At 47.5% G+C, this 115,973-nt stretch overlaps 2 protein-coding genes and 1 non-coding gene across 7 annotated transcripts; 2 read left to right on the forward strand and 1 right to left on the reverse strand.

Annotated features, from left to right (window-relative positions):
• Nucleotides 1-1,653: 1,653 nt before the first annotated feature.
• SUSD6 (sushi domain containing 6) lies at nt 1,654-97,980 on the reverse strand. 5 transcript variants are annotated; one of them, XM_070377654.1, is made up of 7 exons: nt 97,714-97,980; nt 55,178-55,337; nt 54,695-54,899; nt 11,299-11,496; nt 10,173-10,311; nt 7,516-7,934; nt 1,654-5,474 (listed from the first exon to the last, which is right to left on the reverse strand). In XM_070377654.1, exons 3-7 carry the CDS (start codon nt 54,813-54,815, stop codon nt 5,449-5,451), a joined length of 903 nt encoding a protein of 300 aa, XP_070233755.1. In that variant the 5' UTR covers nt 54,816-54,899; nt 55,178-55,337; nt 97,714-97,980; the 3' UTR covers nt 1,654-5,448. The 5 variants fall into 5 exon arrangements, with proteins under 5 accessions (XP_070233755.1, XP_070233757.1, XP_070233754.1 ...); XM_070377656.1 differs by lacking the exon at nt 55,178-55,337 and adding an exon at nt 97,055-97,244; XM_070377653.1 differs by lacking the exon at nt 55,178-55,337.
• Nucleotides 29,273-29,768, forward strand: LOC138989497 (small ribosomal subunit protein uS10-like). The gene has a single exon (XM_070378506.1). The coding sequence runs from the start codon at nt 29,368-29,370 to the stop codon at nt 29,725-29,727; it is 360 nt and encodes a 119-aa protein (XP_070234607.1). The 5' UTR covers nt 29,273-29,367; the 3' UTR covers nt 29,728-29,768.
• LOC138989666 (U6 spliceosomal RNA) lies at nt 93,796-93,898 on the forward strand. The gene has a single exon (XR_011465912.1). It is a non-coding gene; the product is annotated as a U6 spliceosomal RNA (small nuclear RNA).
• Nucleotides 97,981-115,973: the final 17,993 nt, after the last annotated feature.

Below are 115,973 nucleotides of genomic sequence, written 5' to 3' on the forward strand. Positions count from 1 at the left end.
CTCTATCTGAAGCTCACTGCTGAGAACAGACTCTGAAAGGCAGTAGGAAGGGGATGAGGGCCTTGAGAGGCAGGCAGAATCTGGTGGGGTGGGAAGTGGGCCGGAAGGAGATCACTCCTTCAGGGCTATCTGGGTTCGAATTCAATTCTGGCTCCACCTTGGGCAAGTCGGTTCACCTCTTTAGGCCTCACTTCCATTCTATGTGATTCAGGGCTCTGAGTTGATACACATGGAACACTTAGAACCCTGCCTGGTGCAGAGTAAGTGCTTTTTTAAGGACCAGCCATTACCACCATCAGACTTCCCTGGTGGCTCAGATGGTAAAGAATCTTCCTGCAATGCAGGAGACCTGAGTTCCATCTCTGGGTTGGGAAGGTCCCCTGGAGAAGGGAATGGCAATCCACTCCAGTCTTCTTGCCTGGAGAATTCCATGGACTGAGGAGCCTAGCGGGCTACAGTCCATGGGGTCGCAAAGAGTTGGACACAACTGAGTGCCTTTCACTTCACTTCCACTATCACCATCACTTCAAAGCTGGACCACTTGTCTCTCCACCCCCTTGCAGTTATGGCAGTGTTGCCTGGGCAGACCCTACTGAAGACGGGTGTTCTGAGCTTGAGACTGGGTGTTGGGCACAGATACCCCTAGAATGCTTTTCCACATGACACTGTGTGTAAACACATCTTGACCATTTCCCAGGGGGACAAAACTAAGGGTGGCCTGAATTTTTACCCCGAAGTACCCGGTACATCTTTCTACTCATACCCTTACTACCTGTTGAGTACTGTTGACCTCTCCTACCTGGCAGTGACCTCTTTTCACCTCCTGCTCTTTCAGCTCTAGGTCTCCAGTACTTCCTCTCCCCCTCAGAGAATGGTGTTGCTGTTCACCTCGCTGCTCAAACTACCTTATTCCCCACAGAACCAACAACTTCTTACATGGTCTCTCTCTTATGTATGTTTTTATCCCCGTAAATTCATTCTTCTTAAGAGACAGAGATAGCTTCCGAAAACAAAGTGGAGCTAAGTCATTCTATTGATTAAAACCACGAGGGCACTTCCTGTTGTCCTCAGGAAGAAGTGAAACGTCCCAGCGTGGCTGGCAAGGGTTTCCGACCATTAGCCTCTGTCTGCCTCCTTCAGCGGTCCCTGAGCCCTCTGCCCTCAGCCCCCTGCAGCGGCCCTAGACCCCTTTTGGTTTCTCAAACTCCAAGTGCTTTTCTGTTGCCCACGCAGACGCTGGGTCCTGCCCCTCAGTCTCACTGTTCTAGCTTCCCTCTTCTCAGTTACATGGCCTTTCATCCATAAGGTATTCCTGACTGTCCCCTCAACATAACTTCTGTCACCACGGCCATCACTGGCTGCTGCTCTGTCTTCCTTCCTGACAGGAATTCCACGCAGGCCCCCAACTCACCATGTGGCTCACTGCTGAACCGCAGCCTGAGCACAGCGGTTGGCACGCTGAGGGGACTGACGTGCTTTCACTTGTGTTTGTGGTCCCTCCTCCTTGTTCCACACACCACCTCCCTGTCCCGTCTCCTCTTATCAGGCATCTCTTCCCCTCAGAGCTGGTGTTTTCATGCCCTTCATGAGTTCCTGCCCCTGGGAGGGTTTCTGCAAAAACTTTCTGGAAGGATCACATCTCTCACAACTGCCTTCAAAAGAACTTTTTTTTTTATTATTATTATTTAGAAATGCAGTTATATACAGAGAACAATTAAAATTAAATTAAACTTTGTACAAATATTAAAATACTATCTTCACACCCACTGCAATGTACAGGATACCAAAAAATATATATATAAAATAAAATAAAGCAAACCCAAACTGATTGGGTGACATCCTGCACAGTCAATGATGCGCGTGTCATGTGAAACTGTTGCTGAGGTTCCATAGTGGCGTGATGAGCCGCCAGGCCACCCTCAACCCTCTCTTCTCCCTGCATGATGGTCCAAGTGCTTTGCCCAGGCACATCCCCCAGCTCCTAGCACAGGGCTCAACCTTGGGGTTCTTGTTCAAAATTCTACTAGATTTTCAACTGGCGGTTAAGAGGAGTTGCTTCCCAGGAAAGCTGAGCCTGCCCTTCACTCTCTGGGGAACTGGCTACTCTACCACTCGGTCTACAAACCTGCCACACAAAATCCTCTCCGAGCCCCTCACCGGACTCCAGTAACAACAGGCCTTGTGCTGAAGGCCAGGAGCCCCAGCAGGCTTCAGGGAAGCTCCTGGACTCTGTCCTCAGCAAGCACATCTGGAATGAAGCTGTCAAGCCTGTGTCCTTTCCTTTCTGGGCCCTATATTTTCAAGGAGAGGGGGGGAAATAACAAACAGGCAAGGATCTAGAAATGTCTGCAGCATTTTTCATTCTCTATGTAGCGATGCTCCCTGGGAATGGAAGTGACAGTTATATGGGAAGCAGTGGTTTGAGCTCCACAGGGGTGGGGAGGGGAAAGGTCAAGTGCTAGGGCTCCTGTGCCACCACTGACTTAGCAGGAAAAGTATACCTTTGTCTGGCCATCAGCTTCTCCATGAAGCTTCGCGGCTGGCAGGAAGAATGGGGATGAGACAGGAGTTAAGTTCTGTTTGCAAATGGAGTGTTGGGAGGATGTACGTTGAAATGCCTTATAAAACCAGAAGAACTCACAAAGTGGCCAGGACTTGGCCCATTTCACAGTTCACACCCAGTGAAATGGGAACACAGCACACAAAACTCAAAAATGGCAAAAGATAGAGCCTACCTGCTGAACTAAGGCATTGAAAATGTTAGAAAATTTAAGTGATTTTTCACCATATACTGGCCCTTGAAAGTCACTGGAATGTGACTGCAAGTTGCCAAGATATAAAACCTACATTGAGTCAGCCCGTGTACGCAAATAAAAAGAAAAAAACGCTTCTTAAAAGTCCTTTGGTGCCAACTGTTCTCCTGTACAAGTCCTCTGCTGGGTTCCCCTAGAGGTGAGCCCAGGGAAGCCACACCAGGGCAGCTTTCCCCACTGCTCCAGGCCCCTCTGGTGGCCCCCAACACCACCTTGTCTCTCAGCCAGCCCCCACCCCAAGGCCACCGTGGAGGCCCTGATCCTTCACATCTGAAACAAGGGCCAGAAGCTCTAGAAACAGCAGTTCATGGCTGATTTGGGAGACGAGAACTAATTGCGGGAAGCCATCACGGCGGGTAAGCAGGGAGGTGAGGCTGGCCCGGTACCCACATGCCAGGGGCCTCCAGGAGGCAGGCTTCATCAAAGCCAGGGACAGGGGAGCAGGGGAGGGGAGCCTCCCAACTTTTCTCTCCTCCCTCCCAGGTGGCAAGTCTGGGCTTGTGATCCCCCCAGGGTGGGCGGGCAAGGTGAAAGAAGGGTTCAGAAGGCAGGCTTTTTCATTTTTTTCAAGCGGCAGGCGGATCATCTCTGTGGCTGGATAAACCGCAAACAAAAAGTGCAATCTCATGGGGAAAACCCCCAGAGTATTTATATAAAAAAAGGGTAAGAGCCCCGTTTAAAAAAATATTCTAGACGCGAGTTCAGGTGCTGGAAGATGGGGAAACGAAAGCTGCGGGCTCAGCAGTGAGACTCTGCAGGCACTCCCAGCCATCCCCTTACCAGGCCTTGCTCCCTTCCGGAGGAAGACAAGGGTACCACGGGCGGAGCAGAACCTGTGCGGGCTGAAGTGACTGGGGTCGTGGGGACCCTGCCCTCCAGATGGGCCCCGGGCCAGCCACAGCTGGCAGGCGCATCTCTGGACACGGCCTCTTTGGAGGCCAAGGGCAGGCCTACTCCGTTCTGCACTTTCCCTTAGGCACCTCCTCCTTGCGGGCCAGGGCTGTGGGCACCAGGTGGGAAGGAGAGAGAGAGAAACGCTCGGCAGGCATTGCCCTTACCTGAGAGGAAGGAAGACTACAGGGGTGAGAGGCCAGGATAAGCGGGAATAAAGTGCGAGTGTTGAGCAAGGGGGTGGGAGGCTGAGAGAAGGCCACCGGAGCTACCCTGGTAGGTCAGGAACTGAAAACGCCCCAGGCTCGAGTATTTTCAGGCTCAGCGGGGAGCAGAGGGGCAGCGCTTCAGGAACAAAAGCAACAACAAGCACTCCCTAATGCCACATCTCATGAAGAGGCAGCAGCCCACCGAGGGAGCAGCCCCAGCGAGGGCCCTGGCCACTCCTTCCACTCCAGGGCCCTGGAGCCAGGCTGCTCCCAAACCGTCCCCACCAGCAAGCGCACGCAGCGGGTGGGGGTGTGTGCTGATGTCTCCAGGGGTGTCGTCTGTCAGCTGTGACGAGTGGAAGGCAGCAGGGGAGGGCGGGAGGAGGAGGAGAAGCAGCAGCGAGCAAGCGGCAGCATGCTTCCCGGGCACAGTTACTAAGGCACGTGACTGCGGTGACGAGGACCCTCAGGACCGGGCCGGAGCTGCCTGCAGCCGTCTGGGGGCTCGGTCGGTGCCCCGCAGGCCCCCTTCCATCACCACGAACCCAGGACGAGGCCACTGGCCCCCAACTGCCAGTGACCAGTGGGGCATCCCACGGCATCTCAGAACTCTCACGTCCCATGGGGGAGGCCGCTGGCCCTGGCCAGCAAGGAAGCCAGGGCCACATGGCGTCACACCCAGGAGGCAGCAGGCACCTTCCCCTTAGGCTCCAGGGAAAAAAAAAAAAAAAAAAACAAGGCCAGGAAGGCCAGATGCTGGAAGCAGGAAGTGAGGACTTGCATATTAGGAAGACAAATCATTAACAGCCACCTTCCTTCCCTCCCTTGGGATCTTCTGGACGCTTCTCAGAAACTCACCAGGGCCAGGAGCCGCCACCTCTGAGCTAGACAGCTGGAGTGAGGATGGCTGCGGGGTGACTTTTCACAGCCTCCGTCCTCAGTCGAGGCAGCGCACCACTGCTGTCAGCCAATGGCAGGCCCAGGGCCCCACACTCTGGCCCCACCTGAAGCCACTTTGGGATCTGCTCCTGCTAAGGGCAGTGGTGCCAGTCTCCAAAGCAAATGGGCCAGACCCAGGCCTGGCCCCCCTGGGGGAGCAGCAGCGCAGCCGTGAAGGCTTGTAGGACAGCAACCAGCCCGCGTGACAGGGAGACCGGACCGGGGGGAGGAAGGCACAAGTAAACACGGCGCGCTCGGGCCACGGGAGCCGGGGGGCTGCCACCCAGGAGCTGGCTGCAGGGGACTGGAGGGCTCCGGGGAGGGAAGGGGTCAACCCACACGTTCAGATAACGTCCCCGACACAGGTGGAAAAGCTGGGGCGCACAGGGAGCCAGCTCCTCCAGCCGTCCAGCAGGCAGATGGCGAGATTCTTCCTGGAGTTTCCAGCGAAGTGGGCCTGTGGGCCCTCAGAGGTGCGGAGATACAGACACACAGGTGGGCAGCTCAGGTCTCCGGGCAGGGCGGCTGGAGGACGTGGTGCTCAAACCCACAGGGAGAGGAGGAAGGGCAGAGAGGAGAGAAGCCCGTGGCAGCCCTCATGCTTCTTTCAACAGTGGGATATCTGCGGGCGGAGGAAGACGGAAAGCAGAGTGGTTACCCGTGTGGGTGACGGCAGCGCAGCTCACCCCACTGCGGGGGCCCCTCGCACACTCCTAGCTAGTCTAAACCCCTCACCCCTTCTCCAGGCCTTCCTGCTCATCTCTCCGTCTGTCTGTGTGAGAAAACCTGAACAGCCAGTCCAGTATTCAAACCCTTTCTGGCCCTGCCACCCTGCACCCTCCTCTGCTTGGATGCTGATGGTTTAGTTGCTTCTCTTTCTACCCTTATTCTCATCTTATGAGGCTACTGAGCCCTGGTAAGTCTCACCTCCTTCTTAAAGCCATCCTTCAGCTGTGTGATTCTGAGTAAATCAATCCCCTTCTCTGGGTCTCAAGTCATCTCACACGTCACCTGGGCTAGACTGATACCTGAAGGGCCTGGCTTCCTGCACAACTGTCTGCCCCAGATAACTTGGGCTTAACCTGCAACCAACTCAATAACCTCTGTGTCTGGTTCTGCACACCCCTCATTCTGACATACCTAATTCAACTGACATGAATTTGAGCAAACTCTGGGAGATATGGAAGACAGAGGACTCTGGCGTGCTGTAGTCCATGGGGTGGCAAAGTGTCGGACACAACAGCAACCGAACAACAATATTCTGACATGGACCCTACCATTTGGTTCCATTTTTTTCTCTAACTCTCAGGTATATGCTCCATCTTCCCAACTGACTGACAGTCCATGCATGCAGACAGCATGTTTTGTGGTTCTTTCCATCGCACCTGAAACCTAATCCAACACCAGGCACAAGATGGGCTCTGTCTGAATAATGCTTGTTCAACACGTGGAACAAAGCCAGGGACAAGGAGAAGGGAGAAGAGCTGGCACCCTGGGCTCTTTATGAAGGACAGGGGCTGAGGTCTACGTCAGTACACGCAGACACACAGCATGTACAGCTGGCTGCCCTGGGGCCACTGGCTTCCAACTTTAAATCTGGCCCAAGGATTTAATGGCCCCTTCCTAGCTCTACATCCCACCAAGATAATAGGAGGCATACTGGTGATACTCAGGAAACCCGAAACCTGATCTGCACTTAAAAATTTCCAACTTCTTGGCTTTCAGATATTCTAAACCTTAGACACTAACTGTGGCCAGGACTCGCAGGAAGGGGAGAGCTCTAAAGCACTTTTGGCAGAGGGGTCGGGGGGCAGTGGCGGGGGGGGAACGGGATTGGTAAGCATGGAAGTCCTGACTTTCTAAAGGGAAACATCTAGGTTTATTCTGCATCCTGAACCACAGTGGGATTTCATGTAAAGATGGTTTTTAAAGTGACAAGAGTCAATCCCAGTGTTTGATGCTCCAGGCTCCAGTAAAGGCAGAGGTGTCAGGAGGGAGCAATTTCATCCTCTGACGGCTTTACCACAAAGGCCCCGGAGTTACCTGGGAGGCAATATGGCACCATGGATTATGATACAGGCTTGGGAGCAGATCCATCTGGCTTCAAATCCCAATTCAGCCATTTACCAAGACTTACCCTCTTGGAGCCTCAGCTTCCCTATCTGTAAATTGGTGTTGGTTACAACACCTACTTCTCAGGATCACTGTGAGGTCTGACCTGAGGTAGTGCAAGAAAACCAAACAGCACAGGAGCTGACATGCTCCTGGTTAGAATGAAGCAGCAGAATGCTCTGGCAGAGATACAGGCTCCAGTTTTTCTAAGACCCCACGCCTCCTTGTCATTCCTGTCCTTTCAGGAACATAAGAATTATAACAAGAGGACAGGCCCCACTTCCACCTCCAACTGGCTGTCTACCCTTTGATTTAGTATTTCCCTGAGGCCATGAATAGTTTCAGAGACTCCAAACCTATTAAGACTCACAGACAATAGCAAAAAGTCTCCCAATACAGAGCCCAAAGGCCCACCTAGGGTAAAATCCTATTTTGTACGATAATCCCCTAGGTACTATCCTTCTTTGCCCCAGGCACACCAATGATTAGAAAGGCTCACTGCCCTTCCTCACTCCCAGCAAGGGCCCTGGGCACCGGCACAGACCACCTACCATCTGTGTAGTCCTCTGACGCGAGGCTCTGTATGTCACTGTTCTCTGAATCCGGGGCTTCTTTGTGTGCCGCTCGGCTGTTCCCTGAACCGGCCACCCAGGAAGAGGTGGTTGCCTGGTGCACCATCACAGTCTCTGAGCCCCGAGAGCCCCAGGCTTCACACAGTCCAGACTGGCCCGGGGCCTCTTCCTCGCTGCCTGCAGAAGAACAGGCCCCCTGGTCCTGCGGGTGCGGCTCCCTCATCCCGCTCCTCCCGCTGGGCCCAGACCCTTCTGACAGCACAATCTGCACTCTGGGGTCTGCTGGCGGCACACAGTGACCGGAACTGCCGTATACAGCCTCCTCATACGACGGGAGCGCAACCTGGACTCCGTCCACCATGATGGAGACCTGGTCCCCGGACACTCCCTGGTCACGCCTGCGTCCGGAGAAGGAAAAGGACAAAGGAAGAATCAGAACATGCACACAAGTAGGCATCACAGTACCAACAATACCAACCGTTTCTGAGGGCTTACTATGTACCAGGCACGGCACTAGGGCTTTATACACTCACCCCACTGCATCCTCACCTGAGTCCCTCACCAAGAACGTGGATGAGGCTCCGAGGAGCTAAGCAACCTGCCCAGGCACACAGCTGGTAAGGGAGGAAACTAGGATGTGCACCCATTCCACCTGCTTCCAGAGACTATGTTACTAGCCTCTGGGTATACAGGCACCTGGCCCTCTGGTCCTGTGCAAAAACCAGGAAGCTCGAGACTCAGAAATAAAGCCACGGGCTCAGCACAGCTAAGCCAGGAAAGTGGAAGAGCGGTGGCTGCGTGTACTTGTGAACACACCTGCCTGTACACTTCCAGCGGGCACGCGGTGTGGCATGTACACTCGTTGTTTAGTTGCTAAGTCGTCCCTGACCCTTTTGCGACCCTGTGGACTGGAGCCCACCAGTCTCCTCTGTCCATGGGATTTCCCAGGCAAGAACACTGGACTGGGTTGCCATTTCCCCTCCAGGATCTCCTCAACCTAGGAATTAAATCTGCGTCTCCTGCATTGGCAGGTGGATTCTTCACTGCTGAGCCACCAGGGAAGCAAATTACATCTCCATAAAGGTCCTTTTAAAAAGAGGAGAAGGAAAAGAAACACCGTGATCTTGAAATGGGACACTGGACTCGAAAACTGAAGGAAGAATTCTGTTCTTTTGACTCAAGTCACTTTACTTGCCTTTTATTTTTTTAATTTTGTAAACTTAAAAAAACCCTGTGGATTTTTTTAATATAACCACTGACATAGCAGAAATAAAACACAGAAAAATGTATACCTGATTTATTCCAAAGGTAATACTAGTGTATGGGCTTCCCTACTGGCTCAGCAGTAAAGAATCTGTTTGCAGTGTAGAAGATGCAGAGAAGCAGATTCGATCCCTAGGTCAGGAAGATCCCCTGGAGAGGGAAATGGTAAATCACTCCAATAATCTTGCCTGGAAAATCCCACGGACAGAGGAGCCTGGTGGTCCAGGAGGTCGCAAAGAGTCAGTCATGACTGAGCGACTAAACAATAATGCCAGTGTATAACCATGACCATTCCTATCACCTCACCACCAAAAGTAACCACTATCCTAACTTACATTAAAATCATTCCTTTGACTTTTATTTTAGTAACTTTAATGCCTAAGCATGAATTCTTCAACATTGTTTAGTTTTGAGGTTTTGTGACCTTTTATGAATGAGATAGAGATAATAAATGTGTGTGTCTGTGTGAGAATAGGCGTGTGTGGTTTTGTATTTTACTCGACATTATGTTTGGGAGATTCAGCCGTGCAAATACCTTTTTTCTGGATCACTTTTATACACAGGCTCCCACCCCAAACCAAATAAATCTGGGGATGGAGGCCCAGGTGCTGGCGCCTGTGTTTAGTTCCCCACTGGAGCCTCTGTGCATCCAGGAGTGGGGACCAGGGAGACAGGGCAGCGGCCTGCAAACACGAGCCTGCCCCAGAACCGCTTGGACTGCTGACGAAAGGCAGAGCCTCTCATTCTGTCAGTCTGGGTGGGGCCTGCAAATCTGCATTCCTAACAGGTTCCCAGGTGATGCTGCTGCTGCCGGGACCACATGTGAGAACCACTGACATAGCAGAAATAAAACGGCACTGGAGTGGGAGACTGGGGTTTAAGTCTCAGCTCTGTAGTCACCTAGAGCAGTGGCACCCAACCTTTTTGGCACCAGAAACTGATGTTGTGGAAGATAATTTTCCACAGACAGAGGTGTGTCAGGGGGTGGTTTGGGGAAGATTCAAGTGCATCACTTTTACTGTGCACCTTATCTCTAATCTAACACTGCCACTGACCTAACAGGAGCTACTGGTCTGTGGCCCAGAGGTGGGGACTGGGGGGGGGCTCCCCTGACCTAGAGGGATGACCCTCTCTGACTTTTACCTCTCTGAGCCTCAGTTTCCTAATCTGCAATGATCCTGTGAGGATTACGATGATGGATGTGAAGCAAAAGCACACTGCCTGGTACACCTGGAAGTTTAACACACGCAGGGCCCTCCCCTTTCCCTGGGCACACATGGACCAGCAGAGGCCAGCAAGCCCACCAGCACCCCTCTGCCAGTCCAGGGCCAGCCCCCAACAGTGACGCCTGCTGCCACCGCCACTGGGCTCACCGGCTGTGATGGAAAGACTTCAGCTTTGGCTGCAGCAGCACAAACAGCACCACGAGGAGGAGAATGAGCGCCACGGAGCTGGCAGTGGAAGCCACGATGGACAGCGTGGGGACCCCGAGCGAAGTGTGGATATCTTTGTCTATGGAAACAAGCCATCATCACCAGTGTTTTGTACCCAGACACATGGAACGCAAGCCTCATGGCTGACCTTCAAAGGCCCCCTGCATGGTGCCCCAGTGAGACGTGCTAGGTATGGCCAGGGTTGCTTTTGGAGCAACAGTGCAGAGCCAAATGGCTTTTATGTCAAGGAAAACGGACATTTCCCTATTCTGTTCCTGAAACTAAAATTCCCTTCACCTTGGACTGCTGAGGACCATCTAACACCTAAATTCACTTAACCCTAGAGATCTTACCTTTATAAACCCAAGCTGATCCTGTCCTCAACAGCAGGTTCAAAGACATGAAAAATTCAAATGCACACATCTTTCCACCATCTAAAGTTCTGCCCATGTGGCAGCAAACTTTATAAAAACAGGGCTGTAATAACCCTCTGTTCTAAGGTCCTGCATCTTTAGCTGTGTATCTAAGGCCGGTCCCCACCCTTCTCCAGAGTGTCACAGTCCTGAAACTAGAGTGAAAAGCCCAGAGATGGCTGCATGTCACACACTTTCCTCAGGAGGCTGGACCTCATGTCATGTACGACAGGAGGAGGCTGAGGGTGAGCGTGCTCCTGTCCAGCTGGACTGCAGCTCCATAACAAAACAGCGCCCTTCCATTCAGGGAAAAAAAATATACCACAGACACTACAGAAGGTGCCCGCATTGTGCCCCTGTGTTAGCAGAACACAGCCAGAGGTCACCAGCCCTGGGCTAGAGCATCAAGGGACTTTGCATCGCACAGCAGACGCCTCAGTGGCTCAGCTGAAACGCCACGGGACACGCATCAGCAATCCAAATGTCTAACCGAGACGTGAACCCCAGAGGAGGGGAGGCTGCAGGGTGCCAGAGGGACCACACTGCCCCCCACAGCACAGGGCCCTCTGGAGCGAGTGCGTGCCACTGCCTGGGAGCCCGAAGGGAAGCAGGAGCCCAGCAGCAAGTACCCCACTCTTGCTTGCCAAACTGACCCTCGTTGAGACGGCAGCTGATCTCCATGGCTGGTTTCCACTCGCCATTCTTACACGTCAGGTATTTGTAGTCACCCTTCAACATGTAGCCTTCGGCACACAGGTACTCAATGACGCTGCCGGAGTTCAGGGGGTCTCTGCAGGGCCGGGGGTGGCAGATGTAGCCACCATTCTCTGGCTCCGGTGGCAGGGAACACACTGCAGAGATGGAGAGAGAGGAGGTACCTTGATGAGGTTTTCCAGCAGGAGTGCCGTTGGCAACACGGAGAGGGGCAGTGCTGAAGGCCTCGGTAGGAAACACCTCAGGAGCAGAGCGCCAGACCCTTGGAAAGGCTGCTGCCGGAACACTGGAAGATCAGGTTGCCAAAGACAGAAGGAGGCGCCCTGGCAACAGGGGAAGCCGGGCTGCCAACACCACGCCCCCACCCTCCCCTCCCCCTCCCTACTGCCTGCAGAGAACCGCATCCTTCACTCAACAGTAGTCTGACCAAGCTAGATTCACAGAGACCTAGTGTGTAATACAGTTTTAATAAAACCTACTGGAACACAATGAAACCAAGTGACAGGTGGTAAAACACCAGTAACCTGCACGGGGGAAATGTTAGCTTTGTTTCCAGATCAGGATCAGAAAGGACTCCTCTGTGTGATAAAATGTGCCTTCTTGGCTTCTGATGCGTTTCCTGGGAGGCTTCCCAAGCCCCCGGCACCATGCATTCCCTGAACTGCGTGGTCACTGGCATCACTCAACTCCATCCTACAGTGAAGCCTGTATTTTTCATTGAGGTAGGTCTGCTCAGTTTTAAAATCTCTGTGGAGTAGTCATCATGCCTCCCCTTTGACGATGAGGACACTGGTCCACAAAAGTTAAATGACTTTGAGCCAAGTGTAAGGCAGAGAGAGTCAAGGGCAGACCGGGGAACAGAGCTGGGTCTCCTGATTCAAAACCTGCTCTTCCCACCAGCAGACACTGCTTCCACTCCAGGAGTGAGCGGGCCTTTAAGAACTGTGTATGTCAAGGTTACCTCCCTCTGAACAAGGAAAATGGCAAACTGTACCTAAGTGCTGGGAGAACTGGGATGGAGACAAGCTGCGGTAACAAGCTCCCTGGAGCGGCCCAGGGAGAAGGCGGCCTCCAATTCCAAGGCCTGGGGAGGACGTGAAGCATCTGGATGGACACTGCAGAACCCAAGTCCCCAGGCAATAGATCAAGGGGTGTGCCTCGCAAAAACAGGAAGGGGACAACAGGTTCCCTCAGGGATCACTGTTTGGAAGAAGATATGCTGGCAGATGGCCAGGCACCCACAAACTTCAGCTTACCCCAAGCCTTACTAATGCAGGAAAGATGAAAGTCTCCAAAGGACTTTAGATTTTGCTGACAGATACCCTGTCCCCATCAAGATATCACCAGGACATCAATATGAAAATAAGACCCGCTGGGTTTCTGTTTTTCACTTCCTCTAATAGACCGAGTTTCTGACTGTCTGAGATAAGGTACTCTCCCTTCATGGGAATGCCCACCACTCTCACCAAATAAATACCACTTCCCTTCAGCCTGCAAACTGCTCTTATGTAAGATGACTGCCAACCAGGAGAGGCGGGGATATGAAGTAAAAAAAGAGATGATGGTTCCCTGCCCTCAGGCTACTTATCATTGAGATTCAGAGAAAAGACTCCATTACTTAACCTATTAAAATAATGAGGTAGGTCCACAGGTATCAGAGAAGTCTGAACGTCCTCTCTGAAACTAGTATATGAGCCCAAATAAGCCCACTCAGCGCCCTCTAAGGACACACCATCATCTCTAGACTCTTCCCATGCCACCCAGCTCGCCCAAAGGCTGGAACAGGAGGCAGACACAGGCATCACACCTCTCCTGGTGCCTCTCTAAACTCTGGCCAAGGTGCTCAAAGAGCTGGCCAGCTGGATTGCCAAAGGAAGCTCAGCAAACCACTTTACCTTGTACACTCTCCCTCTTTTGTTCAGGGCAACAAGCCTGCCAGAGATCGCCTGGCTCTCTCCAGATTGTGTCTAATTGGTTCATTTCCTCAGTGTAATTAATGGTGAGCATCTGACAGCAGCTCCCAAAAGCAGGCAGGACTCACACAGGTCCAGTGTGCGGGGGAGGACAGTCCCAGGGGAAGGACTGCTGATTCTCAAGTCATTCCGGCTCTGCTGGGCACTTCTGCCCAAAAAGCCCACATCGTCACGGAACCCCTGAGAGGACCCTGGACATCACCTGGCACTCACTGCATCAGTACCAAAAGTGAGGTCTACAAAGACGCTACGTACAATTCATTCCGGTTCACTAATATTTACTGATGACTGGGCAGGGATCACTGTGCTCTGCTCTGAAAAAGGATAAAAAGATATACACTGCAGGCGCATGTGTGCTCAGCTGCTCAGTCCTATCTGTCTTCTGTGACCCCACGGACTGTAGCCCACCTGGCTCCTCTGTCCATGGGATTCTCCAGGTGAGAATACTGGAATGGGTTGCCATGCCCTCCTCCAGAGGATCTTCCCAACCCAGGGATCAAGCCTGCATCTCCAGCACTGCAGGCAGATTCTTTACCACTGAGCCATCAGGGAAGCCCAAGCACTCCGGGTACTTGTAGCCAAACAGGGGTATGACAAATAAGTCCACATGTGTATTTTAAAAGCTTCTTTCTTCATGGCTTCTGAGTTTTATGTCGTGACACATTTTGGAGAGTATGTTTAGGAAACTCTTCTAAACATACTCTCCAATATTTTCTTCTCAAGTTTTACAGATTGGTTCTTTGTTATGTAAATAACACCTTCGGAGGGGTAAAAAAAAAATTATAGGAAATATATACCTAGAAAAAAATTCAAAAAGTAGGAGGGTGAACACAGAAAAGTAAGCCCTCTTTCCCAGTCACTCAGTGCTTCTTCCCAGAGATACTCCACACAGATTTTACCCTATACATGTCAAAGAATGAGATTAGTGCTGCAAGAGGGGGAGTTCAGAGCAGGAGAGATCAACCTTGTGTGGGGAAGGGCCAGGAATGGCTACTGAAGGAAGCGGCATTTTCAATGGGGCTTGATTTCAGCGGGAAAGGAGGTGGCGGTTTGAATCGAATGCTCCAAAGCAGCAAAGTGTAGATTAAGCCCAGAGAACATCAGGTAGCCTAGGTTAGCTTGACTGCATGAGAAAATTTGTCCAAATAAATAAATAAATAAAATAATGGTAACAGTAATAGTAGAAGTAATAATATTGTGAAGAAACCATTTTGCAGAGGGGCCCTGGCTGCAATAGGAGGTGTTCATACCATATTCAATGGGTGAAATCACAAGAAGAGCTGACTTTGATGTAAGTCAAAGAGAGGAGGAAAAAACCTTTGGAGAAGGTCAGCAGTAGAGCCACCCTCGCATGGGGAAATAAACTGGATTAAAACATTCTATGAGGACCATACAAAAGAGACAAACTAGGGTAGAACAGCCTCAGCATCACGAAGGGACCGCCCCAAGTCCAAGGAAGAAATAAGGAGGTCTCAGAAGGAAAAATCAGAAAAAGGCAGGATTGTTTTAAGATGCCAAGAACATAAGGAAAAAAATACAGCCCTCTTGCCCAATCAGAAAGCAGAGTGGGAGCGCCTTGGCAGGGAGCAGGCGTTGGGAGAGGGTCTCAGGGACGCCTGGGCGTCAAAGGACTGGGAAGAACATGAGGAGGATCAAATAAATCACTCGGTGGCTTCCGGGAGCCACTGTTCTGGGCAAGAGGCTGACTTAATCTGTGCATCAAGCTTGCTCTCTCTGACAACCCCAGGTCCGCAGAGGGAGTTTCAAGATCTGTTCTTAGCCCCAAGAAGACAATGAACTCATCTGATTTGGCAAAGCTGCATAATTTTAAAAAGAAGAGGGAGAAAGCCAGAAGATAGAAATTTTACAGAAAAAAAAAAAATCAATTAGCTCTCTTTAGCTTCCTTCTCTGCTTCCCATTATCTCTTACAGCCACTTTTTTTGGCCTCCCATGAGCACAGGAATCAGCAAGGTAATTCTTCAGGGTGCCTGTGGAGTGCCCAGGGCACAGCTGTCATGAAGCAGGAGACACAGACCAGATGGGGAGGCAGCAGACGGAGAGGAGGCAGAATGATCTGGCTGGTACTCCCATCCCTGAGCCTAAACCAAGAGCAGAAACCAATAAGAGCCCCCAATCAGCCCTCAGATAATGTGATTTTCTTCTGCTGTTCTGGGGACCAGACTTTTAAGAGGAAGCGAGGAATCAGAGACAAAACAAATTCTAAGATTCCATAACAAATGAATCAAAAGAAGCTCCAGGAATGGCCTTGGAGTCAAAGTGTCAAGTTTAACACACTGCTCAGTTCAGTTGCTCAGTTGTGTCCAACTCTTTGCGACCCCATGAATCGCAGCACGCCAGGCCTCCCTGTCCATCACCAGCTCCCAGAGTTCACTCAGACTCACGTCCATCGAGTCAGTCATGCCATCCAGCCATCTCATCCTCTGTTGTTCCCTTCTCCTCCTGCCCCCAATCCCTCCCAGCATCAGAGTCTTTTCCAATGAGTCAACTCTTCGCATCAGGTGGCCAAAGTACTGGAGTTTTAGCTTTAGCATCATTCCTTCCAAAGAAATCCCAGGGCTGATCTCCTTCAGAATAGACTGGTTGGATCTCCTTGCAGTCCAAGGGACTCTCGAGAGTCTTCTCCAACACCACAGTTCAAAAGCATCAATTCTTCGGCGCTCAGCCTTCTTCACAGTCCAACTCTCACATCCATACATCACCACAGGAAAAACCATAGCCTTGACTAGACGGACCTTTGTTGGCAAAGTAATGTCTCTGCTTTTGAATATGCTATCTAGGTTGGTCATAACTTTCCTTCCAAGAGCCCCTTTTAAAATGAGGTGTGGAGGGTAGGGATGGTGAAGATCAGCTTGAGGAAGGGAAGCAGAATGCAAATACCTAGTTCAGTTAAAAAGACTCAACAGAAGAGACTTCCATCTGATGTCAGTCATCAAGAAAACCCTAAACTCCCACAAATATGTATAAAATAGATAATGAGAACCCACTGCATAGCACAGGGAACTCTACTCAATGCTCTGTAGTGACCTAAATGGGGAGGAAATTCAAAAAAGAGGGGATATATGTATACATATAGTTGATTCGCGTCACTGTACAGCAGAAACACAACATTGTAAAGTAACTATACCCCAACAAAGTACAAAACAACACCCCCCACCAACTCCCTCACATCGTGCGTACGTGCCAAGTTGCTTCAGTCGCGTCTGATTCTTTTGTGACTTTAAGTGCCTGGGCTTAAGAAACTGTGTTTAGTATCCACTTGCAGGTTTGAAATAATGTCGTTTTACACTAAAACCAGTGTAGTGGCATTTATAACACAATGGGCACAGAGAAATAGGTGCTTAGTGAAGGTGCTGAAAGAAAGGATGGCCAGAGAAAACTTTTCTAGGAATTCAGAGGAGAACAAAGTGGTTCCCCCAAACCCAGCACATCAACACAGCAGCTGTGGTCACCAAGGAACGCAGCAGAGGCGGTATCACACGTGTCCCTGTGTGACTGTAACTCCATCACACAATCAGAGCACCCCTCCTCCTAAGATGCTCTAGCAGGGCCACAGAGCTAAGCGTGACAGGACCAAACCCTCAGAAAGATTACAGTCGACAGGACACAGACATGCAGGGCTAACTCTCATGTAAATGAAAGAAGCAAATTGCTCAAAGCTGAGCTCTTCTATTGGCCCTGGGTGTCCTTCTGAGCAGGGACATCTTTTCTGTTCATCTGAGAACTGCTGGCAACCAGAGGAAGGTGAGGGCCCAGGCAAAGAGAAGCAGGTGCAAAAAAATAGAAAGGGGAGGAAGGAATGGATGGGAAGCAAACACCGAGCACAATACTGTCCCCCAGAAATACAATGCGGCCACAGAGGTGATTTTACATTTTCCTTAGTCACATTAATCTTAATGATATATTTTATTTAACCAAAATATGCAAAATACACGTTTGCTATCTCAATACATAATATAAAAATTTATTAATGAGATATTTGATAATACTCTTTTCTACAATTATGGCACATTTCAGGTCAAACAAATCTCATTTCAAGTTCTCAACAGTCACTCGAGGCTAGTGGCCATTGTACTGATGGCACAAATGATGGGGGTCTGAGAACAGAAGGAAGGGTTCAGACCACACCACTAGGTGTGAGACCGGAGGGTAAACAGCAGATGAAGATGCCGTGGAGCACTCAGGGTCCCTCAGGTTGTTCTTTAAAGCACTGTTGACATGCTTGCTTTCAAAACCCTTTCTCAATACACGAAGGTTTAATTTCTATTTCTAGCCCTCAAGGCTCTGTTAGGAATAGAGAGAGCCAGAGAGAAAGCAAGGCAAAACGGGGAGTAGGGGTTGGGAAAGGTATTCAAATGTGCAAATTTCTTTTTGGACGTAAGACTAGGAAAATAATAATTACTGTGAAAAGCATTATTACCTGTGCCAGGCACTCTTCTGAGCTCTCTCTTTACACAAAGCAGGTACTATATTTTTTTCCATTTTACAGATTAAAAACAATGAGGCTTAATTTTTTTTTTCCATTTTACCGATTAAAAACAATGAGCCTTAGCTGAGTTGAGTAATTTCCTCCGAGCCGCTCATCTCTAAATGACTCAACAGGCGCTTGGCTCCTGAGCTGCAGGCTTGACTGAGAAGTCCAGGCAGACCTGCAGAGGAGGCGAGGGTACCAGTCCATCCCCCAATGGACTAGGCCTGGACCTCTGGAACATCTCGCTGCTCTGGGAAAGGTGTGAGCTCGCTAGTTCAACGGGGAGGTGATTCTCCTCAAGAAAGCCTCTCAAGGAAGCTGGAACTGGGTATTACAGACAAATGCAAGGGGCTGGGGTCGGGGTGGGCGTAGTGGTTGGGTTACCACATCTCACTGTGGTATAAAGGTTTCTTCTAAGGCCTCCCTTAGAAATCTCAGTAATAACAGCTCCTATTCACTGCTGCTGCTGCTAAGTCATGTCAGTCGTGTCCGACTCTGTGCAACCACATGGACAACAGCTCACCAGGCTCTTGTCCCTGGGATTCTCCAGGCAAGAACACTGGAGTGCCATTTCCTTCTCCAATGCATGAAAGTGAAAAGTGAAGTCGCTCAGTTGTGTCCGACTCTTCACGATGCCATGGACTGTAGCCTACCAGGCTCCTCCTATTCACTGACCACCTACTATATGCCAAGTATCAGTCTAAGCACTTTACATGTCTTAACACATTCAAATTTCACAAAAACCCTATAAGAAACGTATTGTTATAACATTATACAGATGAGCAAATGGATAGAGTGAGAGAGCTTAAAAAACTTGGTCACGGTCACCCGGCGAGTAAAGATCTGAACCCAGGAAGGCTGGCTTCCGCTCCATGGCACTGGGCAGTAACAAGGGTTCTGTGTCCAGCTTCTCCTCTCACAGCCCACCTGAGAAAGTGAGCCACAAGGAGGGGAGCCCAGTGACAAAGGCGATCTGTGTGCTGCCTGTGGACACTGGTCTCTCCTGGTCTCAATTTCCATACATGCAGGCGCTGAACCAGAAGGCCTCTGAGGTCTTGTCTGCCATTTGCAAACCTGCGTCAAGTTGGGTGGATGGCCAGCCTCATCGCCCCCTGAGATTCCTCTCCTGTTAGTCCTCCAGCCACTCCAGTTCTGAACTGAGCACCGTGTGGGAGGCTCGAGGAGAAGCGTCCTATCTGTGCAGAAGCGCCCGCAGCCATGTCAGGGCAGAGTCCCACCTTGGGCGCACGGCGGGGGTGGAGAACCAGGCCAGAGGAGGTTGGCTCCTCCAGAGAGAACCAGGGGCTGCTTCTGTCCATCTCTTTCCCCCGCGCTCTGCCTTCCTGATCCCCTAGTCAAACTAGTCACCAGTCTAAAACAGGCAGCATGCAACGAAAGGGAAGAGATGATTTCTCATGCCATTTGCAACCTTCCTCTCCTCTGAGACAAACCTTCCCAGCGGTCAGACAGGAAGCCCATTGTCCAGCCAGGATCCCTTTTCTCATGAGAACTTCCCAAACGCGGGGGAGGGCCAGCTGCGGGCGCTCCAGCCTTTCCCAGGGTGTGGTTCCAGAGCAAGTGGGGGTGAGCAGCAGCAGAAGCCACCATGGCTCAGGCTGCCCTCTCGCAGAGGCCCGGCCCAAGCCCCGCTCCAGGGGACTGAGGCTCACAAGCAGGTCCAGCTTCAGAGGCTGTCCCTCCTGCTTCAGGCCTGCATCTTTCACTCCCCTCACCTCACAGGAGAGGGGACATGCCAGCCGGCAGGTCAGAGCCTACAAGAAGGAAGAACATTTTCTTTATGGCACCTTGCCCCAAACATGAAAACTCCTGTCATCTGAGAGTGGCCACCAAAGTTGTTCTGAAGGAAGCAGTGCTGCTCCTTGGCCTGGAAACCCTGACCTGAAAGTACACAGGGTCAGCTGGAGCCCCACCCAACTGTCAAGACTCGGCTCCCAGGTCGCCTGCCCAGGACACCGTCCCAAAGAGAACTAAGCGGCACGGGCAGAGCCTACCCCCGGCCTACAGTGAGAGCAGCCGGGTGAGCTAGGACAGTTCCCCACTGCGTGGGCTTGGGCGGGTCTTCCCATTCCCCAGTTCCCTCACCTGTAAGAGGGGGACAGTAAAGGTGTGTACCTCGTGGGCGCTGTGCAGATTCATCACAATCATGCCTCTCACACACCAAGCAGTCAATAAACAGCAGCTCTATCACCCTCCTCTTTTCTCCACACATCTTCCTGCCTCCCCATAAAGCACTGGCTGTACTGTTGTCTCTGCAATTATTTTCTCACAGGTCGGTCCACCCCACCTCTCCACTAACCCACCCACATACCCAAGCTGTAGGGTAAGCATTTGTTCTGCTTCTTTTATTCCCAGATCTCGGTACAGAAACTGGCAGAAACTGACTTCACCTACAAAATTTTGCCCACATTTCAAGGCACTGTCTTTTTAAATGCAAAGGGTCACATGGTTTCTGATTTGAGATGAATCAGGAGCGGATAACAGCTGAAACAGGAGGGAAGTTGGCAGGCAGGGCACAATGTTTAGAATGACATAGTCATAGGACACAACAAAAAACTGGTTAGAACTAACAAGGCCCAAGATGGTGGAAGACGAAACTTCCAGGAGACTCTGAGCCTCTTTATACACTCACTGTAACGCATCAGCTAATTGACACACCGGCCAAGGCCATGACAGGTCTGAGGCCAACCATAGAAAGCTGAAAAGTGGGTGGTGGCCCAGTTCCTGGAAATCCCCGCCCTCTTCCCCAAAACAGTTGGAATAACCCTCCCACTTATTAATCTATGAAATCAGCCAATCCATACAAAGTATAACCACACCACATTTTGGAGTCTTGCTTTCTGAGATGGCCCACACTCTTGTCTGTGGACTGTGTCTCTCTGTAAATAAATCTACTTCTTACCTATCACTCTGTCTCTCATTGAATTCTTTCTGTAATCAGACGTCAAGAACCTGTGCTTCATTAAGCCCTGAGACCAGGTGTGTGATCTCAGTTAAAAGACCTTGGGCTCCATCCTAATCTGAGCTGCGTGGTTTCTAGCAGGGAGACGCCCTCGGCATGGGACATCTCATGTTCTCTAAACTGCCATCTCCCCGTGAAAATACACTCCCAGCCACCAGAATCGGGCCATGCAGAGTCACAGCGTGGTCTGATGGTGAATCAGGGTTTGACCTGGGGGCCTGCCCTCTCCTGGGCCTTACTTCCTAGCAGCCAATACTCACCTTCGTGAAGTGCTTAAGGGGATGGATGAAACTATGTACCTGAAAGTGTCTTGCATCAAGCCTGGCACACAGTAGGCACTTTCTTTAAATTCTTTACATTTATTATTCACACTATAAATGTGATTTGTAAATGTAAACTGATTTGTATAAATGTAAACTAATTTCTTACCTGTGGTTTTTGGAATAGGGTAGGGCAAAGACTCCAGCAAAGAAAAGGGATTGCTTCAGAAATTTCTTGATGTCTGGAGAGGGACAGGCAGTGAGAGGAGTAGGATGAGCACTCTGGCTTGCCTGCTGTCCCCTCCTCCAGCTCAGTAATATGCCAGCCCCCTGCCCCACTGTGTTCTCAGCAGAGCCTGAGCTGTTCTTGGCTGACAGAGAAATGAAGATGCTCAGTCATGTGCGACTCTCTTTGTGATCCCATGGACTGTAGCCTACCAGGCTCCTCTGTCCGTGGAATTTTCCGGGCAAGAGTACTGGAGTGGGTTGCCATTGCCTTCTCTGGGGCATCTTCCCGACCTGGGAATTGAACCCAGGTCTCCAGCACTGCAGGCAGACACTTTACCCTCTGAGCCACCAGGGAAGATTAATGGCCTCCATATGGCCTGTTACCCTTTCACCCCTTTTCTCACAGCTCAGGGACTTGAGAGACACGCGGCCACCTGGGGCTACACCCTCACCCCACCCCTACTGTACAACTGAGAAGACGAGCAGGCAGGAGGACCCTTCTCCTGTTGCTGCTCCAGGCCTGGGCCTCACAGTATCAAAAACCCTCCCACCCACCGCAGTGACTTAAGAGAGCAGCACCCACAATTTTCCACCGCCTCCACCCCAGGATGGTGGGATGCCAGCAGGGCTAAGGAGACAGGCCATTCCACGTGCTTAACAAATGATACTACGTTCCCCTGAGAGCAGTAAAGGGTTAAGAGAAAACAGATGTTTATTTTTTCTCATCAGCGACTGCTACTTCCTGGTCTCATCTCCTTTATCCTATCATTGAAGAAGCTGCCCACGTGTCTGCTCTTGCCCTCAGAATTCCCCACCTCTAGGAGGATGGAGGCTGGTCCTCTGCAGGAAGGCCCCAGTCAGCTGCTTAAGGCACTGAGCAACCTCAGAAGGAGAACTGATGAGCGAGTGATAACTGACTTCAGAGTCTGGCTGGGAGTTTACGACAGGGCTGGACTCAGAGTTGTGGTTTCATTCCCAGTCTACCATCTGATGGAAATACCTTATGCCAAGTCTGGTGTCAGGCACACACAGTAGGCCTTCGAGAAACACAAATTTAAATTTAAAACAAATTTAAAGATCTCTGCTGTCTAACAGGGTAGAAGTGATGAAGAGAATTAACATTTATCACCAGGCGCTATGAGAGGCAATTTAAAGTTACTATCCTATTTTTAACTCTCCCATCCTATGAGGAAAGTGGTGTCATACTCAATTTGTTCAGATGAAGAAAGTGATGCTCTGAGCAATTTAGTAGTGGCCTGAGATTACAAATCTACCTGGTAGTAGAGTCTGGATTGAAACTCTGGCATGCCTTTCTCCAGCTCCTTGACTACAGATGCCACCAAAAAAGTTACCCCAAGACCTACAAAAGTGTAGCATGGGGGTGGGGTCCATCTGACAAAAAGTTGCAGTAATTCCTGTTTGGCGAAGAATGTGGACTGGTGAGTTTACTTGTGCCCAGAGAACTCAGCTCATATCTCAAGTGGGGCCACATTTTTCCAGAGAGCTGGGGGGAAAAGGCAAGACGGTTTCCTTTAGTAATCTGTGAGCATTACAAACAATGGAGCTATTTAAGGAGCACGGATCCCAAAGCTGCAAGTGGGAGAGGGCATGGGGGCATTTTCAGCTTGGGAACACCCACCTTCCAAGAGGGATACATGACAGGAAGCCCGCCACTGAGTGCAGAACGGGGGTGTGAGCTACATTTAGATAGAGGGCTGCCCTTCTGCCCACCGCCTAGAATACAGAGGATCACCAGGGCAGCTCTGCCAAGGCCCAGAATAAACAGCCTCTGCTGCGTGCCTCCAAACAGGGAGTCAGGCAGCGCCTTGCTTATGCTGGGTGCTCAACAAGCCACTGCTGCTTGCCCAGGCTCACACACCTGCAGTGAACGAAAGGGAGCAACTGGTAAACTCTAGCCACAGAGGGCGGCAGAAATCAGCTGAGGGGGCAGAAATCAGCGATGGAGGTGACCTGTAACTGGCAAGCGCTACACTTCTTGGAAAAACACCCACCCAGTAATTGAGGGGTAAAGGTCTGAATCATCTTTTCTGAAGAAAGAGATGTGATGGATCTTGCTGTGACAGACAAGGTGCAAATAACAGACTACAGGTCGAAGGCCGGCCATAAAGTGAGCCCTGCACATTCCGTGGGGGTTTGTGTCAGGCCTGACCCTACCACGAGATTAGGAGATATAAAAGGGAAAAGACAAGGCGGTTCTTTGGAGGGTGGGGTGCGTGGCATGGGGAATGAAGTGGCAAGGGCCAGGGGTCATTGCCTTAATCACCTCTGAGCCAACAAAAATGAGGAACACTGTGACCGATGGGCCATGGGAAGATGGAGTCAAAAGTTACAAAATCTATTCATCTGGAGAGTCTTCCTCCATCTCGTGAGGAAGGAGAGTCTCTTCTTTAAATGCCTCATCAGTTTAACCACACTGTTCATACAGCCACCACAGGAAAAGGAGCTTGTCCGGCCTTCTTGGTTTCCTCTGCACTTCCTAGAAAGGGAACTTCCCACCCTCTGCTATCATCAGCTGATCAAGGGTGGTGAGAAGTCTCCCCAGAGGAGTTTTATTCTTCTTTACCCCCAGTCAGTCCAAAAGGCAATCACTCTTGAATATTCACTGGAAGGACTGATGGATGCTGAAACTGAAACTCCAAAACTTTGGCCACCTGATGCAAAAAACTGACTCATTGGAAAAGACCCTGATGCTGAGAAAGATTGAAGGCAGGAAGAGAAGAGGATGACAGAGGATAAGATGGTTGGAAGGCATCACGAACTCAATTGACATGAGTTTGAGCAAGCTCCAGGAGTTGGTGATAGACAGGGAAGCCAGGGTGCTGCAGTCCATGGGATCGCAAAGAGTCAGAAATGACTGAGCGACTGAACTGAACTTTCAGTTTGTGAGTCTTTCTAAAGTTCTGGGCCAGACGGAGCCAGAGGACTCCTGGCAGATCCCTTTCCTTGTCCCAGGCAGCAGGGAAGGCCAGAGTCTCTCTCACCTCCTGTGAATTCACTCACATCAGACCCGCTGTGAGGTCCATGGCAGGGCCCCTGCCCTCAAGCGCTTTCTCACATGTCTGGGACCTGCTTCCCCTTTGATTTTAGCTTGAGTATTTATTAGCCTGGCTGTGACAGGCTGTCAAGATCTCTTGATCATTAAACAAAGCAAACGCAAAACAGATTAGTGAGCTTCAGGGACAGAGTCTCAACCGTGCTTTTTATTTGTCCATCTGAGCCCCACCTTCCTGTTGCCTCCCCTGCCTCTCTCAGGTCTTTGGGCCCCTGCGCCTGGTAAGCCACTTGTGACTGACCAGACAAGATTCCGGGTCAGAAGACATTGCCTGTTGCAGTCTCAGTCATTTGTGCGTCAGAAGATACCTGTGTCCAAACATCACACAGGTGAACAGAAAATATCCTTTAATCTTTTATCTTCCAAAGAATGGTTTAATGACTTTCACCCATTAGAAGAGAGTTAAAAAACACTTGCAAACCTTGATTCTTATTCCCTCTGGATTTCTTTCTACTAGGAATGCTTTCTCAATATAACATTTTCGTATCTATGAGCCCCGACCAGTGTGCCAGGTTGGTGACAGAACTTCGAGAGTAAATAATACATCCCTGGTGACTCGGACGGCAAACAGTCTACCCGCAATGCGGGAGACCTGGGTTCGACCCCTGGGTTGGGAAGATCCCCTGGAGAAGGGAATGGCTGCCCACTCCAGTATTCTGGCCTGGAGAATTCCATGGACAGAGGAGCCTGGCAGGCTACAGTCCACGGGGTCACAAAGAGGCAGACACAACTGAGCGACTTTCACTGTTCCTGAGGAGACTTCACACTCTTTGGGGGTACAGATGAGGCGCCCCAAGTAGGTTATAATAATAGTAACATCTACTCTATCTCCTACAGTTCACCTAAGGATTGCATGTATCCATCTGTTCTTTCAATAGGTTTTTACTAAGCACTACAGCACTGTGGCAGGCAATGGGGAAGGAGGGTTGGGAAGGCAACAAAGATACCGACCCTACCTTCTGGGAGCTTGTGGTCTAATAAATAACCACAGGAGACACATGTTAGAAATCAATCTGGGCTACACTAGGAGGTTCTGAAGAAGGGTTAATTCAACAGGGGAAGAGATCAGAAAGGAAGAAAGAAATGATACCAGAACTCCAAATCTAGAGGTAAACAGGACTGTGACATGGGATGAAAGACTGTGACTTGCATAAAGGACGGGGAAGAGCATGCAAGGGGGAGCAAGGGGGAGACAAAGGCATAAGCAGAGGAGCAAGAAGAGGGTGTGTGTGTGTGTGTGTGTGTGTGTGTGTGTGTAGCAGGACATAGCTGGAAATTCAGAAAATCAGGGAGGGCCCCAAATACAAATCTGAATAATGAAAAACTCTTGGGTTCTTCTTCCCTACTACTATTATTACTACCAATAAAACGAAAAGCCGGCTCTATGTTTCTAATCCAGCTGAAGAAACCATCTGAATCTCCCTGCCAACTCTGGCAACTAGTTTTCAGTGGAGCTGGGGTGCAGGTGTGGCAGAGCCAGGGCAGCAGAAGGACCGAAAGAAACCATGTGAGCTCTCCGGTGCAGATGCATCATGTGTCTTAAGTGTGCCAAGGTGAGGGGGCCCGGGAAAAACTGCAGGGACTAGAGCAGAGAAAAGGAGTACAGAGATGTCCTGCGGTCAATTTCGTTCCCAGGGTTCTCTCACACAGCAGCAGATGGCCTATCCCTGGAGGACTCAATCTCGGAAAACAGCTGCTCCCAGATCCCGGTCTAACAGCTGGGGTCACAGGACCTCTCCGCGCAAGCTGAATGCCAGAAATCAATGGGTTCCATTGTGCCTGAGCTCTCATGTCCAGGCTCATGCCCTAGGCCTGCCTGGAATTGAGGACTGAGAAAAATAAAACTATACACTTTGAAAGACTGCACTTGCAAATTCACGGAAAGATATAGTATTATAAAGTCCAATTTCATTTAAATTACCTTGACTTTGCTAGGAAACTATTGAGATGCTAATTATTTGAGAGATAAAGGAGAGTGGGGGCGGGGGCAGGGAGCAGAGGGACAGATCATAATTGGAGGAAAACCCCAAACTGTCTCTGGCCCTCCTCGTCTTCCTGCCCATGGCACAGAATACCAACCAAACCAAAAAGCAGGCGAGATGCCCCATGTACTGGAAAAGGGGATAAAAATCCATAAAACGGTGTGTGTGTACACAGAGGAGTGTAAGTGTATGATTACATAATTAGGCACATTAAAGTATTTATACTGCTGAGACTAAAAGCCCCCACTCAAAGGCATTCCACCAAAGTTGAAAGGGGAAAAAGAAAATAGAAAATAAAGCATCTAATTGCAATCTTCCACAAAGCCAGACATCCCCAGCTGGTGCCACAGCTGAATTCTCTTAATTAACATGTTGTAATGGCAAGTATGAAAGACACTGTATGCTTATCAACTCCATGCCTTGGCTAGCCAGGCATGGGAGAAGGCCACAACGCTGCTATAATTAAAGATTTTTCTCTTTCCATTATAATGGTACCCTGGTGTGGGATGTCAGTGGTTTTTGCTTAAAAACTTAGTTGTTTAAAGCACACATATAATAAAACTCTATACTCACAAAGTCAAGGACTGAGACTGGAGTATACAAAAGAGTTCACAGTCCAGGCACGAGTTTCTAGTTTATTTTTGGTGGTTGATTTTCTCTTACCTCCCCAAACCTGGGACTTTTCCAGTTAGAGAAAGCCAGCAGTGTTTGAGCAGCCTAGCCTTTTAAATAAACGCAGCCCATCTGACAGCTTAAAATCATAGGTTAAAAGTATCTAAATAGAAAAAAGATGACAGACATCAGCATATAAATGAGTAAACTGCCAGGGGAAAGGCCTTGAGAGTAGGTCAACATGGACTGTGTTCCAAGGGACAGATTCAGCCCCAGAAGCCCAGACGGGCCTTGCACCCTTACAAACAGGGTTTTGTTTCTGCACAAGTCTTGATCACAGGGGAACCTGGTTATAGTTTTTCCATTTCTCCAGAGACAGCCCCCCTGAAGTCAAATGATAGGTTTATATATTATAATATATATAAAGAAGATGGGCTCTCAGGAAGCCAAACGAGATGCTAAAATGCCTAATAATGCTTTGCCTTTTATACTCCTGGACAGCATAACTCAGGTTTTTGGTTTTTTTTTTACACTATTCTTTAACTATGTTCTTCCTCTTCACCACTGAGGAGGGCCGTTGACTTAAGAGTCAGCAAATGCTCAACCAACACTAATGATCCCCGGCTCTTGGCATGCTGAACTTCAAAATCTTCTCCTCAATTATTATCAGCTTTAGAAGACCTGCCCTTCTTATAACTACCATCAGCAATGTCATTTTCCCATTTTCAACTCATCCGTAGAGAATAAAGGGCCCCAAATCCAAGTTACTGCTGCAACATACACGGCTGCACAGATGGAGTCTGTGAGGCTGCTCAGAGCATGCTGCAAGCTGGCAGGCAGCCACACCCCAGACCCACCGCCCATGAGGTTTCCTTCTCAGCTGCTGCACCAAAGTCCAAACTCGTTACCCAAAAGGCAACTGGGGTGTCAATTTACAATGTACCAAAGTACAGGTTGTTTCTAAGACAAACTTTTAAAAGCTGACTGCTCAGCACTGTTTCAGAACCACCTCACGAGGTATCCGATTTGCACTCTTTTGCCCCTTACACCCTAGCCCCAAAGGCCTGAATATGAATGAGGAATGTGTCTAAGGATCACTGGCACTCAGCAACACACACATACCTGCACTTCACAAAGAAGCCAGGACTGCAGCCAGGGTGCATAGGTTTGCATGGCACCAAGGGAAGCCAAGCTAGTCGGCACACGCCACAGGCCTGTTACTCATCCTGGGTTTCCGATTCTCTCTGCCTTGTTGATGGAAAAGGCTTGTTACATGTGCAGGTGGCGATCCTGAGTCTTCGCAGGTACTTCTCGCAGTGGAATAATGTGAGCAGAACAATAGTCTCTCCATCCCCACCTCACCCCCAGCTGCTAGGAGTAACTAGGCCTACAGGAAAGAGAATCCATGTGCTTCATAGACTCCACAGGAGTGGGTGGGCAATCCTCTGGGGCTAGTCTATTTGTACTTGCAGTCCATGTGCAAAACCAAATGAAACCATACACTCCAAGATGGCAGAGAAGTTGCAGAGCAACTGATTCTGAACTGTGGGCCTGCTGCTTTCTCTCACACAATCCTCTCAATTTTCCCAGCCAGCCTCACCTCTCTGAGGGACAAAGATAATAAAGAGCAAAGAGAGCTGTGTGTGTCACAGAAATCCCTTGCATTCCTATACACTAACAATGAGAAAACATAAAGAGAGATTAAGGAAACAATTCCATTCACCATTGCAAAGAAAAGAATAAAATACTTAGGAATATATCTACCTAAAGAAACAAAAAGACCTATATATAGAAAACTATAAAACACTGGTGAAAGAAATCAAAAAGGACACAAATAGATGGAGAGATATACTGTGTTCACCGATCGGAAGAATCAATATAGTGAAAATGAGTATACTACTCAAAGCAATCTATAGATTCAATGCAATCCTTATCAAGCTACCAACGGTATTTTTCAGAGAACTAGAACAAATAATTTCACAATTTGTATGAAAATACAAAAAACCTCGAATAGCCAAACCAATCTTAAGAAAGAAGAATGGAACTGGAGGAATAAACCTGCCTGACTTCAGGCTCTACTACAAAGCCACAGTCATTGAGACAGTATGGTACTGGCACAAAGACAGAATATAGATCAATGGAACAAAATAGAAAGCCCAGAGATAAATCCATGCACCTATGGACACCTTATCTTTGACAAAGGAGGCAAGAATATACAATGGAGAAAGGACAATCTCTTTAACAAGTGGTGCTGGGAAAACTGGTCAACCACTTGTAAAAGAATGAAACTAGCTCTTTGAGGAAGACGTGGTGGAGGCTGCCATGGACCTTTGTGCCGCCCGCTCCTGCTCCTGACTCACCGCTGTTCGTTCTCACCGAGGAACAAGTCAGTCAGGAAGCCACCACAGCCATGGCCTTTAAAGACACCGGCAAGACTCCCGTGGAGCCAGAGGTGGCCATTCACCGGATTAGGATCACCCACACCAGCCGCAACGTGAAGTCTCTGGAGAAGGTGTGTGTTGACCTGATCGGAGGCGTGAAGGAAAAGAATCTCAAAGTTAAAGGACCAGTTCGGATGCCTACCAAGACTCTGAGAATAACTACGAGGAAAACTCCTTGTGGTGAAGGTTCTAAGACTTGGGATCGATTCCAAATGAGGATCCACAAGCGACTCATTGATCTGCACAGTCCTTCTGAAGTTGTCAAGCAGATCACTTCCATCACTATTGAGCCGGGAGTCAAGGTGGAAGTCACCATTGCCGATGCCTAAATCAACCTTTTTAATAAATCAATAATCAGTTGTTAAAAAAAAAAAAAGAATGAAACTAGAACACTTTCTAACACCATACACAAAAATAAACTCAAAATGGATTAAAGATCTAAACGTAAGACCAGCAACTATAAAACTCCTAGAGGAAAACATAGGCAAAACACTCTCTGACATAAATCACAGCAGGATCCTCTATGACCCACCTCCCAGAATATTGGAAATAAAAGCAAAAATAAACAAATGGGGCCTAATTAAAATTAAAAGCTTCTGTACAACAAAGGCAACTATAAGCAAGATGAAAAGACAGCCTTCAGAATGGGAGAAAATAACAGCAAATGAAGCAACGGACAAAGAATTAATCTCACAACTATACAAGCAACTCTTGCAGCTCAATTCCAGAAAAATAAATGACCCAATCAAAAAGTGGGCCAAAGAACTAAACAGACATTTCTCCAAAGAAGACATACAGATAGCTAACAAATGTATGAAAAGATGCTCAACATCACTCATTATCAGAGTAAAGCAAATCAAAACCACAATGAGGTACCATTTCATGCCAGTCAGAATGGCTGCTATCCAAAAGTCGACAAGCAATAAATGCTGGAGAGGGTGTGGAGAAAAGGGAACCCTCTTACTTACACTGTTGGTGGGAATGCAAACTAGTACAGCCACTATGGAGAACAGTGTGGAGATTCCTTAATAAACTGGAAATAGAACTGCCATATAACCCAGCAATCCCACTGCTGGGCATACACACTGAGGAAACCAGAATTGAAAGAGACACGTGTACTCCAATGTTCATCGAAGCACTGTTTATAATAGCCAGGACATGGAAGCAACCTAGATGTCCATCAGCAGATGAATGGATAAGAAAGCTGTGGTACATATACACAATGGAATATTACTCAGCCATTAAAAAGAATACATTTGAATCAGTTCTAATGAGGTGGATGAAACTGGAGTCTATTATACAGAGTGAAGTAAGCCAGAAAGAAAAACACCAATGCAGTATACTAACGCATATATATGGAATTTAGAAAGATGGTAACGATAACTCTGTATGCAAGACAGCAAAAGACACACAGATGTATAGAACAGTCTTTTGGACTCTGTGGGAGAGGGCGAGGTTGGGATGATTTGGGAGAATGGCATTGGAACATGTATAATATCATATGTGAAAGGAATCACCAGTCCAGGTTTGATGCATGATACAGGGTGCTTGGGGCTGGTACACTGAGATGACCCAGAGGGATGGGATGGGGAGGGAGGTGGGAGGGGGGTTCAGGATGGGGAACACATGTACACCAGTGGAGGATTCATGTCAATGTATGGCAAAACCAATACAATATTGTAAAGTAAAATAATTAATTTAAAAATTAATAAATAAAATGAAGCATTAAAAAAAAACACAACAACAAAAAAAAGAGAGGGGTGTGTGTGTGTTAAGTTGCTTCAGTCTTGTCTGACTCTTTGCGACCCTATGGACTACAGCCTACCAGGCTCCTCTGTCCATGGGATTCTCCAGGCAAGAACACTGGAATGGGTTGCCATGCCCTCCTCCAGGGGATCTTACCAACCCAGGGATCAAACCCACGTCTCTTAGGTCTCCTGCATTAGCAGGAGAGGGTTCTTTACCACTAGTGCCACCTGGGAAGCCCAAAGACAGCTGGACCTTCTGCAAATGTGGGCTGGCCCATTACAGTCAAATCTTGTTTTGTGGACTACTCTGTTACTCAACTGTTAAAAAAAAAAAAAAAGGCGATTACTCAGAATGGGTTTTAGCATTTATCTACCAGCAATCTGAACAGTGTGTCTGGGGCCTTAGTTTTCAAAAAAAAAAAAAAAGGGAAAAAACCACTGGTCTTTAAAAGCAGCAACATGATGTCAAAGCTAATGTCTTGAGGCTTCAAGCTAAGCCCTCGTCTGTTGGGGGCCAGAGTGAGGTACTCCGCCCATGGCAAAGGTCATGAGGAAGGAGGCTCGACATACGCAAAGGCGGGATCGAGCCTCAGGAGTCCCCCTGGAAATCCTCGAGCGTCTACCCCCATAACCAGAGCCTGCCTACTTTACTACTTTGTGCTCTTACCTACACCTCTGACTTTACGGGGGGCTGTCCCCCACCACCTCTTTTGGAGAAGGAGTTAACTTAGAGCTCCAGTTTATAATAATTCCTGGGCGTGATAAGAGTGTTTTAACCTACAAACTCCTCTGAAGGTTCTCTGGCCTGCCTGACAGGCTTGTCCGGCCACACGTGATCGCTCACAGCCTCCCAACCGTGAGAGGCACAAGATGCTTTAAACCTTCTAAAAACAGGTTCCTTAGAAAAGTTAGAAAACTATTAGTATAAGTATAATGGGCTGATTAGAAATTGTGTTGGTGAAGGGTTTTTCATTTGTTGAGCCAATGTTTGTTGCTAAGTCTCCATATCCCCTGCCCTTACACACATTAATGAATATATAGAATTGACCTTTGATATTAATCACGTTAGACCTTAGGCTAAGTAAATTCTTTCCTTAACTAAAACCCACTACACCCTCACCCTGTAGGAATGTAACTTTATTTGGGTGGCGTCTGTTTTGAGAATAATCAGCCCTGGAGAAATAAGTGTCTTGACTGACTGACCGCTGTCACAAGGAGAGGGTTGTAAATTGTCAGCAGGCCCCCCTGGCCAGAAGATGATGTAACACCCCTAAGACCTCTGTATACATTTGTGTGAAGCACCTGACTTCAATAAAAGTCAGGACTGCTGTCCCCACGTGACTTTTGTATAACATCTCAGTGTATAAAAACAGACTCTGGAAAATAAAGATTTGGGATCAGTTTCTCGAAATACTGGTCTCCCCATGTCGCTCTCTCTCTCCCTCTGGCTGAGTCTCCATCTGGGCCTTGGAACCCACCATGCTTACTAATTATGCCTGGGCTTCTAAGATCCGACCGGGAGGCCTCAGTGTCTCCTCTCCTTGGGGGAGAACGGAAGGGCGCCTGCGGCCTACGTAAGTGGTGCGAACTTCTTGTCTTGAAGTTTTATTGGTCTCCCGCGTAAACCAAGCTACTCAGCCTCTTTTCTCCACTGAATTTTCCTACTGAGCTATCCTTATTCTATTACTCTTTATATCTTTAATTAATATCTAATTGAAGCTATTATATCCTGATCCTCGCCTATGCCGTCTCTCCTTCGAATACCCTGGATCAGCCGGGGCTGGTCCCCGGCACTCGTCCCTCTCCTGCACCAGGGCCCATACCCAGAGTGGCAGCTGAGCCTCTGCTGGCCTACACCCTGCCCTGGTGACAGGCTGGGATGATCCCCAAAGAGGAGCCGCTCACTTCCCAGGGTTCCAAACCTGATGCCTGCCCTGGACATGCTCTGGGTCCGTGCCAGGGAGCTTGGGGTGGGTCAGCTGGGAGGGGCAGGCCCCGCCCAGGCCCAGTGGCTGGTATGGAAACTGTCACTATGTTCCTGACTTAGGCAAACTGGGCAGTACTTCCCTTGGCAATCATTTACTCTTCCCTCTTTCTATTGGAACTTAATAGATCTTGCGATGATGTGTTTGTCCCCACTGACGCAATCTCCCTCGACAATAATTTATTTTCTCAATTTTCACTTTCTATAAACAGCAGCTACTAGTAGTCTATTAAGAAGAATACTTTCTGACTGATCCTCTTTGGTATTATTTATAGTCCAAAGCTACCCAAACTCCTTATTTACGATTGTGAATGGGTGGAGGGCATGGGTGGAGGGCACAGAACTCAGCACGGGCAAGGATTCTGCATGATGCACCCCGACTCCTGATTAGGCACAAGGTGACCCATGTTGTCTGGATCTGAGCAATCATCCCTGGTCAATCCCAACCTAAAACGAGCAGCATGGAACCCACCGCACTACGTGCCTGGCTCTACTGGGCCCACCTGGGCATAGCACCTCCACAGGGGCCCTAGTCAAAGTTTAGCTCGAGCTGGCACCTAACACCTGCTCCTAGCCAGACAGCACTAACCTCATGGCCTAAGTTGCTGTGCCCTGCCAGGGGAAGCTGCAGGCGGCCATAGGCCACGGGCAATGTGCGACCACGCTCACCCAAGACAGAAGCCATGTACCAGGCCATCCCTCTCTCCAAGGACCCAAGTATGACTTCCTCCCAAGAGCGGTGGATGGAGCTGGGGTTCTCCTCCTGCCCACCTGAAGGCATATTCTAGCTTACTCTGGTCAGCTAATATTCCCCAAAGCCACATTTTTCCTAATGCTGCTACTCTCTTCTCAGAATCTGAGAAAGGCTGCCCATTTCTTCCTGTAAGTCTAAATGTTTCTCCTGGATGTGCTAGGCCCTCCACAATTTGGTCTGTCCTGTTTCTCCGACGTCAAGTCCCGCTAGGCTACCCCCACCATTGGGCTTACTCACCCACGTTCGTGGCCTCAGGTCAGCCTGCTGGCTCTTCTCAGCTCCTCCTTCCCCTCTCAAATGTCCTTTCTTACCCGACATCAGCTTAACACCCCCCTCCCCCGACAGTGCAAGGCCTGGCCTCAGTGCTCTCTTCTGTAGGAATTCCCTTTCTCTGAAATGAAGTGCCCACGACTTCACAATTTAGCCCACACTTACTACTGTTTTGTTCACCGTTGCTATGCGTGAGTTGGTCTTGCCTCTCCAGGGTACCATCAGCATCTCAAAAGAACAGCAAATCCATGTTCTCCAGCCTGGGCACACTGAAGGCACTGGACAAAAACGTGATAGAGTCTGTGCCCAGAAGGGCTGATACCTCTTACAACATGGACTGTTTAAATGCTTAAAAAGACCCCAGTTCTTGCATCTCAGGGAGTCTCTCCCCCTCAACACCCAACTCCTGGACCCAGTCCTGGCAAATCCTGACACTTCTGCCTGCAGAGAGCGAGCATTCCAGCTCTCATCAAAGCGTTAAACAAAAGATTTCACAACACCCCCATCCCGCTTCAGGCTCCAAAGCTCTTCAAGGGCACCCTGTTTAAACAAGAGGTGCGGTATATTTTTGGGAAATGATGAAGCAACTTCCCATAAGAGAAAAGAAAAAAATTCCCCAAGTGCAAAAAGGCTTCTTTAAAAAACAAATATAACACCCTGCCTTGCCAAGGGCAGAGAGAAAGAATTTGACATCCAAGCTCTTCATCCTTGGCAAAGAAGCCTGCTGTGCAGGAGCAGGAGAGACAAGCTGTGGGGGGTGGGAGAGGGAAGGAGGCAAATCCTCCTGGCCAGGCGTAGAGTGCAGCACTTCTCAGAGCTGGTGGCCCTACCTAATGCCTCATTTCATTCTGCCAAGGTGCCGTGGAAGCTCCCCATCTCCTCCTTCTCTTCCTGGACTCCTTCAACAGCAGATGTGACCCCGTCAAGCTGGGTGCTAATGCAGTATTTCACACCCACCAGAGGTACTTCCACTTAAAAGCAACCGCACAGGGAATTCTCTGGCGGTCCAGTGGTTAGGACTGGGTGCTCTCACTGACAGGGCTCAGGTTTGATCCCCAGTCAGGGAACTGAGATCCCACAAGCTGCACCACACAAACAACTATGGTAACTCCTTTGGAGGAGTTGCTTAGTCACTAAGTTGTGTCTGACTCCTTGCAACCCCATGGACTACAGCCTGCTGGGCTCCTCTGTCCATGGAATTTTCCCAGCAAGAATACTGGAATGGGTTGCCACTTCCTTTGGAGGATGGTAAAATCCTTTTGCAATAATCGCATTCTTCTTCTTTTTTTTTTTAATGGGGCGGTCGGTATGTTTTGTATTTTATACATTATGTTTGATCATAAGGATTATTTTCTCACATATTCCAGAGTGTCTGCATTTCAGGGGAGGGTGCACGAACAAACTGGGTTAGGAGGAGAAAATTCATATCATTTTGCTTGATCTGCAAGGCTTACCTAACTACTCCTCATCTTTCATCTTTATAACTACTGCTAATCAAACAGTACAGCAACATTAGCAGTACTTTTCAAATAAGAAGAAAGAAAAGCATCACCCGCAAAGGAAACCACTCAGGTCCATGTCCATATAAAGGCCTAATGTATTCATACCCAGTAACCAGCATCTATGTGTTCAGACCTCACTTTGGCATAAGCCCCTTCTCCCTGAACTTGAGAATTCATGCCCATATGGCCTGTTTGCATGAACCAGGAGGCAGCGTGCAACAGATCAATCCTAGCTTTGCCCTTATCAGCAACAGAGCAAAGAATAACTTGTCCCCTTCTGCTTCTTACTCTCCCAATCTACCTAGTGACCATTCTCAAGAACCAATGAAAGGGCCATTAAACAAGCTGTCAAAGAAAGTCACGTCTTTCAGACACAATAATGATGTGAAGAAGGCTCCTGCAAGCTCAGAGTCTCTGACTTGCAGCCCTTCTTAGGTCCCCCCCACCCCAACCTCTTACAGCAAGCACACAGGCCTGCAGGAGTTCATGTGGGAGCCCCATTTCTCTAGAACCATGTGGATTCCTGCTACAAAGCTCTTTCAGAAAAGAAGTTAATCTACCTAGTCTGCATCTTTAACAGATTTCCAGAGTTTGTGGAATTTTCTTTTTTTAAGCTGCTGAAGGGGAAGCAGGAGTCTGGGTGTGGCTAAATGGGAAACACAACACCATCCAGAATTCCTTCCCTGAGCAGCGCCTTTCTGCTGGCAGCGTTATCGCACACATACAACTCATGCATCACTTTCAAAATACGCTAGTCAATTTGAAATAAATGTCAGTTTATTATTTTTTTCAAAACGAGCAGTAACTGTGGGGGACCAGGTGCTTTCGTTTGTCTGTTCAGCACATTCCCGCCCTTGCAAGTAAGACATGCTGGAAGACAATTTATTAGGATGTCTACATCAGCTCCTTAACCACAAAAAAGAAATCCCCTTCGCTTGCGGTTACTAAAGAACCGGAGTGCAAAGTGACAGGAGTCAACGCAGTAAACAATTTATGGGGAAGGAACTTGCGGGAAGGGAAGGAGATGGAACAGCTGTCCCCCAGAAAAGCCACAAGTGAAACAAAGACTAAAAAGAGGTCAACTCCAAGTCTTCATTTTAATTGGAAAGGCGGAGTTAGTAGGGATGAAAGATGAAAGGGATCATCTTCTTAGAATCTGTATTTGAGTTTTGTGGGGCCTGGCTAAGAGTCAAACAAGCTCTCCCCTGACACATGGGGCACATACAAACACCTCTAGAACATAACTAAGGGGTAAATAATATAATTTACGGTGTCGCTTTACTGAAAAGATCGGCAATCAAAGCAGCATCTGAGGTGGAGGGAACAGCATCAGCGAGGCACTGGGGGCACATCTGATGGTGTGTCATGGGAATAAATGCCTGGTGGCGTTTCCTGGACGGAGCATAGGCTAGGGAAGTGGCTGGAGAGATTGCACAGGTGAGGGTACAGACCTTAACAGCAGCCTCACAGCAAGCTTTGAGTTTGTTTTTGTTTTAAGGGGAGAAGAATCATGCTAAGTCTGAGATTTTTTTTTTTTAAACTTTACAATATTGTATTGGTTCTGCCATATATCAAAATGAATCCACCACAGGCATACACGTGTTCCCCATCCTGAACCCTCCTCCCTCCTCGCTCCCCATACCATCCCTCTGGGTCATCCCAGTGCACCAGCCCCAAGCATCCAGTATCGTGCATCGAACCTGGACTGGCGACTCGTTTCATGTATGATATTATACATATTTCAATGCCATTCTCCCAAATCATCTCACCCTCTCCCTCTCCCACAGAGTCCAAAAGACTGTTCTATACATCAGTGTCTCTTTTGCTGTCTCGTATACAGGGTTATTGTTACCATCTTTCTAAATTCCATATATATGCATTAGTATACTGTATTGGTGTTTTTCTTTCTGGCTTAAGTCTGAGACTTTGAGTTATGCTGCCTGCAGGGTAGAAGACAGATTTGAGGGGAGGGAGGTAAGGAATATACTGGGAACAGAGAAACCAGTTAAGAGTCTAGTGAAAGGTGAGGCCTTGGATGTTAGCAGTACTTTTTTTTTTTTTTTTCCCCTTAAAGGGGGCTACCATTTATGCCCCCAACTGTAGTTAACCTGGCAGCTGCCTGCCTGCACACTGCCCCCACCCCCCTGCCCAGCCAGCCCGCCCGGACACAACCAGGAAAAAGAGAGCTTCCTGGTTCCTTCTCTAAAAGGAACTCAAACGTCCAGTGGAAAATGGGGGCTTTAGAGAGGGTAGGCGCTTCCAGAATCCCTGTCACTGGTGAGTTCTGGTCCTTGGACAGCAAGTTGTGATGAACTAATAAACACAAGGATCCAAAATCAGAGTGCACCAGCATCTCAAGGAGACACAGCAATAAACTGCAGAATGCTGGGACCCTCTCTTAAACAAAGGATCTGGGAAAGGTGACTAAATCCCTGCCTATCCTTCCATCCACACTGCTCCCCTCACCCCAAAAAGCTCAAAAAAATTCTGCTATAAAAAAGGCATGGAAAATGTTCTATTAAGGCTCTACAAATGTTCTGAGAAGGTATAAAATTAAGTGGCTGAAGGGCCTGGGAAACGGCAGACAGCACCCACAAAAGTACACTAGTAAACTTCCAGAAGAAAGACTTCTGTGGTGGTACAGTGGTGAATCCACCTGCCAAAGAAGCAGACGCCAGTTTAATCCCCGTGGTCCCGGAAGATTTCACACGCTGCGGGGCAACTAAGCCTGTGTGCCACAACTACGGAGGCCCCACCCTAGAGCCCCTGCTCCACAGCGAGAGAAGCCCGTGCACCGCAGCTAGAGGAGCCCCCGCTTTCCGCAACTAGAGAAGGCCTGTGCTCAGCAAGGAAGACCTAGGGCAGCCATAAAGAAAGAAAGAAATTGAAAAAAAAAAAAAAACTTCTAGAAGAAAATATGAGCCCATCTTTTATGAAATTTGAAGAGGATTTCTTAAGAAAGTCAAAGAAAACACATTTCAGAAAGAAAAAATTATGAATAAAGGAGCAGTGGTTCTCAACTCTTTGTTCTCAAGTCCCCCTTACACTATCAAAAATTATTGAGAATCCTCAAAGTTGTCTCTGTCTTACATCTGCCAACACACACCATTGCTGAAAATAAAACTAGTTTTTATTACTAATTTACAAATTCATTTAAAAATAATAAAATCACAGTGATTGTATCAAGACATATCATGTAAGTCTCTGAAACTCCACTACACACCTGTGAAAGAATGAGTGCAAAAAAGGCAAACAGTATCTTAGTAGTAATGCGAAAACTGTTTTAACCTTGTCAATCACCTGAAAAGACCCCAATGACCCTTCAGAACCACTGCCATAGATAAAAGTTAAAATAATCTGCAAACTAGAAGACAGTCAAAGAAATATAAAACTCAAGAGATTCCATTTTATATCCATCAGATTGGCAAAAATTAATATCTAACAATACTAGCTGTTGCAAAACATACGGTGCTGTGCTTAGTCACACAGTTTTGTCTGACTCTTTGCAACCCCATGGACTGTAGCCTGCCAGGCTCCTCTGTCCATGGGATTCTCCAGCCAAGAATACTGAAGTGGGTTGCCATGCCCTCCTCCAGCAGCTCTTGCCAACCCAGGGACTGAACCCAGGTCTCCAGCATTGCGTGTGGATTCCTTATCATCTGAGCCACCAGGGCAGAACTATGAATTTTCATATGCATCACTAGTGGTGAAAACTCAAACAACTACTTTGGAAAGCTACCTGGTAATACACAGAAAGTTGAATACTTCTAACAATCCAGCAACTCTATCGCTAGGTGTGTATGTCAGAGAAACCGTGGACACATGTACAAGGATGTTCCTTGCAGTATTGTTTCTAACAATGAAAAACTTGTCACCTATATGTCCATTAATGAGAGACTGGTTACAAATATTCTGGTATATTAACAGTATACCAGAATTCCAACTAAAAATGGAATGCTATACCCTGGGTAAAACAAATTTATCAACTTAGCTAAACCTCAAGAACAATGTTGAGTGAAAAAAGGAAGCTACAGAAGATTACACCCACTTTAAAACACAAAACAATATTCTGTATCACTTAGGAACGCATGAGTAAGTATGTAAAACTTGTAATATACAAAATGCAAAAAAACAAATGAAATCAGACTTCCACAGATTGAGGGCCTTTTAAAAAACTAGATGTAAATGCACATGTAAGTATGTAAAAATACAAGAGGCATGGTTAGAAGGATACATATTGATTTAGGATACTGGCTATATCTCTGCAGAAAAACATATGAAGCAAATGAGGCAAAATATGAAATGTGGGGGCAAATATCCAGGTGTATTAGTCCCTGTATTTTTTTAGTATTTGAAAATTTTCATTGACTAAGAATGGGATAACAGATTTAAAGTGGCTATTAGTTGAAATATATCACACATTTACTATAGGTATTTTACAACACCCCCAAACTAAGACATATCATTCTTTTGGGCCATACCCCTAGGCATGTGGGATCTTAGCTGCCCAACCAAAGATGGAACCCAGGCCCCAAGCACAGAGTCTTAACCACTGGACCATCAAGGAAATCCCAAGACATGTTAATTCCTAACAGAGTGTTTAGTAACTTGGTAAGTTTTCTAATCTTCACAGCCACCCCAGGTCCCATCTGGCGCCAAAATACTGACAGAAAAATCATAAGATTCACCAAGACTGCCAACTCCTATGGAAGACACAGCGTTACCTTTTCCAGGGCTCTCAATGTAAACGATCCTGAATCCCAGACCAGCTTCCACCCACCCACTGACTGATCCCTGACTGCTTCTACCCCCAACATCCATCTGAAACTAAGCTACCACACAGCATCTATAAAAACGCTTTTCTTAAGAGTCAGAGGCACATGCAGTTAACTCCCAAGCATGACCTGTTTAAAGGTCCTCGGCCTCAATGCCCCCACCACCTACCTGCCTTCATGAGAGCACCCCGACTGACCCAGTGGCTATCAGAATCACCTTAAACTTACATCAGTTAATACCATGTCTCCCCTTCCCCCTTAGTTATCCTAAACACTTAGTCCTCAGGAGTGGGGCTCCTATGGTGTCAAAACCCAGATTCTTAACCCCTAACGCTTCCTGCAGCGGAGAGGGCATTTGCTTAGGGTACAATGTTTCTCAAAGTGTGGCCAACCTCACCACCTGAAACAGTGTGTTAAATAGCTTCTGCCTCTGGAACAAATGAAACCTGCACCCTTGTTTTCTTCTGTTCAGGAAAGACAACTGAAAGGAGGGGAGATTGTTTGATATTATTTTAAAAAAACTTTTATGCAGATTGCTGGGCTGCACTCCAGACAAACTGAATGGTTCTTTGTGGGCATGGGGTGTGTGAACCTGATTTTAAAAGCACAGGGAAGCTGGGAAAGCATCACCCAGAGGATGTTAGTTTTCTCAGTCTGATGAAGAACTAAAATCTCATCACCATTTCTGCATCCCAGAATCTTAGGCGGCCAAATGCCAAACTCTCCTTTCCAGCTCTCCTTGGTTTGGATCCTGCCTTCCCACCAGGCCCAGCGTTAAGTCTCAGCTCTCTGGAAGCCTTCCTGGATGATGTCAGGCTTAATTCTCTTCCTTCTAATGGCACTCAGTACCTGAACCGCTCAAGGGAATGAAGATGCATTCTATCTTATCTTTTCCCCCAATTAGACTGTGAGGACTTCAGCTTCTGGCAGAAGGCCCAGTGCATACGTGACAGTTTAACACTTATGTGGTTGATCTGCTAAAGACAATGACATTGGAAAGTCAGTGTTAAACACACACACGAACACAATGTAGTACAAAGAGCATTTCACTTGCAATGGGAGGACCTGGGTTCAAAACCAGCTTTATCCTTTCCTGGCTGTGGTAAGTCACTGCGAGGACACCAGTGTGACATGATACCCAAGACAGTTGTCAACTGCCAACAGCAGCAAGCAACCATTATTTCTCTGATCTTGGGAGGTGGTTCATATTATTTATTTCTCTTTAGAGCCAAGAAAGTAAAAACTGAAACAGGCATCGCTATCATACAAACACAGAGAGAAAGCCTTGGAGACAATTCCCAAGGTCTGTGGTTAGTCACAAGCTCTGCTGGAACCTCACGGGCTCAGGCCTCTGTGCTTCCACCAGGGCAGGGAAGAGGGGGCAGGGAAACGCTCAGTAACTAGACCGTGCCTGGCACACCTCGTAGGTCTGCAAATGTTGAGTGATGAAAAGCTTGCACACACTACCTGGGACAAGAGAGCCCCAGGGCCCTCTCCCCCTGGGGCCCCTTCTCACACAGCCCCCTTCCCACCTGCATACCAAGAACAAAGCAGAGTTTCATAGGAGCAAGGTAAGTGAGCCAGAGGCCCCCAAGTGGGTGTGAACTGAAGAGCAGCAACAGTCTCGGCTTCTGGAAGTACTGTCAAAGCTGGTCATTAAAATCATCCTCAAACTGCTCTTCCAGTAAATGAAAAAGCAGAGTGCAGTATCCAGCTGCCTCAGATTAAAGCAGAGGAGTGGGGGGAAATGAGAAACAGAGTCAGGATTTCCAATTACTGCTAGCATGAGCGTGTTCAGAAGGGAGGAAATTAATGGAATCATCAAAAGGCTGGTGATTTCACTTAAAATGAGTTAAATCAGCCTCAATCTTCCCCTGTTTCCAGGGAGACCTCAGGCTAGTCACTGCTTGAGCTGCCTGAAAGCCACCCAGGCAGGATCAGAGCGGCTAAGTGACAGTCAGCCAAGACAGAGGCTGGGGAGATGGGCCAGACGATGGTTCTGAGGCAGGACACGCTAATTTTCTCCAGGCCAGGAGTCCTTCAGCTTGCCAATACAGCGGGCAGGAAATAAAGACTGCAAACGGGGTCCAACTCAATCTGAAGAGTGGCAACCTCTCCTAGGATGGTGAAAACATTCTGTAACTCACAGCTACCACAAAGTGGGCATAAGAGAGAAGGGAACAGGGGAAAGACCAGGGAGCCTGGATGTGCTCCTCACAGAGATGGCTAGGGTAGGACCCCTGGGAACTCCCCAGGCACACCCCAACCCCTCCACGCACAGTGCACAGACACTGATGGCCAGCTGTGCCAGAACACAGAGTGGGTAAAGCGAGCAGAGAGGGAGGAGAGAGAGGAGGGCAAAGGAGGGCAATGAACACAACGTAAGAAGGGAGAAATCAAAGGAAAGGAGGCGCATGGGTGCATCCCTCTATTCCATACACCAGCTAATACTTCCACGGGCCTCCCATGAGCACTGTGCTGGGCAGTGCAGAAGGGAGGCCAACATCTCCAGGCACCTGGAAATGAGAACTCAGACATCCAGAAACACTGCTGGCAATGAGTGTGACGTCCTGGGGTACAGGGAGCAGCACCTGACAATGATGCAAAGTCAGCCCTCTGTGGACAGTTTTATGGGACAGCGTAACTGTACAGGCCAGAGACTCTAAAAAGTAAAGTTACTCTAATTTCCGAACTTCTCTGGTTTCACTTTCAGACAGTCAGTCCCTCAATGGGATTCTGGTTCAATATCAACAGAAGTTTCCACACAAATTAAAGAATAAAAAAAAAAAAAACAAGTTAACAAGCAAGCGGAAGTTCCTGACCCTGCTGAGGAAGCCATCAGAGAAGGCATTAAAGAATGCCAGGTAGGATTTCCCTGGTGGTACAGTGGGTAAGAATCCGTCTTCCAAAGCAGGGAACACAGGTTCAATCCCTGGTCCATGAAGATCCACATGCAGCAGAGCAACTAAATCGACGCACTGCAATTATTGAAGCCCGTGTGCTTAGAGCCTATGCTCTGCAACCAGAGAAGCCACCACAGTGAGCAGCCCACGCACTGCAACTAGAGGGTAGCCTCAGCTCTGTGCAGATGGAGAAAGCCCACACGTAAGCAATGGAGACCCAGCACAACCAAAAAAGGAGAAAAGAATGCTGGGTATCCAAGCTCAAAGGACCCTGGAGAGCGCTTGCCCCTGAGCAAAGTGAGGGGCCTTCAGTTATTGCTCTTGAGAGGTGGCGCACAGGCTGATCCGTGGGACCCCAGCTCAGCACCCTGCTCTCCGTACCATGGACCTCAAGCTGTGGAAAGACTTAAAACACAAACTTCCAGAGCTCACCACTGCTTAAAAGGGCAGAATAGGAAGTGGAGGGAGGAGATGCCCAAAGTGATGCCGCTGGGGCTCCCCAGGCCTGGCCCCTCCCTCTGTCGGATAGCTGGAAAGGACAAGAACTGGACTGGTGAAGGTAAGAGCCCAGCCAGCACCTTCTTTAATCATTTAACCTCTTCTCAGTTTTTAAGTTAGGCTGATCCACCTGCAGCATCCTATTTCTGACCTTCCTCTATCCCCAGCAGTTTGTGACCTCTCCAACTCTCTGTTCACATCTTATCAAATTTGCTCTGGAAAGGTCAAGTGGGCTTTTTTAGCCCAAGTGCAAACTGGTGGTTCTCAGAGTGTGGTCCCCAGACCATCAGCAGCAGTCCGTAAGAACTTAGTAGAAACACAGACTGTCAGGCCTTACCTGAGACCTGACGAATCAGAAACTCTGGAGGTGAGGCCTAGCAACCCAGACCCTCAGAGGATTCGAACACACACTCAAGTTTGAGACCCAATTGTTCATATAATCTATAAGGGTCAGCTGGCTGCTTCTCTCACAAGCCGGTGACTCTTAGCTGGCACAGTTGAATGACCTGAACTTCAAGCTAGGAGCCCACGGAGCTGCCACTGGAGGAAGGAGGAACTTTCCAACTCAGCCTGTCTTCCCCTGCTTCTAGGTTCAAGACCTTGTACAAGAAAGTACACAAACTGCCCTTGAAGCTGTGACCAGAGGCTGGAAAGCACGAGCTTGGGAAGAAACATCTGGATGGTCCTGGAGGACCTTACCTAGCAATGAAAACACAACAAAACCTCCCTTCGCCAGCTCTACACTGCTGAGACCAGACGTCAGAAGGGACAATGGTGAGTCAAAGAGCCCAGGCCTCTTCCTGACTAGAGAGCTGTCATGACTCTGATCTGCCCAGATGCCATCCTACCCAGTGCAGGCTGCAGTATTTGTTCTGCAGGAAAACTGCCCTAGGCCAGACACTCAGGGAGGTACCTGATCCCACCTCCCTGGGGCCTTGCCATGGGACCTGCAGAAGGCAACAGGCACCAGCGGTGCGTGCCCTGACACATCCTGGGACACGGTGGGTTTCCATGGGGGTGTACCAGGGTGGGGGTGGGGCTGGCACTATGGTGCAGAATCTGGAGCCTCAGGTACCGCCAACCACAGCCTAAAGAGAACTCTGTGTCCAGGGTTAGCTTGTGCCTGGGTTAGCCTTCTGCTTCCCTAGCTGATGCCAGGCCCTCACTCCCAACAAGACTCTGGGGCTTTCCAAGAGGAACATGGGTCTTTCCAAGAGGAAGATTTCTAGGCTTCTCAAAATCCTGACTATAGCCACCTTGTCTGACATGACTACGTCAGTGGAAATTAAAAAAAATTTTTTAAAGGATCCCTCCATTTCTTCTCTCACCTTCTTTGTTCCCAGGAGTGAGGCAGTCTCACACTTGGGAGATCCAAGCTTTAGACTCCACAGATTTGGGCTTTAGATTCAAGATTTGGGGCTCTGTTGGAAACTTTAGTTTGATCTATACAAAGTGAGCTATTTAAAAGCCAGCCTTCTGCCCAGGGATGGATGAAGGATTAACCAGTTAGTGTTAACCAAGTGCTTCGAGCAATTCAGAGAAGAGATGCTCTCTAAAGGAAAAAAAAAGCATTACAGTAATCCTTTCCACTGGAATAGAGTTTTATGGTTTACCCAGAACTTTTACATGTACTAACTCACCTAATCCTATCATTCATAATGTTAATTATTCCTGTAGGGCCAGGGCTTTCTGTTACCAGTAACAGAATTCTGAACAAGAGGGACCACAAAGCTTCTCAAGTGCCTGACAAGGAGGTGCTGAGAGCAATAGCATGGAGAACGGGTTCCTCCGCTAAAGGTCTCTCATAAGAAATTTGAGACACGGGGACGTCCCTGGTGATTCAGGGGTTAAGACTCTGTTCCTCCACTGCAGGCGGCAGGGGTTCGATCCCTGGTCAAGGAACTGCATCCCAGGTGGCCAAAGCGGAAACACATCTCTACTAGAAGGCACGACGGTTCTCTGTACTTGGACACATCAAATCACAGGAGAGTCCTCACCCCAACAGCTCCAGGCACTGGCCGGATACCAGCTGACCAGTCTTGGATACACTTGCATGCCCATGGCCAGCCGCTCCTCCCCTCTTCTCCCTTCCCTTCTCAAGCATGAGGAAACTTCCCCATGGAATTCCTGATGTGGGACCCCGTGCAGTGCACCAGACTGGCTGAAATAAGTCATTCTTGTCAGGCAGGCCTCCCACGGGCTGGCTGGGCAGACGCAGAGGATGAGGGACCAGCCTGGAGGGGCGGCCTCACTCAGCCAGTCCCTTCCAGTCCCCACAGGCAGAGAGTCCGTTCTCCTCCCTATCTTCTCCATGGACTTGTACAAAAGCAACACACTTTGCCAGTCCTCCTCATTTCTTTGTTTAGACTCATTCAACCCTTAATCCATTAACTGGTGTTTGTTTTTTTCTCTAACCTTTTGACCTTTAACACCAAGCTTATTCCTCCACCCTCTCCCTCCTCTACTGCTCTGACAACTCAGCTAGGAAGAGCACCTACCTGCCTCCACCAGCAGCATCTTACCCCTCTGGGTACTTCCCCCAAACTGTGCTTTTGGTGATGCTCAGCCCAACCTCTGAACTCTTAGGCCAAGGCTATGCTTCTTTTCTTTTTTGAAACCTTGGCTTCTAAACATACTCCACCAAAATAGAAGAGACCACTCACTCAACCAGTATGGTAAAGCAGCAAACGAGTTTAGAGGACAGAGTATACCAGACTTCCAAAGTTTCAACAGAAGTGATGCTGCAAGTTCCAAAGGAAGGAATAGCCCAGTGAGCCCAGCAGACACGAAACTCTCTCTCTCTCTCTCTACCTCTCCTCCCTCCAGACTGGCCCCGACAGGGTGGCTGAGGCATCACGTGACAACAGTGATGACGGCCACACCATAACCCCACGTGGTATGTACGTCATTATGTAGCAAGACTGAGGGACACTGAGAGACGTCTTAAAAATTACACAACACGCGAGCGGCAGAACCAGGGTTCCAACTGGCCCACCCGGCCCAAGAGACTGCATTCTTAACCCGACTATGCCATCTGTCTCCCCTATTTGCCTCAGGTCTTAGGTAGACTCCTCTCCCTCAGAGAGGCCTTTCAACCATCCGCACGTGAGCAGAGCCCTGCCTGTGGGTATTCCAGGGCAGCAATAGCGACCACAGGGAGTATCTTACAGAATTGGAGCCGGCACCATCACAACCCTGGCGGGAGCTCAACAAGAAACAGTGGACATATCAGAGTCTAAACCGCCCCGCCTGCATTCCTTCTGGTGTAGAGTCCTGTTCCTGGCTGTAGCCACCCGCCTCTCACGGGCTGACCATGAGGACCGACTACATGTGACAACTTCCAACAAGAGCCAGTCCAGTACCCAGTTCCTGAAAGTCCTCCAAGGCATTACCTATCTTCAGCTGCCCCACCCCACCCCGGCCTGCCTTATATCATCAACACACACTTGCTAAATGAGTTGATGTCGCTTACGAAAACACGAAACCCAATCTGTTCCATGGCAACCATGGGTGTTAGGGTCTGGAACAAGTCCATGGGGTTTGTGTATCATGATCTGCAGACAAAGGGTTCAGGTTCCCCAAAGCAGGAATTCCCCAGAAGCCTTAATGAGCTGTCTAGTCCCTTCAATAATCAAAGATGGTCAAGACCCTCGTAATCGGAATCCTGTTCATAGGGAAAACTCTCTGACATTCTCCAAAGAGAAAGGGCTGAGACCAAGAGCTCCTGCTTATACCATTCAGCAAATACACATGTAGCCTAACTCTCCTTCCCTCAGACCTTATTTATTCTAGTAGTAAGGGGATGGGTGCTGTCTCAGAGGAGCTGACTTTGAACTGCATCTTAAAGGATGAAGTGAAGGGAGAAGGGGAGGGAGGGGAGACAGCGGGCTTCTAGCTACAGGAAATCTAGCCACTGAAAGAACAGTGTAAAGACAGGCTTGAAGGTTCTAGTGCTCAGGGAAAGGGGAATAAGGAGTCCCCTCAGCCTCGACTTTAAGGACAGAGGTAGAGGGAGCTGTGGACGGGGAAGGGAAGCCAAATCCATCCAGCTGCCGTCTCCCTCTCCAATGTCAGGGTAAGTTTAGGGCCAGCACGGTTCGCACATCCATTACTGCACACGACGTCACTCCCACATGTAATGAAAGCCTACCTCTCCTTGCTCCTTGTCACCCAAGGGAACCCTCACTGGGTTCAGAGACTCTCGCTCAGGCTGAAATTTAACACACTGGATGATTAACTCGTCTGGGCGGCCTGCCCAGCCCCACTCCCTTCCTCTCAGAAGACCCACCCCGCTACATTCACCCTCTAAAGCATGAAGACACTTCCACATCCTTCTCCACTGCCAGGAAGGATGGAGAGAGTCTTACGGGGAACCACTGATTAGGCTGCTGCTGCTCACAGGGCCAGGGACTCGTCCTGCCTGTCCTCACACACAGGACGGACCATGACCCTGCACAGGCCTACCAGGAGTGACCCCTCCCACCCCCACCTCCCCAGGACGATCCCTGGCCTGGTTATAACAAAGTACAAAGGACATTGTCCCTGACTTCAAGGAGCTTATGTGCAAACTTTCATAAAGCCAAGAAGAAAGAACATGAACTAAGATTAAGTTCCACTGCATGATGGGGACAAATCAGAGGGCCACACAATCCACTGATGTCACCAGCTAACTTCATAGGCCATAAGTGAGCCATCTGGAGCAAGCATGCATCGTCATCAGGAGCCTGAGTGTGGCTGCACTGGGTCCTCTGCAATCTAGCCTCCAAAGTAATGAGACCAACTGGGAAGCAGAAACATCCAAGGCTCCTCTCCTGTTGGCCCCGCACCTCGAAGTGTCGAGATAGGTGCTCGGCAAATATTGACAGGTGGCTGCCCACGCCCTGTTTGTCCTTGTCTGGTGCATGACAATCCCAACGACATTCTCTTAAGCCTCCCACTGCCAGAGTCAACAAGGCTGAGCTGTTGGAACTCAAGCCAGTGATAATAAATACACAGGTCCCGCCTTCTCCCAGGGAGACCTGTATCTACTGAATGTGAAGAACTGATAGTCAGGACATTGGTATTATATAAAGTGTCACTCGCTGGCTACTCAGAGTAACAAAGGCCAGAGCCAAATTATTTTACAATCTTGCAGGAGTTCTTGGCGATAACTTCCTGAAACACATTTCCCCTCCTTGGCTTAAACAGCTAAAATACTTTTTGTGAATTTGAGAAGAAAAAACGCTGTGCAAAGAATAAACCTTGAAGAGAATCTGTTTATCTTCTCTGCACTACTTCCCAGAATTCTGAATGATTAAACAGTTGTACTTTTAAGAGATTTGGCTACTGGCAAAACTAACAAGTTAAAGCAGTTAAAATGGGGGGAAAACCTTGTCTCTAGGGAAACAAGTGAACCTGGGTAGGAAAAAGACTCTTACAAAAATGAATGCTGTCAAACACAGCTAAGGAAAGTAGGAGGAGGCAAAAGCACTACCAAAACGGAGAGACGAGAAGAGAGTTGTTAATTTTTAATTCTATCTTGTATTCTCCTAGATGTGTTTAGAAATTCTGTAGAATATAACCCTTCTTTCATATCACTGTGCTGATGAAATACCTCTTTAAAGAGCAGACCCTTGGGGGACTTCCCTGGTGGTCCAGTGGCTGAGAATTCACCCTGTAATTCAAGGGACACAGATTCAATCCCTGGTCAGGGAACTAAGATTCCCACATGCTGTGGGCAACTAAAGCCCCTGAGCCACAACTGAACCTGAGTGCCACAACCAGAGAGCTCATGCACTCCTCAGAGCCTGTGCTCCGCAACAAGGGAAGCAACAAGGCGGGCCACAACTACAGAAAGCCCACGTACCATGACGACGACCCAGCACAGTCCAAAAATCAAAGAACAGACCTCTGGCATTCTCATTTTGTTAAGGTTTCAAAAACCCTCTGGACATTCCTAACAATGTACCTAACAAAAGTACCAGCAGCTTTGAGGGAATCCCGGCTCTGAGATGCCAACAAGACAGCCTCACTGAAGGGAAGGACTGACTGTGAGATGACCCAGCTGACTCTCAGCCCCAGCACTGCAAAGGGCCACCGCTGCTCTTTTCTGCTTGGCTTCACGTGTGAGATGCCAACAGGCGGCATTTGAGAATCAGGGGCATGCGAACTGGGGAGAACTCATCCGTATGTGTCTAAATATACTCAGGATGCTGCGCTAAACTGAATCCAAAAGAATCCAAGAGACACGGAAGAAACAAGGAGCACCTTCCAACAGAGCTAATCAGCTGTGGTGTCAAAAGTGCAGACTGGTATCAACTGGTGCTAGAGTCTGGTCCTCACACCTGGCAATTACTTCTCTGTACGCCAATCAATGTCCTAAGTGCTTTGTATGTACCATCTTATTTAATCCTCACAACAATTGTATGAAGTAAGATTATCTACTGTCTTCCCTATTCTAGCGAAATACCGACAACGAGGTCAGCAAGATTATCCAAGGTAAGGCAGGCAGTGAGGCACCGAGGCAGTACTCATCCTCTTCGTGGAGAGTTCAAACTGTAGGCTGGCTTAAGGTGAGCTGGGTAAACAGGGCAGGGAGACCCAGCAGCAGGCATCCCTCTCAGTCACAGCACACTGCGGAACAGTCGTCACTAAACACTGCCGTTCCTCTAGGCTCCAAAGCTGAACACACGGCGGCCAAGGTCACTCCTGATCTGGCCACAGTCCAGGCAGCTGACTACACCAGTATCAGCCACCTGGAATGGGAGGACTGCTCACACCCTCGTAGGTGCTGCTGGGGTGATGAAGAAGAAAGGAATCTCCCAGTCGGTGAGAGGTGGTGAAAGAATTCATCTACAAACCTACCTAGAACAATTAAAGACTGAGCACTCACCTAGGTTTTTTTTTTTATTAGCACCCTGTGACCCTCTTTTACAGAAAGATGTGGGTAAGGATAACCTGTAAGCTTGTAATTAAGGACCAGAGTAGTGGGGCACCTTTGTTTGGGAGGTGGAATGTGTGTTTAATGAGGCTTTAACCCAGAGGAGAGTCACTGAGGTGTTCAGTCTGGTAGACTTGTGGCTTGTTTTGTTCGGAAGTCACAGTGCAAAGCTCATACCATGCACTGGCGGTGTTCTAATCATGGCACAACAATCAGCAAGCAGAGGGCAATTTCTCAACGTCTTTTCATGATGCCAGGGTTCAGACAGCTCTATAATGACCCACCCAGCCTCCTACCACAATCCCCAAGTCTTTTTATAGTCACAGGTAATTACACCATGGAGAGATTACATCACGTCCTCAGCATGGTTGGCAGCTGACAGGAAGATGCTCTGCGGATGTTTTGGGAACTTCATTTAGCAAACAATTTGCTGTGGTCCCTATTGTTCCTTTCCAAAAATAGAACTGCCTTGGCAAACCCTGTGCCTGAACTGGGACCCAAACAACCACGGGTCATTACAGAAAAGAGCAGAGACAACCACAGAGGCAGACAGGGTAACCCAGAGATGACTCCTGCATCTTTCATCCAGAAAGGAAAACAGATGGTGTCTCTCTTCCTCTGTCAAAGTTATCCTCTGAAGGATGCTGATCTGAGCGCTCCAACAGAGAGCAGTACAAGAAACAGGTCTCAGAGAAGCCGGCCACTCAGCAGAGGTAGTGTGGTTCTCAGCAAGAGCATGGGCAACAGAGTCAGACAGACTGGGTACAAATCCCAGCCAGCTTCCCCACCTACAACTGTCTGCCGCTTACCGGCAGTGCAAGTTACTGAAACTCCCTCGGCAGTGCAAGTTACCGAAACTCCCTTGGCCTCGGTTTCTCATTTGTAAAAACGTTACAGGACCATGTAGATCACGGGCATTCTGAGAGCTTTTACGTGATACCACGGAGCCTGACACGCAAATGATGCTCCGTACACATCACTTCCCTACCTGTCCTCTCTTCCCAGCTCAGTGTATGTTACCTCGGACTCCAAGTCCCTTCGGAGACGGTGAGGTGAGCCAGGGCCACCTGCCAACATCTCTCTGCCAGAGTGATGCTAAGGGCCAAAGCCACACCATCCCCCTGAGAGTCGAGCTCTCAACATTTTCCATCTTCAGTGAACACTAAGCACCTAGCTTTATCACTTTGCCTTCCTTGCTTTAGGTGCTTGTGTGATTTTGAACACAGCCATTAAGTGTCACAGCAACGGAAAAAAAATCAGAAACAAAATACTAAGTTTTTTCAATAAAATTGCTCAGAACAGGGAGAGAATGGAAATTAAAAGCTTTTTATACAAGTCAGCAAGGCAGCTGGCTTGGGACCATCCAACTATGCAAACATGGAAGGCGAAAGGGATTCTGGACGGAATCAATCCTTCCTTAACTGGTCAGGTTTGACACTTCCTCCCAACCCCTTATCCTCAACCCAAGAAGTGACTCTACATCTCCAGTTTTGTTTTGCTTTTTAAATATTTATTTACTTTATTTGGCTGCTCCAGGTCTTAGTTGTGGCATGAGGAATCTTTAGTTGTGGCACGCGGGATCTAGTTCCCTGACCAGGGGTCGAACCCAGGCCCCCTGCATTGGGAGCATGACCATTAGACCACCTGGGAAGTCTCTCCGGTTTTGTTTTTTAAAGACAGAAGAGGACGTCATCCACATGAAGCCTCCCGCCCAGAGTGACTCAACAGGAGGTCACATACCAAATCTGCTGTTGTTATTATTTAAAATTACACAGAGCACTTTATATGTCAAGCGCCTTCCAATCATTTTTATTAGTCCACACAACACCCACCTAACATCCTCAAGTGTTGTATTTCCATTTTATAGGTGACACCAAGAGGTCAAGTGATTTACCTGAGGTCATACATACAGCAAGTTTCTTAAAGTCACAAGCAAAGAGACCTGGGAGAGGCTCCTACACAGCGGGGATGCTAATTCCTCTCCAGCCCAAGAAAGGCAAGTTGGGTAGCATGAGCACAGGCCTTCTTTTTAGACCTGGTCTTCCCCTGCAGACTGTGCCCAGGTATGAAGAGTAAGACACGCTTCCTTTTGCCACTCTGAAAAAGGGAACTTTCAGTAACTCTCTCCGTCTCTGCTAAAGATATGACCAAGGGGCAAGCTGAACCAATCCTCTGTAACCCTATCTCCATTATAACTCCAAATCGATGGCTGCAGATAAGAGAAACCAGGACAGAAAACTGAACTAGGGACATGACATACATCACTTTACGTAGAGCTTTACCCCAGAACTCTCAAGTGCCTCTTCATGATGCTTTTCTTCTAAACCTGAGCAATTACGACCAATACTAGGCATGCTCGTGGTATTTACAACCAGAGACTATGCAGACCAATCACCTCCAGAGGACGCCTGCTGACCTCTGCCCAGTGAGACTCTTGCAGTCATGTTTGTGCCAGGACACATGAACATATCTACTAGAGCTCTCTGGGTAACAAGCATCTCATTATAACGCCTCTGGAATGGGTGTTTAAGAGCAGCTATAGGAACAGGGAAGAAATGCAGGAAGAGACCTTTCCTGACCTGAATGCCTTTCCTCGACTTCAGATTATCTGAGAGTCTTGGTTTCTTGGCAAGCTTGCCTGACACACCACTCATGCAGGCTCGGCCATACAGGTGTGCTCTGGGTTTCAGGCCAAGCTGTGGGCACCTCCTTCCACCAGAAACCACTCCAGAGAGGAAAAAATATCACAACTTGGTGTACTCGAACGAAGTAATGGTGAAACCCCTTCCCCTGTCTGCACCCTGCTCACGCCAGTACACAGGTTTTATGGGGAATAAAAAGACTGGGCGGAGGCGGTGGGACGGCAGGGGAGGAAGGATTCTTTGCAGATGGGGAGGGAAAGAAAACAACAGAGCCAATTTTCCCATCCCGGTCTGAGCCCACACTACAGACTTATATTTTTTCCATACTGGAGAATAATAATCCCTTTATCCAGCCAGTCTGGGACCATCAGTCCCTGATAATTGATTTCAGACCCTGAATGGAAGGCTGGGAAGGTGTGGGTAGCTGGAAAATGGGGTGGGGAATGGGAGGGTGGGGGGAAGCCCATAAAAGAAAGTGGTGGGGTACAAGGGATGGCCCGATGAAGCTAAAGAGGCCGAAGGCAGAAGCTCTGCCCTCACACGGCCATGGAAGGCCGGGACGCCTCCCCAGCGGAGCCGGGGAAGAGCATGCGTGCTGGTGCGCCAGGCACTGGGCGGGGCTCTGGTCCCAGGGCTGCCATGAGCCCGACCCTGGGCCAGTGCACAGCCTCTGAGGTCCGTCCTAGCTCTGCCCAGTCCCTTCTTTCTTCTTACTCTGACAGCCACTCCATTCATACACATTCTTAGTGAGCATCGCTTGTTCTGGGCTGGGGGTAAGTTGGCAAACCTCCTCCATAAAGGGCCAAATATCTTAAAGTGTAAATATTTTAGGCTTTGGGCACTACCTGGTCCATGTCACTATTACCCAACTCTGTCGTTATAGCACAGGTGAGGGACCTGAGGCTTACAGAAGCAGAGACTCGCTCTGGGTCACAGAACTAGCGAGAGCAGGACTGGGCCCTGAACACAGAGGATTCCAAAGTGCACATCCTTACCTGCACATCACACTCTGAATCCTACACCTCGGTCCCATACTGACTATGGCTAAGGGAGGGGGATGGTTAAGTCACCCCTGGTAGGCTCCTACACCCCCACTTCCGGCTGGCTCCCTAGGTCCCTTGGAGCACCCCTGCCCCCCAGGACTGGCTCTCAGCTGTATCGCAGGACCAGCACTGAAGCCACCACCCTCTGCTCTCCCATTAACTGCTCCACAAGCAGAGAATCCCCTTCTCCCAGCCTTTGGGAAAACAATGGTACTGAGTCTTTTCCTTCGCATACTCAGGCAGCAGGCAGGGGCTTACCTGAGGCAAGTCCGTCTCCAAGGAGGGTGCTAAGAATCACCAGGGGAAGGAACACTCCATGTCCCACGGAGGCCACGGCAAACGCTGAGGTGCTCTTTGGTGCTATCCTGCCATGGCACATCTTTTATCCGTCCAAGTTATTTTTAAAAGGAAAAATGTAAAAGCCAGAAGGAACAACTCTGAAGTCAGCCTCAGGTAGATTCACCTAGTTTAAAAAAAAAAAAAAAAGGACATAAGTGAAAGCTTTAGCCTATGTTAGTTATAATAGGCCTTCCTTTATGATAAGGGAAGCCTTGGTAACATACAAAGTTGAAAGAATTCTAGCAACTGAATCCCTACTGCCAGGAGAAGAGACAAGCATGTAGGTGGCTTTTCAACTCCTCCCTGGGGAAATGCCAAGGCCCATAGTAAGCTGCCACAGGCGTGGTTACCACCTGGGAGCCAGATCCTTGTGACGAGACAAGGAGACCAGAGCCGGCTCACCTGGGGATCTGTCAAGCTGGGTAAAGCTTTCAGAAAGTGCCCTGCTGCCTGCCTGCCGTGGGGGCTCCAGCAGAGAGGAGGAAAGAGATGGTTGTTCACGTGGAGAGTGTTGCACCCGAGTTTGCCTCTGCCTTTGCCACTGGACTCAGAGCAAGTTCAACTAACCGGAAAAAAAAGAGAGAACACGTGTCTAAGAGGGAGAAACCACCGCCTAGAGAAGGAACGCCACAGCAGGCGCCAAGAGCCCCTGGCTGGGCCTGCTCAACCACCAGAGGCTGCAGGAGCCCCTGGGGACCTGGCTCCCACCACCAATCTCAAAAATGGACTAATTACTCAAGACTCACCCAACACACCTGCGCCCCCAGAGGCCGCATCTGTTGGCTTTATGGGACAAACACTGAGGGGAGAACGAGGCTTAACTGTTAACAAGCCTGACCATCCACTTTGGCTCAAAGACTTAAAGAAGAATAGGAACCAGTATCTTTAAAAAAAAAAAAAAAAAAGGGATCAAGACTTCTAAGGGTTTTTTCCCACTTGCTTTCAGGAAAGCAGAACGGTTGATCATATATTTTGATATAGATCTATTATATTTTACTTAACTCATTTGATATCATTTATCCTAGTTTATAAAAGATATTCCAAATATAAGGTTACACTTCCTCCTTAAACGCCATACACACCTCTTTCTCCAGTACAGGTTTATGTAAACAGATACGCGAGCCTGCCATCTACAATCATAATAAAGGATGTCCCTGAGGGATATCACCCAGCCCTGACTTTAATCCATGCGTGAAGCCTTTGGCTCAGGCCTACACAGCCCTTCTAAAGAGAGGTACTGCAGACAGCAATATGAACTGTCTTAGTCTAAAGGAAAAGCAGCTATGAGGGTCTTCAATGAGCATGACCAAGGGGCTCAAGAAGAGAGCTAGCCACTGGGTCTTCACTCACCACCCCTCAATGGTTGGGACTGTAGAGTCCTCTGTCCCCAGCTTTTACCCAGACTCCAACTTGGGCCAACAGGGATGGTTCATGGAGAGGTCTAGGGATGGAGTCTGCTAGTGACCCAAAAGGGTACACAAAACCACGTGTGTGTAAATGTGTAAAAAGAGTTATGTAGCTAAGAATGGTAGAGTCAGAATGCCAGAATTCAAATCTCTTTCCTCTATTATGACTTGTGGCCAATTTACTTTCTGAGGCTCAGTTTTCTCATCTGTAAAATGGAAAGAGTAACCATACAATCATCTTCATAGGGCTGATGTAAGGATTCAGTTCAGTTCAGTCCCTCAGTAGTGTCTGACTCTTTGCGACCCCATGAACCTCAGCACACCAGGCTTCCCTGTCCATCACCAACTCCCGGAGTCCACCCAAACCCATGCGCATTGAGTTGGTGATGCCATCCAACCATCTCATCCTCTGTCATTCCCTTCTCCTGCCCTCAATCTTTCCCAGCATCAGGGTCTTTTCAAATGAGTCAGCTCTTCACATCAGGTAGCCAAAGTAACGGAGTTTCAGCTTCAACATCAGTCCTACCAATGAACACCTTAGGATCAGACAAAGTGCTCAAAACAGTGCCTGGCACTTTGCAAGTCCTCAGTAAACAATGGCACCTGTTGCTATCATAATTATGAATAAGATCTGAGCATCAGAGGAGACCTTAGAGGTCATCAGGCTTCATCTCCTCTTCTGAAAGAAGTCAAAACTAAGGTTCAGAGAGTTAAAAGGTTATGCCCAGGCCGCCAGCCAGTTAGCAATGGATCCCTGGTGCTGCCACTGTACATGCAGCCACAGCGGGTAACCTGGGCAGGCACTCACCACCCCGCAAGGGAAGAACAAGTGGATCATGGAGAAGGACACCTGCTATTGCCACATGACAGCACGTGCAGAAGCACTTCTGCAGAGAATGGACGAGGCCAGATCAGGGTGGTGCTCACTGTTCCGTGCATGAGTGGAGGCAATCAGGAAAGACTACCCAGGAGAGGGGATGCTAGACAGACTACTAAACGAAGTGTCCAGTGGAGAAGGAACACATTAACTACAAGTGGCTGGGAGCAATGGAACCCTACACTCCCAGGAGACGCTAGAGGCAGGTGCTAGGCTAAATTTAAAATCCATCCTGAAGACCAGGACTTCCCTGGTGGTCCAGTGGCTATGACTCTGTGCTCCCATGCAGGGGCCTGGGTCCATCCCTCGTCAGGGAACTAGATCCCACACGCCACAACTAAGACCTGGTGCAGTCAAATAAATAAAAATAAATTAAAAAATAAAAACTTTATCACTGAAGACCATGTGGAGCTTCCAAGGATTATACACAGGGAAGTTCTAACACCAAATTCTTTCAGGAAGATCACTGTGGCACAGATTTTAGAGGACTGATTACCAAGTGGGAGGGTAACTTGGTATGAGGGAGGGTTACCAAGTGGTAAAGAATCCTACATTTAGCATTTTATAATTAATGTAGGGGATTCCCCATTGGCTCCATGGGAAAAAATCTGTCTGCCAAGAGGGAGACCTGGGTTCAATCCCTGGGTTGAGAAGATCCCCTAGAGGAGAAAATGGCAATCCACTTCAGGACTCTTGCCTAGGAAATCCCATGGACGGAGGAGCCTGATGGGCTACAGTCCATAGGGTCACAAAAGAGTTGGACACGACTTAGCAACTAAACAACAATTAAAGTAGAGCTCTCTGGAGAACCATGTGACAATATCTAGCCCCCAAATGCACATATTCTCTGACTTATCCATTCTACTCCTATAATCTGTCCTCAGAAACCACTTGTGTGCAATGATACATATGCAGGATATTCAATGCATTATTTATACTGGCACAAGACTGAAGGGGACTAGTTAAATAAGTTACATAACAGAATACACGCAGTGGTTTAAAAAGAACTGGGCAGTTCAGTCTGTACTAATATGGAATGACTTCCAAAGTTAGTACGTGAAGAAAACCATGTGCATGTGTGCATGTGTTTTTAAGATACACACACGTGCACATGCGTGTACATACACACGTGCGCGCACACACACACACACACACACTCTTGTATGCACTGAAAGTCTCTCTCTGGAACTGATGCACAAGAAACTGGCAGCTACCAAGTGCTGTCAGGGAAGGAATCTAGGGGTAACAGGGCAGAAGGCTCACTGTTCACTGAACGTATTCCCTTTTCATCGCCTTGAGTGTTGTACCTTGTGTATTACCTAATCAAATAGATAAAATACAAAATAAAATTAATGCAGCAAGGCCTTCCCATAGGCCACCCACCTCCTTTCTCAACAAATGAATGGACACGCCAGTAAATCTGATTTTCCCTGCCAGGAATACAGTGGGTTGCAGGGCTCAGCACAAGGGTCATCTCCTGGGGGAGTTCTTTTCTGACATGTCACACCCACCTCCAGTAGAAATAACCCTCTTCTTACTCCCCAAGTGCCCTGAGCACCCTACTCTGACGTTACCTCTATCAGGTGATTACATCTGTTTATCTGTCTTACTTCACCAGGCTCAAAGTTTCTGAAGGCAGGGACCGTGAATTACTCAACATGGAATTTTCAAAAGCCGTCACAGGGCCTGGCACCAGACAGGCAGGCAGCAAATGTCTGCTGAACTCATGAATACTATGGGGAGAAGCGAGTATGGAACTGGGGAAAAGATGCATACATATAAGCTCATGTTTTGTTTTGAAGAAACAGGTGGTTCCTCCCTTACTGTTAAGCAGCTACCTGGGGCAAGGGACTAATTCCACCATGAGTCAAAGACCTGATCAAGTGCAGAACAAATGGAGTGATGGAAATTAGGGCTCTGCAGAGAGAAAAGATGAACAGAGGAGAGTCAAGGAACGTTCACACGCAAGGCTGAGCCAAGGGTAGTGCTTTAGAAATAACTTGGAGAAAAGTGAGTCCCCACGGTCCCAGAGTATCCCAAAATGGGAAAACTCAGCTATTATAGAGAAAGGGTCACGCTACACCTAATCATTTTAAGAAAGGATCTGCTTTGAATGCAGAATTTTAAAAAACTGTCCTTGAATTGTGGCTTTAGACCAAGTAAAAAGAAAAACACTGAAAAGACATTAAGATTGAGTATTCATTACTATGCCTAGAAAAAACCTATAGGTGAAAACTTGGGGGAAAAAAAAAGTATTCATTTCACTTCAGTATTTTTTTTGGGGGGAGGGGGATGTTTTAGTGACTACTTCTCCTGATTAAAAAATTATGATTTAGAGAAAGAAAGTAGAATGGTGGTTGTCATGGTCTGGGGGGAGGAAGGAATTGAGAGTTACTATTTAAGGTTTTGTCAGATGAAGAGAGTTATGGAGACAGACAGTGGTGATGACTGTTTGACATTATGAATGTACTTAATACCACTCTTCAAAATGGTTCAGACAGTAAATTTTATTTTATGTGTGTTTTACCAGAGTAAAAAAAGAAAAAAAAAACTGGGAAAATTATGATTAAGAGGAACTGGGAACTAATCATGCTTACTTCCAAAGCCTGCGCTCACACCCATCCTTACAAGGCATGTAGCATCTAAACCAGACGTGAGGAGAGAGGAAAGGATCTGGAGGACCAACTGCCACCAACCAGCCTGCTGGTCAGGAACGCTCTCTGGCTTCTGTTTTCACACCTAGAAACAGCTCTAAAGCCTCTCTCAGCCACAGAATCCTCCAGAGCGCATCCATGCTTCTCTTTGTACAACTCACTGATTCCTCCAACAGCCAGCGTTCCCTTCCAAAACGTGAGGTGAGGAAGAGTCATGGAAAAACCTACATTCACCCTTTTGATTTTCCTTCTTGGGATTCTTGCTGCCACCTCAACAGCCTGTGGTAAAAGGAGACCACCATGATCTGGACTGCCATCGGGCCCCTCCCACCTCTGTGAACCTAAATGTCAAAAGCTTCAGTGACTGTGCCCTGCTGAATGTGATGGTCATAAACATTCGTTTCCTGTCCAGAGCCAAGAGGAAAGACACTGCCTTCACCTCTGCTTCCTCATCTGTAAAATGGAAGCTGTGAAAACCAAGCTTGAGTTATCTCACTGCTGTTGCTGCTAAGTCACTTCAGTCGTGTCCGACTCTGTGCGACCCCAGAGACGGCAGCCCACCAGGCTCCCCCGTCCCTGGGATTCTCCAGGCAAGAACACTGGAGTGGGTTGCCATTTCCTTCTCCAATGCATGAAAGTGAAAAGTGAAAGTGAAGTCACTCAGTCGTGTCCGACTCTTCACGACCCCATGGACTGCAGCCTACCAGGCTCCTCCATCCGTGGGATTTTCCAGGCAAGAGTACTGGAGTGGGGTGCCACTGCCTTCTCCGGGGTTATCTCACTAGTTTCTAGTTAAGGCTCAAAAGAGACAAAATGAAAGGGACTGCTTGCTCTGTGAACTGGTAAGACTCAGACCTTCTATTCAGTCTCAGCCTCTAAGCCAAGACAGCAGAAGGTGACCTGAGAAAACTGCTCTTAAGAACGATGACAATAAGCATGGCACGCCTCCGGGGCTGAGGACAGCCTGTAACACGAGCTCCGAGTTCACACAGTTTGCTTACTTGTTGTTGCCATAGATGCTTCCAGATGAACCAAAGAGCCTGCTAAGATTAAAGGTATCCTAAGAGTCGCTCACAGCCTAGACAGGCAGCAGCAGGGGTCAGGGGGAACCCTGGAACAGCCGGGGCACCCAGGACCCAGCCCCTTGTAGCCCCTGTGCCTGGGGCCCATTCCTGCACGCACTGCTCCATTCTTCCTGCTCCTCAGGTCGAGGATGTCACAGTCCTGCTGCAGCCGCGGTCAGGTCACACTCTACTGAGCCCTCCTCTGTGGAGGCTAAGGGTTCTGACTCAGCCCTGCCAGCCTCCCAGAGGCTACCTGAGTTTCTCTACGGCTCAGACTCAGTTTACATGAGTCACTCAGGACAGATTATTTCCTAAGTCATGGCCATCTCTCCCTTAGTTATAAGAGGTAAGTGAATAGGTAAGACCAACAGAAATCCTTTCCTTGCTTCAGGCTAGTCTGGAAAGGGGATGGTGGTGATGGAGAATCTAGAATAAGTTTGTTCCTTTGATTAACCATCTTCACCAACCCCCATACTACCATGTGATGGGGGGAAGACAACAGTTCATGAAGTCAGAACAGAATTTAACCCTTGCATTTCAGATTGTACGGAAAATAAGTGTTAGCTCTGTGGAGTTCAGAGCTCCTCAAAGGTTGTGATAAGAGCAGGGAACGTGCCGTGGGGCCCTCCTTGCTTCTCCCTTTCTCCCAGTGGTGCCTCCCAGCTTCACTCTCATTCATCCTGATTCCGCTGGGCCAAAGCAGAAAAAGATACCTAAATGCCTCCCACTCCTCCCCCATAAAATGTCAAAATTATATTACTTTTAGATGTCTTCAGTTCACTTTTTTCCTCCCTGGGGATAAATGGCTCCTTCCAATTTTGCTAACCTCTGTATCTTCCCCTTTCTTTTATGCCACCAACAGCTGAGTACTTCAATAGGCACGAAGTTGTCTTTTGAACTCTGAGATCCTTGAGAGTCATAATGTTACTTTATCCATTTCCTTTTCATCTCCAGTCCCAAAGCCAAAAGGACACAAATATCAGAGGTCTTGTTAAAATTTACCTCTTATAAATCACAAAAATAATCCTCAGGTTTTCTCAGAAAAACTTCCTGGTGCTTCCCTGGTGGCTCAGATGGTAGAGTCCACCTGCAATGCAGGAGACCCAGGTTAGATTTCTGGGTCGGAAAGATCCCCTGGTGGAGGGCGTGGCAACCCACTCCAGTATTCTTGCCTGGAGGATTCCATGGACAGAGGAGCCTGGCGGGCTTCAGTCCATGGGGTCGCAAAGAGTCAGACACAACTGAGTAACTCACACTTTCACTTTCTCAGGAACCACTGAAGCCAGGGTAAGGCAGGTACTGGAGGCTTTTCTGAATTGCTCTGATATCCCTGTATTCTTATCTTTCTTCCCAAAATTGCTCACTACAGCCTCTTGCTGTTTTGTTCTCCCTACCCTGTTCCTCGGGCTTCAGACAGCAGAAACACCAGCAGATACATGGCACCTTCCCTATAATCATCTCTAATGACTCTTTTCTAGAAGCCAGCAGGATGACTGCAGCATGGACCTGCAGGCAGGAGACAGCCCTCACGTCCCAGCACCACCACCCAGCAGTGGCTGGGCCTCAGATGAGTCGTTCATTCTTCCTGGCACTCGGGGCCTGCATGATCCCCCAATGTCCTTTCAGTTTTAAGCGCTCTGGAATGTCTTCTAGGGAAAAGGAGGGGCCTCAAAGTATTTCCTCTGAAACAGAAATCAACAAAAGTTCTGAGTAGAAGGAAGAAATGTGAAATCCTTCCTCTTTATTCCCCAGAGCAGACATAGCCTAGCATCTACCTCCCTCTGCACTGCAACAAACTCAGGAGATGCCGCTTTTCCATTTAGAGCTTAATCAATCCATCACCACATTTGCATAGGCCATTCATACCCAGTGTTCCTAAAGCCCTTTCCAAAAATAACAAACAACTAACAACAACAACAAAAAAAAAACCCAGCCTCCACACACCCAAAGGCAAGGATCACCACAGAGCTGTAAGGGCCCAGAGAGAAACAGAAAAACTCAAGAGAGGATGGAAAAGAACAAAGACAGACAGACTCAGGACAGGAAAAAGGAGAGACCAGGCAGAGCGCCTCGGCTCAGGCCATACATTTCCAACCCTGAAGGCAGGAAAGTATCTCTTCTCTGGACTGATGGCCTGAACCAAGACAAATACTTTGCCTCCCGATGCCTCTGTTTCTTCATCAGTAAAACGGAAACAGTTTCATGTTCGTCTCACTCAGAGAGGATGGATCCGTGGAAAGATTCCTGCAGACTGGGCAAGAACCTCTGGTCTGCATGGATGTTGTTAGTTAGGTAGTCCAGGGCAAGTTATTTTCAGTTCCCATCTACAAAATGGGTAAATAATACCCACCTCATTGGGCTGTTGGGAGGTAGAAACAGGATCAACGTGAAGGATCAGAACAGCATCTGGAATACTGGGCCCTCAAATTAGCGCTGCTGGAGGCCCCTTCCTGCTCTAACAGGCTGTGACTGAGCCCACATGAAACTCCCAAAGGGCACTGTTGTCCTGAGACAAGGCTCAAAACACAGTTAGTTTAGAAGAAAGAAGAGCCACGAGGTTAAACAAGTAAACCTCCAGAGGTCTCTCCCATGAAGTTCTAAAAATATATATTTTTAAGGAACTGAACATGCCTCTCTCCAAATTATATAACCTTGTACGTGAGCATCCTGAAGTGCTATGTGTCTAAAGGGACCAAGGAGGTTTCCCTAAATATGTCCCACAGTGTAAACATGCTGTAGGACAGGATAAGGGCAGAGTTTACATGACTGAGATGCACACACACACACTCTCCCTCTCATTACCTCATTACATAGGTGCCACTGTGCCATTATTTTACAGATAAATGCAATCAAAGGGGCCTAGAAGTCTTTCCTCCTCCTGCTTTCATACTGCAGAGGGCTCCCTGCTCTTTTTTCCCAGCACAAGGTCAAGCTTATTTGCATCTCCTCTGGGAAAACTCATCAACTGAGCCCACAGCATGGGACAGCTCTTCTGAACCCCCAGCAACACTGCATGAAGACTGGGAGAACGAATCATAACCTTCCCTGTGGACCACTCACAGTCACTTAACTGTTGTATACTACATTTACTGCAGGTGGTAAATTCCTGCAGAGCCCACCAACTGCCTCTTTCTGTGCCCCAGAGTGTTCAACATTTATTTGTTCACAGAAGGGGAAAATAAAGATAAACCCCAAACCCCATAATGTGTGTAGGAAATACAAGATGGCAAAGTAGCAGCAGATATAAAACAGGAAGAGAGGATAGATAAATCCTGGAAGTTTTGCCAGGCAGGAAAACAGATGCTTGACAGACATGGCTGTCATTGGTTCCTGGACCCAAAGACACGTCTACGTGTCATCACAGCCCTCTGCTTGGTCTCCATCAGAGCTGAGCAGAGCAGGTTTCAATACTAACTTGGCAAATAAAGGCTGGGAAGCTGATTTGCTAAATCTGATTTCTCAGGGCTCTGTGTTTGCAGTAACTATACTGCAATTCAGCAAATATTTACTGGCTGTCTTCAGTGCAAGGCCTGGGTGGTCACAGAGATGACGTGGGGCATAGTTCTTACTCTCAAGGAATTCACAATCTCCATGACAGGAATTATGTGTTTATCCATATAGCACTGTGAAACTGTTACTAGGGTTTTGTTTTTTGTTTTTTGTTTTGTTTTTTTTTTAAAGTGCCATGAGGACACAGAGGCCATAAGAACAAAGGATTCTGGTTGGGAGTAGGGGGAGGTGAAAGAGGAAGCTTTGAGCTGGACCTTGACTATCATGAACAGATTTAGTGAGCTCTCTGGCCCGTTCTGCATCCACAGGTCTAATTATAAAGAAAGAAAAAGAAACGGAAGAACAATTCACCGAAAGGATGGCAGAGGGAGAGAGGAAAAATAAACAGTGATAATTCTTTCTGCCAAGAGTTGCTGACTGCTGCTGTCTGGCAACAGGAAATAAACATATCTATATATTTTCACTGAAGGGGATGTTTAGGTGCTAGATTTTGGTCTTCTAAATACATACTCATGGCTGTGCAGGAAAACACCTCCTCCAGGTCAAAAATAGCAAACCCAAGAGAACTGGCTGAAGCAGTGGTGTTTACTTTTTACCATCACCGTGGATCACTTTCCAAAGGCTCTCACGTGGGAGGGTATAAACAGGTCTGTGTCACTTCCTGGTTCTCAGGCCTTCTGCTACATTCCCAGTCAGTCTGGGAATGCTGCCTATTTAAAAATAAACTGTAAAAACTCACCCAAACCCCCAACTCCAAACCACTCTTTACTTTGCTTCATTTGATTTCACTGGAATTAAAAGGGGTTCAGCAAGCAATGAGACTAAAATGACCACAGAGAATGGATTCTCAGGTGAAAATGAAAATACAGGCTTATTGAGTTCAAGGTCAGGAGATTTAGATTCTACTCATGTTCTGCCTCTAACTGGAAAACCTGACCTTGAAAAAGCATGATGTTTCACCTCTCTGTACAATAGCCGCTTCAGCATTAACCCCAAGATAGTTATCCAATCTTTCTGGACCTCCATTATCCTTATCTATAAACTAGCACTAACAATAGCTACCTTGTAGGCATCATATCATGTAATACATGTTATCATATGGCATGAGTATGGTGTAAGTATATCATATGGTGTAAGTATCACACGGGAATTACATGTAAAGCACTTAGCACATTGCCTGTATTCAGTAAGTCGTCAAAAATAGGTGTTCTAGTTTTCACCATCTATTATTGTCATCATAATCTGAAAACGTAAAAGGCTGAGCTAGATGGATCACTACCTGAAGAGCTTCTCTGGCTCCAAAATCCTCTGGTTCGTTAAGTCACCTTCTCCTTTTTTTCTTTTCTTTTTTTGATGTGGGCCATTTTTAAAGTCTTCACTGAATTTGTTACAGTATTGCTTCTGCTTTATGTTTTGATCTTTGGGCCTCAAGGCACGTGGGATCCTAGCTCCCCGACCAGGGCCAGGGATTGAACCCACACCCCCTGCACTGGAAGGCACAGTCTTAACCGCTGGACCGCCAGGTAAGTCCCTTCTTTTTTTTTCTTTTCAGGCGGTTAGATGGAAAGGAAGGGAGATCAACTTGGAGAAGCATGACAGTTACCAATATATCCTCAATGTTTATATTCGATACACTACAACACAATTAAGGAAATTCATCAATGAGCTGAAAGGGGCATGCTCCGCTCCCTGGGGAAGAGCCTTGGCTGTGACTCACACTGAAGCCACAGCATGGGTACACCTGCTGCCTCTACGGCCTTGTTCGTGAAGCACAACACCCTCCAGGGCCAGCACAGTGCAACTTCATCCACCTCATCTCTACCTGTTGTGCAGCTCCTCGTCCTAAAAGTGAGCACGTGGCCAATCAACACACTTCTAGTAATGACTAATCCCCCCTGCAAAGCAGTCCTGTTTTAAACAAAAAAGTGCCTTCTCCTTAATATAATTTGAATGTGGTCAAAAATTTAACGCCCTTCCCCAAAAGTTAAGAGTGTAATCAGAGTATAGTAACAAGATCTAAGTGCTAGACTGAAATTAAATTCAGATGAAATTAATAGGCATTTTCTTGTATTCGCTCAGCATTCATAACATGCTAAAGACTATAGAGGATGCCAGAAACTAATAGGATGCGACGAGTGAGAACCACAAAGGATGACACCGAGGTTTCTGGCCCGTGACTGGGTGAATGGTAGAAGCTACCACAAGAGGAAAGAACATATGTGGACAAGCAGGTGCTGGTGAAGCATGTGATGAATGTAGCTCAGGTTATGTTTGGAAGGACTGAACTACAGGTACTTGGAGAATATCCAAGTGGAAAGGTCTAGCAGGCAAATTAGAAACGAGTATGAAGCTCCGCAAAGTGCTCCAAACTCAGGATATAGCCCTGGAGTGATCGGCCTGAAAGTGATTGGCTGAAAGCATGCAAAAGAGATGAGAGCTCATCCTGGTGAGAGAGCTGAGTGAGAAGAGAGTCAAGACAGGATCCTCGGGGAAACACTAACTTTCTAAAGCAGAATGTGAAGGAAAGAGAGATCATTAAAGACCCTCCCAAAAGTACAAGGAAACCAGGAGCCTATGCATCAGAGCTGTCACAGGAGGGACACAGTGATTCAAGGAGAATGTGAGGGTGAGTGGCAGACGCAACAAAGGTCCCATAAATGAAGCCTAAAAGACATCCATCCATTGGATCTGATCACGAAGTTATCACTAGTGACCTCCTCAAAAGCAGATTTATTACAGTCATGAGGGAAGATCACAAATTCAAAGTGAGAAAGCACAGACAATAAGGGCAAAACTACTGGGGCGAAGGATGGTGGAACTGGAAAAGAAGGAAGAAGAAAGATGGGATGATGGCTAGAAAGAATTTGTGTACTACAAATTCTGAGAGTTGTACCTTCTCAGTTAACCTAAGGTTTTCAGTTAAAGCTTCTGGAACTGCAGCTCTGAGACACTCCCCCCACCCCTACCCAAGCAAGACACTGTCTTCTAGTCCAAATGTTCTTCATCTTGTGTTAAGTTCCAAGAAGCCTCCTAATTTATAAGCAAACCATGACTCTTCCCGTCCTCCTCACAAATTACCCAAACTTCCTGTAAGTTGTCAAGGTTGGACTGTGAGGCCCCAAGCAAGGAGAAGCAGGAACTTGCCTACTGTTCCTTCCCCTTTGATTAGTCCCAAGCCCAAGCACCACCTCTGCCCTGACATGACCCTCTCACGGTACAGAGCCATCCACCAAGGCCTGCATGCTCTAGGTCTAGCTCCAACCATACCTCTGGTTCTCTCAATACGGAGTTCAAAGTCAGGACCTGAGAAGAAAGGATCTGATTAATGCACAAGAAGGAATATTCCCTTAAATCTCTAAATACAGACTCAAAACTTATTTCAAATTAGTCAAAATTCAGGCAGAGGTATCAAATGAAGAATCTCATAAAGTCCATGTATCATCTAAGATTATGTTAAGAGGGACTGTAATAAAACTCAGCAGATGAGAAAGAAGCATCGTAATTTGATGAGAGAATCTGATAGCTCCCCCAATTTTAACACATATCTTACTAACTTCATTCAACACATATAAAGAGCACCTACTTATACTGGATTCCACAAAAGGTATAAAAGCGGGGGAAAGCTCATACCTTTAAAGAGTTTACAGTCTACAGGGGAGGTAAGACACATACATAAGTAACTACGATGAGGTAAAATGTGAAAACCCAAGGGAGATATATAGTCAAAGTGCCAAGAGAAAACAGGGAAGTAAGGTGGAGCCAGCAGAAGGAAATGAAACAGTCAATTAAAGAATTAATCACAACATGGATTTTAAAGTCATAGGGAGTTCAATCCTGATTCTGCCTCTTGTTTTTCAGAGGTACCTAGGTGCCCTGCGTTACCTCCTGTGAGTCATATACGAAGTTGGGGTAGCAATACCTAGTTCACAGAACTGTGACGAGTCCGTGATTCACGCATTTCTGGAGTTTAATACAATATCTGGCCCAGAGCGAGACGTGAGATGCTGGCAGGGCCACCGCACACAGGAATTTAGAGCTCCTGCGTCTGCACAGAGCTGTCTGGACCCTCACTCATGGACAGACAGCTGAGCATCCGCTATTTGCTCATCAACTGTGCCTATTAGTTCAATCAGTCACCCAGGTTGAATGGCACTATGGTCAGGAGGCATAGGAATGAGGCTCAGAGCGTATATATGCGTATGTTCACGTCAGGATAAACCTGGAAGTACACACTCAGTGTTCAGCTTGGAAGCATGGCATCACAATACAGGTGAAGTTTCAGATTATACACCACATACTGCATGACACTACAGCATGCTGTTCCTTTGGACACTGTACCTGTTCAGTAAATGTTTGGTGCAGTGACATGACCTGAACCTGGTTGAATTCCCAATGAAATGTGTCTCACTGGATTAATTTTTCAACAAGTGAACACAGGAGGCAAAAGACACCTAAAAATTAGCCTGAGGGACACAGAAGTCATAATGGAATAACAGAGACTAGATTTACGTTTTCTTTAAACAACTACAAAGTCAGATATAATATATTAAATAATGGTTTTCAGACATTTAAAAATAGGTAGCACAGGGCAGTGATCCTTGAAAAAAGGGAAAGAAATGCAGAGTCCTGCTGGTGCCCCAGCAGGGCTAACCTGCTAACTAACCCCCTAAAGGCATCTTCAGACCAGAGAGTAGGCAAATAAAAACCTGAGAGTTCAATGATTTCACTGAGTTGGAGAGACAGCTGGGAACTGGGGGATGTCAAGGAGGCTAGAACGTGCAGGGCAAAGTAACTGAGAGGAGGGAGCTCCAAGGGAAAAAACTAACGATCTGTGGAGGCTGAGTGTTGATCTGTGCACGTGTTAGAGGAAACTAGCAAGGCTAAGGAAAGAACCAAAGGAAAGAACTAACCCCCGGCGCTCACACGGAGCCAGAAGTTTACACGTTCCCATGGGCCAAAGTGGAAACAAAAAATCTCCTGGTTCACAGGGCACCGGAAGGGATCTTCACAAGTGTTGGCCTCAGTAGTGGGACCATCCTAGCCCTCAACTAAAGGCTGTCTGCAAAAAAGAAAAAGGACAAAAATAAATAAATAAATAAAGGCTGAGAACCAAGCCTTGAAAGGATCAAACCAATTCTAAGTAGTAACTGAATTGCTTCTGAGAACAAAGCCAAAAAGTTTTTAAAGGAATACAGAAAGTTTCAGCACCTAACAACATACAACTCACTATGTCTAGTTTCAAATCAAAACTGAGCAGACATGCAAAGAGGCAGAAAATTATGACCATGACCTATGGTCACAGGAGGAGAATAAACAAACAGAAACAGACCTAGAAATGACACAGATGAACACAGAGGATGTTCAAATCTCTGTTACAAATATACTCTGTGTGTTCAAGAGAAAAGAGGAAGGGACGGGCATGAGACCACAAAGACTCAAACGTTTAAACTTCTAGAGGGAAAAATACGAATACCTGAAAAGAAAAATATACAGAACGGGATTAACAGATTAGACACTGCAGAAGAAAAAATTCAATGAACTTGAAAACACAGCAATAGAAACTCTCTGAAGAGATATACACAGAACATAAGTCAGAAGTATGACTGTATCAAGCAGCCTAACACATGCATAATTGAGGCATGGGAAGCGCACATAGGTACACACAAAAAAATTTTTTTGATGTAAACTATAAACTCACAGATTCAAGAAACTCATCAAACCACAAGAAGAAGTACCTCAACAAGAAAACACAGCATGGCACACTGTAATCAAAATGATGAAAATGATCATTAAAGAGAAAATATTAAAAGCAGCCATGAGGAGGTAGGAGGAGAGACAATGCACCCAGAGAAACAAAGAATCACAGCAAGTCTCCTGTTATAAACAATGCAACCCAGGAGGCAACAGAGCATCATGTTCAAAGTATTGGGGAAAAAATCAAATTTGACACTCATTTCCTAAGGAAAAGCTGACAGGAACTATGAGTTCCCATCACTAAGTTTTTTGTGTTCTGCAGTAATATTTTTCAGGGAGGCCTGTGCTGAGCACAAGACTCAGTGGTCTTACAAACATCTGCAAGTACTTGTTGTTGTTTAGCCCCTACGTCATGGCCAACTTTTTGTGACCCTCATGGATTGTAGCCCACCAGGCTCCTCCGTCCATGGGATTTCCCAGAAAGAATATTGGAATGGGTGGCCATTTCCTTCTCCAAGGGATCTTTCTGACCCAGGGATCGAACAAGCACCTCCAACATTGGCAGGCAGATTCTTTTAACACTGAGCTACCAGGGAAGCTCTTTGGAAGTACAGTATTCTATGAGGAGTAAAAAGGGGTAAAGACCCTTTCTTACTTTCGTAGAGACACGTTTTATACTCTTGTACTCAGAACATTACAAACTGAAGCTTATTTATACAGTCATATTCCTTAAAATACTGGAAAAGAGATAAGAAAGGTCTATTAGAGGATCCATGCCTTAGCTGAAGAAAATCAAGGAAGAAAGAAAAAGTAAACCCCATCATAGAAAGAGTCAGCTTCACCAGCATTAGTCCTGAAGAGGCCTCCCTCCCTCAAGTGTACACATGTACTGGTTAATGTGTCTGATGGACCTTTACAGATTCAGATAAAATATTTTTTCAGAATGAAAGAAATATTCCTTAAGAAGAGGTAAAAGTAACTCAGGAAGTGACATAGAGTTACTCAATTCTTAGCTATGCAACCCAGTCCAGGGTAACATAATCTTCTTCTCATTAAGGACCCTGGGCAGGCACCCCATTCTTCAGAGTCCAGCCTGGGGTTCTACCCTGGAGGGACCATTAAAATGGCAATTTATCTGTTTTCAACATTGGCTGGTCTGGTCTCTCCAGTAAACTGTAGTTAATAAACTATAAGGTCCCGGGAAGGCTGGAGCTCTATCTGTTTTTTTGTGCTTTCTTTGTAAACTGTGAGACCATGACTCTCTCAAAAAACCCTAGTATAGGTGCCCAAGAGGGACTCTCCTCCCCAAAATAACTTACTGCCTGAACAAGTGGTTTTCAATGGGGGCAATTTTACATGCCACTCCAGTCCCAAGGTTTCTAGCAACATTTGGAGGACTTTTTGACGGTCTTAACCTGGGGGATGCTATTGGCATCCAAGTGGCAGAGGTCCAGGGTGCCAGCAAACATCCCATGATGCACAAGACAGCCCCCCAGAACAAAGAATTCGGCCCCAAATGTCAAAAAGGCTGCAGCTGAGAACCCTGGCCTGAGTGGGATCAGCACGGTGCTGAGCAGGTATCAGCAGTTGTGCTTGTAAATTCCCCGCCGCCGCTGGCAAGTCTCTTCCTATCACCTGTCTCCAGGCAACGCTTTGATCCTGCTGGTGTCCCTAACTCAGGCTTACAGTCCCTCAGAGAGAAGAATTTAATAAGAGTTTAGATGTCTGGGTGTTCACCCCATCTCGGCCACTAGCTGTTGATTCTGGCTGTTACATATCACAAAATTTTTCTGGGCCCATTTCCTCCTCTCTAAAACAGAAGGCTTGGAAAAGATGACTGAGGAGTTCTTCCAGCTCTAAAATTCTATTTGAAATGCTATCTGTCCTTATCATGAGCCAAAGAGAAAGGATCCAGCTTAGCGTGCACATCCACCCCGAAGGACAGAGGTTCTGCTATTGTAGAGACAGAATCTAGCCAAGGGGGAGCGCCGGAGAAGCCAGGAGCTCAGGTACAAGCGATCCAGAAAAGGCTCTGCAAACACTTGCTTAAAGCCCAGCCCAGGCTCTCAGATTTAAAATACATAAGAAAGTCTCCCTTCTGCCTTTTCAGGTCAATCTTATTCATCAGTGTTAAGAGGAGGAGCGGGAGGCTCGGGCCACTGAAGAGCAGCCCTGGAATCACTTGGGAGCTTAACAGAGACACTGAGTCTCAGGGTCTGCTCCTAAGTCACTTCAGTCGTGTCCTGACTCTGTGTGACTCCACAGATGGCAGCCCACCAGGCTCCTCTGTCCCTGGGATTCTCCAGGCAAGAATATTGGAGTGGGCTGCCACTTCTTTCTCCCTCATCCCTGATCTACAGAATGAAAATCTGCATTTTAATAAGATTCCTCCGGTTTGAGAAGTCAGAAAAGTTTGAGAAGCCCTGGTTTAGGATATACTGCCCTTTTATTCCCTGCTCTATCATCTCCTCACTTGTAAAGATGACTTTCAAGACTGTCCACATTCCGTCCTAACTCCACCTCCTTGCACAGCTTGTGCACATGTACACACACACACATACACACCAGTTCAGAACTTCCAAACCCAGAGTCACCGACAGTCAGGAGGACAACTTCCTTTCTCTTTGCCTCTTGCCTACATCCACTGTTGCTGCTAAATCGCGTCAGTGAGACCCCATAGACGGCAGGCAACCAGGCTCCCCAGTCCCTGGGATTCTCCAGGCAAGAACACTGGAGTGGGTTGCCATTTCCTTCTCCAATGCATGAAAGTGAAAAGTGAAAGTCAAGTCACTCAGTCGTGCCTACATCCACACAAGGCCAGAAAGAAACAAGACTTGAAGCACAGGCTAAATCAGAGCTTTTCTGAGCAACTGATTCAGCCCACCCCTGCCGTTCAAAGACTCCTCAGGAGGTGGGATGGAGAACCCAAAGGTACAAACTCTGATGGGAAGAGACTCGTCATTTGCATCTGAACAGAGACCGACCAGAGTCCAAAGTTTCATTGTTTTCCTGCCGCCGCTGCTGCCTTACTTACAGAAAGATTCTTGGGGCACAGGCTAAAGGGCACAGCACACACACAGAGTAAACAAAAACACAGCAAGGGTTCTCCTGGGGGTGGGGGCAGCTGGAACAAAGCAAGACCACGGTGAAGGGTAGCCTAACAGAGCGCTGGAACACAGGACAGAATGTGGGGAGAAGGGGTAGACTCTGCTGAGCGGCTAGTGCGGGAGAGGAGATTAGGTTGGGGCTCAGCCCCCACCCCACCCGCGGGCCTAAGCAGCAGATGGCTCAGCCCCAGGCAGCTGGCAGAGACAGCCAACTGCACGTGCCTGCCTGCCCCTCCCCAGGGCAGGAAACGAAAGGAGCAGGGCCCAAGCCAAGCATCACCTCCAAAGATCACCCTGGGGGTGGGATGGCAAAGTCACCCAATGCTCTGCCAAGAGATGAACCTGGAAAACATCTCTAGTATCATCCAAGGTTCTTCTGCACCCACCTTTGCTGCCTCTGGTCATCTTTTATTAGGAGCAGACTCATGGGGTCTGTCTTGGGATCCTAACACATTACAGCCTAAAGTTCAACCTATCCATGTTAAGAGAGGGAAACTGAGGCCTAGAGGGGGACCATGGCTTGCCCCGGGAACACAGGGCTTGTTAGTGGCTGAACCAAAACTCAGCTCTCCCAACTCTTCACTCAGCAAGGTTTCCCAAATACCTCCCACCGAGCCCCCCAGACTGAGTGCCAGCCCCAGCACTGTTCCCAGTGCTCTGTCCACTGAGCCCTCCAGGAATGGCTCCTGGCCAGGCCTCTGCCAGATGAGAATGTCCGGTAGCGCTGAGTCTCCAGGAACTCCAATGCAGCCAGAGCAGCTCAGGGGAAAAAATTCACGAGTAGCTACCTGCCTCTTCCAGAAAGGAAGCAGAAGGTACACACAGTTAACACTCAAGGAAGGCTGTAGTTTTGGGGGCGTGGGGGGCGGTGTGTGTTTGGAAACGAAAAAGGCTTGTTCTGAGAGCTGAAGGGAATTATCAGCCAACACAGACTTGGAGGCAAGTCGGAGCTAACTGCCAAACTAGACTGGCTTAATTAAGACTCTCCCACCCTCTTCCCCAGGAAACCCACCCCCTCCTCTGGCTGGTCACACTAGCCATAAGAAGCAGTCATTTCAGGGAAGCTGAAGCCCTCTCTGGCGACCTGGCCCTGGGGGATGGGCTGTCAGCCAGGGGGCCAGGCCGCTGGAGCTTCAGGGCCCAGCTGCCCTTACTGTCAGCTCAACATCTGCCTTCAACAGCACCTGCGCTGCAGCCCACTCTGGATCACTGTGTGTGCAGAGTGGAAAAAAACACTCATTAGCTTTTCAAATATAACCCTCTACAGAACCTAAATAGAAGGCACAGTTACTCAACTGCAAAGCAGAAATCCTCTTCTCCTCATCAAACAAAGGTGCACGTCCACAACCAGCTATGTGTTTAAAACTGGGCAAAAAGAGGCTAAGGAGTACTGGGGTGAAGTTCGTTGACTAACTGCATCCAGAGACCTGGCAAACCCCAGCTCCAAGGCCTTGAAGCATCAGTATAATGAAAGCATCCTAAGGATGAGAGGTCTTTCCTAAACGCTTGTGGCTTTGCTGCTGCCTCCACACTCCAGGGCAATCACCATAGGCTCCTCCTGCCCTTCAGGCCCAATATCAGTCCAGGACCCTGGACATGGATATGCGGGGCCAGACAGTGGCCTGCCAGAAAAACTGCCTTACTCAGGGGCTGAAAAGCAATGTTTGATCTAGTACAACCAAGGGGTCATAATGGGCCCTGTGCTCAAACCCCTTCACATCTGTCACAAGCACGCTGCGGGTAGAGGGGAGCGGGGGTGCAGTGAGGGCAGGGAATCAGGACACTACAGCCGGACTTCCTTGTCTTCCACCCCAACAACAGCCCCTCAAGAACTTGCCCTCCTGAAGGGCAAACACGGTTTTGATTTCCAAACCTCACTGTTAGAGAGAACTTCTTGTTTTCTCTCTCCGTTTTTTAAAACAGATGAATGCTCCCCTAGGGAAAAAGCAGCTGTAAATACAGTAGAGGGCAGAAAGAGAACACTGCTAGGAGTTCCAGAGGAACCATTATACTATTGTAAAAAGGCTTCTCAAAAGAATGAACACACCCCATTCCAAACAGAAAACACACAATTTCCTGTAAAGGACTTGTCTGAAGGGTAACCTTTGGGTAGATGGTTTCTCTAGGCTGCTCCCTGCTCTACTCAACACTAAGACCTTGACAAGAAAAGTGAGTTAGTAATTTTCTTCCTCGGAACCTTAAAAGAACTAATTCACAACTCAGTCAGCCTGCTTGTCTATTACTATCATCACTATCATCATCATTATCATTAAAGGGCTAAACTTCATCACCAAACTGCTATAGACATTTAAACAAATTTAAGCCGTTACATTTTTAGGCAGACTGATGCCACAGTATTTACTAGTTGAGATGAGAATGGGAAGAGGGTATAAATCTGAGATGGGCAGCCTGGTTTCTGCACTTCCAAAAGGAACTGCAATGTTCAAAGGCTCAGGATTCTGGGAAATCACCCACTGGCTTATTTTACCTCTCCATCACAAGTAATGAGGCTGCCACCCCAAAACCCATTTGCCAAAAATAAAAGATCTAAAGAAATGTTTCAGAGAAAGTTTGTGAGAAGAAAACTCAAGCTGGTTTTATTTTCAAACAAGCTGCAATTAAATGGTTTTGCCTCCTTAACCACACTTCCTACCTAGAACTCCAGTAAGTTAGATGTGCCTCTCAGATGCAGACTGGATTACAGGGAATTCAGCTGGCTGAAACTGGTCTCAGCCCACAGATGTACCAACCTGTCTGCACAGTCCTGGTTGAATGTAAGAAATAAAAGCAGGGTAGGAAATCAGCAATACACTTATAATTCTGTCTGAGTCAGAAGAGGAAGATACTGCTTTTAATTTCACGTAAGATTCTATTATTAGAAGGAAACATGTAACGTAAGCCATAAACCTCATCAGTGACAAAGCAAAGAAAAACATGTATTTATAGAATATATTTAAATCCCTAAACTTCCCAGAGGAATCAATTTGCCTCTAATACAAACAAATCGAACTGCATCTGCTCACCACTGCCCCAGATGGTCTGTTCCCTTAAGCTACGAGCTTCCCTATGGCCAGGCACCTTTCATATCCTCCTTTAGAGAGGATTCATCACACATGCACCTCCCCACAATTTCCAAGAACACTGGCCAACTTCTAGAATGAACACAGTTCCACGTGAACTAGGGTTTCAAGAAAATCTCTGAGTGGGACAAACTCTTGGGGGACAAGCTGGACCCTCTCTGATCTTTCCATCTTCTCTCAGGTCTTGGTTTCCAGAGCCCTAAAAAACTCCTTGATGGTCTTCCAGCCTCAGGCCACCCAAAATCCTGCCAGGAACCACACTCTCAAGCACATCACATTAGCTTCCACCTCTGTCTGCTCTGTGCAGCACCATGTCCTATGTGAAGCCTGTAAAAGGCACAGAAACCACAAGCCCCAGTCCGCTTTCAGTGGAGATGGAGAAGCTGCCTACCTGACAGCAAACAATCAAGGCACCCAGTAAGGCAAGAGTGTCTATTTCAGTAGTCTATGTGGGTACAATAAAACACTAAATCGTGAGGTATGCATTTCAGAAAATAAGGAAGAATAAGCAGCAACTACTTGTGAGTTATGGACAGAATAATGAAAAAAAAAAAGGGAGAGAGACAGAAATGGACCTGAACCAAGACAATTAAAGAGGGCCTTAGGGACTTTCCTGGGAATCCAGTGGCTAAGACTCTGAGCTCCCAATGCAAAGGGTCCAGATTCAATCCCTGGTCAAGGAACTAGATCCCACATGCATGCATGCTCAGTCGCTCAGTTGTGTAAGACTGTTTGCAACCCCATGGACTGCAGCCAATCAGGCTCTTCTGTCCATGGGATTTTCCTAGCAAGAATACTGGAGTGGGTTGCCATATTCTCCTGAAGAAAATCTTCCTGACCCATGGACAGAACCTGCATCTCCTACATTGCAGGTGGATTCTTTACCATGGAGTTACCTCGAAGCCCAGATCCCACACCCCCAACTAAAAAGATTTTGCATGCTGACACTAAAGATCCTGTATGCCACACCAAAGACCAAGCACAGCCAAACAAATATTTAAAAAGAGAGAGAGAGGACCTTAAAAAGGAAGGAAGGAAGATTTGACCTGAAAGCCTTGAGAGCTGAATTAGTATGTAGACAGGAAGAAGGAATTTTGGGGGCTGAAAGGCATAAATAAGCATGATAAATTGGGAAGGCAGGGGTGGGGAAAGAAGCCAAGAATCAGGGAAGAACAGAAAAAAAATCCATTTGAGATCCTTCAGGGCAAGGCACAATTCTTACGGTTTCCCTGGTATCTATTACTTACCAGACTCTGGTTATTCCACAAAGTAAATTAAGTATTCCACTGAATACTTACAATAAGGCCAGACTGTACATCTATGAAAAACGGGCATAGAGATTCAGCTTTGGATCCATAGGTAGTAGGGAACCAATGAATGTTCTTGAGCAGGAAACATGACTTCATCCAACTGAACAAGTATTTACTAAAGGCCTACTATGTAAGAGGCACCAGATTACTCAGTGTTTGTCCTCAAGGAGCATGGGGGAAGGGACGGTAATATGACCTCCTGCACACATAGGGCTGCATTCTCTTACCTAGTCTTACTTGAGATAAGAAAAACGTTCAGGGGACATGAACCTGGCAAGGGAGACTAAAGCAGCCTTGGAGGCCAGACAGGATGTTAAGGTCTGGGCCAGGGTAGTGGTGACAGAAACCTCCAGCAGAAAGAACTGGCAGGAGCTCGTTATTGATCAGACAGGAGGGGCTCAGAAGAGGGGAGTCATGATGACACAAAGTCAGAAAGCAGCAAGATTCAGTGTCAATTCCCAGATGGTGAGAGCTTCAGGCCATGCTTTGGCCCACTGATCGCCTAAGGCTAAGGTCAGTCAGCTCCGACATTCTGCCCATTTTTGGGAATAAGGGTTACACATTCCATCCTTCCCACTCGCCCAGTTTTTTATGCTAGTTGTGATTTCCTGTAATTCCCACTTGCAAGGGGGTGAAGGAGATGGATGAGTTGACAATTCCTTTGTCCATCACACAGTAATAAAAACATCTCAATGGTCCAGCACTAAACTTCTACTGGCAGCTCTTATTCGGGAAGAGAACAGGGGGAGGAGGCATTACATTTTAAAAGCTGTGAGGCAGTGTTCTCCTTACCCAGTGAGTTCTCCTCCTGGGCAGAGCCTTCCCAGAGACATTTAGCAAGGCAGAGACAAGAGATGGAGCACCACCAACCCTAAGAGCCAGCACCAGTTCCTACAGAGAAAAGAGGCCCAAGACCCCACCCCACCTGGCTATGTGAAAACTGAACGCACAATCAGGAGGGCAGAATCAACATGAACAAGGCCCAGAACGCTTGGGTACACGGCATCAATGGAAACTAGCAGCTGGCCTCCTACAGTAACTGCTCTCAAGGCGGGAGGACACCTGAGGACTTGCCAAGTGCTTGTCCCGAAGCAGAGCTGCCCAGTGTAAGGCTCTGAGCCACAGGAGGGCCAGCCCGGCTCTCAGAAAGGCAGTCCCTCCTCTGAACCCCGACACGCTGCCGGCCACTGCTGTCCCCGGTCATCCTAGACACAAGTAGCACAGTTAACAGGTGAACAGTGGTGACTTCTGGAAGGGAAATCACAGGTGATTTTCTTCTTCCATGAATCAAGTAACCTGTATTTCCTAATCTTTCTTCAAGAAATAAGTAGAGGGAATTTCCTGGTGGTCCAGTGGCTAAGCGTGCAAGCTCCCAGTGCAGGGGGCCTGGGTTTAATCCCTGGTCTGGGAACTAGATCCCACTTGCTCCACGTGTCGCAACAAAGATCAAAGATTTTGTGTGCTACAACTAAGACCCAGCACAGCCAAATAAATAAATAAAAATATTTTTTTAAAAAAACTAATAAGTTCATTTAAAAAAAGAAAGAAGTAGAACTTGTGATTTCTTAAATTTTTTTAAAACAAGTAAGTTGGTGGGAGAAATGAATTTGACACGTGTACCATTAAAGCATAGTCCATAGGTCACAGAGAGTCAGACACGACTGAGCGACTAACACACACACACAAATACACACACATACACACACATCATTAAAGTGAAAGTGCAGCTTAGCCCTCTTTCCTAACCATTAAACAAGAATAAGAGGAAAAAGAGAGTGTAGAGTGAATGAAGAACAAACAGCTGCGGGTTAAAACAACTCGGTGGATCCCGACATTTTCCAAACAAGTGCATCCCTCCCACCTGTGACAGATCCTGACTGCCTGAGAACAGCCACCCATACCCTCCACACAGGGGCTCGGAGAACTAAAACTGGGGTGCTGAGGATATGTCAGCACAAAACATTTTCCCAGCAATTGGTTTAGGCTTCCTATGGACGGCAAAAGGCCTTTTAGAAGCCCGTGACTTGGCTGTACCAGTGGAAGAGGGGTGTTTTGTTATCCTGCAGGACTCGACTCTGTAACCGGGGTGGTCATACTCCCAGTGACATGGAGCCTCGGGGTAAGAAAAATAACACATCATTATTACTACCTGGAATCTAACTGCCTAATCACTGCACATGACTCTAAGCATTTTCCATCTAATATCTGATTTAATCCTCATAAGAACCTTAAAAGGTACTACTCCTATCTCCAGGCTTCCCTAATGACTCAGATGATAAAGAATCTGCCTGCAACATAGGAGACACGGCTTTAATCCCTGGGTCAGGAAGATCCGATCCCCTGGAGAAGGGAATGGCAGCCCACTCCAGTATTCTCACCTAGAGAATTCCATGGAGAAGCCTGGTAGGCTACAGTCCATGGGATTGCAGAGTCGACCAAGCGACTCTTTCTTTGGAGAGCAACTCTCTATCTGGACAAGGTATAGAGAAGTTAAATAATTTCCCCAAGGCCACAGAGATAGCAATTCACGACAGCAAGATTACAAATGAATCAATATGACACCAAAGCATATAATCTTGGTAGAGGTTCAAATCAATTGCTAGATTATGTAATTCATTTCAAATATTAAAATTATCCTAGATGTATTATAGAATAAAAGGAAAAATTCCCATTCACTCTGGGAAGAAAAAAAAAACAGGAAGTTTTGAAGATTGTTCACATTGCGGCTTGCAGCTCTACCCCTTCTTGAGTGGACTTGGACTTGGATTCCCAGCTCTACTTCAGAACCTCAGCAGAGCAAAGTGTTTTAACTTGCAGACTGATTCTAGGTAAGAATTCCTCAGTTAGAGGTGGATCAGGTGACTTAGCACACTTTGAGAAATACTGCTTTGGGGGTATTCTAGGAAACTTTCTGAAGCCACTGAAGAAATTGAGAACTAGGTCATTAGATGTTGACGGCTAATTCCCCCGAACTGCGAATGAGACACATCACCTCAGTCACAGGCGCTGCATGTGAAGAATGCTGTTGGCAGAATGGAGTGAAGGGAAGCAGGAATTCAGAGACTTTAATTCCCAAAGCTCTCTTTTCTTTACAGACCTGCATCTGAGGAAGCCATCTGCCCCACACCTTCCACAACTGAAATAACCTGGCTAGAAGCTGCCCCATAAAATGAGCCTGATTCCTCTGAAAAGTAACTGCCAAAGATGGATACACTGCGTATTAATGACCAAATTCAGATATCCTTTATAGAAACCAACACAAAAAGGCTGACAGGAGAAAAAAAATTTTTTTTAATGTCTGTTTTTTTTAAAGTCCCAACACAGGGCATGTTGCCTGGGTCTTGGCACTCATTTGTAAACTGAAGACAGAGGTACTTGCTGTGAGGTTTTGCCTCTCAGTTTTAGTTAATAGGTATCCATCCACATATTCGAGCTCACCAAGTTTGCCCTTCCTCTTTGGCTTAAATTATCTATGTCAATTGCATTACTATCCAAGAAAGATGGCTCCAAGTTCAGGACTGCTTTCGGTAATGTGATTAGGTTGTACAGAAATGCTAATGCTTTTCTGGGCCCCAGGCTGACCTTTCCCTGATCCTTTCTGGTCTCTGAGGTAAGTCCTGGCTGCCGCTTCCCTTTGAGGAGGGACACCCACCCCCATTATGATTCCTTGGGGTTTTCAGAAAGGTCACACAGTGCAGCCAAGACTTCAGAGTGTCTGCTTCTGCTGCTACTTACCAGTTGTTCATCCTAGAAAGGTGTTTTTTATCCTCTTTTGGCATCAATTCTCATAACTGTAAATCAGGTATAATATAATCAACCTATTTTGAAGCTCCTGTGAAGATTATATAAACTATATAAGTCACTTAGACCATGAGTGCTTGGTACTCAGAAGGCACTCAAGACATGTCACCTTTTATTAAGACTCCACCGTGTAATATTAACAAGGTTTTGCGTGAACCTAGAGTTTTATACTTCTGAAGCAGTCTCAATTCATTATTGCTACAATCAGCCCTCACAGTAATCGTTTATGATAGACAGGACTAAAGGTTTACGGACACGTCCTGCTATAAGGAAAAGGAACTGACCTGATCTTTACTCGTGAGCTGCGTGTTCATCAGTTCCAGGTACTGGGTCAGAGACCCATCTCCGTCATCTTTGGTTACCACTCCCCACACTCACGCCAGCAGGTATCAATAAATCAAGGCTGGGCTGGACTGAGGGTTTACAGCAAGGGCTGCCCGTGCTATAAACCAAGCAACCCCAGGCTTGTTGCAAGGCGCTGGGGGAACAAATCAGAATCACTGTTGTAGGGAATTCCCAGCTACCCTGAACACACAGACAAGAGGGCTGACTTCCCCAGTCCTGACTCCCACCTCACCCCCGAGAGGAAAAGCAGCAGCTGCAGGAGCAGGGGCAGCCAGAGGTCACTTAGAGGGAAATGGCAGAACTGCCCTTGCACAACCTCTGAGGCAGCCGGGAATCAGGACAATATGACGCAGCATTATCCAGCCCCTCCCGCTGGGCCAAATGGGGGACCCATAAATGTGGCACTTCAAAGGAAAGGTAATGCTGCCTTCAGTAACCGAAATGGAGTTGCTTTAGAGTAGAGTACAGGCCAGTCTATAAATACCAGGGATTAAAAGGCTTCCTGCCGGGCCCAACTGCCACTGGCCTGAAGACAAAGGCTCTCTGGTTCTCCAGACCCCAAACAGACTCTGAGACGAGTCCTTCAGGTTAGAGCTGCCATCGGCCAATGGTCAACCCCTCCAAAGCAATACCCAAAACTCTTTTTCCTTCTTTTCCAGCTTTGCCAGCCTCTCCTTTCCACATCCTTCACCCAGGACCATCCACTCCCCAGAACCCCTCCACAGCAGCTCCCCCACGCACTCTGGTCTCTCCAGGCTCCCCCTGTCTCCCTCACCACCTCATCCTCCACCCCAACTTCTTCATCAGTATATATTTTTATTTGCCATGAAAACAACAAAGACTTTGGAATCATTTTAACCTTGGTTTGAGGTACACACACTTACACTACTTTTTTTTGGGGGGGTGGGGCCCTGTGCCAGAGTCTTCATTGCTGCGTGGGCTTCCTCTAGTTGCAGCGAGCAGGAGATACTCTCTAATTGAGGTGGGTGGGCTTCTCACTGCAGTGGCTTCTCTTGTTGCAGAGCATGGGCTCTAAGGGCTCGTGGGCTTAGCAGTTGTGACTTCCAGGCTCTAGGGCACAGGCTCAACAGTTGCTGTGCACGGGCTTAGTTGCTCCACGGCACGTGGTGGGGTCTTCCCAGATCAGGGATCGAACCTGTGTCTTCTGCACTGGCAGGTGGATTCTTCACCACTGAGCCACCAGGGAAACCCCAGTACTTAACGTTTTTAGAGCCTGATTTTCTGATGTATAAAGTGGATACAGGCCCACCTAGGAATAGCACCCAGCACAGGGCCTGGCACAGAGCATGCGCTCAGGACCTCCTGCCTTGTCCCAGTCCCCACAGGATTTTTCTTCTTTCCTCTTTCCTGGGCTCTGAGACTCTGATACAGTCATTCTTTCTAGGTATCATACCTGCTACATCCAAAGGTCTCAACTCAAAGGAGTGACTCAAATGATGAACGTTTTAGTCACTGATGTTATCTGTGGAGCAGACACATTCTGGGCAGCCGGTCCCATCAGCAACCTTCAAATTACACTCAAGACAGGTCACCCTCTATCTCCTCACCACAAAGGACCCATCTGAGGAGGAAAGCAACCAGAGGGGACAGGAGGACACGGAGTTGGGAGTCACTTCTGGCCAGAGGCAGGAGATGAATAAAGTTGTTAAGATAAGGGTAGCACTTCCACACGCAATTAAAACCCCAAAAGAAAAATTCCCATAATTCCACATTTACATGTAAAACTTTCAAATTAATTCTGACAGCAAGAACACCTGCCAGTTTTGCTAGAAACACCATCTGGTTCACTTCTGATAAGGCCCAGGCACAACTTGACACGGGCCAGGAACTGTCTACAGTCTGGTTCCCAAAAGGTGGCATCCTAGATGACAGCTCCAAGGCAGGTGCCATTCCCCCCTCCCTGGAGCCCCAGAGCCGCTGCTGCCAGCTCCTGCTTAGGCCTGAAATAAACCCAGAGTTTGATTCTTCCCTAAGTTTCTCCTCTAAGACCTCCAGGCACTACCCTTACAATCAGGATTAATTTAGGCAAGTCTGTCTTCAAAAACCAGATAAATACTACAGCAACATGACAAACAGCCTGAACCACTTGAGTTTCAGAGGGGCTTTTACAGAGTGGGTGGGAGGGCTACTTCTTCACTCAAGAGTCTTAAATTTGTGATTAGCTAACTGTAAGAGGGTCCCCTCCACGAGGCCTTTAAGGTCCTCCAAGTGTCTTCCTTTCACCAAGCCAACAGGAAACACTTTGATGCACTTCATGAGGCCTTCAGGCCGCCATAAATAAGGAAAAGAAAGCAGCCTGGGAGTCAGAGCAGACTTGTCTCGAGGTGCAATGACTTGGCTGGTGGTAGCGCCACAGCAGGCCCACTGTTCAGATCCTGATGGGAAATTAAGCATAAAATGTGAACTCAACACCCACAGCAAGGATACACTCCAAGGAAAAATGGACTACAAGGCTCACCAGCCACCACCAAATGCAAATGGAAAAGGGTGTGTTCGAAACACAGGGTAACAGGATAAAAGCTATCAAGGGCAAGACTCTGCACAAGTATGCACACGCTTTTTTCCAGTACGCCAGACAAACCTGGGCTGCTAAAGCTGCAAACACTGCAGTGCCTATACTGTTCACCAATTCTGGGTAAGGACTTCGTGACCCCTGTGAAGAAGGGAGCAAGGCAAATGTGGTCACGCCTGTTATGTAAAAAGAGAACTGAAAAGGGGAGGGTGAGAAGCATACTGTACAAACCCAAGGTGAGAAGCCAGGGCAAAATCAGCTCTGGCCCCACAAGTGGGTTTGGTGACTAGAACCTCTCATTCTCCTGAAAACAAGACTGGGCAGAAATCACTCAGGGTCTTTTTTTTTTTTTCCCTCTCAAAATGTGAATACACAGAAAAGGAAGCTCAACACTGATTTCCCACCAAGTCTGGCTTCAGCTCACCCAGTCAGCCGCACAGACAGGCAGCTAGCTGAGGAGCAGGTGGAAAGTCACCGGCAGCCCCCAAGGGGTGTGGAGAGAGAAGCTGAGAGGCCTTGTGCTAGCCTTCCAGGACAGGAGGAGGAGGCCTGGGAGGCTGTTGGTGTGGACTGGCGGCAGGGCAGGTTAGCAGAGAAGGCTAGACTGAAGGAGCTGGGAAAACTGAACCCACTACAAGGGCAGTGTTCAGGAGTCCCCCACAAGACAAGCAGGAGGATGTGAAAGAAAAGCAAGAGGAAACGAGCCCCTCCCTTCTGTCAATGTGGATGCAGTCCATGTGCCTTGGAGAGTGGAGAAAGGAAGTGGTCCTAAACCAGCCTCTGCCCTTCTCGGACAAACTGACCTTCAGTAACCCCCGCTCTCCAGGCCAGCGGCGTGTTTCACATCCACAGCCCTGGCCGGGGCTTCCCATCTGCCCACTGGTGAGACCTCTCTGGTTTGCAAGAGGGGCCAATAGGCCACAAGAGCATTGGCATCACCATTTCTGCTGCTAACTCAGCACTTGGCCTTAAGACAGGACACCTGGCCTAAACTATACTCTGTGCCTCACATTCTGAAGCTTTCAAGTGGGCACCACTCTCTCCTCACTTCCAGGGTGACTGAGAGGATAACAGGCTAACAGGCAATAATTATTGAGCACCGACTAGGAGCCAGGCACCAGGCTAGCTGCTTTGCGTGTCTCCTCCAAACCCCTGTATGTAGCAGATATTGACTTTAACCCCATTTTCAGTTGACAAACTGGGGCTTAACAAAGAGACTCACCCAAAGTACGTAAGTCAGACAGAAAACCTAACGCTACAAAAAGCAAGGGTCAACTACTAAACATCACCTCTTTCCCCAAATAAAATGCCATGAGTTATCTTTTAATTGTCAGACACCATACCGAGTGTTTTAACTATCCCATTTTATTTTTGTGACAATCCTAGGAGGGGTTACTTTTCAACATAATTTAAATCATTTAAGTTATCCATGCCAATGGTGAAAATTCAAATGAAACAAAAAGCAAGTTTAAGAAGTTATAGTTAACCACTGTAAAGCAATTATCCTCCAATTTTTAAAAAATAAATTAAAACAAAAAGAAATTCTAGTTTCCTGTTACCCTTCATCACCCCAGAACTCCCCATTCCAGGTAATTATTAATACTCTGGTGGCTACCCCTCAAGAGCCAGCCAGTGGGAACATTCTCACCTCCACTTCACAAGGGATAAAACTCCACGTCTGAGAGGTTAAGCCCGCTCAGGGTCATGAAGCTGGGAAGTGGCTGAGCAGGGCCAGCATGAGGACAAGGCCTGCTCCGCGCCTCCCACTCATACCCACTCCCCCAAACAATCGTCCATTTTCATTCGCCATAGGAAAGGGGGAAACTCTGCCTGGCCCGCAGCCAGTCTCACTCCTCCACTTTCCTGACCAAATGGAAAAACAGCCAGAGCGGTCTGAGCACACCCCGCCCCAGCAACGTTAGTGCTGCTTCGTGTTTTCAAATCTAAGCTGTCCTGGGCGAGGCAGGACCTTCCCCTCCAGCCCGCTCACTGTCCACACAGGCTCTTCTGCCTCTGAAAGGGAGAGAGGCAGGACAATGGGGAAGAGAAGAGGAGGTCAGGACAGGCGTGCAGGAGACCCTGGATCCCCATGTCAGCAAGAAAGGACACTCTTCAGGACGGCCTAGGACTGGGAGGCGTCTTAGGGGGGCTCTGGACCCACAGTTGGTGTCCCAGTCAGAACACACCTGCAGAAAGACAGAACAGGACTGCAACAACGCTGATACAGGATACAACTGCAGAGCCCTCAAGATCCCCACACAGAGTCCTAGGAACTTAGAATTTCTGCTCTGGCTCACTCCCAAATGGACCCTCTATTAACCCCAAAACTGCACAGGCTTCTAAATACCAGGGTGTTGCCCCTGTGGCCTCCCTGCTCCTCTGAAAAAATAAAAGTGAAATCTTCTCAGACTATACAGCAATGCTTTTTCCTTAGTTAGGAGATGCAATGTGCCCTTTTGAATTACACATACTTTCACATCTCTGTCCCACTGATACACAAAAACATACTGACATACTGATCTAGAGAGCACCCACGCCGACACAGGGGTAGGGACGAGGAAAGGGGCTGCTACATTGCTTTTCATGCACAAGTTAAAATCTACCAAGTCTGCAATTCCAGGAGTTTTCTTGTTTCCCAGCAGGATACCAGTGTTTGATTCAGCCTCAGCCCCAGCTGACTCAGCGCCCCTATTTATCAGCACAGTGAATTCTAAATGCCCACTGGTCAGCAAAGGCCTTGGCTGTCCCACTTGTAAAATGGGACTGAAATCTTCCTCACAGTAATTATCTGATTCCTTATGTAAAGTACTTTGTAAAATAAACAGATCTTTATTGCTATTAATATGAACATTCAACCTGCCTAAGTAAATGAGGAAGAAACTTAAACCAGCCCTTCTCTCCTCTAGGGGTTTGAAATCTATGAGAGGAAAAGACTAACCAAATACTGACAAACGATTCAAAACCTCTGTTATACCGTGCTGCAAATAATCCCTGTGGGGAGATGATTATGTGGGAAAGAGCATTCAATACTTGTTCAATTAATAAATGAGTTCCGATGCACTGCTTGAAAAATATCTACTTGTTACCATCCACAGAAAGTTTTACCAATACGAAAGGCTGTGAAATCTGTTCGTGCACTGTCTCACATACATTCCAAGAAAGCGGTCAGCATTTGCAGAGAGCAGCCGTTCTTTCAAAGGCGTGATTTTTCAAACCACACACAGATCTTCAAAGCAGATGACCCACACAATTCTATTTTATAATTCCAGGAGTAAAAGTACCAACCCAGAAGAGCTCAGGTTTCCCTGGTGGCTCAGTGGTAAAGAATCCTCCTGCAATGCAGGAGATGCAGGTTCAATCCCTGGGTTGGGAAGATCCCCTGGGGGAGGAAATGATAACCCACTCCAGGATTCTTGCCTGGAGGATCCCACGGACAGAGGAGCCTGGCAGACTACAGTCCACAAGGTCACAAAGAGGTGTACACGACTGAGCATGCACCCAGAAGAGCTTGGTTCCGGAGAACAGAAAACAAGCCATCTTATGTTAACCACTTCCTTGCCTGCAGCCAGATGTGCAGTGGATGTCATGTATCTGTAAAAAAAAAAAAAGGCCAAACAAGTAGATGACACACGTGTAAATTGGATTAAGGGTGTGACTGATACCTCTTGAGGCTTTTAAAAGAATGACAGTTTTCCAGAAACAAAGTCCTGCACCTGAATATCAGAAGGGGTAACTCTCTGGTCTAGGATCAAAATTTGTAAGGGGTCCTGTAATTTGTTTTTGACTGGCCTCACTGAAACATTCTGGACAACAACCAATATCCTCTCTTTCCTTCCTTCCCTCCCTCCCTCCACCTCCACGGGTCCTGAGCTCTCTTCTTTTCCAGCCACCAGTCGGAATGAACTTGATGAATGTTAACAGCTTCTTATCACCCTGTTTATATTTGTTTTCCACTCAAGCCAGGCCTCCCTCAAAATGTTTCTTTCTAGAATTTTATCAATAATGCCACTCTTACATTTCTTGTCATCAAGGCTCAAAGTCACCTTGCCCTCTCACCCTTTTTACTTTAATCCTCTACATCTGGTCAATTCTTATCAACCAGTTAATCCAGGAGCTGAGTATAAAGAAGTGGACGAGACAAGCACTGACCCTGAGGAACTTACAATCTTAGCCAAGAACCTGAGCCTACGTGGGAAGTGTGCTTATTGGGACCCTTATCTGCGCCAGTAGTGTACTGGGGCCTTTACCACCCTGGCAGGTTATAAAGCCAGATATAACAGGGAGTAAAAGTGAAAGTCACTCAGTCGTGTCCAACTCTTTTCAACCCCATAGACTGTAGTCCATGTAATTCTCCAGGCCAGAATACTGGAGTGGGTAACCTTTCCCTTCTCCAGGGAATATTCCCAACCCAGGGATCAAACCCAGGTCTCCCACATTGCAGGCACATTCTTTACCAGGTGAGCCACCAGGCAAACCCAAGAATACTGGAGTGGGTAGCCTATTCCTTCTCCAGCAGATCCTCCTGACCCAGGAATCGAATCAGGGTCTCCTGCACTGCAGGTGGATTCTTTACCAACTGAGCAACCAGGAAAGCCCCATAATAGGAAGAGATACTGCAAATTAACATTATTTAAAACTGAGACTTAAAGGAAAAGGAGAAGAAAAGATTCCCTAAAGAATGCACACCACTGATCCTACTTCCCTCCCAATTTCTCACTGTTAAACTCACACAGGCTTTTCTCTCTAAACTAAAAGAAAGGTGGGGGAGCGGGTGAAGGGACGATACTTCAGGGTCAGAAAACATTCACACATTAAAAACTGATTGGGACTTCCTGGCAGCCCAGTGGTTGAGATTTCATACTTCCATTTCAGGAGGCACCGGTTTGATACCTGGTCAGGGAACTAAGATCCCACAGACTGTGCAGCACTCAAGTAAAGCCAGAAAATGGGAGTCCAGACTCCAAATTCCTAGACCGAGCTTGCTCTACAGAGAAAGGCAATTTGCTCTCTTGCTAGGGAGGCCAGGTAGAATTCGCCAAGAGAATGTTTCAAGCCCTCCTCCCTTCCAAGGTGATTGTGGGTTTGGAGCACAAATGTCCCTGAAAAAGCCAGAGCCACTCCTTTTGAGTAGCCAAGCTGAACGCCTGCTTTACACAACAGATTCCTCCAGCACTACTGTCATATTAAATAACCCCCGGGTATTCCCCCAGACTGTTACCCTCATGAGGGCAAGTGCTGTGTCCATTTTGTTCTTTGTTCACAATGCCTGAGCAACCACAGGCATTCACTAAGTACCTGCCACACAAATGACCTGATTCCTTCCTTCCTCTTGGTTTCTGTAGCAACCCTCTGCCCACCTCCCACCAGTCTGACATCACAGCCCGACCAGACTTTCAGCTCACAAATGATTAGGACTTGAGGGCACATGTAAAGGGGAAACTAGGATGGACCAATGAAATCTTATGAAACCCAGAGCCTGTTTTTCTTGCCATCCTGCTGTGTAACAAGCAAAATCCCCCACAGGACCGAAACAAGGAGGTAGACCGCCTTCCCATGGCACAGTTTCTACCTGGGGGTGGATGAGAATCAAGGATTGATAAAGGTGTGGACTAGCCAACACACCATGTGTTAACCCTCTAGAAATGCCCCGGGCGTGCCAACTGAAAGAACAGCACCCACTGAACACAAAACTGCTCACTGGCTATCTGGAGAAAGATAGTATATGCGACAACTCAACCCAAGAAGTCTGTTTCCTTCCTCGCTGCTTAAAGACACAGTTAGAGACCTTGTTCACACTGCATGCATGTGGACGGGTGGCTGACCCACATGAAATAAACCTGAGGAAACCAGAACCACGGTTGCAAAGGGTTTTGGTCTGCTAACAGGGTGGGAAGGAGAGGCAGTCAGCTCGCCCAGACAGCATGTTCTCAAATACTGGGCAGTCCTCCTACATCCAGGATGCCACCAGTACCTGCCACCGCCTCACCTAGGCGAGAGAGACCACAAGGGGAAAATGACTCAGAGAACACATCCCGTCGGCCTGGAGTCAGAGTGTTTTTTAAATTGTAAGGAAGCACAGTACAGAGATAGAAGAGTTAAGCAGGCCAGGCTAAACACAACAACTCCCATTTTAAGGAACAGTTCTTCTTCCGAAGAACTGAATTTAGAGGCTCATTCTCTTGTAATTTCACTACTAAAGACTCAAAAGCCACAATCACAGAGGGATATGAGTTTGTTTCTAACGATATGAACCACATACCCTTTTGGGCTCCAGCCCTCTTTCCTGGAAGAGGCCCAGGGAAAAGAAGCTGATCACACTGGGACAGAAAATGTACCAGACTAGGAATCTGAAGCCCTGGCTTCTGCCCTGGCCCCGTCAGCACTCAAGGAAATGAGCTCTGAGCAACCATATCCCATTTTTCTCTATAAAGTGAGGTGGTGAAATGAGACCATCCTCAAGCCCCATTGTTCCAACTCCGGCATTTCACGAGCTCTCTCTGGTCACATGCCTGACGTACTGTGCAAGTAACATCTGGATACTGTGTCCTCACTCTTTTGAGACTCCTAGTACTTAGGAACAGAATTTAAATTAACAGGTAGTGAAAGTGAAAGTGTTAGTTGCTCAGTGACTCCACGGATTGTAGCCCATCAGGCTCCTCTGTCCATGGGATTTCTCAGGCAGGAATACTGAGTGGGTTGCCATTCCCTTCTCCAGGGGATCTTCCCAAACCAGGGATCAAACCCAGGTCCCCCGCATTGCAGGCAGATTCTTTACCATCTGAGCCACAAGGGAAGCCATTAACAGGTAGAGCCTACTCCAAATCTAAAACTTTTGGCAGTGAACAGTGGCTGTGAAGTTATGGCTGCACTCATACACATTTACACACACATACACGAACTTTCTGGAAGAACTGGTCCGGGGACTTAGCTACAGGTACAGGAACCTGAAACAGGTACAAGGGAAAATAACTCAACTTCCTAGGTTTTGTCTGGCTTGTGGACAAAAGGCATGTGGCCTGTGTCCCACATATTTCTGAGGTAGAACTTTCTGGACTCTCTGATCCTCAGGTGCCCTATACATGCACACTTTCAAGAGATTCTGGTAGGAATCTAGGAGCAGGAGAAGCAAGACCAGCTACTAATCACAAATGCTAGGAGTTCCAATTAAGACAAGGGCGAAAGTAGGCATGGCACTATTTCAGTACTGAGGCTGCTATGATGCAAAGCCACCCAGGGGTAGACTCTATGGAGGAAATGACACTCCCAGCAGCACCATCTGTTCCTCTTTGTGTCTGGCATGATCTATATTTTAAACCTTGGGTGCAACTAAGGTCTGCCTGTAAGAGCTGTTCTAAAGAATATTTTTTCTAGACTTGTGTTTACACAGCCCCTCCCCCTCCCCCATCACTGGCTGGCTTTCTCTTCATCAGGCACGCCACTCCCCAGCCCAGCAGCAGCCTCAAGCAGGTGCACAGAGCCCTTGCATGCAATTTTTCATACAGAGAGGAAAAACTTTTGAGAACTATAAATTACATTGATAAGGAAGGCTCTGTGGGGTTCATGGTAACTCTCTTTCCAAAAGACATGATGATGTGATTTAGAACTGGGAGCCTTCATGCTAAACCACCACCCCACCCCTCTCCCCGCTCCTTTTTTTTTTTTTAAAGTAGCAGTACATGTGCACTGAATTTAAGCACTATTGCATCTATTAGCTCTCACTACTGTTTATAAAGTTCTGCACCAAAGACCTGGAAACAATGCTATTGGAGAGTTCAAACTTCTTAAATATGTGATATAGACAGAGAGATAGAGCACCTCTTCTTAAATTCAGGGCAATACCTTCAACATCTTTCGACAAGAGATCTCACTATACTGTTCTTACCCAAACAAACAACATAACCAAGTAGAACATTAAATCCAAAATAAAAATACAGATGCAGCTTTAAAAATAATTCCCTGAGAAATTAAAAAATCTATGCCTACACAAAAACCATGAGTTCATAGCAGCACTATTCATAATCACCAAAACAGAACCAACCCAAATGTTTTTCTGCTGATGAATAAACAAAATATGGTATATCTATACAACAGATTATTCAGCAATAAAGCAGAATGAAGTAGTGACATATGTTACAACATGGATAAGCCTCAGCAACATTATGCTAAATTAAAGAAGGCAATCATTAAAGACTGTATAATATATGATTCTATTCAAATGAAATGTCCTCATACGTAAACTACAGATAGAGCAGTGGACTAGTGGTACCCCTGAACCAGAGGAATTGTAGAGAAATAGGGAGTGATTACTAATGGAGTTGCTTTGGGAGGTGATGAAAATGTTCTAAGATTAGATTAGATTAGATTATGGTGATCGCTGGACAATGCTAAATATAGTATAATCCATTGCTTGTACATTTGAAATGGATGATCTTTATGATATATAAATTATGTCTCAATAAAGTTGTCTTTTAAAAATGTCATGACAAAATAAAATCACCCTCCAAAAAAAAAATCTCCTTGAGCCAACTTAGAAATAATCTAGATGTATAAAATGAATGAAAAAAAAAAAAAAATGAAGTTGCTCCGTCGTGTCCAACTCTTTGCAACCCCATGGACTGCAGCCTACCAGGCTCCTCTGTCCATGGAATTTTCCAGACAAGAGTACTGGAGTGGGGTGCCACTGCCTTCTCCAGGGGATCTTCCTGACCCAGGGATCGAACCCAGGTCTCTCGCATTGCAGGCAGACACTTTACCATCTGAGCCACCGGGGAAGCAGATGTATAAAAAAGGGTATTTAAATCACAGCTGATCTAGTTAACGGAATTTTATAAAGCCACTAAAAATAATTATAAAAGTTATGTGTCATTACAGGAAAATGTTTATGCTGTAATGTTGGATGATAAAAAGAAATAGAAAATCGAATGTACAGGACTACCACAGAATACATACATGGACACGATGTTTGTGTTAGCATGGTAGAATCACAGTGGTTCCCCTCCTCTATTTTCCAAGTCTTCTGTAATCTTGTCCCAGCATATTAACAATTTAAAAAAAAAAAGCCTCAGTCTCCCCTCTCCCCTCAGTTTGTCTTGACAACTTAAAATGCAAAATAAGCAAAACCACCTTGTTCTCTTTTTCAAGTTCTCTTTTTTAAACTCCCATCAACTCAGTTTACTGAGATCAACTAAGAATAACCCAAAGAAGGAAGAAAGGGATGAATACTCCTTTCCCATTCCCAGAAGCATGTTTCATTGGCCTCAGTTCAGTTCAGTTGCTCAGTTGTTTCTGACTCTTTGCGACCCCATGGACTGCAGCATGCCAGGCTTCCCTGTCCATCACCAACTCCCGGAGCTTACTCAAACTCATGTCCATTGAGTCAGTGATGCCATCCAGCCATCTCATCCTCTGTCGTCCCCTTCTCCTCTTGCCTTCAATCTTTCCCAGCATCAGGGTCTTTTCCAATGAGTCAGTTCTTCGCATCATTAGCCTAGTCTAGCCAAAATTTCAGCAAGAAGAGTCTACATATAGGGCAATTTACACTCTAGTCTTCAACTTCTGTGAATGAAGGCAAGTCACTGCTGGCAGGAGGCTGGATTTGGAAAGATTAGACTTTCCCCTTCTTAAAAACGGACAGAAAGAGTGCTTTAGCAGCACACATACTAAAACTGAAATTATACAGAGAAGATTAGCATGGCCCCTGCGCAAGGATGACATGCAAATTCGTGAAGTGTTCCACAAAAAAAAAAAAAGGACAGAAAGAAAGGGTAAATTGGGGAAAAAACCCCTATCTGTGTCTCTTCCCTGAGTTCTGTGTTCAATCACCAACTACAGGAGGAAAGAATCCTGAGTCATCAAATTTTTCACCACACAAGATCCTCTTGAGTAATAAGGAACTGTCAGTCACAACTTCTGCATCTACAAACCCAGGCTAACTTTGATCAGGAATCCCAGGCTAACTTTCCCCAGATTAAGTAATGAGGCTCTGCCAAAAAAAAAAATAATAATAATAATGCTTGTATACGTGTTGGGGGGTACACTTAAGGGCACACTGCTATCAGGTAATTTTATAAGGATCCACTAACACTGGCGACACTAACAGGGAACTACATCTGTTTCTGCTTGAGAAAAATGCTTCAATAATATCCTGTTTCTGGAGGACTGCATGAATTCTTGGCACGCAGCTTCTGATGTTTCAAGGGTGGCTATTTTCCTCTTTTGAAATGGAAGAGTCAGGGAGGCAGAATACATCACAGGCAACAATAGAGTCTGTGAAACCCACTTAGTTTTCACCATGGTAGCTGCGTTTCCTGTTCCTGCTGTACCAGCACCTTCACAGAGACTCAACCGTCCCCTAGCCCTGACGACAGCACAGGTGGCCTTCCACAGCTGCAGCAACCCAGCTCAGCACCACTGCAAAGTCTACCAAAGGAGTGGAGACTTCCACACTCAGGTATGAACCAGACGATCAGACAGCAAATGGAGGAATCCTGCCGGTTTCTAGGCCAAGGAACTAAGAGGGAAAGAAAAAGGCCAGCACCACAGACACAGGTGAGCACAAGAAAAGGGAAACATCCGTAGGTGCCCACAGACTCTGCTGCTAAAACCTAGCCTTTGTCTGAGGTGCCTCTTTCCAGCATCTCTACTTTTTCTGATAAAGATTTTACAAAGAGACACCAGAACTCATAGCCATCTAAGGGTAGAACGGCTGCTGCCATGAATCCTAGCCAGGGCAGGAGTGAACGTGTCTTGATGCTCAAGGATGGTCCTTGAGCTGTCCTGAGACTGCTTCTTTGGTCTCAGATCCATAATTGTTAGCAGCTTCCAACACCCATCACATATCCCCCAGCCCCAGCCTCGAGCTGCAGCCTTCATTCCAACCAATAAGGAAACAACACTGGCATATCATGGGCCTTATTTCTCACTGCTCTAGTTTCAAGTTTCCTGCAATGTGGCAATGTAACTTAAGAATATTAATTTTTTTAAAACTCATTCCATTAAGTGAAGCCTCACCACAGTTGGATATGTGAGTGGACCCTAGCCTGAAGCCATCTCGACCAGGAGAAAGAGTCTCTATTAACATACAAGCATTCGTCCCAATGCTTACTCTTAACCCAAGAAGCAAATTTGCACTCAAGTCTGCACCACAGTAGTATCTGCCTGCAAAGTTAAAAACAAAAAAGGCACTGGGCTTCTCCCTCTCCTTGTCCCTTCTCCTGTTTCTCCTACTGCCTGAGGGAATACCCCCAGACAAGACTTCCCTACTGTCCAGGAGAATGGAAGAGGGAAAAGGAATCCTGCTAGTCAGCTTTCACTAGGAGATCACATGTCAGTTCAGGAGCTCAGGAAAGTGCTTCCTGCATGGCAATTACACAACTGGGCCTGGTGGGTCTGCAGACATTCAGGCCTCCAAGTGGGCATGTCAGGCCTGGACACAGGCATCATGTCCCTCTCTGCAAATCGCCCCCTGGTAAACGGAGAACTAGAGAGGAAGACGAGGACATGTGCTCTCTGGCCTTCCTTCTCCGCCTGCAAGAGGCTCTGCTCAAGACATTCTCCCCAGTTCAACTGTTTTGGAACAGAAATAAGGAAGATTACATGACTCACGAATTTTTCCAAGACACAGTACTATAATTCTCTGGGCCACAGACAGATACCAGTAGTTATCTGGTTATCAAAGAGCTAAGAATGTGGAAAAAGAGAACAAGGAAACATTTTAAACATAAGGCAAATTTTTTTCCTGGAGGATGGAAATGCATAATGCTGAGTAGCAGTAAACTTAAAATACGTTCTTCCTTTTAAGAAGTCAGGTGAATAATTCCCTTTGGAGGGTGCATACATGTGTTATGGGGGGTGGGGAGGAAGCTATAGAGATTGCTGCCCTGGCCATCGCAAGGGAGGAAATCCCCTACGAAGAGACCATTACATGACAGCACAAGTTCAACCACCACATGATGGAGACCAGCCAGGAGACCAGACAAAGTGCTGAGGGCTCATCGTCTGCCAGCCTGCATCTGTAATAGCTCATTCTACCTTTCTTCCTTTCGTTTCTATCTGCCCAAATTCTGACCTTTGAGCAGGCAAGCCTCAAGCAAATAAGCTGAACTCTGCCATCTGACAAAGGGTTTGCTCTGAGGGTTTAAGCACTGCAGGGTGGTGGTGGTGGCGGTGGGGGAGCCCTGGGATGTCTTACTCTGATCAGGGACCTGCCCCATCTAGCTGTAGGTGAGGTTTGGTTTCACAGAACACTTCTACTACAGTATCCAAAAAGCCACTCTGTGGACAGGGATTTCTATTTATCAGGTCTTGTACCAGTACTGTCCCCTATTAACACACTGGGCAGAACTTCCTTAAGCAGCAATGGCCACCAGTGAAAATTAACAACATAATCCAAAATGAGTTGATTTAAAAACTGTGAACTCTGTAAGGAATGGCTGGGTTCTGTCTTATTCACTGCAGTAACCCGAATACCTAGCACACAGTGCCTGGCATATATCCTATATCACAAAAACTTTCGTGAAACTAAAGAAAAGAAAGAATGTATGAACAAGCGAATGTTGTGCAAACATACCATCAATGTGTACCCTGGAGAAAAGAAATAAGGATGCAAGTGATCTGAGAAATAGCCGGAGGAAGTACCTACCACCAGAGGACATTCTATGGGAACAGCAGCATCAGGCCTCCTTGCTGAACTTCCCTCGAGCCAGCTAAAGATGTGTTTTCAACGCTTTTCTCCTGGGTCTCACGGTGCCCCAAACCACCTCCTTCTCCTGACCTCCCTTACGGGGTAACTTTTCCCACTTCAGCTGCCCCCACAGTCACAACCCTGTGGGAGGGTCAGACCGACACCAATATTTGGAGCTTCTAAAAACCAGAAATTAAAAAAAAAAAGTCTACATACACAAACAGGAAGTGGTTTCGGTGCGTCTCAGCCCGGATAATAATGAAGTTTTGAGATTAAAGACCAGACGAGACGCGGGAGCTCCATGAAGCTCCGGGGCTTGCACACCTCGGCTCCAAGGTTGTCCTGCGAAGTCCACCATCGCTAAGCCGACCCTGCCCCAGCTCGGGACCCGCCGCTTTCGTTGGCCCTGACGCGAAAACGGTTAACAAGTAATAAAGAAAAGAAAGCCTCTGCCTACCTCCTCTCCTGCGACCTGCAAAGTGCGGTCTCCACCCTGAACTCCGGTCCGGAGCGCGACCCCGCACGACCGGAGAGGCCCCTGGGCAGCGCGCCCCGGTCCCGGCCACCAAGCTCCCGGCCGTAAGCCTGCCGGTCGGTGCTCCTCCCGGCCTCGGCACACAGCCCACCCCGCCAGCCCTCCCGGCCCACGCCAAGCACCGGGGCTCGCCGCCCGGGGAGTTGGGGTGACACCCCGGGGCGCCGGGCCAGGAAGCGCGGACAGCAGCCGACTCGGGGCGGCTGCCCGGGCTCCCCAAGCCGTCCCCCTCCTGGGCTGTGCGCGCCGGCCCCGCGCCCCTGACAGCCGGCCCGGTCGGGCGCTCCTGTGACACAATGCCCGGCCCCGCGCCGCGCCCCCGGCCGCGGTGACAACTCACCGGGGGGACGGCGCGGCGACCTCCGGGAGGGGGGCGCTCGCAGCTTCCGCGGCGCTGGGATCCGCTCCGTCGCCCGCGCGCGCCCGCAGCCCTCTCGGGTCTAGGCGAGCCCCCGCGCGCGTGCCGTCGTCTGGCCGGCGCTGCGTGAGGAGGAGGCCGGTGGCAGGGGGACGAGGCTGTCGCCGGCTGAGGAGAATGGAACACCGCGGCGGCAGCAGTGGCAGTGCTCGCGTCACTGGGCCAGCTGTACGGCGCGGGCGGGGGAGGCCACGGAGGGGGGAGGGGAAGGGGCGGGCGAGGGGCGGGGCCACGCGCGCGCACGTAACGAGCGCCGGCGTCGGCCGCAGCGATCGTCCCGTTGGGGAAAAGGCCCGGCCGGTAGACGGCTGCCAGCACGCACGCGCCGCCGGCCGGCCCGCACGCCTCACGCCTCGCGGCAGGCGAGACAGAGGAAGAAAGGGAGTTCTTAAAGGGACCGTCACGCCGACTCCGCCAGAGTAGACTGGGAGGAGGTGTTGCGGGCTGACTGCGACGGCTTTGCGCTTAGCCTCTCAGTTCTTCTGCTCTTATTGTTTGTATTATTATTTGTATTATTCGGCTAGGATTTATTTTTTTGGAGTACTGTTATTTGCAAAGGATTGGTTTGCTCTCCGGTCGACTAGGCGCTTTCGTTCCTGCTGCCTTAGCTTAGGACTTAGGAATCTCTCTTCAGGCCCGTCGCTAAGCTGTTGTTTTTGTTGTTGTTGCGAAGCCTACCAGCGTCAGATTGTCCCGGGGGTAGGGGTGTAAAAATGCAGATTTAGGGTCCCTCGTTCAGCCATTCTGATTCAAAAAGGCTACGACTGGAGTGTTTAAGCCGTTAGTGTTAAAAATCTATTTTAACAGGCTTTCCTAAAAGGGATTCCTCGGCATTCTAAACGCACGCAACGGATCTCAAAGTTCAGAAAACAAGTTCAGCGCGAGGGCTGTCAGAGTCGGCTATAGTACCCCGCCGCACTCCTGGCTTTATTTCCCAGCCTGAGCTTTGTCTCCCAGGGCTATTTTCCAACATACAGTATGCAACCAGTTTGAGCACTTTATAGTTATAGCATCTCTCTCTATATATAGGTGGTCCCCCTGCGGCCATAGGAGATAAGTCCTCTGCTTGTGTTTACAGGGCTTTATTGTTGTTGTTTTAGTAGCTAAGTCGTGTCCCATTCTTGCAACCCCATGCACTGAAGCCCACCAGGCTGCTCTGTCCATGGGATTTCCCAGGCAAGAATACTGAAGTGGGTTGCCATTTCCTTCTCCAGGAGATCTTTCCAACCCTGGGATGAAATCTTATCTCCTCTATGCGCAGGCAGATTCTTTATCACTGCGCCACCAGAGAATAACCCCTTAATGACAAAAAGTTTTGATTTTATATCTTTGCGCCCCAGGGTCTTGAACAATACTTGTCTCAGAGGTGCTCAATTAATGTTGAGGCGTTCCTACTTGATAGGCAGTGCCAGAGTCTGGGCTTGGACCCAGAGCCTCTGCTGCAACTTGGGTCAGGCAGGTTCTCAGGGTCTCTCACCCAGCCCAATTCTGCTAGCTTCTCTAAAAAAGTGCTGTGATTAACAAGTCAAATGTTTGAGGTAGTTCAAACAAAGCAAGCAGAATGTCCACCACCAAGCATACACACCTATCCCAAGGAAACCCTGGAGAAGGCAATGGCACCCCACTCCAGTACTCTTGCCTGGAAAATCCCATGGACAGAGGAGCCTGGTAGGCTGCAGTCCGTGGGGTCGCTAAGAGTCAGACAGGACTGAAGCGACTTGGCAGCAGCAGCAAGGAAACCCTCCCATTCTGGGGCCTGCATTACCGCTGCTGCTTCCTTTTCCATAAGTCTGTCCTTGTTCTGCCTTCTTTGCTCCCTAAGTTCTGTTAAAGAGAAAACCCACAGGCCCAAAATGGCGTCACTTGTGCTAAACCCCATGATTCCAAAGCTAGATTTAATACCGAGCCCAATTGCAGTTTCAATCTTTACCATAAATGTAATCTTAACGAGTTTGGAATTTTCTGGTTGGCACCAATGAGAAGCTGTCACATAATAATCTGTCACAGGGACCCTCTCCATTCCCGAAGAGAAGAAGAAACAATCTACATAGTAAAACCCTTGGCACTTCTCCCCCCGCCCCCACTTTCATTTCTTTTAACAATAGGTCCCTTGCCCCACCCTTTTTCCTGTAAAAAACCTTCCATTTTGTACAGCCCCTCTGAGTGCCCTTATAGTTGCTAGATGGGGTTCTCCCTGATTCCTGAACCATTGAATAAAGTCAATTAGATCTTCAAAGTTATTGGGTTGAATTTTGTTTTTTAACATTTCCGAGATCCAGACTCACTGCAGAAGGTGGACACCCTCCCTCCCTGCTCAATTTCCTCCTCTAACAAACTGGAAAATTCTTAAAGAGGTGGGAATACTGGACCACCTTACCTGCCTCCTGAGAAACCTGTTAGAAAAGGCAGAGGAACCAGAGATCAAATTGCCAACATCCGCTGGATCATGGAAAAAGCAAGAGAGTTCTAGAAAAACATCTACTTCTCCTTTATTGACTATGCCAAAGCCTTTGACTGTGTGGACCACAACAAACTGTGGAAAATTCTTAAAGAGATGGGAATACCAGACCGCCTGACCCGCCTCTTGAGAAATCTGTATTCAGGTCAGGAAGCAACAGTTAGAACTGGACATGGAACAACAGACTAGTTCCAAACAAGGAAAGGAGTATGTCAAGGCTGTATATTGTCACCCTGCTTATTTAACTTATATGCAGAGTACATCATGAGAAACACTGGGCTGGATGAAGCACAAGCTGGAATCAAGATTGCCAGGAGAAATATCAATAACCTCAGATATGTAGATGACATCACCAAGCAAAGAAGAACTAAAGACCCTCTTGATGAAAGTGAAAAAGGAGAGTGAAAAAGGTGGCTTAAAACTCAACATTCAGAAAAGTAAGATCATGGCATCTAGTACCATCACTTCTGGCAAATAAATGGGGAAACAGTGGAAACAGTGACAGACTTTTTTGGGGAGGCTCCAAAATCACTGCAGATGGTGACTGCAGCCATAAAATGAAAGCTCCTTGCTCATTGGAAGAAAAGTTATGACCAACCTAGATAGCATATTAAAAAGCAGAGACATTACTTTGCCAACAAAGGGCTGCCTAGTCAAAGCTATGGTTTTTCCAGTAGTTGTGTATGGATGTGAGAGTTGGACTATAAAGAAAGCTGCTGCTGCTGCTAAGTTGCTTCAGTCGTGTCCAACTCTTAGCGACCCCATGGACGGCAGCCCACCAGGCTCCTCTGTCCATGGGATTTTCCAGGCAAGAGTACTGCAGTGGGGTGCCATTGCCTTCTCCAAATAATCGCATTTACACTACACTAAAACAAAAGTTTTAAACTAACACACACTCAAAACATATCACTTCCTAATTTTACTACATTGTACTCTTATCTACGCTTTCAAGTTTATTTACATCTATTATGCATGTATGTTGGAAATACTATATCATATTATGCTATTTGGGCTTCCCCAGTGGCTCTGCAGGTAAAGAATCTGTCTGCAATGCAGGAGCTTCAGGAGTCAGGGGTTCGATCTCTGGGTCAGTAAGATCCCCTGGAGGAGGAAATGGCAACCCACTCCAGTATTCTTGCCTGGAGAATCCCATGGACAGAGAAGCCTGGCAGGCTACAGTACATGGGGTTGCGAAGAGTCAGACACGACTGAGCACATATGCGTGATGACGAATATGCTATTTAGCATCTCTTCCCAATTCCAGGTTCAGTGACATCTCATTAATAACTGAAATCAGACACAGTGAAAGTATTTACATCACAGAAATTAGTAAACACTACAAATTACCCCCCAACTCCCAGAACAAGTTGGTAAACATTTACCAGCATGTGTGTGTCTATAGAAGTCACCATGTAGGAACAGTGAATCCAGCAGAGATGGCCCAGGGTTGGATACACTTCCCATTAAAGCCAGTGAGTGACAGAGAACATGGGTTACCCCTAAGAGACAGCCAGACCCTAGAGAGTCTCCATTTTACAGGGAAGGCTGGGTGGAAAAGATTTGATGCCCCCACAGTGTGTTGATTCCGTTGCCTCCTCTGAGGTGCACTAAGAAGATTTTGTTTAAATTCCCCTGGCAGAGTTGGATCACCAGTTACCAGGGATGAAGGGACAGGAACCTGAAAGGAAGGTTGAATGAAGAGGGGCCGCCAGTCCCTGTCCCTTGTGAATGCCTGGCCTCTAGTGGTGGAAGTGAGAATGCAGGTCTCTGCCCTTCAGTCTTTTATTTATTTGTTTATTTTTAATTAATTTAATTTTGGTGGGGAGTGCTCTTGTCTGGAAAATCCCATGGACGGAGGAGCCTGGTAGGCTGCAGTCCATGGGGTCGCGAAGAGTCGGACACGACTGAGCGACTTCCCTTTCACTTTTCACTTTCATGCATTGGAGAAGGAAATGGCAACCCACTTCAGTGTTCTTGCCTGGAGAATTCCAGGGACTGGGGAACCTGGTGGGCTGCCGTCTATGGGGTCGCACAGAGTTGGACACGACTTAAGTGACTTAGCAGCAGCAGCAGCAGTAGCATGCAGCATCTTGTTTCCCCAGAAGGGATCAAACCCATGCCCCCTGCATTGGCAGCACAAAGTTGTAACCAATGGACTGCCAGGGAAGTCCCGGCCCTTTAGTCTTACGACAAGATTCTCAGACTGATTCTCAGACAAGATTCTCTGACTCCCTCCTCAGAGCTCAGCCACAGCACTCCCTAGCAGGAAGCACATGGCAGCAGGGACAATCTCTGTGGGACAGAAAATGGGCCATGGACAGAGCCTCTGCTTCAAACCAGAGAGTCTCAACTGTTCCCTCAAACCGATACCTCCTTTGGATAGTATTTTGTAACACCCTCTTACTGCTAATACTTTGGCCACCTGATGCAAAGAGCCAACTCACTGGAAAAGACCCTGATGCTGGGAAAGATTGAAGGCAGGAAAAAGGCGTGACAGAGGATGAGACGGCTGGATGGCATCACCAACACAATGGACATGAGTTTGAGCAAACTCCGGGAGATAGTGAAGGGCAGGGAAGCCTGTCGTGCTGCAGTCCATGGTGTCGCAAAAAGTCGGACAAGACTTAATGACTGGCCAGTCCAGGTTCAGTGCACGATGCTGGATGCTTGGGGCTGGTGTGCTGGGACGGCCCAGGGGATGGTGGGGGGGGGGAGGAGGAGGGTTCAGGATGGGGAGCACGTGTATACCTGAAATTAAAAAAAAAAAAAACAATTATACTTTAAAAACAAACTCAAAAAAAAAAAAAGAAAAAAAGCTGCTAACAATTCAAATTAACTATAAAATGCAAATTTGAGTGTTTTAGGAAATCTTATGAAAAATTAAAAATAAAGGGACCTTACTGAAAAAAAAAAAAAAAAGACTTAATGACTGAACAACAACTTCCTACTATGAGATGAAAATCACAGATACCATAAACTTCCTACGCACATACTTGCAGAAATTAAATGTATACATGTTACCAAAAGACAGCTATCAAAAGAATATTCACAGCATCATTATCTGCAATAGCACAAAACTGGAAACAACTCAAAAGTCCACCTACAGCAGAAGGGATAGATCCGCGTGGTGTGTCCATCAATGGAATACTACACAATGACAAGAATGAACAGACTTTCAGTTCTCACAACCATGTGGCTGAATCACAATTTTAAAAGAAGCCAGACACTAAAGAAGCATATACTACCTGATTTCATTTATATAAAGTTCAAAGATATATAGGCAAAATGAATGTCAGGTGTTAGAAGTCAGGATGGTCGCTAGTTACCTTTAGGGTGCATTGTGACTAGAAGGGACTTACGGAGTGCTAAGAACATTCTGTTTCTTGATCTGAGTCCTGGTTACACAAGTGTTCATTTTGCAAAAGCTCATAAGGTGTATACTTATGATTCGTTCACTTCTTTGAAGTTCATAGTTATTCAATACCAAGTTTACTAATAGAAAAAATCAATCAATCCAGTGCTTGTATCTAGAATCATCATAACTTTGGTAACTGTGAACACAGATGGATGTAGGGATATGGGTTTAGAGACCCAAATGCCTTGAGCAATGTTGCTGCCTGTTGATTTTTATGAAATGGTGAGCTCTTTTCAGCAGTTAGTAAAAATAAAACTCTTCATTTATGTGATTGTTGTATTTCTGATGGTCATAAACAGAGGCTTTTTTTTTCCTGCATAAGCATTCAATGGAGCATCCAAGAAACTGCAGTTTCTTACGATGCAAGGCTGCTCTGTCCGCTGCCAACCTACTAGCCTCCCCTCACCCACCTTGCCAACTGTGAAATGGGTATGATGACAGTATCTACCTTGTAAGACTGTCATAAGGATTAAATAAGTTCCTTTCAATAAAATACCTGGAAGAGAGTCTGGCACACAGTGAGCACAAAATAAGTGCTTAAAATTACTTTCATCATTCTGACTTGCTGTTCAGTCCCTCAGTCGTGTCCGACTCTTTGTGACCCCATGGACTGCAGCACACCAGGCTTCCCTGTCCTTTACCATCTCCCGGAGCTTGCTTAAACTCATGTCCATCGAGTTGGTGATACCATCCAACCATCTCATCCCCTTCTCCTCCTGCCTTCTATCTTTCCCAGCATCAGGGTGTTTCCCAGTGAGTCAGTTCTTCGCATCAGGTGGCCAAAGTATTGGAGTTTCAGCTTCAGCATCAGTCCTTCCAATGAATATTCAGGACTGATTTCCTTTAGGATGGACTGGTTTGATCTCCTTGTAGTCCAAGGGACTCTCAAGAGTCTTCTCCAACACCACAGTTTGAAAGCATCAATTCCTTGGCACTCAGCTTTCTTTATGGTTCAGCTCTCTCATCCATACATCCATCCATATTATTCTGAGTACCCCCACCCATTAAATGCCAATGGTACTGTTAATCCTTATAACAACCAAAAATACCCTCAGAGTTGTCCAAACAACTCCTAGGAGGTGACACTGCCCATAATGAACCATGGTTTTAAACCCACCAGATGACCACGGCTTACATGAAGTAGCAGCAGCATGCATTCATTCATTTACTCACCCACCATATGTTAAGGACAACTTGTTTCAGGCCTCACCCTCAGGTTGCTACCAGGCTGAGTGGGAAGACAAAGATGTCCACAGATAGTGACAACACAAGATAACAAGTGTTTACACAGACTAGCAAATTGCCTATCGGCGATGCTAGCCTCCTGTAGAGGAGTGTGGTCAGCCTTCGGTTTGTTTTAATTTTTTAATTTAGTTACTAGTATTTGAAAAGGATATTTCACATAAAAAGCAAGACTTTCTGCTTCTCTTTTAAAATCCAAAGCTGTGTACACACTGGGCCTGTGTTTGCGTGTCTGGTTGAGAGTTCTGCATCTGCCACAGCCTCCACCTGGCCTTCATTTACTTCCCCCTGTCTCGAGGACCCTGGAGCTTGGGGCCACTGTCATAGATATGGCTGCTGGTAGCTATGGGAACCCCAAGGAAAATGAAAAGTCTCCAGGATAAGCAGGTGAGTGAGTCTTGAATGCTCATTGCAGGCATGCTTAGTCATGTCTGACTCTTTGCGACCCCTTGGACTATATATAGCCTGCCAGGCTCCTTTGTCTGTGGAATTTTCCAGGCAAGAATACTGGAGTGGGCTGCCATTTCCTTCTCCAGGGGATCGTTCAGACCCAGGGATTGAACCCGCGTCTCCTGCATCTCCTGCATTGGCAGGCAGATTCTTTACCATTGAGCCACCTGGGAAGCCACCTTGAATGCTTGTTGGGAGGCAAATAAAGAGGGAAAGGATAGGGATTTCCCTGGCAGTCCAGTGGCTAAGAATCTGCCTGCCAATGCAGGAGGACCCAGGTTCTATTCCTGGTCTGGGAAGATCCCACATGCCACGAAGCAGCTAAGCCCATGCACCACAATTATTGAAGCCCTCGAGCCTAAAGCCTGTGCTCCACAAACTAGAGACGCCACCGCAGTCAGAAGCCTGCACACTGCAACGTGGAGTAGCCCCTACTCGCTGCAGCTAGAGAAAGCCCACATGCAGCAATGAAGACCCAGCACAGCCAAAAATAAATAACTATAAAAGTTAGAAAAAAGAGAGAGAAAGGACATTTCACTGGAGAAGGAAACGGTGTGTTTAGTGGCTGTGGTCTGAAGCAGGGGCGTGCCTGAGGACCAGTCGCTAGGACATAGAGGCCTGCGGCAGAGTCCTTGGGCCACTGCAACAGGGGGTGGCCTGGGACCAGCTGGAAGCCAGGCCAGAACTTGGAAGTTCCCAGGTCTGAGATCAGCCTGCTGTCTTTCTCTGCATACTTGCTTGACTTGAGATAGTCCAAAATCAGAGCGACTGCCAGGACTGAGGTGCTGTCAGACCCTGACCACAGTGTCCTTGCCTCTGGGATTATCTATCACACGTCTGGGGACTGGGGCTCAGGAGATGAACAACAAGAGAGAATAAAGTGGCAGGAGCAGCATAGTCCTTGGAGTCCTTGCAGGGCTGGTCTAACCTGGCATGACTGAAGGGTTCAGAGACAGCTTCTCAGCTCCTTTCACATGTCTAAAATACGCCATTCATGTCCTCTAGCTCAGTGCTTCTCAAACTTCTCTGTGCACACAAATCACCTGGCTATCTTGTTAAAAGCGCAGATCCTGGCTTAGCAGGTCTGGGGTGGAGCCTGAGAGTTTGCATTTCAAACCCACCAGGGATGCTGTTCTGCTGATCCAGAATCACACATGGAGACCCCAGATAGGAGTTTCTCAACTGCCCCACTATTGGTATTGTGGACCGGATAATTCTTTGCTGTGGGGAGCTGTCCCGAACATTGTGGGATATTGCAGCATCCTTGACCTATACTCTCTAGATGCTGATAGCAGTGCCCTAGAGTTCTGTGCTAAGTTGCTTCAGTCGTGTCCAACTCCTTGTGACCTTACGGATTGTAGCCTGCCAGGCCCCTCTGTCCATGGGTTTCTCCAGGCAAGAATACTGGAGTGGGTTGCCATGCCCTTCTCCAGGGGATCTTCCCAACCCAGGGATTGAACCACGTCTCCTGCACTGGCAGGTGGATTCTTTATCACTAGCACCACCAGGGAAGCCCACAGCCCCCCATTTGTGATGATTAAGAAAATGCCTTCAGATACTGCCACATGTCCCCTGAAGGAGGGACAAAATCGCTCTTGGTTGAAATCCTCTGATCTGGAGTCTGGAGAAACTCTTAAAATGTGGAGTTTATATGTCTATGGGCTTTGCTGAAATTTAGAGAGCCTTCAAGGTACTGAGCAGGGAAGACTGCGTAATTTGTAGGGCCCGGTACAAAATGAAAATGTGGGAGTCCCTGTTCAAAAAGCAAGAAAAACATGCCACTAAAGGTACTAGAATGTAAAAGTTCTGCCTTTACAAATATTTTTATTACTTACGGAATCTATCGGGGGTAATAAAGATACATAAGGAACAAACTAACAAATTGTAAAAAAGTATTTTTGGTGTCATATTTTATATAATGCAATCAGTTCAGTTCAGTCCAGTTGTTCAGTCATGTCTGACTCTTTGCGACCCTATGGACTGCAGCACACCAGGCCTCCCTGTCCATCACCAACTCCCAGAGTTTACTCAAACTCATGTCCATTGAGTTGGTGATGCCATCCAACCAGCTCATCCTCTGTCGTCCCCTTCTCCTCCTGCCTTCAATCTTTCCCAGCATCAGGGTCTTTTCCAATGAGTCAGTTCTTCACATCAGATGGCCAAAGTATTGGAGTTTCAGCTTCAGCATCAGTCCTTCCAATGAATATTCCAGACTGATCTCCTTCAGAATGGATGGTTGGATCTCCTTGCAGTCCAAGGGACTCTCAAGAGTCTCCTCCAACACCACAGTTCAAAAGCATCAATTCTTTGGCGCTCAGCTTTCTTCACAGTCCAACTCTCACATCCATACATGACCACTGGAAAAACCATAGCCTTGACTAGATGAACCTTTGTTGGCAAGTAATGTCTCTGCTTTTTAATATGCTATCTAGATATAATGCAATATATAGTGATAATTCATTAATGTTAGATCTTGATTGAGCATAAGCATTTTCTGCCTTGTTTATCTGCAAGTTCATTTATTAGGTCACCAAAATTTATAATTTTCGCAACTTTATTTTCAGTCAGTATAATGGAGAGTGACGTTAGTTGCCCTTGCAAATGTAAGATAGTAAATATTTTCAATAATTTTTTATTTTGAGAAGGAGTTTTCTGCGGATGCAGCTGTTACTGAAGCTGTTAAGAATATTTTATGGCCTGTGAATACATTTTTAACAAATTATTTCAAAATATAAATTTTGGTACATTTAGATCTGATGATTTCCATGGAACAATCTTTCTAGGCAGATTTAATTCTTCATACAAGCCAGTGTCATGTAAGTTTGAATTTGGTTTTAAACGTAAATTTACACCACGCCTCTTTAATGTTTCCTTTGACTATTTCTGTACCTTGAGGTCAAATACGAAACTGAAAGTGGCCTCATTTTTGGCATGTAATTTAAAACACCTATTTATGCACTTTTTCATTGTATCTTAAATGACAAGAAAACTTAATTTTGAAGTCACCTTGCTTGTTAATAACTGGTTTAATTCAAGCTTCATATGAATATAGTGTTCTTTTCCATTGAATGAAAAATTCAATTTGAATCTAATTTCTCTTTGTAAGCCTGTGAATATTTGCTTTGTAATTTTGTAGTAGTTCTTGAAGATTATCTAAACTCCTTGAAGAATTCTAATAATTCCTTGATATGCTCTATTATAATATCTATATATATGCCATTATTTTGTAATAATTTATTGACAAAATTTACTGCCTGAAGGCCAGCGATTCTTTTCTGGGAGCTCAGATCCAAGAGTTGTCCAGACACTGCAAGGATGGGCTCCAGGGGCAGAAGCAGGCCCCCCGGGGGTATCGGGTGCTGCCTTCCTGTGAGCCCCTCCACCCCCACCCCCCATCCCCCACCCCCCGCTCCTGTGGTTTCTGCCGCCGCCACTGTCACTGCCACCAGTATGGGTCCAGGTCTGACTGGGCCACACTGGGGCCCAGTGGTCCCCTAGACTTTGCCAGGCATGCATATACTTGCAGGGCCACTAAGCCTTGTGTTCCTGTTGCCTGCCCGCCTGGGGTCTTGTCTCAGGTATGCTCCATCAAGTCATTGGACTTCACTTACAAAACACTTACCCATTTCAAAGATTAAATTATTAGAAGTTTCAAGATGGAGACAGAAAAAGAGCATTAAATCAAAGCAGATTTAATGCTCTTTCTGAGCATAGGACCTGTTATAACCACCCAGGCTGCACACCCAGGAACCCAACCCCACACTGGCTGGTGCAGGCAATGGGGCTTAGTGAGAGAGCGGTTACCAGGAGAACCCACAGGCCTCTCAGAGGCAGCAGGAAGGCCTGCGGAAAGGAGAGCTAGGGACTTCCCTGGTGGGCCAATGGTTAAGACTCTGTACTTCCACTGCAGGGGGCATGGGTTCGATCCCTGGTTGGGGAACTAAGATCTGGCATTCCCTATGCAACAGTTGGGGGAAAAAAAGAGAGAGAGAGCTAGAAGACTCTGGGGGCACTAGGAGTTGAATTTAGAATCTACAGGCAGGCAGGCCCTGCACAGCTCCATGGAGGCAGGCTGCTCTGGTGGGGACAGGAGGCGCTGGGAGAAAGCCTGTTCACAGGGACTGCTGGCTCCCACGGTTACTCAGGGAGAGACCCTCCAGGTTCAAGGCCCTCTTCCTCTGCCCTCTAGTTCCCTGCACCTTCTCTATTTGCTGCTTTCACATCATTTCTTTTCCTAACTTCACTCCAACTTTTCTCTGCCTCTTCCTCCTCTATCCTGCCCTCCTTTGCAAATGTGTGTATGCGGAGGTTGCGGGGGGTGGCGGGGGAGGGGGGGGGGCAGGCAGGCCTAGATCTGTCTTGGTGGTAAGAAACTCTTCCATACAAAGATTAATTTCAGAAAGATGGAAACCTCCCCAAGGCCGAACATAAGTGGGGGGGGGGGGAAACATGGCAAAGGAAAATTGGCCTCAAAATGCAAATACCTTTGGAAAACTTGAGTGAAATTCTAACACCAGCCTCTCAATAGCTTGCACGGAAGGTCACCACAGCTTCGGAAGGAACTGCCCAAGAATAAGCAGGGGACTTGGGCTGAGAAGAGCGATCACAGCAGAGAGAATCTGCGAGGCAAGTCGAACATCCCGTCCACAACAGTGCCACGGGTGTTTGGGCTGCCACTACTGATAAATTACACGTGTGCTCAGGGTCTCAGTAAAAGGGCATGTTCACATTCATGGCAATCCTGTGAGGCAGGAGTCAATTCCCTGCTTTAGCAATGGAAAAGTGGGGGCTCAGAAAAGTCAAGTGACAGGCTCAAAGTCAGTTACTTGAGCCAGTAATTGTCAGAGGCAGGATTCAAACGGTGGTGTACCTGACTCCAAGTCCGGTATCTGTTCTGTGCTGTTTCTGTTCAGCCGCTCAGTTGTGTGCACCGTGGGATAACGTGTCTTTGTCCCAAAGCTGCCCTTAAGCAGATCAGCGCAGTCAGCAAAGTGTATCTTTCCCCACATCTTTTTCAGCCTCCTGGCCTCTCTTTTTGGGTCTTCTTTGACCTGATACGGCCACCCAGTGCCACCAAGTGGCAGTGGTGGAATTTCAGGCATGGGAACATGCTGGTGGAGAGAGATGTCTTCTGGTTGGCACACCTCTCTGGTCCCTCATTCACCTATTCCAAAGGGCAAGATCAGCTCTGTCCGAGCTGCTGTGTTCTGTGTACAAAACCATGATTTATGGGACTTCTTTGGTGGTCCAGTGGTTAAGACTCCATACTTCCACTATAGGAATGAGGGTTCGATCACTGGTCGGGGATCTAAGATCCCACTTGCTGCACAGCATGGCTAAAAAGAAATAAAACTATACCATGGTTTATGGATATGTCCCTACATTATTTCTACTGTTTATCAAAGTCTCACTCCTTGGCAAACTTCAGGCATTCAGTTGTTCCCCATTTCCAAATGCGGAGGCTGAGTATAAAGCTGCAAGAAGGAATGATATCCATGGAGTGCCATGTGGGTGGAGTGTTGGGGAGGCACTCATGGGAACACCTGTTCTGTGCCCTTTCTGTCTGAAACGAGTCACTGTGAGGCCAGTCTCTGAAGGCACTGAGCGGGGCTCCCCTGGAGTCCCCTGACACCTGACCCTTCCTTGGCCTCTCCTTTCAGAACAGACTCTCCAGGTCTTTGCTCAACAGTTTTGTGAGCTAGCTGAATCCCCATCCATGCCGGCCGCCCGTCTAGCTCTCGGAATGCTGGCGAGCCACAGGCAACGTCTGTTCCAGAGACTTAATCCAGCCTTTGGAAGCTTTCCCTTTTAAAATCTCTGGCCTGGCACCACTCCCAGCCCCAGTCAGCAAAGAGCTGCCGCATCACTGCGGCTTTTCCATCAATGGCTTTGTACGGTCGAGGGATCGGCTTTGATCTCTGTGGAGCTGGAAGGACTGGGGATGGAAGAAGGAGGCCAGAGATGAGAAGGCAGAAGGGCCTGTACACACTTGCTCAGGACCTTCCACCCAGCACCTGTAGGCTCCATACAACCCCAAGGAACTGACAGATGTGACTTACATAGTCACAGTTCAACTTTGATACTAACCCTCAGGCAGAAATAGTTGTCAGTTCTAGCAGTATATCAGGGAATTTGGAGTTAAGAAGGATGTCTCTGAATGCGCCTTTTCATCCAGTCATAGACATTTTGATATTTTGTAATCATATGAACAAAGATGCTCTGTCTACAGTACTGCTCTCCAGGTTCCCCAGCTTCGCAGATTAAAGTAGTCCTCTCTAACATGTCTTGGAAGAAGATAAAATTTTTGTGACAAGGGATAACATAGACACTTTAAAAAAAAAACAGAAGTAATCTGTCAGAAGTCCCAGCAGTTTGGGGAATTCCTTGGTGGTCCAGTGGTTAGGACTCTTCACTTCCGCTGCAGGGGGCACGGGACAAAGATAAGCTCTGTCCCCCCAAGAAGGTCCTCTGCGGGCCACGTTCCGCTCTCCCTGCCACTTTGGGAAGGCCTTCAGCAGTGTTGCTTCCTCTCCATTCCATATCGGAGAGGATCTCAAGAAGACCCAGGTCTCAGAAAAGGTCCTCAGGGCTCCGATGGAGGTCCTGTCCACCTAACCAGAAATCCAGCCACATGTGCGCACAGGGCTTGCTCTTTCTGCTCTGTATTGCACAGTTTGATCTCGTTGCCACCGAGACGGTCTCAAGCTGACGTTGCTCAGCATAGTTAATAATGTGCTTGAACTTGAGTATCTTTAGGTGGAGCAGGCCCATTCTCACGCTGCCATGGGCGGACCGTCCACTCTGCATCGCAAGCACTTGCTATAGAGGATACAATTATCTGGCTAGTAGCCTAACAATTGTTTTAAAAAATGATGGGCCTTACTTCTCACACATATTTTTAAGTCCAACCTTCTCTGGGAGGTATGAGGAGGGTATTCTCCAGCAACTGACTCCCTCTCCAGGGCTGTTGGTCTTTGAACATCTTTGCAGACATAGCATGGCTTTGAGCTGATCTGGATTTTAATTCTGGTTTCACTGATTAGCTGGGTTTAAAGGACTTCTCGTTGTAAACCAGAGCTCACTTCTGCTGATTCATTGATATGCATCAAACATCTTTAAAACACCCATGAAAAGTGAAATTGTTTGTCGCTCAGTTATGTTTGACTCTTTGCGATCCCACAGACTATAGCCCACCAGACTCCTCTGTTCATGGAATTATCCAGGCAAGAATACTGGAGTGGGTAGCCATTCCCTTTTCCAGGGGATCTTCCCAACCCAGGGACAGAACCCGGGTCTCCTGCATTGCAAGCAGATTCTTTATTGTCTGAGCCACCAGGGAAGCCCCACTAGTTAAATTATTAAATTATTTTCCATCCTTAACGAGAAATACTGTGCGGTGATAAGGATAGGAAGTATCTCCAAGATATATTGCATGCGTTCTCAGTCACTAATGTATCAATAAAAAAGGGAAAGATGTGCTTATAGTATATCAATTTTAGTTTTCTAAAGAAACGTGGATTATACAGACATATAACTGTTGTTTACACCCATTATCTCTGGGAAACATGCACAAGAAAGCAATTTTGATTCAGAGTGGGAAATTGGAAACCAGTGTCAGAAAGACCTCCTTCTCATTGTGTATATCTTGTACCATCTGGATTTTTTTTTTTTACCATGTATACATTTTCCCTTCAAAAAATAAAAATTTTAATACAACAAAAAGTGAAAAAAAAAAGTCTGCATCATTTATCCCAGTAATTCCACTGTGACTCTATCCAAGTTGGAAATGTAAACCGAATGACCGGCAGGAGTCTGACTTCACCACGCTTCACCATCCCATCCACAAAGAGTGTCCAGGATCTTGCCTTAGATTGCCAGTATTGCCCTGATCTGCCAACCTTGTCAAGAAAAGGAAACGAAAGCAGCTGGGCTCTGTTCTTGGTGATTCTTCTTTTCCTTTTGAGGCTCACAGACCATTCACTGTCGGACCCCACCCTGGGCTGACGTCAAGTTCGCTTTTTGCCCTGGGCTGGGCCAGATCATGTAGCCTGGCAACAGAAAGTCTGCAGGTCCCTGCCCAATCCCCTGGGCTGCCCAGGGCCCTGGCTCTGGCTGTGCCAAAGCAAGGAAAGGCTCCGGGGGCTGGTGGGTTGCTCTGGTGGGGAGAAGTTAAGGGCACAGTGATGGAGAGAGGGAGGGAAGCCATGTATGACTTTCCAACACTGAGCAGAAAGTGCCTGAGATGCTCAGTGTTTGGAATCTGTTCTTTAAAGACAGGTCCTCTCTGTGCATCCTTGAATAGAAGGCAAGTGCTCCCTGAACAGACACATTTCCCAGTTGTCATCTTAGGGAGACTTCCTTGGTGAAAAAGAGCCTCTGGTTCCTGCAGCCACTTGAGAAGAGGGCCACAGGGGCTGGGCTAGGCGGTTTGCGGGGGCTTGGCTCAGGTGGAGCTTTGTGACAGGGAGCTCTGGGTGGGGTACCCACCTGGAGTCCCCCACAAGCTGATGGGGAAGAGTGAGTGAACCGCACTTGGCCTGGCTCACTCCCAGCCATCCTTTCTGTCTCCGTTTCCAAGTCCCTTCCCAGACTAGGTTATATCCTCCTTTGTTCCCTCATAGCCCTTATTCCCTGGTGGCTCAGATGGTAAAGAATCTGCCTCAATGCAGGAGACCTGGGTTTGATCCTTGGGTTGGGAAGATCCCCTGGAGTAGGAAATGACAACCCACTCCAGTATTCTTGCCTGTAGAATCCCATGAACAGAGGAGCCTGACAAGCTACAGTCCATGGAGTCGCAAAGAGTCGGACACGACTGAGCGACTGACACTCATTCCATCCCTCTTTGCAACATGCACCTGTCTCTCTTTCCACCCAGCCACTAACACCACATGCTCCATGAGGACAGCGGCCACGTCTGCCTGTTCACCGCCAGCCCCAGCACCTTGCCCCTCGAGAGCATAGAGTGTCAGCTGAAGGAGCAAACGAATGGGAAAAAGGACAATCAAAGCAGGAGGGCGCCGTGCAGAGGCCCTGCTGCCCTGCACATCTGCCTCCGCCCACCTGGCCTCCCGGCAGAGACAGAGGGCAGGCTGGCCTGTTTCCTGTGCCAGGCAAGGGAAGCCGGTGTTTCCCAAAGATGCTTGTTGTCACTGTTCCACCTGCATAATGAATAACAGCCATTCTTCCCCAAGGATGAAGTCACTTCCCTGGATTCAACATAAAACCCCATAGGAAGGAAACTAGTATTTATTGCACACCTACTACGTGCCAAGCAGTTGGGTATCTTACTTAATTCTCACAACAGCTCTGCAAAGCAAACAATTTCTGTTTTCACAGATAAGGCAACTGCTGCTGCTGCTGCTAAGTCGCTTCAGTCATGTCCGACTCTGTGCGACCCCATAGACGGCAGCCTGCCAGGCTCCTCTGTCCCTGGGATTCTCCAGGCAAGGGTACTGGACTGGGGTGCCATCACCTTCTCCATAAGGCAACTGAGGCTCAGAGATGTCCAGTCATTTGTTGTGTTCATAAAATAAGATCCGAAATTTAGACAGGGAGGTGTGTGTGGTCCCGAAGCCAAGTCTCAGTGGAGGACGGCGTCCTGGTGAGCCTTAGCCCTGAGCCCTGCTGGCAATGCCCGTGGCTGCCTCTCCGCAGGACTCTCAAAAATGAGGCAATGATGGGAAGGCCCTCCCCAGAGAGGAGGAAAGAAGGGGGAGAGCATGAATAGAGAGATGAGACCAAGTATGTCTTGTGTCCATTTATTCCTCAAACCTTCTGGGTATCTGTGTCAGGCCCAGGGGTTGGGGACAGAATGTCATAAAATACAAGTCCTTCCCTCATAGACATCCTTATCTGTGGGTAAACTGAATAAGAAAATCAGACATTAAGTTTAGCAAAACTGATGCTGTTAGTTCATTCACTCAATTTTTAAAAATGTTTGAAGATCTCTACAATAAAATGTTTAAAAATATGTATTGTAGGGCCTTCCCTTGGGCCCATTGGTTAGGAGTCCTCCTGCCAATGTAGAGGGCACGGGTTTGATCCTGGTCTGGGAACTAAGATCCCACATACAACCCGGCAACTGAGCCCATGCACCACAATAGGAGAAGCCACTGCAATGAGAAGCTTGCACACAACCATGAAGAAAGGCCCTGACTGCTGCAACTGGAGACAGCCTGCACAACAGTGAAGGCCCAGCCCAGCCGATAATACATAAATACATATTTTAAAAATAAATAAAAAAGAAAATCATTCTTTTTTTTAATCTAGAAGGAATTATATTTTTTTCTTTCACCTTGCTTACTTTTTAAAAAATTAATTAATTTATTTTAATTGGAGGCTAATTACTTTACAATATTGTAGTGGTTTTTGCCATACATTGACATGAATCAGCCACGGGTGTACATGTGTTCCGCATCCTGAACCCCCTCCCACCTCCCCACCCCATCCCGTCCCTCAGGGTCATCCCAGCTCACCAGCCCTGAGCACCCTGTCTCATACATCGAACCTGGACTGGCAATCTATTTCACATATGATAATATACATGTTTCAATGCCATTCTCTCAAATCATCCCACCCTTGCCCTCTCCCTCAGAGTCCAAAAGACTGTTCTTTACA

Source organism: Bos mutus, chromosome 10 (assembly GCF_027580195.1).
Source record: "Bos mutus isolate GX-2022 chromosome 10, NWIPB_WYAK_1.1, whole genome shotgun sequence".
Classification (NCBI taxonomy): Eukaryota; Metazoa; Chordata; class Mammalia; order Artiodactyla; family Bovidae; genus Bos; species Bos mutus.

What these genes read in the sequence shown, in the direction of transcription:
- SUSD6 (XM_070377653.1), bottom strand. Translation starts at nt 54,815, where the DNA reads ATGTGCCATGGCAGGATAGCACCAAAGAGCACCTCAGCGTTTGCCGTG. An exon ending in CAGCTGCCGTCTCAACGAGG is followed by an intron (nt 10,312 to 11,298) that starts GTCAGTTTGGCA and finishes TTGTTTCCATAG; the next exon opens with ACAAAGATATCCACACTTCG. An exon ending in AAGTCTTTCCATCACAGCCG is followed by an intron (nt 7,935 to 10,172) that starts GTGAGCCCAGTG and finishes CTCCGGACGCAG; the next exon opens with GCGTGACCAGGGAGTGTCCG.
- LOC138989497 (XM_070378506.1), top strand. Translation starts at nt 29,368, where the DNA reads ATGGCCTTTAAAGACACCGGCAAGACTCCCGTGGAGCCAGAGGTGGCC.